The sequence below is a fragment of the Cryptomeria japonica genome, chromosome 4 (genome assembly GCF_030272615.1).
Source record: "Cryptomeria japonica chromosome 4, Sugi_1.0, whole genome shotgun sequence".
Lineage (NCBI taxonomy): Eukaryota > Viridiplantae > Streptophyta > Pinopsida > Cupressales > Cupressaceae > Cryptomeria > Cryptomeria japonica.
In genome coordinates this window covers 452,901,560-453,045,738 of record NC_081408.1, presented here as the reverse complement: position 1 = coordinate 453,045,738, position 144,179 = coordinate 452,901,560, and the positions used below count along the sequence as shown (strand labels likewise).

Sequence of the window (144,179 nt, the reverse complement as noted above, 5' to 3'; positions counted from 1 at the left end):
AAAAAGTATTAAGTGACAACCTCCATCTGCAAGGTTTTTTAAACTTAATTTTGATGGAGCTTCGAGAGGGAATCCAGGGGTGTCTAGTGCAGGGGTTTGCATTAGGAATTCTTATGGAGTTTTGATAGCAGCCAAATCAATTGGTCTCCCTTCAATCATAAGCAATATATCATAATCATTGACTCTCCTTCATGGATTAATTCTTGCTCAAAGTTTAGGTATCAAACATTCATATAGAAGGAGATTCATTAATAATTATTAATGCATGCAAGTAAATATCTTGCCTCAATTGGCAATTAAAATATGCATTATGTAATATTTGGGAGTTGCTAGATAAATTTGATTATTTCTAGCTTTCACATACTTGTCGTGAAGGTAATATGCTGGCAGACCGTTTGGCCAATATGGGTTGTCGAAAAATAGGAGATATTTATTTCAGAGGATGGTACTAAGGCTGATGTTTTTCTAGACCTAGTAGATTTTATAACAAGGGAAATTGTTTGTGAGAGTAATTAAAGCTTCATCTCACCTCCCATTTTTCACACATATGTGATAGAACATTAATGCAGCTCACACATATTATTGGCATGTTTATTTTTTGAGAAGGCCAAATTAAGAGTTGCCATCAAGTATCATCATTATGGGAGCAAATTGGGATCAAAAGATTTGTGTTCTGAGTTGGCTTTGTACACATCCTGCAAGTGGCACAAGTCAAACCCTGCCCTCAAAGAGAAAACATCCTCAATAATTGTGAAAAGGATAAGAGTTTTAATGCTAATGTTTGTTTGGACTACTTGCAAGTACTTCTGGGTACGAGGTTATTCCTTATTCGATTTCATTTCTATCTTCCAGTGACAGGTGGTAAGATTTTTGCATGTGTAGTTTTCAAGCTTGACAGTATCGCCATAAGGTATTTCCTTCGCATGCCTTTTTGCTATTAATGTTATATGTGTGCAAAGGGTAATTAAATCCTCCCATCAAGCTTCTCTACTTTATCACAAATCTCTCTACAAATCTAGGAGGGTTCCAATTGTAGGGCCCTCCATTTGCAAATTTTTTCGAAGGAAGAGGGTGAAATTCATTGTGCCATTTTGGTCTTGCAGAGCTTTTCACAGGGCTCAGATGGAATACCTTTCACACAACTACATAATTTGGATGCTTGTTTTTGAATGAGAGCTACCATTTTTAGGTTCCATTGGAGATGATCAACTTAATCAAATGTTCAAAACCCATTGCTTTCAGTTCAAAAGGAGTGTCAAAAGAGTGATTGTGGATGAAATTATCTGCCCTAAAGCTAGAAGGGTAATCTTTCCTTCCCAAGTCATCTCCGTTTTCCTCTCTAATGCTTTTGATTTACGCCAATCTCTGCCACCACTCCAAATGATTGCTAAGAAGGTAGTTAAGGATGAGTTTTTGCAAGACAACAAGCTTCTCAAAGAACTGTAAGTGTATGATCTATGGAAAGGGAAAGGACAAATAGGTGGTCTATTTTCATGCCATTTTTTGTTGAATGGTAGTGCATATATTGCAATCTATGATGCCATCAAAACTTCATTGAAATTGCAGAATTCAAATGGTCTACTGTAGGTTCTTCAGAGGCATATTCCAGTGGTTGAAGAAGACCTTGCAGATAGGATTCGTTGAGAAGTAAATATAGTACTGGTTTTGCTTTGTTATGTCCATGAAGAGCCCATTTCAATAGTTGCACATGTTCCACCTCCTTCAGTTTTTGCAGCTCAAGCCCCATTTTCTCTAGTGTTTTTTGAGCAAGATTATGTTAGTTCTTCTCTTGCTACTCCTCAAGGAATTGGTCAAAACAATATACCAGTTCCTTCTTCTGAGGGTGATGGTTTGAATAATATTGTAGCTCCTCTTCCTCCCTTGCATACTCAAATTCCCAACCTGAACAGTCCCCTGCCTTCTCATTATGCAGTTGGCGAATTTGTAGAGCAACAAGGTGAAAATGATGTTCAAGTTGATGAGATGGAGGACTAAGAAGGTCATCGATGTAATTTTGTTGTACTTTAGTTGATTATAAGGGTTTTAGTTATTTTATTGGTTCTTGATGTTTGTATAGGGATCCATATCTAGGGACTTCATAGCTTATGGGTGTTATTTCTCTAGATGCACAATCTTCATGTGCACTTTTCTAGCTACCAAAAGCCTTTTCTAATTAAATTTATATTTTGTAATCTTTAGTTTATATATATATATATATATATATATATATATATATATATATATATATATATATATATATATATATATATATATATATATATATATATATATATATATATATATATATATATATATATATATATATATATATATATATATATATATATATATATAGAGAGAGAGAGAGAGAGAGAGAGAGAGGAGAGAGAGAGAGAGAGAGAGAGTTTTAGTTATTTTATTTGTTCTTGATGTTTGTATAGGGATCCATATCTAGTGACTTCATAGCTTATGGGTGTTATTTCTCTAGATGCACAATCTTCATGTGCACTTTTCTAGCTACCAAAAGCCTTTTCTAATTAAATATATATTTTGTAATCTTTAGTTTATATATATATATATATATATATATATATATATATATAGAGAGAGAGAGAGAGAGAGAGAGAGAGAGAGAGAGAGAGAGAGAGAGAGAGCGAGAGAGAGAGAGAGAGAGAGAGAGAGAGAGAGAGAGAGAGAGAGAGAGAGAGAGAGAGAGAGAGAGAGAGAGAGAGAGAGAGAGAGAGAGAGAGAGAGAGAGAGAGAGAGAGAGAGAGAGAGAGAGAGAGAGAGAGAGAGAGGCTATATGCCTTTCACACAAAAAGACACATATATGTGTGGTTTAGACAATAAACCACCTCATAGTTTTGACTACCATGCTAGGGTGCAAAAAGTTAAAACTGAGAAAGTTAGAATTAATTTTCTAAAATCTTTTAGAAGGGTGCAATTGAAACTTGGTAAGGGAAAGAGTTTTTATACTTTTAGCAAGAAGAGTGGAGGTTTTATTTGTAGGTACATTGAAATATATTGCGTCAAAAGAGTTCACTGACCTCCAAGATTGGTTTGGGATCCTAGACCTACATTCATTATTTAGAATTAAATAGTTTATTGAAGACTTGCAATTTCTTGAGGGCAAGCAATTCTCGGAAGGGAGGACTATAATGTCCTCATTATATGCTAAATTTATTTGTAAGCAATTTACCTAATTTTTAAGTTTTTTGGTTTGCTTCTTAGTGGGTTGGAGATAAATCCAATTTTTTTGGAGTGCTCAAGGTTGGTTAATAGTGACTTTGGTTATTTTCAATGAGATAAGTTAGTAGATGGATCATCATACTACTTTCAGAAATGATTTTTGACATTTGGGGAGTCCTCCAAACTTCTTGGATAAGTCTATTTTTAGAAGTCACTTGGTTGTCTCTGATCATCATCTCCAGTCTTCAATATCATGTTGGTATGTTCACATTTTGATTGTGATGTTATTTAAATGTGTTTCACAACTTGGATTAATTATTGATCTATTAATTAAAAATTCAATCAAGTTGCTTAATATTGAAAAATTATAAAAGGACAACTAATTGTAATAGCTTGTTGAAAAGGTATTCAACCTAGGATTAGGGGTATTTTCTCTTGAAAAATAATATTAATTCTTTTAGATGAGATACTAATAGGATTGATCTTGGTTTATTGCAATTAATTGCCCCATTGAATAAGTGGTATAATTGTAAGAAGTCATTGATGAATAAATGGAAGAGTCATAATGTTTGGTACTCGGTTATCACAAGATAAGTGGAAGAAGCTTGCTTTCATTTTTAGTATTGCATATAAGCTTTCCCACTAAATAAGTGGGCATGCCCTTGTAATCCCCACTAAATAAGTGGATGTTTACTTCTTTCAATGTTTGTGTATGCAGACCACTAAATAAGTAGTTTTAGTTGGATTTTCATCAAATGCTTTCCTTCTAGTTGTAGCATTTTAGTTGATTGTAATCCTAAACATAGTATTATCTCACCTTGCCCAATCTAGAATCTTGATGATCAGAAATTGGAATCAAAGTTAATTTGTATCTCAATTCTAGTTACATTATTTTAAAAAAATAATTAGGGGTGTATATTGCATTTTAATACTTGTAATGAATCAAGATCAAGTATTAATTAAAACCTAATAGATTTAGGATAGAGAGAGACCATCCACTTGCAAGAGGATGACTAACTCTTGAATTTCATCATCAATATGGTTAGCTTCCTTTATTCATTGAATTGAAACTCCAACCAACTTTGTCTTAGCACAATTGTGATGATTTTATAACATAATTTCACATTTAATCAAAGCATGACATTCTAAGCAATTCTTAGCATTAGTTTAAGACAAGAGGCTTGATAGACTTATACAACGCTGAGAGGGGGGGGTGAATCAGTGCAAGCAAAAACAATATGAATCCGATCGTTAACTTAAACAACCTAAAACTTAACAAGCATAAGAGGAATATCACCACATAAACTAATTCCCAATAAAATAAACTCCACATAACACGAGAGATTTATACATGGAAACCCAAAAGGGAAAAACCATGGTGGGAGTTAGTACCCACAAGATTCACTATCTGTATAATAGAAATCTTGATCGGTTAAGGTCTTACAAATATGCCCTATTAGGAGCAGACTCGATTAGGAGTCACCTAGTTAAGGGGTTTAATATGATGAGCCCTATTAGGAGCTTTGACTTGTTAGGAGAAACCTCGCAAGAAGATTTAAGACTTTTATATAGAGCTACCCTATTAGGGGATTTACAAATTAAGGTCTGATAGGACCTACCCGATTAGGGGATTTTACTGCTGCAAACTGTTAGGAAAATAACAGCCAAATGATCTTCATGTAAAACCTCTGTGTCTGATAAGATCTACTTCAGATCATTAAAAATTCAACAACACATCAATATAGAGCTTCACTGATCACTGCACAATCAAATTTGCATCCTTTGCTAATGATCTCACACTCTTACATACACACACCGTCTTGATACCTCATCACACTTTTTATAAACATCTCTTATTCGGCTACAACCTTAGAACAATTTCCTAGGTTCAATGAATCTAGACATTCTTACATTACACACCTTACTTATGTCGGTCACCGACATAAGAAACTAAAAAACAAGACAAAACATGTATCGGTTTACCAATTTAAGTGTCTTTATCACTACCGGTTAAGTGCTCATTAGAATGCCTTCTCTCTACATCAAATCTCACTTGTCTAGTTGAATTTGCCAATGCAGTCATGAACGTAGCTCCAAATACCTGTCTCCATCATTGCTTTAAAACCACATCATCCAACTCTTCATTAATCACCTGTATCGGTTGCCGGAATGCAACTCTGTCTCTGTTTATCGATTGAAGTCCTTATTACCGGTTCTCTATTAAACTGTCTTCTGTACCGGTTGGCTTCCAAGACTTAGATGACTAGAAAAACATTGTTGCCATCAATGACAACACAAAACTTAGTCATCAAACATGAATCTCAATCTCTTCATCACATTCACCAATCAATCATTTATCGATTGCATATGACCAATAGTCTTTACCGGTTCAATCACATGCCAACACGACTATAATTTCTCTTAGTAGGAGAGGATCCACTTATTGAGTAATATTGTTTGGCTCCATCCTCCACTTTATTTTTTGTATATAGATGTTTCATATTTACAACATATATTAAAAAATGATATTAATAAAGATTTTCATAGTTACAAGTGAATGTAGTTAGTTATATCACTTATAACATATAAAAGTGTGTTTGAGTTAATTAATTGGCATGACTACATTAGTTCAATCATCTTGTGTCACTTTCTAATTTTCTATTTTTTTTTAGATTTCAACTATTCACTCTCTTATATTTACTAATTCTTCTTTTGCATCATCATTCTTCTACCCAACCTTTCTCCCTACCAGACTTTATTAATTATAGTTACACTTATTCTAGGGATATATAGCTCCAATGCATGCATTTTACCATAATGCTTTGTCAAGCTTATGAGCCTAGTTCAAAAAGATATACTTTAACCCTGCATGGGTTACCATTATTATCCCTAACATGGAGTTGGTTGCTAAGAGATAATGATGTTGGTAATCATGCATGTGCCCAATACTTTTGTGAAAATCCAAATGGCCCTCCCTACTACAATGGTAGTAGTGATTATGGTAGGATTGGCCATGGTGGTACTAAATATAGAAATTGGGTGCTCCCCCAATTATTTTTTTTCTAAGATTGGTTTTGACATGGTCACTATTTTGATAGTAAGAACAAGGTAAATGAAATCAAACATACAAACTATTGGGAGCTCATATTTAACATAACAATGACTTAAATAGTTTCTTATAATTTTGGTATCCTTAGTGGGTTGAAAAGGGTCCATTACCTGTAGTTTTTAAAGATGTCTATTTATGTTATTATTGTTTACTTCACCCCAAAAATCTATTGTTTTTATTTAGTGATTGGAAGTTTAATAATTGAACCATTCTCTTAATTCTCAAGTTTGATATGATTATGTTTTCTTTTATGCTTTCCTTTTGAGATTTCATAAAATTGCGCCTCTTGCAATTTTAACCATATTTTAGGTCCTCACCTCGGCAACGACATCTTCTTCCCCAACCAAGACCTATTTCTGCATTTTCACCCCTTGCCCCCTTCATGTTTGAGCCCTAAGATAGCCTCAAGACCCTGTCTGGGCCCCAAGATAGGGGAGGACAGGGGCGTGGTGCCCTTGTCCCACCTTCTTAGGGTGGCCCCAAGATAGGTCCCCCCAACCCCATCTGCACTTCAGGATCCTAAATCTCCCCAATGCCGGCCTTTTGTGAGATGAATTAATCTTCAAGAGGCTTGTATAAAAGGGAGTTGGTTTTCTCATTTGCATAAGAAGGAATGGGAGGCGAATTTCAAGCGAAGGGATGAGAAGCAAGCATAGGTGAAGATATACATCATCAAGCATTCAAGCATTCAAGTATTCTTCATTCATCCATTGGAGTAATATTTCAACATTCATTTGCAAGTATGTGTGTGTGTTAGGGTTTTGTCATGTTACATGACATTTCATGCAACACTTGTGATTACATTCAAGAAGCAAAGCGATCATCATCAGCAAGTTGCAGATCTACAAGGTATACATTTCCATTATTTACATTCAAGCATTTGCAATTACTTTCTTTCAAGGTTGATTCCTCAACCGAGGTTTGACTGAGGCAAACCCCTATCCACAACCGCCTTTTCCTCTCTTTTTTGTGTGTAGGTTGTAGGTGCACGTAACTGCAATTGCAGGTTTGGGCTTTATTTGCAGAGACATAATAACCCTTTTCGTTTCGCAGTTTTTGTGGAGGACCATGTACATTCTCGCCACGGTCCCAACAAATTTTCTCCAAATTTGCAGGGCAGATCCGTATCAGTCTAATTAGCTCAGATTCAAAGTTACAGCGCGATCCCAAACTGATAGCTCTTCATTTCACTCATTTCCTCTCTTTTTTTCGCATGGTGAACAAGTCAACTTTATCATTTACAAAAGAGGGTAAATCACACTTCAACCCTTGCAATCCACTTGGAATTCACATCCTTGTCTCTCTTGGATTTGGATCTACAAGCCCCTCTTTTAAATGTAAAGTTCTCCCAAGTGAAAATCATCCTAGTGACTTCCTTTCTCTCTCCTAGGTGGGGAGTCACTAGGGTTCAATTTTCCACTTTAGAGAGATGTGATTTCATTCCACCCTAATTTTTAAAATGATTTACTTGGTTTACACGATTAATGAAAACTTCAATAATTATTTTTTTACCATTTTTGTATAAGTGGTGGTTTTGTAGTGTATCACATTATGTGATGATTTACTAGAATTCAATTGGTATTGGTACTCATGCATGTACCGAAGATTTTTGTGAAAATCGAAATGACCTTCCCTACTACAATGGTAGTAGTGATTATGGTAAGATTGACCATGGTGGCACTAGATATAGAAATTAGGTGCCCCCCCTATCATTTTTTTCTAAGATTCGTTTTGGCATGTTCACTATTTTGATAGCAAGAACAAGGCAAACAAAATCAAACATGCAAACTACTGGGAGCTTGTATTTAACATACCAATGACTCAAATAGTTTCTTATAATGTTGGTGTCCTTAGTGGGTTGAAAAGGGTCCATTACCTATAGTTTTTAAAGATGTCTATTTATGTTATCATTGTTTACTTTGCCCCAAAAATCTATTCTTTTATTTAGTGTTTGGAAGTTTAATAATTGAACCATTCTCTTAATTCTCAAGTTTGATATGATTATGTTTTCTTTTATGCTTTCCTTTTGAGATGTGATTTCATTCCACCCTAATTTTAAAAAAATATTTACTTGGTTTACATGATTAATGAAAACTTCAATAATTATTTTTTACCATTTTGTATAAGTGGTGTTTTTGCAGTGTATTACATTATGTGATGATTTACTAGAATTCAATTGGATAGTCTTCAATCAATCTTCATTCAACATGAGTAGTGGTTCCAATAACTCCATTCCATGTGTTCAATGTACGATCCACTTATCACTAATTACATTTAGGTGATATTTTTAGTAAAATAAAATTAGATTAGATCCCCACTAATCCTATGAGAGAAACAATGCAAGTAAAAATAAATTTATATAAATTTTAGTAGAGTAACAACTAATATATAACATGGGATATACCTTGGGAAAACTCTTAAGAGAAAAACTACCTCCAAAGCACAACAAATGTATTAATCTCTAACATGGTTAGAATACAACATATAGTTCTAGTGCTCTCAATAAGAGATACAAGAGATCAACTCTATTTTATGGAGCTAATATACTAGCTTAACCTTGTTTTGAATTCACCATACAACAAGAGGCATCTTATCCTCACTATTCTTATTTGTGTACATTTATTTATAAGGACACTAGTATACAAAACAACTAAGTGTTATTCCAAAATAATATGCATCAAATCATTGGCCAAAAACATGGAATTGGCTATGCAACCATCAAAATGCTTCTGATGTGATCATTTTTTGTTTTTCAAAATGATTTATTAAATATGATTTCTTTTTGAACAAATGTATTGTGTATTCAAAATTATTTAATAAATCATTTTGAAAAACACAAAATGGTCACATCAGAAACATTATGCTGCTACATAACCAGTTTCCAAAAATATTAAAACATGTAAAATATTTGACACATTATTAACATTTTAAGAGTGAAATACTTATACTTTTAGAGAAGTCGCCCATTCTAATATTATATTAAATTGAACTATGAACCATCAAATTTGTTTGTTTCATGAAAGACTTGAAAAAATGTTACCATAGTTAAAGAAGTTTATTAATAAGGTTCAAAAAGAATTTGTTATTTAACATTAGGTGGTGCTATCTTTGTAAATATCTTTAGCCTACTATTATTGACGCATTAGATATGGAAGATGCATTTTCTTACATATGGCCCTAAATCTATTAAGGATTTCAATTCTATGTGAGCCCAAAGATTTGATTAATTTTGATGTGTTTGCATGAATCTTTAGCCACTTTCGGTTCCTTTGCTCTAAATTCATTCCTTCTCTACACTTTAGTCAACTTTGTTAAACTTAAGTCAAATATTTGCTAAAAATTATGATTTTCCATTGAATTTGTTAAAAGTCATGATTTAATTTTTGTTTTGTTCTCTTTTTAAATTATTTAGTGTATTTGTAGAGTCTGTTCCACGTCACTAACTTTCAAAATGTTGCAGCTATTTTGAATGAACTGCAAAAAAAAATATTGTTTTGAAAACCATTTAGGATGTTTTGCAACTAGTTTAACTTTCGTACAAGGTTTTTAGGAGTCCACAATAATTTTATACTTTTTTAGATCAAAAGTACAATATAATTTGAAAAGTAGAACACAACATTCAATTATTATTCAGCGTGATAGGAAAACATGGCAAGATAGTTTTTATTATAATTTAAAGGAAATTTATGATATGAATATCTAAAATATTTAAATTTATTGTATTTATTTTGATTATTTTTCTCGTTAAAATAAAAATTTGATTATTCATCTAATTTTTTATATTTAAATTTTAAACTTCTTTTCATTATTAAAAATATCATGTAATAACCCACCTTAATTAACCCAACAAAATTGACTATTTTTTTTTTGTTTAATTTAATCATTGTGTTTGATTCAATTGTATACTTTGGGCATCCATCCATTTGGATTAGACATTCATCCATCCGGGATGAGCATCTAACCATACGGGTTAGGCATCGGTCCATACGGGACATAAGATTTCATCTATCCAATACGGGATAGGCATCTACCCATACGGAGTAGGCATTGGTCCATACGGAACATAAGATTTCATTTATCCAATATGGGATAGGCATCTACCCATACGGGGTAGGCATCTATCCAATCGGGATAGGAGGTGCTTTGGCCAGAGACTTAGACTCATCGGGACCATCCGGGTCCTGAGCCACTCACTAAGTACTACACTCTTCTAACAGAAGTGCATCGAGGTCGTCGTCCTTAGGAGTAATTAAATAACATAATACAAGCTTGAATTCCACCTCGGAATTTGGCTTAAAGCCTCGGGAAGTCAAACGAATCCATACGGGATTCCTTCCGAGTATGCATTGAATTACTTTTTCCAATTTAATTATCTTATCTTTCAAAATAGGATTCTTACTCAATCTTTCTTTTACCAAGCCTAGACCCCACCCACGAACGCCTAAGTATGAGGGACAACTCCGTCCCAAGACTGCCTACATACCTGTTTCAGCACGGGATCAAGGCGTAAAGTATGTAGTTCTATTTTCTACTCTATGGTTTGATGTAAACTGATTAGTGGGTATGCAACCCTTTCTAGGGTCAATATCTTAGACAGTTTCTCTGCGGTTGCTACCCACGATGGTAGCGCTTAAGCAAAGGCTCAAGATGGCCTATTGCTTGTGGCCTAAAACAACTAGATCCTAATTCTTATCATGAGCGTCACCCTTGACCAATTGTCAATCGACAACAATTCTTCGAGATTAAATCAATTTTACAAAAACATTTCACTCATCATCCCTATAGGGGTTTACTATAGTTTAACTCGACGAATGAAAGATCGTTTTAGAATTATCTTATTAAATTATCGATCCAAGGGGGATTACCTGCCCCTTGGATTTTAACTTCCAAGTGTCCCTTATTACTCCCTGACGATTTATAGGGACGATGCCACAGACGTCGTTGATGTAGCTTTATTAGACGTTAAGTGCAGTAGTTCAACACGATGACATTACCCATAAGCGTGACCCAGAGGCACCGTATATACCAAACGCTACCATGTTTTGGCTTCCATCTTCCTTTATTTAGTTTTCTAACTACGAGCTATGAAAACATCATACTTGAAAACAATTACTAATTGAACGTGCAAAATTTAATTGATTGAAATAACTACTTGAAATATAACTTGCATAACAATGACCATCATGAAACTTGCATATTAATAATTGCATGTGTACTTGCATGAAAAACGTCAATAAATGTAATTAATCTACAAGTAATTTGCATGTTATAAGAATAGTGCAACTTGCATGAAAACGTCAAAAAATGTAATTAATCTATAAGTAATTTGCATGTTATAAGAATATTGTAACTTGCGTGCATGATTAAGCAACCCAAAAATAGTGATTAATTTAGGCATTCGATTCAAATCATATTAATGTGAATTAATTGCTAAAGGCCAACTAAGTGCCCCAATGGATCTTAAATGGAATGAATAACTCTAATTAAAAGAATTTGATATAATATAATTTATGATTATAGAAATTTACCAAGGATAATTTAATTATGAATTTTACTACACAATAATCCCCAATATTTACGAACTTTTCTAAGTTAAATTCAACAACTTAAAATTTATACTAAGGAAAGAATCAACATTTCCTAAATTGTAATTAATAACAATTAAACTTAAAATTTGAACAAAAATAATTATTAGCAATTAACTTGAAATTTAACCCCAAAGTAATTACTAAAAATTATAAATTGCAAATTAAAAAGAATATATATAAAAACTAATTACAAAAATAAAATAAGCGATTTTTTTTGTTTTAATAGTAAATAGGGGGGTGGGGCCCATGGGTCCCATCATCCCTGTGGTCCTGCATGCGCAGGCTTGCAGGGTTGAGGGGACACCGTGGGCCCCTCCACTCCCCTGCGGCCACTACCATGACAGTGACCGCAGGGGTAATGGGGGGTACCACTGCCCCCTCCGACGATTACAATACCCGCCGCCCCTGTATGCCTCCGTGAATCATTCGAATAATTTTCGAAGTTTGTGTCTTTGCTTGCAACATTAAAATATTTTAACTTTTGAAATATATATATATATAAACAAAAGAGAATTTATTTATGAAAATAAGAATATAGATAATCAAACAATTGTTTTAGATTGATTTTACAGTAAACAGGAGGTTAATATTTCCACAGAGAGAGAGGGAGCTTATTCCACCATTCGCAGGGAGGAAGTTTATTTCCAGATTTCACAGGGGAATTGTTTATTTCCAGTATTCACAAGAGGATTTTATTCAACTAATATTCACAGAGATTCAAAATACTCGTAGAGAGATTTAAAATACTCACAGAGAGATTTAAAATAATCACAGAGAGATTTGAAATAATCATAGAGAGATTTAAAAATAATCACAGAGAGATTTAAAATACACAGAGAGATTTAAAATAATCACTGAGAGATTTAAAAATAATCACAGAGAGATTTAAAATACTCACAGAGAAATTTAAAAATAATCACAGAGAGATTTAAAATACTCACAGAGAGATTTAAAAATAATCACAGAGAGATTGAACAATGAGATTCAGATTTCCATTCGAAGAACCAGAGATATGAATTAGAGGGAAGAAATAAAGACTCAAATCACACAGGGAAGAATTTTAATCTCAGAAAAAGAAATTTTAAACAAATGAAGGAATATGATTTTCTTTTTGCTAAAATCTTTGGAAAAAACAAAAAGCAAGATCATGTGCATATTTTCTTAAGGGAAATAAAATAAATAAATAAACTATCTTTTACATGCACTATATGAAAGCATTATCATTATTATTTATCCCTAAATAAGAGATTTACAATCTAAAATTTCTTTATATAAAGGAAGATCTATAACTATATTTTTTGATACTACGAATTCCTCATAAGTGAATGTAGAAAAAAAACAAGGAGAGAACCTGGTTTATCGAACTTGATGTTGAATCCACTAGCTATCCTTATGATCCTTCCTTGCAACTTGAGAGAAATCCTTCAAACAACAACTTAAAATTCTTGCAACCAAAATGAGACTACCAAAGAAGATCTACTTCTAAAACTTGAGGAAATTTCTTGAAAACATAATCAACCCCCTTCTTTGAAACTTGCATACAATTTTATAAGAAAAATCCCTCCATTCCACTATCTAGAAAAATTAATTAAAAAGGAGATTCTTTCCCAATTTTGGACTTCATGCAAATTGATTAAATTTAGTGGGGGAGTTACATGCAAGGTGGTGGAGAATCCTCTAGAAGCTTCTTATTCTTCCTACAACATGTGTCATAATTGGATGTGGAAAATAAATAAATAAAAATAATGTATATTTTCCATGTGTGTGTGTGTATTATTATTTTCATTCTCTTTATAACATTTATTCAATCATTTAAATAGCTTATCCAAAAATATGATAGAATTGTATTTAAATCAAAAGTGATAAAGGAGGGTTGTGACATATCATTAATTGTTTTTTATAAAATATTGTTTTGATTGAATTAATTGTTCTTTATGAATAATTTTAAAAAGAATATTTGCTATACATTATAATTATGAAATGGTAGATTAATTTTTAAAAAATATCTTTCAATTTTTTTTTATATTTATACATCTGTCTAGAATATATAATTTTAATGAATGCATACTTTTGTTTTTACACGGTGTTTATTCTGAAAATATTATGTTTATAATTAATATTAATATTAATATTTTGACATGTGAATGGTTGTCAAATTTAAGCTAAAAGCTAAAAGTTTTTGTTAATGTTAACACACTCACACATTACACTTCACCCCTTGTTGCCATTGTAGAATGCCACACTAATTGACTTTTCATAGTGTTTTTTTATTATTTCAAGAATTAAGGTTACTTTTCTATTTAAAAAATAAAGAGAAAAATATTTCCTATAGAACAATATGCTTTCAAGCATGCCTTGGCAAGGGAGGGACCAATTTTAGTAGATTTTTTATTCTTGTATTTGGAATTTTAGAAGGGAGTACAATTGAACATTGATTTTTGGTAACAATCTTGTTATGCAGATAAAGACTTGCGTGCAACATGTTAAACATAGAAGGCTAAATGCATGGATTGAAAAACCCTCTAAGGGTTATGATTAGTGTGATCTTGAGCTTAAGGCTACTTATTAACAATAGAAAAAATCAAGAGAGCAGGTTTTTAGATTCACACTTTTTTCTTTTGATGTTGAAGAGGACACTTAGATCCCTGGTTGAAGATCTTAATTAAAATTCTATAAAAAAACCAAGAGGATGACAAACACATAATTTTGTTTTTTCAAGAGGGGAAAACCAAGCACAAAGAAGTGGAAATTATAGTAATAATCAATTTTGCAAAAAAGGTGAAAGTTAAATAAAGGTGCTTTAAATCTTTAAAAAAAAAAAAATCTATAATCATAGATAAATCAAGTTGGAGACATAATAAGTTAGACAACTATGTGCAAAACATGAGATATAACTGAAGTTATCACTGAATGCATTATTGCTATGTATTACCTCAACTAGTGATATTAGCATTAGACGTGAAAGAAATATGAGATAAAATAGAGAAGAAAAATCAAAGTTGCACCTATGTAGGGGAGTAGAAAGAAAGAACAATATTTTTTATAATAGGTAATTGCATGTCTTTTGGAGCCTTATTTTGAGATGGGAGGTAGAGGGAGAGTAACCAAATTAAAAATTGTGTGAAAGGGACTCATTGCATGTTAGGAGTTTGAAAGTTAAGTAAATTTGAGAATGTTCTAATGCAATTTCATAGGTTGAGGATGTTTTTGGAAGCCACTCATTTTTATTGAAATCTAATTAAAAGTTATCATGGAAGCTTATGATCCAACGACTTAACAAAGCTTGTATATATTAAGTTACATGGAGAGGGCACATTAGAATGTTGACAATATTTTGATTGTGTTGTATTATAAATTTAGTACATGCTTCTATATGTTGAATTAAATTAGAGAGATTTGATGCAAATTAAAAGCATTAGAATAGCCTTTGAATATGGTTTTCTTAACATGGTTGCTAAGAATCTTTCTTTGAAAAATTTCATGTTCTTTCTTTTAACATTATAAATTTTGTAATGCATACTCAATGTTAATTAATACTTGTACAGTAACAACATTATTGTTTCATTCAAACATAGATAAAATTAGATTATCACATCTTTATAATAAGATGTTTCAAGATTGATAAATTGAAAGTTTGTCAAGAAATGTTTAACAAATTTGTTAATTCTTGATATTAACTACTTACTATTTTTTTGCAACTTGATCAAATTGTACAGGGATTATGTAGCAAGATAAAGGAAAGCAAGATGTTTCAATTTCAATTTGTCAAGAAATGGTTATTTATAAATTACATTTTACAATTTTGTAAATGCTTAATATTAATCCCTTACCATTTTTCTTTGGCTTGATAAAAATGCAAGAGAATGATGTAGCAAGACATGAGCATAATATAAAAGATCAAGGAAGTTAAGACGTTTTAGGATTAACAAAGTGAAATTTTGCAAAGACACGAGGATAACATTCAAGATAAAAAAAAAATCAATATTTTTTAGGATTGACAAAATAAACTTTTGCCAAGAAACATTTATTTATAAGAACATTTTACAAATTTGTAAATGCTTAATAATCACACTTGTTCTATAATGTTGTTGAAAAAAGAATTTGCATCCGAATAAGAGAATTTATCTCAATTAGACTTTCAAAAATATCATTACAATTCATATTTATTGTACGTGTGTACACACACACACACACACACACACACACACACACACACACATACAAACATATATCTATACATACATATATCTCTCTCTCTCACACACGCACACATATGTATGTACATATATATGTATATACATATACATGTATATATGTATATACACATACATATATATGTATGTATGTATATACACATATATATGTGTGTGTGTGTGTGTGTGTGTGTGTGTACATACAGTATGTATGTATATATAAATACATGTATGTATATACACATGTATATACACATATATACATATACATACATACATACATGCATGCATGCATGCATGCATACACACATACATATATATACGCACACACACACACATACATACATGCATGCATGCACACACACACGAAGATATACATATACATATACATATACATATACATATACATATACATAAACACATATGTATGTATGTATGTATACACATACATACATACATATGTATGTACATACATGTATGTATATATATATATGTATGTATGTATGTATACACATACATACATATATATATATGTATATGTATGTACATACATGTATGTATATATATATATATATATATGTATGTATACATACATACATACATATGTATACATACACACACACAGACACATACATACATACGTGTGTGTGTGTAGACACACACACACACACACAGATATATATGTATGTATGTATATGTATACACACACACAAGATGGATCCATAATAATTTTTTTGATTGACATGTCAACCACTAAGTTGAATGTTGCTGCACATGAAAGGAGTGTGTGTTACATCAATAATTATGTCACAACCCTCCTTTATCACTTTTGGATTTAAAATTCAACTCTATTATATTTTTGGATAAGCTATTTAAATGATTGAATGAATATTATAAAAGGATAAAATAATAACACACACACATGGAAAATATACATTATTTTATTTATTTATTTATTTCCCACATCCAATTATGACACATGTTGTAGGAAGAATAAGAAGCTTCTAAAGGATTCTCCACCACCTTGCATGTAACTCCTCAACTAAGTCTAATCAATTTGCATGAAGTCCAAAATTGGGAAAAAATCTCTTTTTTTAATTAAAATTTCTGGATAGTGGAATAGAGGGATTTTTCTTATAAATGATATGCAAGTTTTCAAAAATGGGAGTTGGTTATTCCATAAAGAAATCCTTCTCTCAAGTAATTGTTTTGGTAGTCATATTTCATTTGGGAAACTAACTAAGATTGCTTTGGAGGATTTTTTTTCAAGCTTGAAGTATCAAGGGAGGCTAATTGAAGGATTCATAGGGGATTCTACATCAAATGCAAGTATCCAGGTTCTTTTAATTTAGTTTTATTTTATTTTGAATCATGCATCTTATTCTTGCTGCGAATTAAATTAGATCAATCTTGTTTCAATTTCCTTGATGAGAATTAGATCGATTTGTTTCAATTTCTTGCTGAAAACTAGATTAGGTCAATCTTTATTTCCTCCCTCTAATTCATCTCTCTGGTTTTTCAAATAGAAATCTGAATCTCATCCTTTTAATAGATCTCGCTGTGAATAATTCTCTGTGTTATTCTCATTTGATTCCATATATATTTTCTATTATCTGGTTATATATTTTCTCTGTGAAAATTAGTTGAAAAGGAGGAATAGTTTTCGCTGTGAATAATCCTCTGTGATATTCTCATTTGATTCCATTATCTGGTTATATGTTCTATGTGAAAATTAGTTGAAAAGGAGGAATAGTTTTTGTTGTGAATAATCCTCTGTGATATTCTCATTTGATTCCATTATCTGGTTATATGTTCTCTGTGAAAATTAGTTGAAAAGGAGGAATAGTTTTCGTTGTGAATAATCCACTGTGACATTCTCATTTGATTCCATTATCTGGTTATATATTTTCTTTGAAAATTAGTTGAAAAGGAGGAATAATTTTCGCTGTGAATAATCCTCTGTGATATTCTCATTTGATTCCATTATCTGGTTATATATTTTCTCTGTGAAAATTAGTTGAAATGGAGGGATAGATTTCGTTGTGTGATATTCTCTTTTGGTTCCATTAATATTTTTTGTGTTTGGTTATCCACTTCTCTCTGGAAATAATAGTTGAAAACTAAGGAATAAATCCCTCTGTGAATAACTCTCTGTGTTATTCACTCATGTAAATTAATCCTTATTGTTTACATTAATATTTTATCCTTATTGTTTAATTTATACTCTCTGTGTTTAAACAAATTTAAACTGGAAACTATATATATATAATTTACAATTTTTATGCGAAGTAAATTCCCCTTATTGTTTGGGTGCACGGTGTCCAGCACTCCGTATGGGGTATCGGGCTCGCAGGCGAGTTAATGCTCCGCAGGGGGAGTGGTATTGTAACGGTACCCTCCACTAGCCTACGGTCACTGCTGTGGCAGTGGCCGCAGGGTAGTGGAGGGGACCCGTGGGGTCCCACTCCCACTTGACCCCCTTTTTATTAATGCCAACCAAATTTTGGCAATGATATTGTTAGATTTTCTTTGTATAAAAATCTTAGTTAATTTAATTCTTTTTTTTATACATAATTTTTGTTTATTAAAATTTTTAACTTAGATAAACTTTTTTTTAAAATTTATAATTAATTTAGTAATTTATAAATAGTAATTAAAATATACCAAAATTTATAATTAGATTCTTTTGATCCACTTAGCAATTAATTCGTATTAAATGATTTGAAGTTAAATTCTATGTTTGGGTTAGTGGGTTTATAAGCGATATTCTAGCAAGTAATTTACCCTACCTTCGCTTCATGCAAATGTCTTTACATTAATTCCAAATATTGGTGTTCCCTTCTTCATGCAAATTATAAGTTTAATTGTTAGTATGCAAGTTACCTAGCTTTCATTATTATGCAAGTTATATTCAAGTTTTGAATAATAAATAATTCTAGTTATGGTTTTTATTTCATCAAGTAGTTATTTCAATTTATTGAGCTTTGCAATGTCTGAATATATGCGTTCAATTCATAATTATTTTCCAAGCATGATGTTTATCATAAGTTAGAAAAAAAAATTAAATAAAGGAAGTTGGCAAACCTAAACCAAGTAGCGTTCGGTATATGCAGTGCCTCTAGGTCACGCTTACGAGTAATGTCGTTGTGTTGAACTACTGCACTTAACGCCTAATAAAGCTACATCAACGATGTCTGTGGCATCGTCCCTATAAATCATCGGGGAGTAATAAGGGACACTTGGAAGTTAAAATCCAAGGGGCGAGTAATCCCCCTTGGATCAATAATTTAATAAGATAACTCTAAAACGATCTTTCATCCGCTGAGTTAAACTATAGTAAACCCCTATAGGGATGATGAGTGAAATGCTTTTATAAAACTGATTTAACCTCGAAGAATTATTGTCGATTGGCAATTGGTCAAGGGTGACGCTCGTGATAAGAATTAGGATCTAGTTGGTTTAGGCCACAAGCAATAGGCCATCTTGAGCCTTTGCTTAAGCGCTACCATCGTGGGTAGCAACTGCAGAGAAACTGTCTAGGACATTGACCCTAGAAAGGGTTGCGTACCCACTAATCAGTTTACATCAAACCATAGAGTAGAAAATAGAACTACATACTTTACACCTTGATCCCATGCCGAAGCGGGTATGTAGGTAGTCTTGGGACTGAGTTGTCCCTCGTACTCAGGCATTCGTGGGTGGGGTCTAGGCTTGGTAAAAGAAAGATTGAGTAAGAATCCTATTTTAAAGATAAGATAATTAAATTGGAAAAAGAAATTCAATGCATACCCGGAAGGAATCCTGTATGGATTTGCTTGACTTCCCGAGGCTTTAAGCCAAATTCCGAGGCGGAATTCAAGCTTGTACTATGTTATTGAATTACTCCTAAGGACGGCGACCTCGGTGCACTTCTGTTAGAAGAGTGTAGTACTTAGTGAGTGGCTTAGGACCCGAATGGTCCCGATGAGTCTAAGTCTCTGGCCAGAGCACCTCCTATCCCGAATTGGATAGATGCCTACCCCGCATGGGTAGATGCCTATCCCGTATCGGATAGATGAAATCTTATGTCTCGTATGGACAAATGCCTAACCCGTATGGTTAGATTCTCATACCAGATGGATGAATGCCTAATCCAAATGGATGGATGCCCAGAGTATGCGATTGAATCAAACACAATGAATAAATTAAACAAAAAAAAAAGAATGCTCAATTTTGTTGAGTTAATTATGGTGGGTTATTACAAATTACTTTATGTATGGATATTAATACTTTTACAAGCCAACATTATAACTCATAAAACTTTTCATATTTTGAAGTGTGAATGATTGTCAAATTTATAATAAAAGATTAAGAGTTTTTTTTTATTGACATGTCAATTATTGAGTTGAGTCCTGCTAAACATGAAAGGAGTGTTAGTTATAGCAATAATTCCTTTATGTGTGGATATTAATATTTATGGGAGCACAAACCTTAGGTTGAACCTCTTCAATTAAGCACTAAGGACCAAGTGGTTTCCATTTGCCAAATTCGCCTAGGGCATGATCTCGATCTCATCTATTATGATGTGAGAGCCTTGCATTCAACAAGACTTGGACCTAGGTGGGCTCTTTAAGAACCTTTTTTTATGTTTTGAAGTGTGAATGATTGTCAAATTTAAAATAAAAGATTAAGAATTTTTGTTAATGTACTCCTCTATTATACCCCACCTCTTTCTCTCTCTTTTATTTGAGAGGAATCAAGAGTTTAGCCTAACAATTCAAATCCTATCAAACAATGTGCAATGTGCAATGTGCAACAAACTCTCATCCACATCGCAAGAAATCAAGAGTTAAACCCACAACTTGAATTACCTAAATGACAACTAAAACCAGATAAACTAACTCCAATATTATTATACTCCCCTTTTTCTGCCATTATAAAATACCCCTAAACATTAATAATTTGGTTTGATATATAAAACATAAAAGACTTGCACCTTTTATCTTATTCGCTGAATCATTCTACTCCTAGGGGAGAGGGACCAGTAGTTGTTAGGGCTAACTTCGTCAACATGTAGCTGTCACATGGAATATCGTAAAATCTTTTTTTTTTTTGAGAAATGTAAAATGGACATTTAACTACCTATAACTAAGGTTTGAAGGCGCGACTCATCGCACAACTCGAAAAAATAACACTTCTACAGCGAAGTGTCCAAAAAATGACTTTTTAAAGATTCGACCAAAACTTAATCTAAAAATCCCTAGTAGTTGAATAAAAAAATATCATTTGTAATTAGTAAAATATCGTATTTCATGTAAAATATAACTTCTATGCAACTTAAATGGACCAAATATCTATTAGTAATCATAAGTGTGTGTTATCTCTAACCTTTATATCAAACACCAAAGGAGCAATAGTTGAACACAAAAAAAAATTTGTTGTTATAAAAACAACATATTATTGTGTAAAATAAAACTTATATTTAACACAAAGGGACCAATTGTTGAACACTAAAACCTTTGGAAAATTTCTCTCATTTGATGGAAAGAAACAAGGTATTTATTGTGTTCACCTTTAATCTTTGTGATAAGACAAATTATTAATATGAAATACTCCAATGCATATATATTGCTACCCCAATAGTTGTACACGTAATAATAATTTTTATTCATTATGATATGAGTACTTGTTAGTGTGAGCATCTTATTTTATAAAATACACACTTATATGGATCGCTATGATATTTTATTTGAAACAAAAAATGATTTATTTCACTTGTTAATGAATGTTATTATGCTTTTTTCATATAACATTTATAGATTCTCTTGTGTTCATGTATTGGTCCATTTTGACCAACATTTGGTAATTTTTTTATTTATATATGAATTATTTATTTATAATATATAGGGGAAGAGCACCAGTAGTTGAGCACCCTAACTTCGCGCTTCTCAAATCCTACGTGGAAATTTCAAATCACTCCCAATTTTTTACAGTAGCTTACTTGGCAAGTCCCCTGCTTATAACTAAGCTTTCAACGCCACATCATCAAGTATGGTGCCAAGGTGTCCAAAACAGTCCAAAAAAAAGTGAGACCAATAGGTGTGCAAAAGAGGCCCCAATAGTTGTGCAGCTGATGTGACATCACCTGATTGGTTACTTTTTACAATATTAGTACATTTACTAATATTGGTTAATTTTTCTTAGCAAATATAATCCCAAACTTTTTTGGAAAGAGCTGCAATAAAAAAAGAAACAGATTGACAATAGTATCACAGCCACTCAATGGTTTGATTATGCTAGGCAACTTTATGAACATGATTTGGAGGTGGCTCCCCCACCCTTGGTCAACATTTCTACTAATCTTTTCACCGTGCAAGAAATTGAATTGGGTATTAAGAAATTGGGTGTTGGTAAAGCCAAAGACTTAGGTGAACTTCAAGCAGAGTTTCTCAAGTGGGGCATGAAAGTCCTTGCCCCTCATATTGCAAAAATATTCAATAACATCATTCCTCATGGGTTTCCTAAAGATTGGACTACAAGTCTTGCTATACCTCTTTTCAAAAGTGGAGATGTCAATAACCCCTCCAACGGACTATAATGATCAATCCTTTGTTTGCTAAGTTATTTGGCAGCATGATAGAAAATAGAATCAACAAATGGGTAGAAGAAAATCATAAATGTGCAAAAGGCCAAGCCAGTTTCAGACCTAAACATTCCACAGTTGATCATGGTATTACTTTGAGACACATCATTGAAAAAACCTAGGAGAAAAAGGAAGATGTCTTCTGTTGCTTTGTTGATTTCAAAAAAGCTTTTGACACAGTCCCACGCGACAAACTGTGGCACAGAATGGAAGAGCTTGGTATCCCAGCTCATCTTAGGGCTACTATTCATAGGCTTTATGAGGAGGTTAAAGTGAAAATCAGAACTCCTGATGGCATCTCAACTAGTTTTAGGAGTGATATTGGTGTCAAACAAGGGTGTCCTCTTTCCCCTACCTTGTTTGGCTTATACATTGACAAACTTGAAGAATGGTTAAACATGCAAAATGGTGATGGTATTCAATTGGGTGAATTTGTGATAAAGCTGCTCCTTTATGTTGATGACCTCATTTTGCTTGCTAATTCCGCCCTTGGTTTGCAAGAGCACTTATTTGCCCTTGAGCACTTTTGCAATATTGTGGGAATTCAAGTTAATATCAGCAAGACGAAAATCATGGTTTTCTCAAGTAGAAGGAAACAAGAGCAACATAAGTTTTACTTTGAAGGTAGCATTCTTGAAGAAGTTGCAGATTACAAATACCTTGGAATTGATTTCAACAAGAGTCTTAGTTGGGAAGGTTGCAGGAAGAAGAGAACTCTAGGCGGCTAGAAGGCACTCTATGCACTTCAAAATAGATGTAGAGAGGCTGAGCTTTGAGATTGGAAAACCATCCAAACACTTTTTAGGCTTTTGGTGTTGCTGGTTATTCTATATGGTTGTGAAGTTTGGGCCAGTAGTACCTTAGATTCTCAATTGAAGCAAATTGAGAGAATTCATAAACGTTTGATCACAAGCAAGTTCAAAATTAAAAGCACGGTCCCATATGATATCATGTTAAGTGAAACGGGTGCTGCCCCTATTGAGGCAGCTGCTATGGTGTGTCTAATTAGCTATTTAAAAAGAACCGAGCAAATGGGAGAAGATAGATGGCCTAAGGTTGTTGTCAACGACACTTTGTGCAAAAGGAAGAAGACGTGGATGAAACAAAACATCAAATGGTTGAAAAAATGGGATATTTATTTGAACTCATGCCCCACAAACAACAAGGAGATAAAGGTCTTCGTTATGGAAAAGTTTTATAAGAAAAATTGGAGTATTGGGTTAGGAAGGAAGAAACAATACTATATTAATGAGTTCAACCCCAATTATGATCATCTTCAAAAAGTCTATATAGGGGCTAATATATGATGGAAGGCTAAAATTCTAATCGCACAACTTAGAACCAACTCTCACCAACTTCGGTGTGAGACTGGGCGGTGGAAAAGGCCAAAAGAGATTTGGGAAGAAAGAGTTTGCCCGTTTTGCGTCAGCGGGAGTGTGGAAACTGAAAAACATTTTATCTTGGAGTGTGAAGCACTTAAAGTCAGCCGGGAGAAGTTTGCCAATTTCCTAACTGCCAGCACATGGTATAACCTGTTCAGCGAGGAGCATATCGTGAAGATGGGTGCTCTCATCATCAGCCTGAATAAGTAGAGATCAGACCTTAAAAAACTGATTCAGCTTGATCAGATTGTCCCATAGGCTATTCTTAGCCTCGTGGACGTTAAAATTCTTTCTTTCTTCTTCTTCTTCTTCTAACAACTATTGGTACATTTCCTAAGGACTATTGATACATTTCCTAACAAAAAATGATATTTTATGTTTCAAACAATAAGTTTTATTTGTTCAATTTTTAGAACAAAAGGTATCAACAACCCTCACAACAAACTCTTCCCCTGCTATAAATATGTGACGAAACTGAATATTATAACTATTGAACCCTCTCCTAATAAATACACCTTTTGAGAGGTAAATATTTTCTTTGGCTTCTGGGTGTTCCACGAAACGTGTCAGACCATTCATTGAGTTCTAGTTCTACCGAGTTCCAACCATGTTCAAATAACGTGTTGTCTCTTGGAAGGTGTTCTGCGGCTGGAGCATGCTCGTAAGGCAGTGTTCCTATTAGACAGGGAAGATAATTTAATGGGATTTCCTGTGTATATTCAGAGATCTCATTCAACATTTCATGCATTGCTTCCTCCATCACCAGCAGTAGCAAAATGTATACAGTGGGGAAGAGAAAGGAAAGCTGGTGCAAAGTGGGTGACGCGGAGGATGACAATTCACGCTAAAACCAAACTTCAGATAAGGGCACTGAATGCTAATACTAACGCAAATGAACCCAACAGCAGCAGCAGCAGCAGCAGCAGCAACAGCAATCAATTAAGTATAATTTCATCATAATTCTATACTCCCACTGTATGTAAATGCTTCTAGGGCAGAAATGCGCCATGGTCTTCAATTAAGTATTCCAGGCAACGCATAGATTTGCGGTTCAAACTGAATCTTTGTTTTGGGGAAATTTATCAATTAGAACATCTGTTTTTGAAAATTTGATTGAAAAAAAAACGATTTGGGAAAATTTATGAATTAGGAAATCTGTTTTTGAAAATTTGATAGAAAAATTGATCATTTGGGGAAAATAGTAACTCAAGTTTTTCCATCTGGATTTTATGGAATTTATGAAAGCTGGGGTTAAATATAAAGAATAATTTAGAGTCTTTTTTAATTTTTTGACTACTCTATGAGCTCAGAATGTTAGATGATATTCTATCGTCTGTTGCTTTGGCAGCTTATGTTCCACAAGCCGACTTTTACAAAGTAGAAGCAATTCTGAGGTACTTACGTGCAACATTCTTCACGTTTACATTCCTTATTCCTTATTGCATAGTAGATATATCATTACTATCTGCTTGGAAAAATGTAAGCTAGTCATGGCGGTCTCTAGCGCTGGAATTTACCTTACTTCAACCAATAGCTAGAAGTAGACATTTTATCTTGAGGAATAAATGCTGAATCAAAAATATTTGGTTGCATGCTTTGCTTTTACCTTTGGGATTCTTTGAAGACCATGGCGCATCTCTCAAGTTACTTCGGTGAGATTTGGAGTTGTGTTTATGGCCATTGGAGAAATTTTCTTCTTTCAATTAATTGCAAAGCGTGTTTATGAATATTGTCATGTAGTAAAATCTTCTTTGCGTACATAGGATACACTGTAGTTCGTGCATTAACATATCCCTAATCTATGTAATCGAGACTGCAGGGTCTCTTGAAAATAGGGATTCGCGGTGTGACTGTCTCTGATGTTAAAGGCTTTGGATCGCAAGGTGGATCTTTAGAGCGACAAGCAGGTAGCATTTTCTGCTTTCACTGGAAATGTTTTGGTTGAGATCCATTTTTTAGTTTTTTGTTGAATACAGAAGGTTACGTTTCAGGTTTTTCCAAGGTAGGCTTCGTACATGATTAGATTAGAAATTAAAAATTAAAAATTACTTCACAAGTCAAAATAGCATTTTGTCTTTTCTGTATCGTTTGCTTTTGTGCTTCATACGATCTGAAGTAAGAAAAACAAAAGTGGAATCCTTGTTTGATGAAGGTTGAAGAACAAGGATTTATATTTTCGTGTATCCTCTGCCTTTGTGCTTTGTGCAACTTGAAGGTAGGGTTCATGAAGGCAATCAAAAGATGTATGATTCTACATATGCCAACATCATTCGTACTAAGTGGACAAAAGTTGCCACTCTTAGTGGACGTTTAGAAGAGGCCAAGATAGATAGGAAGACCATGACAAAGGTGGATTCAATTTTATGGTGGACTATGCATGGGCCTAGTTTTTTGGTTACCACACTAGTCATTTGTCTGTTGTCCTAGGTTTCTAGTTCTTTTGCAGTTGAGAGGAATTGGTCTACTTATAGTTTCATCCACTTTGTTAAGAGGAACCGACTCACCTCTAGGAGAGTGGAGAATCATCGAGCTAGACATGGTTCTTTGTGTCTCATTGGCCACTACATGCTCATGTACAAGGAGAGTCTAGCAGTCCAATGGGAAGTAGAGCTAGAGGAGCTAACATAGGTTGATGAAAATGTAGGACAAACATGGTTTGGTTGGTATTGCTTTGGAGGATCTTCAGCTTGAGGAGTCTAGCAATTCGAGTGATGAGGAGTTCGGTGTGGACTTTGGAGATGAGTGATGATTTAAGGCATTGGACCATTGGCCAATTGTATTTTTGAATGTAATCATTTTGAAAATTTGAATATAATATAAACATATGGATGTTCGCATTTTCATTGTAAATTCAATGCAATATCAAATATTGTCAAGTATTTCAAAATTTCATATGTTATTTATTGTATATTTTTAATATTTAAGTACTATATATCCGTCCTCAAATCTTGGCTCATGGTCCCCTTGCCCCCTTGTCCCAAGACCTTGTGGAACATTGGTCAGAAATCACAACATTTTTATCTTTAGGAATTAAAGCAAGGAAGATGGAATTAATAGAATATAACATTATACCTCTCTTTTGAATGTCTCCAACCGCAAGAAGTAGACCTTGGTTGATAAGAGCAAAAAATTGCTGATAGAAGTTGTTGGTGGAAGTGGAACCATGAAGATCAGGAGATTTATCTTTTGGCAGTTTGGAGACCACCTCTTGAAGCTCAGCCGTGGAAATAGGTTGGCAAAGAATGTCCTTGGAGTCTTCTTTGAGAATTGGGGGGTGAAATATAGAAGGGAATCTCGAGCCAGAATATTACTAGCTTTAGCTTCATATGGATTTTCAACGTGTTAGTAGAAGAGTTGTTAGAAGTTTAATTTTTTGATCATGTTTTGGTTGTACCTTTAATGGAACTTCAAGTGAGATATTTAGTATTAGAGTCTCCTTTGGGCCAGAGCTTCTTGATTTGAGTCTCTACTTATGTTCTTCCAAGTGAGAGATATCATTCATTTTTGGAAAGAGATCTCCCTTTCATCAAACAACTTGAGAGAAGGGGCATATTCTTCAAAAATAGTTTCAATTTGCTCCAAAGTTTGTAGAAGAAACTGATTGGAAGTGTCACAAGAGGAAACTTACTCAATCCAAACCTTGATAGCTTGCTTTAGATGGTGAATTTTCCAAAGGAGTTGCGCTATAGAGGGGCATCTAAGTGTTCCAACTATCTTCAAGGAAGAAATTGAAACCCTCATGAGGAAATTGTGTAGCATTGTATTTGGAAGGGATAGAACCTTTCTATTGTTGATCTCTAAAATTGAGGATAACTGGGTTGTGGTCAAAGATGGAATTTCGAATTCGGAGACTATTGAGAGTAGGTGTAATATCCCCTGTCCTAGTATGACTGAGAAACAAGGAATATTTGCTGCCAAGACTGCGTGTTATGCGGTTTCAGAGGTTTGCGTGTTATGCTGTTAGCTGACTTAGAACTTTCAGATTGGTATTAAAGGTGAATCATCACATATTTCTCATAAATGTACAACTACAAATGACTGCAAGTGAAAGTATGATAGCCAAGAATGCATACACAACAGATTTATAGTGTTCTTCACCCAACTAGACACATAATCATGCACTTACAGGCAGCTGACATTATGACAAACAGTTGGCAAGTAACCTCAGATAATTCATGTAATAGAAAAGCAAACTTGTTCTCCCTTTTTAATTTAAAATGATGATCAATGGATCCTTACAATGACAATATCATGACCCAAACTCAACCTATTATCATTCAGAAATTCTGAAGACTCTTGACAGCCATAAGCACTACAATGTAATGAAATAAGTATATGAAATGTTGACAAATAAACCTGGTTACAATCGCCTTCCTTGGTAATTGAAGAAGCAAACAGTATCATGCATTAAGACACCTTCAATCTACAAAAATCGAACTAGTCTCAGACCTGCCCCTGCTGCAACAATGGAGATCTGGAAATATATTGTGATCAGCTTCCAAGCACTTGCCAAAAACCTCTGAAAATGATCGACTCCTTCTCCAATATTTAGCACTATCTCCCAAGATGAGGTTCGATGCCTAAATGATATCTTAAGAATACATTTGCAGGTAATAAGGGTCTGGTACGATTTGTCTTCAGACCTGATGAGACACTGATTTCACCATAAATACACCTTCAGAATCCCTTCAAAGGAATCACCCTCTTCACCAATATTTCTGCTGACCTCTTGAGGAAGATTTAATGCCTTGGTGATGAAACATAACCCAAATCGTGGGTTTTGGAGCAGGGAATACGATTTTGTTTCAGGCCTGTAATTCAATCAGCAAACGCCCAAATTCACTTCCAAATGTTCTCCAATGAGATTGCCACACTCCTCCAATCAAAATCGACATTCAATGGGCACTAATCTGAAAATCTGAAAATATTATGAAATCCTAAATAAGCACAAATAAGAAAGACTGCAATGTCTTCCTCTCTCAGCTGCAAGTTTGTCTTCAAAGAAGACTTCACAATGTAGGCACTGATGTAGATTCCGTCACAAATCCACTCCCAAGATGAAGAACTAGGGTTTCGTCCAGCCCTTCTATCGATCTGCTGAAGGTTTGCGTCCTCAGAGATCCAACTAATGCAAAGCATCAGTCAATTCATCAACTCCAAAATCCAAATATCCAATCTCCAATCTGCCTTGAAGCTTCCTCTTGATCTCTCTTTATACTTTTTCATCTCCACATCCATAAGCTTCTAGAAGATTCTATTTGCAATAAAATAATATTATTTTATTTTAGTGACTTTATGACTTAATATTTTATTTTAGTCACTATTTAATTAAATTAATTAAAAATAAAGTCACTTTTTTTTTTAATTTATTTTAATGACTATATAAGAAATTAATTTAATTAATTTCTCTTTATTCCTCCATTTAGCGAAAAGGCTAAATCTTCATAAAAGGCTAGGAAAAATGGGGACATTACAGTAGGAAACATGATGAGAACATTGAGAAGATCTTCATACGCCATAAATCTATCAAGCTTCTCAACAATATACTACACCCTCACTTGTTAATTGGACCAAGTGTAATTGTTTTGGATAGCTTTTATGTCTTGCAAGTTTGCAATCAAGTGATGTCTTCAACAACATACGATTATAAATTTTCAATCCACCTAGAGAAGAACAGTCTCAAGAAATAGTTGAAAAGATTCCAAAAGTTTTCTATCGAGCTTTACACTTGCTTTGAGGGAAAAAAAATTCAAGGAGGTTGGGGGAGGGGGGTGGGCACTTGTTCTTGGTATGTGGAGGTTTTTTAAAGTGGGTCAAGTGGACCTCAATTCCTTGACCATGAGGGTTGAGTTGTCCAATATTGGGGAAACATTCACCTCTAGGCCTCTTGTAATGTAGTCTTTATCTTTCTTGGGGGATTTGAGAGGAGACCTTTCTTAACAGACCCAAGAGGAGAATCTAGATTGGTTTGATTGTAGTTTCGGGTAATTGTCACTTAGTATTTTTCCTCCTTTGAGTTTGCTTCTACATGTGTCTTCTCAATATTGTACAACTCTTCAAATTGGTAATCCTTGTGTAATTTATAGAAGCTATTGGTTTGATAACCACTCTCAACTTGGTTGTGCCTATATGCTTGGATCTTCTTGTAGGACCACCACTCCTTTTCCAACATTTTCCTTCAGTCCTTGCTTATGTTGTGGGTTGGGTTCTTTAGGTTGTAGCTGCACACCTTGGTGTAAAATTTGAACCAGCTCAGTGGTTTTTTCATCTATTTTTGTGTTTCTTTGGTCAATTGCTGTTTAATTTATGTATTGTCTCAGTTCTCATTCAACTCATTATATTATTCAATTGCCATTTTGAGGCTCATGAGCTAGAAATGTGAATGTTCTAATGAACTTCATTCAAGAAACAAAAAGATCCCTCGAGATCAAAATCCTAGCTATCTTCATCAATCTTTAGAGTTAGATCCCTCAATTTCTTATTCAATGAATCTCTAGAGTGAAAACTTTCTTAGTCAAATGTTGAGGAGGATGAAAATAGAGCAAGATAAAATATGAAGGCAAAAGGTGGTTTTGTTGGGGAAGAGGTACGAAAGCTTGATGTAGGGTGAGATGACTCAAGAATAGAATGTGTGGAATAGGGGAGGAGGTGATGTTGCTGATGAGAGAAGCTACCCAATGGGTGACAAGAGTGTGAGGGATTTTTCGATATTGATGCCTAGAGGCTAGTCTACTGTGGGTTTTGTGTTTGTAAGTCCTCCCCACATAGTGCCTACAATAGTTGCAAATAACAATTTCCATGGTTTGTCTTGGTACACCATGCTTCCAAGCAGCCTTTTTTTCTACAAATGCTTCAGATTCCATTTCTTGATGCCATTATATGCAAAGTGCAATCTTTTGTATTTGGCATTGAAAAAAAAAAAAGATAAACATCTTTAGTCGTGCAAATTTAGCATGGCAACAAATTAAAAAAAATGCCACATTTTAAATCCATTAACCCTATAATAATTGAAATGCATGTGAAACATGAACAAACAATGTTAAAATTAAAAAAAAAACGTTGTTTTAAATACGTAAGTTCTACACTAATTTGAATGCATGTGAAACATGAATTACAAGGTTAAAATTTAAAAAGAGCAGCATTTCAAATACATCAAACCTACACTAATTTGAATGTGTAAACATGTAAATGAAGAATTTAGAAATGTAAAGGAAATTTGGAAAAGCTTGGTAAAAAAGAGAAAAATATTGGGAACTTTGAAAATTGCAGAAATATCGTTTTCTCAATCTCTCAAAGGAGAGTGAAAATGCTATGTGCCCACAATACTTGTAAACGACAATTTCAGTGTGCCATCCTGGTATACCATGCTTCTAAGTGGCATCCTTTTTGCAAATGCTTCAGCTTCCACTTCCTAATGCCATTACATGCCAAGTGCAAATGTTGGCATTGAAAAAATTAAGAAAACGATTTCTGCAATTTTAGCTGTAGAATAATCTAAAAAATTGCTGCATTTTAACTACATTAACCCTATAGTAATTTGAATGCATGTGAAACGTGAACAAACAACGTTAAAAAAAAGGAATGTTTTAAATACATAAATTCTATGCTAACTTGAATGCATGTGAAACATGAATAGAAATGGTTAAAAATTGAAAAAACAACATTTTAAATATAAACCTTGTTGGGTGAAAATTCTGTAAACTGGGGAAGTTTATAAAATTGTGATTTCAACCACAGTATGCGAGATTAAATCTCCCCTAATTTATAAGGGAAGGCTCCCCCTTTTGTTTACTATTCTATTAATTTAGAATACAACTCACACTATGGTTTCTAATCTAAACATGGGCGGTGCATCATCCTACTCTCTCTTTAGAATAGATGTTATTCTCTCCTCTTTTTTCAGGAAAGAATTTACAATGTGGAGCAGTAATGATTTGTTACGATTTCAAAGTTTCGAATAAACAACTTAGAGCATCTGAATGAACAATACAAAATAAAGAAGCAAAGTTTCCATAAAGGCTCAAAGTCCTCCGTTGCTTCTCCGGGATGAGAGAATAGTGCTTGAGCTCAAAGTCTCACAAATCACTATTATCCTATCAACCTTTCTTCAAATAATTTCTTTTGTAACCCATGGTATTAACTAAGATAATCAAAGTAAAGCATAAAGTCTTTATCTTGATCTCTTATTACAACTTTTTGACAATCTTTTATTGAAGACAATGAAATGAAGCTCAAAGTCTTCAAATCACATTCTCCTTACTGAGATGACAAAACAAAGCACAAAGTCTTCAAAATGCTATCTTACTATAATTTAGCTAACTTTTATCTTCAATATACCAATATGAAGCTCAAAGTCTTCAAAATGATCACTTTCACCTATTTCTAATTCTATTTAACAAGAGCTGAAATATGACACAAAGTTCACAAACCAACACTTATTTCTACTCTTTAACAATATCTTTCCACAATGCTTTTACTTAATCAAAATAAGATTTGATAAGAACACTCTTACCATAAACCACAATGTATCCATCACAAAGTCTGAATGCGAAAGCTTTCTTCTTATTTGATCAAATTTGCAAAACAACAATATGAACTCAAATTTTCAATTTGCTCTTCACTTTGGTAGAGTTTTGTTGCATATATATTAAAGATATAAATTACAATAAGCAACCTCATATATATAGGTGAGGTGTGATGAGAGAATCTAGGAAAAACTATGACCAAATCAAAGAAGAGTCCTATTTGACTTAGAACTCCTGGATATTGTAGATGTAAAAACTTAAATACAAAATGACACTTGAGTTGTCGAAGTCTTATTTAAAAAATGCATCTACAATTTCTAAAATGTGAAAACTACTAAGTGTCACTAGACACTCCATTTTGGTCTTGTTTCATGAACTCCTCAAATTTCTGTAGAATTGCTTTCATTTGCTCTTCATCGGGTCTTTTGGTATGACTTGTAATGACTTTGACCCGAGTGATGGAATCTTTGAGGCTATGTAGCATCTCTTATGCTTCTTCAAAAGAGAAGCTAAGTCATCCAGATTAACTTGGATGTCTATCAACTTATCAATTGAAGATAATGAGAACACCTGTTTATCAACTTCTTCACCAACAAGCAAATTGAATTCTTTGATAACGGCATCTTCGTGAAGAGGCTTTTAATTTTCATGAAGGAAGGTGCAAGAAGTGCTGATATCTTCTTGATGATGTCCTTTCCCTTATCATTACATTCCTTCTGAGCTTTTCTCATATCTTTGATAAGTACTTCCAGGGTGTTTATTTGATGTTCTAGTACCTCCCTTTGTTCAATATACATATCTCTTGAAGGAAGTACTCCATTGTCAACCAAAACATCTAATTGGAAATCTTCTAACCTCAACCAAGAGTCAAAGTTCTTCTCATATGTCTCCAATTCATTTGAGGATAGATTCAAAGTTTTATCTATCTTAGACTTTACCTCCTCTAAATTATTGATTGAAACAACTGCAGAACTAATAAGATGAGTCCCTTGACTTAGCAACCTATCCGTCCAATCACCAACTATTCTTCTACACGAATTGACTTGTTCAACTTGCCGAATAATCTGCTTGTCCACTGATGAGGTGACTGGTTCAACTACCTTTGATGACTTTGTTATCTTAATTAAAACATTGGCAAGTTGACCCACCTGTTTCTTCAATTTATCTTTTTTGACCTTTTCTTCATTAAACATTGCCACAAGATAGTCAAATGATGTTTGAGCATCTTCCGCTGCTCTTTCATGTGTTTGCTTGCCTCGGTCAATTCTGTTGATTGGCATAGTTCGTGTGTTGCACTTTATCCAAATCTGTGTCTGGAGGAGGAATCCATCTCTACATATTTATTCTTCGACTTATCCACTTTCATCTTGGATAAAGTCTTGGCCTTCTTTGTACCTTTGGGCTTAACAGGAATCAACTGTCTCGAAGTCATCTGGAGAGATGGCTTGCTTCTTTCTCTTCGGAGTGTTAGACACTAGCCAAGGTGGCAGAGGTGTATCATCATCTACTCCAGCGGTTAACACTTGTGATGCCAGTTCTTGAGACTGAATGCTTGTCGTAACTATGGGTGGAGTGGAGGTGATAATGGCAGGTGGATTTTGAGCAACAAAAACCTTAGGAGGAGGTTGAGTTTCAGACATAAACTTATCAAAATCTTCCAACATGGAATAAGTTACCTCAAACAGATTAGGAAGAAAAACACTCTCAATATTATCATGAGGTGTGTCAAGGGCGGACTCACTGGTAGTTGTGGAAGGAATGATATGGATCACAGGAGCCAAAGATGAGTATGAAATAATGGAGCCAAAAGGAAGTGTCAGAAACTGAAACTGAAGTAGTACCTGTAGCATCATATGACATAGGAGGAACACCTTCTCGTGTCTCTTGAGACTGGGAAGTACTTGGGATTTTTGGTAATCCCTCCTCGTCAATTCTTCTTCTTGTCCCTTTTCTGGTTCTTCTTCTTCTTGCTCACCTTCATCATCTTCTTCATCAGCTCCATCATTAGCTTGAGTCTCCTCAGTAGATGATTCCCCTTGACTCTTACGTTTTCCCACTACGAATTTGAACTTGGGAGCCTTCAGAGTGTTAACGCATGATAGCTTCGGTAAGTTAAATGATTGAATGAGAGATAAAATGAAGTCTCTCATTCAATCATTTATCATATCAAAAACTATGATAAAACCTTCAAGCAATTAATTCCTCTTTGATAGCCATTCTACGTTTGCATATAAACAACCTATTGATAATCATACTATGTATTTTGGTTATGTTCATCGATCTAATAAATCTTGTATTTAGATGTATATTGATTAACATAAATAATGATAAATAAATGATTAATGAAAACACCGATTAATATATATCGGGTTGCATATGATATATCGGGTGGCAATATAACGAAGGTCACCGATAGTTATTGGTGTGTTAGTCTACACCGATAGTTATTGGTTGTTAAGGCTAACACACCGATAACTATCAGCTATTAGCATTAAGCCAACATCGATAGACATCGGTTGTAATACTCTCCCACACCGATTGGCATTAATGTTGAACATGCATTTGTTTAGTATAAACAAAGAGGCACGATCAAGTAATGTCTTGATCGGTCATGACCGATTAAGGCATTGCTTGACGGTGCCCCATTTGTTACATACTTATATTGAGTGGCATTCGTGAGATAGGACATAGAAAATATTAAATGCTCCTCTCACCTGCCACAAACAAGAAGATAGTCAGATATATGCATTAAGGCAATATTAAAATTAGTAAATAGAATATAACTTGCATATTGAATGTAAATTGAACATCATTTACATGGTATCAGAGCTATAGTTAAATCAAACCGGAGGTTGTTCAATTTTACGTAAAATTCAAATCAAGTATATATTCAACATCACAATCCTATCAATGGCCAGTGCTATCAGATTTGAAGACAGACTTGTAGGAGGTGACGACTTCTCCGCATGGAAATTCAGAATTCAGATGATTCTAAAAGATAACAAAGTTGAATCATTTGTAAAGAATGAAACTAAAGAACCTGAGATTGAACCTGATCAAGCAATTTGGAGAGAAGGAAATGATAAGGCTATCAAAATAATAGTTGATGGGGTAAGGAATAATATTATGCCCATTATAAAGAAACACGAAACAGCCTTCAACATGTTCAAAGCACTTGAAGACGCTTTTGAGATATCCAATGCCATTAGAACCTTGGCTCTAAAAAGAGAGATAAATCATATAACCATGATAAAAGGAGAATCAGTCAATGCCTACTTCATGCGGATATCTACCTAAAGGGATGAACTAGCAACCCTTGGATATGAGATCCAAAGCAAAGAATTAACCCTCATTGCTTTAGATGGGTTGCCTAGTATTTGGGAAACGTTCATCCAAGGCATCAGTGCAAGGGATAACTTTCCAAAATTCGATAGGCTAAAGGCTGACTGTCTCCAAGAGGAATCAAGGCAAAATAAGAAAGGAATCAAACAAAAGAATATAGATGAAGATCTTCAAGTTCTAACTACAAACTCAGACAGAAAAGGCAAGAAGAAGCAATTCAGGAAGAGAAAAGGTCGTCACAGCAAGAACTCTTTCAAGAAGGACCTCTCTCAAATTCAGTGTTACAGATGTGACAAATTTGGGCACTATGTTGCCAAATGTCTAGAAAGAGCTAAACAAGTCACATTTGCCAAAATAGGAAAATCGAAAAGGGAAGAGGACTCCGAGAAGTATGTACTCTATTCAGCACTCACAAATCAAGCATCAAACAAAGTGAACTTCTGGGTGATTGACAGTGGCTCATCCAAACACATCACATGATTCAGAGAAGTACTAGACTACATGAAAGAGGAGAGTGATAAAGAGGTAACCATCGGAGATGACTCCACACACCCTGTCAAAGGAGTTGGAAACTGCACCATCAAACTAAAGTCAGGTGTATCATTACAACTTAGAGGAGTTAAGAGGAATCTTGTCTCAATATCAGCACTGGAGGACAATGGATACAGAGTGACCTTCATGGACAACAAAGTGTTGGCTTGGCCAAAGAACTCATCTATCAAGGAAGCTAATACAATTGGTCAAAGACAAGGCTACTAATATGAGCTATGCACAGAGCCCAACTTAGCCCTAATTCATGAAACTACAAATGCCAATGAAATATGGCATAGAAGACTAGGCCACCTAAATTTTAGAGCTTTATCATTCAGGGGCATGCACAGGATGTGCCCTAGGTAAAAATACTAAGGGTGCTTTTCAGAGTAGTACTAGGAAAACAAGTAAAATTTTAGAGTTAGTTCATTCTGATGTATGTGGACCTATGTTTGTAAATTCATTGGAGGGATTTCTGTATTATATAATATTTGTTGATGACTACTCTAGGAAAACCTGGATCGACTTTCTGAAATGTAAAGTATCAGAAGAGATCCTTAATAGGTTTAAAGAATTCAAATCACTAACAGAGAACTACTCAGGAAACAAAATTAAAACCCTAAGAACTGATAATGGGGGGGAATACACATCAGAATTATTTAAAGAGTTTTGTAAAAATTCAGGGATCAAGAGGGAGTTAACAATACCTTACAACCCTCAACAAAATGGTATAGCAGAAAGGAAAAATAGGACAATCGTTGAAGCTGCCAAAGCTATGATTCTTGATTAGAATCTAAATATCAATCTTTGGGTAGAAGCTTCTAGCACTGCAGTATATATTCAAAACAGATGTCCTCACTCTCATCTTGAAGACAAGACTCCTGAGGAAGTCTTTACTAAATCAAAACCAAATATAAGCCACCTTAGGATTTTTGGATGCCCTGTCTATATTCATGTACCTAAGGAGAAAAGATTAAAATTAGAGCCCTCTAGAAAAAGGGGAATCTTTGTAGGATACAGTGAAACCTCCAAAGCCTACAGGATATATATACCTGGTCAAAAGAATATTGAACTAAGTAGGGATGTGATATTTGAAGAAAACCTAGCCTTCAAAAGAGCCCAAAGCTCTCTAGATCCTGAAGTCTATATTCCCAACCCTAGCTTAGATAGAGATCCTACTCCTGAGCTTCAAAGGGAGAATCCTGAGGAAACTATGAGTGAACCTCTAAGTCCACCTAGAGAAAACCTCAAGAAAAGACCACCATGGGCCACCAAAACTGTAGAAGAAGCTCAGAAGTTTGCTGCTCCCTTAGGAATCTTCAAAGAAAGCAAAAGGTCTAATAAATTCACTAGCTATGTTGCCCTTATGAATGACCTCTCTAATGCTGAACCAAACAATGTATCAGATGCACTTGAACATCAAGTATGGAAAGATGCTATGTCTGAAGAATATCAATCCATTATGAAAAATGATGTTTGGGAGATTGTTCCTAGGCCAACCAAGAAATCTGTAGTTTCATCTAAATGGTTATTCAAAATCAAACATGCTGCAGACGATAGTATTGAGAAACACAAGGCCAGATTTGTAGCCAGAGGCTTCTCACAAAGGGAGGGAATAGACTATGAAGAAACCTTTGCACCTGTTGCCAGGTATACATGAGTAAGAGCTGTATTAGCCATTGCAGCAACAAAAGGATGGAAGGTACACCAAATGGATGTTAAGACAACATTTCTAAATGGTGAGATCTCAGAAGAAGTCTACCTAGAGCAACCTGAAGGGTTTGAAATTTATTATGCAGAGTCTCATGTGTGCAGACTCAAGAAAGCTCTCTATGGGCTTAAACAGGCTCCCAGGGCCTGGTATGAAAGAATTGACACCTATCTCTCAGGACTAGGCTTCTCTAAAAATGATGCAGATCCTAATCTCTACTACAAAAGAAATAAAGGTGATATGCTAATGTTGATTTTATATGTTGATGACTTATTAATCACAGGAAATGATCATCTTATAGATCAATGCAAGAATGATCTATCCAAAGAATTTGATATGAAGGACTTAGGACTCCTTCACTACTTCCTAGGATTCGAAGTATGGCAAAATTCTGACAACATTATACTAAACCAAGGAAAGTACACCTTGGATATTTTGAAGAGATTCAGAATGCTAAATTGTAGACCCATGACCTCTCCTATGGAAACCAACTTACATAAACTTAAAGAAGTAGCAGCAGAGTCACAACCCACTGATCCTACTCAATACAGACAGATGATTGGGTCCCTGATGTACCTAGTAAATACAAGACCGGATATCTGTTATGCAGTTAATGCTCTAAGTCAGTTTATGTGTGAACCGAAGGAGATACACCTTTTTGCAGTGAAACACATTATGAGGTACCTACAAGGTACTCTAAACCTTGGTCTCAAATACGAGAAGGTTGATATGGACCTACATGGATTTACAGATTCAGATTGGGTTGGAAGTGTGACAGACAGGAAAAGCACTTCAGGGTGTTGCTTCAGTCTAGGTTCAGCTATGATATCTTGGATCAGTAGGAAGCAGTCTTCTGTAGCTCAGAGTTCCACCGAGGTAGAATACATTGCAGCCTCTATGGCTGCTCGAGAGGCAGTATGGCTTAGGAAGTTGCTTGTGGGGTTGTTTGGAGAACCTATGAAACCCACTGTTATACACTGTGACAACCAGAGCTGCATAAAATTTTCAGTAAACCCAATATTTCATGACAGATCCAAGCATATTGAGATTCCATACCACTATGTGTGAGATATGGTAGAAAGGAATGCAATCCAATTGGAATATGTTTGCACAGGAGATCAAACTGCAGACATTCTGACCAAACCCCTTTCCAGAGTAAAGGTTGATCACTTCAGAAAAGGCTTAGGTATGATAGAAAGGTAATTTGCTTTGTAATCTATCTTTGCATACCTATAAGATGTTTAATGTGTAAACTTCTTTGTAATGTTAGGACAATTTTTGGATTCTATCCCTTGGGTTCACATCTAAAAGGTGACGATTTCTCAAGATAGTGAACACTTGTATGTGGACATTATAAGGTGATGATCTTGTAATGTCCAAACCAATTATCATGTTGGATCTCTGGTGTGTCATGGATGTGCCATGATTGTGTTGTGATAAAACATTTGTATAAAGTGTTAGTGCACATATCACAACTTGGATAAGGTGAGAAATTAATCTTTCTCATATGATTATCCTTAAGTATTGCGTGTGTAGGCAATACTGATATCACATGCTTAGGTGATATCTTGTAAATCACAAGATTGATGTGATGAACTTTAGTATCACGTGTTTAGGTGATACTTCATACCATATGATTAGGTGGTATGATTTCCCATGAATGTCTAAAATGACTACTATCAATTGAATTGTGATGCTTGAATATATTGTCTACATTCATCTTACCTAGCTAAGAGGGAGTGTTAACGCATGATAGCTTCGGTAAGATAAATGATTGAATGAGAGATAAAATGAAGTCTCTCATTCAATCATTTATCATATCGAAAACTATGATAAAACCTTCAAGCAATTAATTCCTCTTTGATAGCCATTCTACATTTGCATATAAACAACCTATTGATAATCATACTATGTATTTTGGTTATGTTCATCGATCTAATAAATCTTGTATTTAGATGTATATCGATTAACATAAATAATGATAAATAAATGATTAATGAAAACACCGATTAATATATATCGGGCTGCATATAATATATTGGGTTGCATATGATATATCGGGTGGCAATATAACGAAGGTCACCAATAGTTATTGGTGTGCTAGTCTACATCGATAGTTATCGGTTGTTAAGGCTAACACACCGATAACTATCGGCTGTTAGCATTAAGCCAACACCGATAGACATTGGTTGTAATACTACTCCCACACCGATTGGCATTAATGTTGAACATGCATTTGTTTAGTATAAACAAAGAGGCACGATCAAGTAATGTCTTGATCGGTCATGACCGATTAAGGCATTGCTTGACCGTGCCCCATTTGTTACATACTTATATTGAGTGGCATTCGCGAGATAGGACATAGAAAATATTAAATGCTCCTCTCACCTGCCACAAACAAGAAGACAGTCAGATATATGCATTAAGGCAATATTAAAATTAGTTAATAGAATATAACTTGCATATTGAATGTATATTGAACATCATTTACACAGAGCTGCCGTGTCCTATCTATTTTTTGTTCTCAACTCTAAAGTCTTTCCCACAGGCCTTGTAGTATCATCTTTAGATGCGGTTAGGAATGGCTGAGCTAATTAAACATTGGTATTGGCAAGAATATTTTGGAACCTGGCCCTTATTGAAGTGTTTTCCTTTTGGGACCATTAAATCAAGGGCAAAGGAGAATTAACAACTTTGTCTTTCTCATACTTGGGATCCAAAATATCATCATCATCTTCAAAATCTTTAGGAATATCGACAAGATTCAGGTTCTCAATTTGTTCTAGTGTCAAACGACAACTATTATGCCTTCTAATGTCCTCTTCTGTTCTATAGTCAATCCATACATTCTCAATTTGATGAACATGAGTGTAACTTTTCTTGATCTTATTCTTCATGCCCTTGTAGTCAAAATGTTTCCTGGCATTGAAGAATTTCATTATTACCCTCCTCATTTCCTCTTCCATGGCTTGAGTCTTATAGATAGAATTGATATAGAATATCTCCCAATGGTGATGGAGAACTTAAGACCAGTCTCGTGAGCCCCAGATTGACATTCATGTACTACTATCATCTGACGAGCCATCTCCATGAGAATTATTTTAGCAGATGGGTACCTAGGAAGCATGAAAGGTTCACAATCAAAACATCCAATCCTGAGATATGTGAATGTAGGGAATTGCAAAAAGATACATCCATATTGGCTCACAACATTCCAAGCCTCATCTGATACTCTCTTCTTCTAAAGATCCTTATCAAACATACACATGTAGTGAGTGAAGAAAGCGTCATTGACTCTCTTGAAATGATGCAAACTCTCCTTGAGAGTCAACTGTGTGAAATATTGATAAATAGCAATCTGATTCCTGTCTCCTGTGGTAGATAAACTTGGAAAATGCCTCATTGAGGCAGCTGCATATATAAGATATGAAGTCATGTAGAACTTCAAGGTGGTGGTTACTTTGGTCAACTGCTCACACAATGCATCAGCAATTTGCTTACCCCAATAGATTTTCTTCTTATTTTGCCTAATGATGTGAATGTATTGATACATCCACTTGTGATAAGTGTTAGAAACTGGGAGCCCTTTTTGCTCTACTAAGAAGAGTAATTAGATCATTTACCTCCTCAATGAAGTCACTTTGGGGAATAGTCTCAGGCCACCTTGCAATTGTGGGCCTTGGAGTCTTCAACCAAGTCTCATTGATATTCCTTCTGCATTTGTCTGAGTTGTTATTATAGTAGGTCACTGCTGATTGCATATCAATGTTGGCCTATTGATATATATGTGAACACTTGAAAATAGTGTCAAAGAAATCATCATCAAGCTTGATGAGAGTCTTCTTTCCTTTTGCATCCTTTACTGACCTGCTCACTAGATCATATCGGTTAGCTAAGGCTAACACAAACTCAAGGTTCTATGCTGACATAGGAAAGGCTGCAACCAAATGAATTCCACTGTTGATGGTAGGCTCCATTTTGTAGGATACTGGTGGATCTTCAACTCTTTTCAAGAATTCATCAAGATCAACATGTCCTATTTCTATATCTCTTATACTGTCAATGTTTGATGATATAGATGGAGGAAAGACTGGATGAAGCTCTTGCTTTTTGAAGTTCATTGCTCTTTTGCTCGATGATGGCTCCGTCATTTGAGAATAAATGCATTGCAATATTTGAAAAGATAATTACTATATTCAAGCCAATTAGCCTTCTTATAAGGATTCCAAAAATCCCATTTTGATAGAACAAAGTCTCTCATTGAGTGCAAATTGAGTTTATATTTTCAATTTTGCAAGTGTGTGCATTTAGTGCAAATCGGACCGAAAACTAGTGAAAAATACAAAGAAGTGCATATCAGACTTAAAGTCCGATTTGCACTTTAAAGGAAGATTTAAAACTAAAAAGAGGTGCATATCAGGTTTACAACCTCAATATGCACTTGGAGAAGATCAAATATAATATAGGTGAATATCAGGGTTGTAAACCTGATATGCATCTATGTTATTTTACACAAAGAAAGCAAACTGCAAAATGGTGCTAGTCAGGGTTATATCCCCGACTTGCACTTTGGAAGGCAATGTGGTGCAAGTTGGAGATACAACCCCGACTAGCACCGGCGGGAAACACTCAACAAAAAGACATAGCATAGAGGAACGATGTATGATGGGGCTGCGGGCCCGATATGCACCGTGGAGCGATGCTCTGGTGCATGGCGGGGTCACGACTCTGCCATCCACCACGGGAAGAGCATTGAAAATAATAGTAATGTGGGTCGGGTGAAAACCTAACACACATCAAAGCTAGGGCCTTGGTGTGTGCCAGGTTTTCAAACCCAACCCACACCAAACTAGGGCATAAAAAAGCAGATAAAGAAATGTGGACAGCGAAATAAGAATAATGACATACAACCAAAGATATCTTGGGTGTATGTCGGGATTATCATTCCGACCTCCACTGCAACTCAAAAACAATAAAGCTAAGCTAGAAAAGCAAAAGAAGAATGTGAAAGCATGAAAGAAATGAAATAAAATACGTACCAGGTGAAAGATGCTTTTGGCCTCATAGCTAATCTTCACAGGCTCACGCGAACATCAAAGGAGAAAGAAAGGCTAAAGTTGAAGATAAAGAGAGCGGAAACCCAAATAAAAACAGACTCTAGCAAGAAATAAATGCGAAAATGGGAAATCGTTCTTAATAATGGTGTAATTTGGGCTTGTAAGTCCGATTTACACCATAGGACCCCAAAGCGGTGTAAGTTGGACTTACAAGTTTGAGTTACACCAAACTTAAACACCTAAGTGTAATGTCGGGATTAAACCCAGACTTTCGACCAAACTAGCAAACTTAGTGTAAAATCGGGCTTAGAGACCGATTTTGCACCAAAACAATAAAAACTCATTTAAGTCCAAATTTGAATTTTAACTAATAGAACAAGTTTTTAAGATTGAATACCAAGTATTCAAGGACCAATGAGGCGACCAAAAATGCCTCGAAACACTAACCTTAGAGAAATGAGAGTGAATTTAACAAAAATTCATAGGGGGTTATCACTTTCTCAATCTCTCAAAGGAGAGTGAAAATGTTGTGTGAGAGAAAATGAAGGTTGAACAGGTTTTTTGAAGGAAAAAAAGAGTTTTTGCTGTCTTGCATTTTTTCTCTTTGAGACGAGCTCAACAATTGGACTCAAAGAGTAATTGTAATGAGTCCATGTGTTTGACTTGCATATATTTTGTGAATTTTTGAACTATGGCTAGATTATGTCATTAGTGGAGATTAGTGGCCCGTATTGTTTTGCAAGAAAAGGGAAGTTGGAAGCTTATGGTAACAACAACTTGTGGTCAAGTGGACAGATTGGTGGGTAGTGTTTTTCCTTACCTTTCAATTAGGTTAGGCTAGGGTTAGAGTTAGTTCAAAAAGATCTCTGTGGAGGATTGAGCAAAGCTATGATACATATTTACAAGGAAAGAATTGCAGAATATTGCATACTTACAAAAGAAATAGCTTATATTATGAATAATGCTTGAAGTACATCTTGTTCTCAACTTTTTTGAGACCGAAAGTGTTGTTTTGTCCAATTGATTTATCTTGACGACCTCTCCTTTTCAATTTTTGGAAATGGTGCAACGTAAATAGGAGGATTTTTAAATCTAATCAAATTAACTCAAAGGAACCTCCTTGTCTAGTTTTGGAAATGGTATACGGTCCCCTCCGCTAGGGATTGCACTTTGAATGTACCCCATGCTTGGCTTGGTCCCCATTTCATTTTAGCAATAGATTTCCTTCATAAAACACCACTGATTTCACCTTCCTATCAAACCACCTCTCGATGATGTAATGATGTTGCAACACCTCTTAGTGGTTTGAGCTCGTTTTCCTTATAACTGGGAGTGCAGGGATCTTCATCATCAGGCCATCTTTATGTTCTAGTTCCAATTGGTTTGCCAATTTTGTAGTTGAGAGTTCAATGTGTGATGTGATTCTAGCCTTTGTACATAAACTAAGGTGTAAGGGGAACTTCCCAAGGTTGGCTTTGGGCTAATTCTATGAGCCCAAAGGACTTTTTGAGTAGGACATGTCAAACCCTCTAATTGGCCAAGATTTCTTTCCCAATGATTTTAGGTTCTTTTTGATTGATTTTGCTTGTCCATTACCTTCATGATAATAACTTAAAGAACTTTTCATGCAAATGCCATGTTTTTTGGAAAAATTAGTGACCTTAGTTCCAACAAAAGCTTCGTCTTTAATCGTAATGATGGTGGGTGGGATGGCAAAAGTCTTCTTTTATGTGACAACTTCAGATCACCTTATGAAGTAGTTAGTCGCAGTCAAAATCCATTTGTGTTTGGTGCTAGGAGGGTAGCTTGCCTTAATTAAATCAAATCATTTGTGTTTCACATGCATTCAAATTAGTGTAATATTCTATCAAACTTTTATATTAAAACAAGCCGAGCTATCCCATGCCTCATTATAATTATGATCTTTTCAACTTGAGCTAAACATAATGCTTTAGAGGTACAGTCTGTTGATGTGTTTTAGTGCACTTCATACACAAAATAAAATACCAAGGTACCTTATCCTCTCTTGAACAAAATCTCCTCAAATGCTGAACTAAGTGATCACTTGAGGTGACTCCAGGGTTTCTATTGTCAGGTCTTGATATGTGGATAACTCAATGGTTTGATGTGATATTGCTGGAATCACAAGGGGGACTTATGTTGAACATGAATGTTGCTGGAAATGAAGACTTACTCAACTTTGCAAAACAAATAGCAGAAGGAATTAAGGGTTAAGAAAGACTATGCTACTCCTAAGATCAATGATGACAATGGATGATGTTTGGATGGACACATTCTTTAAACTAAGCTTTGCCTTGCCATGCTAGGCACAACTTCACAAAACTAGTGCAATCTTCTAAGAATGATAAAGGTTTTCATATTGTGAACATCCATTCAAATACCCAAATATGGTGCAACTTGAACATATATCCACAATTGAACTTAGCACAATAACATGGTCTAGGCTAACTTTGCACTATAGCTTACAATCGGTAAACCACAAAAAGTGTGAACCAAGGAATTATCAACATCCCCACACTTCTCCATCATAATCAATAAACTTCAAACTAAACGTGAAAAGTAACAAGAAATCGTGCAAAATGTAGAAAGAACGACACATTCTACCATATCTTCAATCAAAAGTATATTTATTCACAAGTCTTGGCAACAATTCCAAGTTTTCTCCGACTCTAACTGCTAATGATCTACTAACTATTCTCTGCTATTCCCCATTACCCCTTACAAATGAGAAGTTTGAGCCTTATATAGAGGGCTCATTACATTTCAATGGCTCAAATTGATTCATCATCAACTACCGAGATTACAAGACAAAGGGTTTTGTAGACGTTTTTTTTATGACAGCGTCTAACACAGAATAAAGTTGCCCAATGGTCACTTTACTCTCTCTTGATCAAAGTTCAATCGTATGCTAAGATTGTAGTAGGTTCAAATGATTGACTCCAAGATTCCAGTTGTGCAATGGATGCTACTCAGTAGGCTTGATGTGATATGTTGGTAATCCAAGGGGACTTACTCACACTTGAAGAAGATTAAACAACTTATGACTTTCAAGGAATTCGATCTCGAATGATTTATCAATGAAAAACTCTTTTTTAGGATTTTGGGTTGAAATATGCAGAAAGTAGAAGGGGAGGGTTTAGAAAGCTATGCTAAATCTAAGAACAAAGAAACAATGATTGCTTGAGTGAAATCAACCGCACTTTGCTTTGCCAACTACACGCACTATCTTCAAAGGTTGTGCAGGAGTTTTTCATGCCACTAATGAACACCATCAAAGAACAATGTTCATCCGATGATTGAAGTTGAGTTTCCACATATAAAAGGCTCAGACTAACCTTACAAAGTTAATAACAATCAGCTACTAACAAAAGGTATGAGCAAGGATTTCACTGCAAATAATCTCATCAATCTCGTTCATCTAAGTGCTGAAAAACAAATCTACTCTAAGTGAGGAAAGCAAGACCATGCAAGCTACAAAACAGGCTAAATATACACCTTCAAAAAGAACAATGTATTAAGTTTATTGCTTCAATAGCTCTTGCAACAATCTTAGACAATCTCTCCTTTGCAAATGAGGGGGGTCACCCCTTTATATAGGCTTCAAGCCATGATTACATGCAAGACCCAAAATGGCGTCCACTTGTGCATTAAATGCACCATTTTCCATCAAATCTGCCCAATACATCATAAATGCAATAAATGTGCTTCCATGCAAAAATCGCCCATGATGCCATAAATGCACCACCATCCCCTGAACCCGACGGCTACATGCAACAAAGATGCTCTACTACTTGCATGCGTTGACCCAACCACCACTTGGTCAAACATTCCAGCCATGCATGCACCATTATGTCAAAAGATTCTCGTCTAGAAATGGACGAGCATTATTGCGCTCATTAATGGCGTATGCAACAAACCTGGCAACGACAATCTCCAATTCTCCTACGAAGACACTTGGCACGCTCTCCAGTTTGAATTCCATCTAGGCAATTTACTCCTCGCACTTGGAGAAAAACTTCTCCCATTCTCACCAACTCCTATGTCCTCCGCATTGTGCTGGAAAACAAGGAAACATTTTCCAGATGTGCTTTGGAAAACAATTCAACAAAGAAATATTCATGTAAACAGTCTCTTAGGAAATTCATCGTCACTCCTTCCTTGGCCAGCCATCTCACAAATAATGCCTCAACTGTGTTGAGGATTTCATGTTGTACTTTCTTGATCGAGTCCTTCAAGGTCGAAGACTCCATGCTGAATTTCTCGAAAGATTCCTTTCTAGTGCAGACGGTGTAAAACCACCACGGGAAATCATAAACATCGTTCTCCTGGACCACCTTCTAGTCTATTAGTGTCTACCTCGGAACTTTCATCAATGCTCTAAGTCGCGGAATAGTCAGGTCCTAGTAAATGTGCACATCCTCCCATGAACTATCTGCGACTTCTTGTAATGCCCACTAAAATACCCTAGAGAAGATAACTAATCTAACTAACAAATAGGGATAATTTTTTTTTTTAAACATCTACTAATGCAACATATTAGGCTACAAGTACACATATGAGTGATACATAACATTTCACAACTATCAATCCATCCCTAGGGTATCTCAATGCCATTACTTAACAACAATAACACATAAATACATCCATAATCATGTTACCATTAACATCCACTACATTTAGTTCTTAATCAATTACTTCCTAACTTGAGATTTATGAACTATCAAATGCAAGTCCTACATATTCCCATTAACTTTTGGATTCTTTTTAAAGTACCAAACAAATGTTCCTAATCCCTTTTTAAACCATCTAACATGATAACATCATCTTTCCACATAAAGTATCACGTAATGCAAATCTAGTTCATTTCCTTTAAGGACAAACATACATGCCTACCAACTACTCATACATATTCATATTCCAAAGATTTCCAACATGATCATTTAACACTCTCACCACAACTATAAGTACACAGAATAAACTGATAACATTACTTATACATAATGGATATCCAATTACAGCATCATAATCTATTACATATTCATATTCCAAAGATTACCAACATGATCATTTAACACTCTGACCACAACTATAAGTACACAGAATAAACTGATAACATTACTTATACATAATGGATATCCAATTACAGCATCATAATCTATTACAATACATCATGATCCCAACCTACTACAAGATCTAATACATATGATCTCAAGATACAAGATACATAATATTCCTTTATAATTACATCTCTCTCATAATATAAGATACATAGTTACTTTCACAATCACATATAATATGCTCCAAAGATCCATCCACATGAATAAGAGATACGAATCCACATCCACGCACACTAGCAACTGACGAAGAACATCCCAATGGAAGAAGGCATCAAACCACCTGACCATGTGGAACCAATAAGGAACCACCTCCCGTGCTAGGAGATGACACAAGGTTCCAACTAACACTCTAGACCTAGGCTGACACCTAACAACCAAAGGACAAGAACTCACAATCAAGAAAGGCAACCACAAAAGAATACACCAAGTCACATCAAAAGGCTAATCAAAATGCAATAAACTCCCAGAGGCGTACCAACAAACAAGGCATAAGGATCATGGAAACATGTAGAGAAAGAGTGTCATCACATGCTACCCTCACATAGAAGGGGCCAAGCCACACCCTGATAGACATGTGGAACCATCTGAACCTTGGAGCCAATCAAGGGAGTTCGGTTTACCGTCTCTATGGTCTTCCCAAGCTCATCTCGAGTCTCTACTCAAGGGCCATGAGGTGGGGCCACAAACCAATTATTATCGTATTAGGTGAGTCCTAATTACCCAACCCACTAATTAATTATTATGGTTATCACTTGCAAATTAAAGGAAAACTCCTCATGTGGTTCCTGAAGAGCACACAGTTATAGAGAGAGGGGGGGGAATCAGTATAACAACAAATTTGACCAATTTATACTTTTTCAATCTTCAATCATAAGTATATAACTTATCTTATTACCATATTTGTTGCATACTAACATTCATATGTAATCTATCTAATATGAACACAAGATATATATGTGGAAACCCTTATGGGAGAAAACCACGGTAAATCAATGCTTTTATATATTTCCTTTTACAATATTTTGAAGGCACCAACCTACTAGAGGCACAACCCCTAAGACTGTTTGTGAGTACCAACCCACTGGAAGCACCAACTCCCAAATCTGATTTTGTGAGCACCAACCCACTGGAAGCACCAACTCCCACTTCAGAATTCATGACAACCAACCCACTTCACATAAATCTGAAAATTCCACCTTGACAATGTTGCTAACTCAACAAATGATGGACCTGCAGTACCACTATAAATCTTCACCACAAATCTGCCATAATATCTTCCTGAAATCTGCTATGAAGTCTTCTTCAAATTTGCTATTAAGTCTGCTCCAAATCTGATCCAAACTTCTGTACAATATCTGCTCATAAGGCCTTCATTTAATCTTCATAAATCTGGTACAAAGTTCTTCTTATGTACTGCAAACATGTACATCTCAAGAATCTTCTTTTTATTCCATACTCAGATATACAACACACTTCATAACAAACTTGTATTCCCTAATCTTCTTTGCAGCATAAGCCTTTTTCTTCTTTATTCACATACACTCAAAACATTCTACACCACACACCACACACCACTCTCTAAAATATATTCTTTTATTTTTATCTCCACAACATATACTGGCAGATTCTTCTTTTTACAGATTCTGCATTATATTCCACACATGCAACCCCCTTTGCTTTTGATTTTATTTTCATATATATCCTTTACGTAGCCTTTCATGAAAAGATACATTCTTTTGAATTTAAAAGGTTGCGACTATAATCATATCTTTTTTTTTAAACCGATTCAATAACAATCGGTTAAGTCATGTTTACCAACAAATTTAATTAATACCATCACTATCGATGATAGTAAAGCCTTTTCACTTACGTGTTTAACAAGTATTTCGGTCACGATTCCTTATCGACCTGTATACTCTTTAAATGTACTTTCAATCCTTCATTGCCGCCCCTTCTATATGGATCTTCCTTATTCAGAGTCTGCTTGTTAAAACATTTCTTCTGATCTACCTTATAATTACAATGTTCTTTGCACATGTGTTGATTTCTTAATCCAAAGCGTTGTCTAAGTCATGCCACGCTACTTTTGTTTATCTGTGTCTCAGCTTTTTGTGTTTTATTAACACCTCTACATTAATCAGCTTTTTGTGTTTATTATCAGCTTTTGGTGATTTATTATCAGCTTTTGTGATTGATTCATACGTCCATGTAATCAGCTTTTCGTGCTTTATTATCAGCTTTTTTCACTAAAACTTTGTTCCAATCGCTGCTTTTCTTTTTCTTAATTTCTGATTTATATATTTGCTTTGTATATGCAAACTGCCGCCACATATGCTTCACCTCTGCATATATTTCCTTAATAATATTTGATTTTAATGGAGCGCTGTCATAAGAAGTCAGCACGCCATAAACAATTGTTTTTGTTTAATTAGTAAACTCAGATTTATTATCCCGTCTCATAAGCAATTACTCATATCAAATATTGATCGCAGCTTTAGCAATTATGATCACCACCTTTATAATAATTTCTGCCTGATACTGCCGCTGTCACAGAAGAAATCGACTCAACCTAGAGTGCAAATTCTTTGATAAATTGATCGTTGCTGTATGCACTCCCTTACCATATTCGATGACAAAATAATTACTTGAATCATATCTCTTAAACACTGCTGTCTTTACTCAATCATGATTCTTTATTATTTTCTTTGACCACCGATTTCATGTAAATATTTCTTAATACAAGTCGCTGTATTTAACTTGTTTAATAATATCACACATCACATATTCTTAATGTGGATATGATTAACGTGAATAGCAATGTGTGGATCTGCCAGTAAATGCGAACTGTTCTCTAAATACGAACTGCATATTGTATCGAACTGGCTGGGAATTAATCACCATGCATTCTAATGGAAGTCGTTTTGATCAGATGTAAAAATGATGGAAATATTGTCATTGATGTCAAATGCCAAAACAATGTTGTCATTGATGTCAAAGGAATTAGATGTCCTCGATGTCAAAGATGAAAGAAGACAATTAGTTCTGTCAAAGCTGATGATTAAGGAATTGGATAGCTGTGATTTATATATAGAAGACATTTAATGACTAGTATTGAAGATGAACTCCATATACAAGATGTAGTATTTGATGAAGAAAGAGGGCCTTTTCAGCCTTCCTCTCCTGATTTGAGCATTGAGGATCACCCTCCAAAGGCTGTAAATATGGGTGTTCGTCTTCCCTTAGCTCCACTTGATGGGAGGGATTTAGTTGACTTTGAAGTTGTGGGGTCTCCCAGGCATGACATTGTACCCCCTGACTTTCCTCAAGATCTTCTCGATCCACATCCAGAGGAGCTTGCTCCAGATATTCCAGGCACTCTTCATCCTGCAGCAGATGTTGGTACTTCTACTCTCCGGCCTAAGTGGTGGGCCAAGACCATTGGTGATCTTCATGATGATGAGCTCATTGAGGGTAGATCCGTTAGAGGTAAGAGCCAACAACACAGTTAATTTTGCTCCTATGGCCAATATTCACAGTATTTATGAGCCTCAAACATATACAGAGGCTAAAGGTGTACCTGAATGAGAAAAGGCTCTGGCAGCGGAGCAACATAGTCTTCTGAAAAACAACACTTGGGTATTGTCTGATCTTCCTCTAGGAAAGAAGCCCATTGGCTGCAAATGGGTGTTTAAAGTCAAGTATAAAGGTGATGGAAGTCTTGATAAGTACAAGGCTCGGTTGGTGGCAAAAGGGTTTTCACAGAAGGAGGGCATCGACTATGAAGAGACATTTGCTCCCACAACCAAGATGAGTACCATTAGGCTTGTCCTCTCTCTCTCTCAGCTCAATTTGGATGGAAAGTCCATCAAATGGACATCAAGAGTGCCTTTCTCAATGGTGATTTGTAGGAAGAAGTCTACATGACGCAACCTCCAGGTTTCAAGGTTGCCGGTAAGGAACACCAGATATGTAGACTAGTCAAAGCACTCTATGGCCTCAAACATGCTCCTCGTGCATGGTACATCAAAATTGATAAGTACTTGATTGATCAAGGCTTTCAGAGGAGTCCTTCAGATCCCAATTTGTATGTCAAACATACTAGTGATGATATTCTATTTCTAGTAGTCTATGTTGATGATCTCATCATTACTGGCAATGCAACACATTTGATCATGCAGGTCAAATAGAATTTGTGTCAGCATTTTGATATGACAGATTTGGGACTTCTCCATTATTGTCGCGGTGTAGAGGTTTGGCAGACTGATAGCCACATATTCATTTCTCAGTCAAAGTATGCCAAGAGCCTACTAGATAAGTTTCGAATGCAAGATTGTAAACTTGCATCTACACCTATGGAGATAGGGCTCAAATTATCAGCCAAATCAGATTCACCTGTAGAGGATGAGTCTTCATTCAAGCAACTAATGGGCAGTCTCATCTATCTCACCGCCACTAGACTTGACATCAGTTATGCTGTGAGCTATATGTTTCGCTTCATGTCAGCCCCAAAAGTTGAACATTGGGTTGCAGTGAAGCGTGTGCTTAGATATGTGAAGGGCACTCCTGTACAGCAAAAGCAAAGATCCTAGGCTGGTTGGTTTTACAGACTCAGATTGGGCAGGTTGTGTTGATGACAGAAAGTCAACTTTTGGGTATGTTTTCAGCTTGGGTATAGGTGCAGTCACATGGACCAGCAAGAAGCAACAGGCAATAGCTCTTTCCTCGACCGAAGCAGAGTATTGGGGAAGTGTTAAGGCAGCATGTGAGGCAATTTGGCTACGTAGGATGCTTGCAGACATGCAAATGTCTCAACCAAGACCTACTCCCTTGTTTTGTGATAATCAAGGGGTTCTAAAATTAGCCAAAAATCCAGTCTTCAATGAGTGGACAAAGCATGTGGAGCTTCATTGTCATTTCATCCGCCAACATGTTGAAGATGGATCAGTGATACTGCAGTACATTCCTACAGAAGATCAGATTGCAGATATCCTCACCAAGTCCTTGAGCCCGGCAAAGTTTCTCAAATTTAGAGGGTAGCTTGGTGTGATAGATAGCATGACCATTAAGGGAGGGTATTAGAATATTTAATTATATTTTAGTCACCTATATTTAGTTCCTTGTTTAATGGTCATTTAACTTTTTAGTTAATTAGATTTTAAGCTTTATTTAGCATTTAGCTTTTTCTTTTTAATTAATTAGCTTTTAAGCTTTATTTAGCATTTAGCTCTTTCTTTTTAGTTAATTAGCTTTTAGCTCTTTAATCTTTTACTTTAACGTTATGTTCTAATTATAGAACATCGTCTTGTAACCTCTATATATACGTGTGTATATCGTTCAATGTAATCATCCGATTATTGAATCATTCATTCAATTTATTTTTCACAAAGTTGGTGCACTTGTAACACATAATATCATAATTCATTAAAGAATAACTTGAATTATAATTCCTTTGACTGAAACTTGGAACATTCTTTTCACGACTTCTACAATTTATTGCTTTGTGACCAAATTTGTAGCATGAGAAACAGTATCCATTAAAAGAATAGTAATGTCTATGGATATATGGTTGTCTTTGATGAAAAGGCTTTCTCGAACTGTCCATGTTCTCCTTTGAAGGTGAATTGGTCTTTGGTAGGATTGTACTTTCTTTCTGAATCTCCTCATTTCTATCCTTCATAGGAGCCTTCATGTAGTTTCTTTGTTTTCCATTTTCTCTTTGTCTAGAGTCCACATTTTTAGAGTCGGTAGCCCCTTTTGAATCATCTAATTGTTTCAAAGATTTTTCCAACTCCTTCCTTAAGAATTCAACTTCAAGTTTTAATCTATCACAATCTGATTCGTTTTCCTTGAATTGATCTTTCATTACATCCTCAGTTTGTTTGGCCTTTTCTATTTGTGCTTTCAAATTTTCAATTATTTCATTTGATTCTTCTTGAACTTTACACAATTCTTCAATTTGTGCCTTTTGTTTTGCAATATTCTTCTTGAGCTTTTCATTTTCTTTATAAGCATAATGAAGTTCTTCAATGAGATCTACATCCTCTTCTTCACTACATGCTTCTTTTTCTTCTATTCACTCCCAAGGTCATCTTCATTTGTCACTTCATCATCTGTTATTGCTATGTGTATTCCAAGTGCCACCTCATCACATCTACTAGCTTCTTCATTATCACATGTATTTGATTCTATGTTATCAATACAATCATCACTGCATATATAATGGTTTTCTCTTTCAAAGAACTCATCATCTATTACTTTATCCCTTGTACTTGCTGCCTTTTTATTTATACTCCTTTTAGTATTTCCTTTTCCCTTGTTTCCTTTCCTTTTTCCCATATGTGCTCACACGATCTACCTTCAAGCGGTTAGGCTTTATAGAAGGAACCCACTCTGATACCAATTGAAGAGCACACAGTTATACTGAGAGGGGGGTGAATCAGTATAACAACAAATTTTACCAATTTATACTTTTTCAATCTTCAATCATAAGTATATACCCTATCTTATTACCATATTCATTGCATACTAACATTCATATGTAATCTGTCTAATATGAACACAAGATATATACGTGGAAACCCTTACGGGAGAAAACCACAGTAAATCAATGATTTTATATATTTCCTTTTACAATATTTCGTAGGCACCAACCTACTAGAGGCACCAACCCCTAACACTGTTTGTGAGCACCAACCCACTGGAAGCACCAACTCCCACTTCTGAAATTTGTGAGCACCAACCCACTGGAAGCACTAACTCCCACTTCAGAATTCGTGAGCACCAACCCACTTCACATAAATCTGAAAATTCCACCTTGACAATGTTGCTAACTCAACAGATGATGGACCTGCAGTACTACTATATATCTTCCTGAAATCTGCTATAATATCTTCCTGAAATCTGCTATGAAGTCTTCTTCAAATTTTCTATTAAGTCTGCGCCAAATCTGATCCAAACTTCTGTACAATATCTGCTCATAAGGCCTTCATTAAATCTTCATAAATCTGGTACAAAGTTCTTCTTATGTACTGCAAACATGTACATCTCAAGAATCTTCTTTTTATTCCATCAGATATACAACACACTTCATAAAAAACTTGTATTCCCTAATCTTCTTTGCTGGATAAGCCTTTTTTTTCTTTATTCACATACACTCAAAACATTCTACACCACACACTACACACCACTCTCTAAAATATATTCTTTTATTTTTATCTCCACAACATATACTGGCAGATTCTTCTTTTTACAGATTCTGCATTATATTCCACACATACAACCCCCTTTGCTTTTGATTTTATTTTCATATATATCCTTTACGTAGCCTTTCATGAAAAGATACATTCTTTTGAATATAAAAGGTTGCAATTATAATCATATCTTTTATTTAAACCGATTCAATAACAATCGGTTAAGTCATGTTTACCAACAAATTTAATTAATACCATCACTATCGATGATAGTAAAGCCTTTTCACTTATGGGTTTAACAAGTATTTCGGTCACGATTCCTTATCGACCTGTATACTCTTTAAATGTACTTTTAATCCTTCATCGCTGCCCCTTCTATATGGATCTTCCTTATTCAAAGTCTGCTTGTTAAAACATTTCTTCTGAACTACCTTATAATTACAATGTTCTTCTTGAGGGTCTCTATGGTCTTCCCAAGCTCATCCTGAGTAATTAGGACTCACCTAATAAGATAATAATTGGTTTGTGGCCCCACCTCATGGACCTTGAGTAGAGACTTGGGATGAGCTTGGGAAGACCATAGAGATGGTTATACTTTCAATCATAGGAAATTACTTCATCAAAATATGGTCACAACTCCCCACCATACACAGGAAGTAAACAACACAGAGAAAACCACAGAGAAGCTTTATAGGAAATGAGGATTCAACAAAAGGATTGACAAGCATCCAAAGGACAATCAACAAATCTCTCTCATACAACGATCATTACAAAATGCTATCCGACAATACACATAAAACATAATCAGAGGAAATTATCCACGACAATAGCCCAAATAGTAATAGAAATACATAATGCATTGATTTCCCCAAATCACAACAATGTAACTTGATAAATATATTTATATATACACCATTCTCAAATATTATCCCCAAATCTCCCGCATCAATCAACACAAACACAATTCTTTCTGGAAATGAAATACACAGAGGATAAAATGGAACGAACTTGGAAATAATAGAAGTTATGGTTAAGAAAATTCGATGAAGAGCCAAAAGTTTACAACCAACACAGCCAAAATCCAAGCTTGAGTGTAATATTCCCCTTAATTTTTTCAATTATTTTTTCAGATTTGCAAGTAATACAACACCCGTTAGGGTTAGAAATATAATTTCAAATATTTTGGAAAGTAACTCTAACACCTTTTGATCACCGAGAGCCCAATCTGGGAAGGTGAGAGCATACAGTGCATAGGGGATCGTTAGATGCAAACTGAAAACTGCTTACAATATTTGGGGGCAAGCCAACCCCTTCCACTTTTCAGCGAGATATGGAGAATATCGAAGATCACTTGGCGGTAAACCAGCCAAGGATGATACAAGAAACTGAAGAACAATCACTCTACCGCTTATGCAGCGGGATGACTAGAAATGAAATTTACTATCAACTCCACCGCTTATTCAGCGGGAGGACAACATTACAATCAACTCAACCGCTTATTCAGCTGGAGGATAGTGTTACAATAGATAAGAAGGTGGCAAGCCAGCCTCTTCCACCTATGCAGTGGGCCAAAGAACAACAATCCAAAATATAGCTGTTAGTACTACTAATCAGTTTTGCAACGCAAACATGGATTACAAGTACTAAATTCACTGTCCAAACTAGGTGGCAAGGCCGGCCTCTTCCACTTATGCAGTGGGACTAGGAGAGATCAAGAAATTGCTTTTAGTACTACTACCAACATTACAAAACATATAAAATGAAGAATCAAGTGCTGATAATAAGTTCTACAACTGTAGCAACAATAGGAAATCACTCCCCGTCCAACTTAAACTACTCACACCCAAAAACACTCCTTATTTACAACTTTGCAATTCTGAAAATCACTAACATGCATCAAAAACACATAGACCAGTAAGCTACGAATACCCCAAATTGCTCATAACTTCTCCAAATCAACTCCGAATTGCACAAAATCAAAAGCAAATGAGAGATATAATATAGAGGACACAAATAGAACCTCAAACCTGCACCAAGAACACCACAAACAATCTGCATGCAACCCAAGACAGCCAAGGAAAGGTACGACCCTGCTGGAAAGTTCGACTTGCTACCAAAAATCCAAATCAGCGTTTTACATGCTACAAATTGGTGAACTTCATCGCCCAAGGGGTAGGAATGGATGGAGCCAATACCCAGAACCACCCGTCCATCACATAGGGAGCCATGAGCAAAACACACCTTCAGCACACACGAACCAGCAACATAAAAAACTCAGAAAACATTCCACACTTTTGAAAAAAAAACACAAATCTTCATCTTTGTCCTTCAATCCGTTCTCCTGAATAAAGAGACGTCTCAAGCTTGATTAGTTGCTATCTCTCAAGCAAGAAATCTAGCAAATGCTAGGAGGTATGCTTTCCTCGGAGCTCAATGTAAATTTCGATTACACTTCGTTATATTTTCTTTCATGGATCCAAATGAGAGGCCAAGCTCTCGTATTTATAGAGTCTAAGATTCAAATTCATCTTCAAATGGCGCCCAAATTCTTAAAACTCTCATTTGAATTTCATTTCAAGTCACTACATGACTTTGGCGTCCCCTTGTCTAGGCACAAGTTTATACTTTTGCCAAGGTGAACACCTTTTTACATAGAAAAACATTAAAACATGAAATATTCCTCTTCCTTTTTTAACGCCAACTGACTTAAGAAAATAATAAGTATTTTAAGTGAAGGTATTTTCCTTAAGTCGATCCACACCCACAATTAAATATTAAACTTTAATATAAAGTATTTAATATTTAATAATTCACTTGTAAATCAATTACTGATAAGGCCAAATCGAACCATGAATTGTGGCCGCTGCAAACCATCAAACTGAATTGTGCCAGGGTTCAATACTGAACTGCTAAAAACGGAACTGCCAAATAGGACACTTACTAAAAATAGTAAGTCCATAATTCTCTTCGGGACAGAATGCATGTCATACCCCCTCAAAGTAGGAAACCGAAGTTCTTCTTCCGGTTAGCCTAATGGCCCACTAAAATTCTTCTCACTGAGAAGGGGACATTACAGTTCGCCCTTCCCAAGATTGCTTGTCCACAAGCAATCACAAGCCTGGATGCTGTAGAATCTCTTCACTCTCCCAAGTAGCATCCTCTATAGGTAAGTTTTTCCCTTTCACCAAGTACTCCTTGATTGTCCTTCTTCTCAAGGAGCGCTCTCTGAAATCAATAATCTCTTCAGGAATCAACACCATCTGCCCTTCCTCATCCAAAGGAGGCAAATCTGAGGAAACCACAACATTGTGTCCAAGCGCCTTTTTGAGGCGCGACACGTGGAAGACGTTATGAACTCTGCTACTCTCTGGTAGCTTCAACTCGTAGGCCATTGCACTAACCCTCCTGGTGACTCTGAATGGCCCATAGAAACGTGGCTTGAGCTTCTCTGCTCCACTCTTTTTGAGAGTAGACTATCTGAAAGGCTGAAGTCTAAGGTAGACCATGTCTCCAACCTCAAATGAACGTCTACACGCTGTTGATCAACGTACAACTTCTACTGGTTCTGTGCAATTTGGAGGTTGTTCTTCAAAGCCTTCAAAATATCCTGACACTGCTGCACCATATCCCTAGCTTGAGGGGCTCTGCTATCACCAAACATCAAATCAACAAAGCTAGAGGCCTCGTAACCATACAGTGCCATGAAAAGAGACATCCTAATGGACATGTGATATGAGGAATTGTAGCAATATTCCCCAAGATGTAGCCATCTCACCCATGCCTTCTGTTTTTCCAAAACATAATTTTTGAGATAGCCTTCCAACCATTTGTTGACAATCTTTGTTTGTCCATCAGTCTGTGGGTGATAGCTTGTGCTTGGAGTAAGCACTGCGCCACACAATCTGAAAATCTCCTGTCAAAAGGTGCTTAGGAACTTGTTGACCCTATCACTTACAATATTCTTGGGCAGCCCATGCAATCTTAACACTTCACGGAAGAACACATCAGCCACTTGAGCTGCTGTAAATGAGCTAGCGATGGCGAAGAAATGAGCAAACTTGGTTAATCTATCCACCACCACGTAAATGCAGTCCTTGCCATGAGCCTTTGGCAACCCCGTAATGAAATCCATCGAAATACTTTCCCACTTCTGGTTGGGAATTGGTAGGGGTTGCAACAAACCGGGGGGTAGAGTGTGTTCATTTTTATTCATTTGGTAAGTGTGACACTCCTTGATGTAGTTCAACACTTCATTTTTCATTCCCTTCCAAGAAAATCTTTCCCGGATCTGCCTATATGTCTTGAAGAAACCTTGATGAGCAGCAATGGGAATGTCATGAAAAGTCTGTAGAATCTTTTTTTTGAGCCGAGATTCAGGTAACAAAAAGATCCTTCCCTTTTGAAGTATCAAACCATCAACCACCTTGTATCTTTCATCCTGAAAAGTACCTTCAATAATGCTGGTTGCAAATTGATTTTTGGCATAATCAGCAAGCAATAAGTCTTTCCAATCAGCAGTTTGCTCACACAAAGAGCTCAAATGGGGTCTTCTTGAAAGTGCGTAAGCCACAATGTTGTTTTTGCCTTTGACATACTCAATATCAAAATCATAAGCTTGTAGCTTACTCACCCAGTTCTGCTGTCTTTCATTCAGATCCTTTTGATGCATAAAATGTTTGAGGCTATTATGATCAGTCTTGACAACAAATTTGCTGCCACCAAGTATTGCCTGAACTTGGTTAATGCATGCATGATTGCAAACATTTCTTTGTCATAGATGGAATATGTCTTCTCAGCTCTTAATTTTCTACTCTCAAACACAATTGGATGCTTGTCTTGCATCAATATGGCATCAACACCTTCTCCAGATGCATCACACTGAAGCTCAAAAGGCTTGGAGAAATCAGGTAGGGCCAAAACAAGGCACGTGCTCATAAGTTCTTTAAACTTGTCAAAAACTCTTTGTGCCTTTTCTGTCCACACAAAAGCTCCCTTCTTAGTAAGATCCATGAGGGGGGCAGCCATCTGAGAATAACCCTTCACAAACCTACGATAGAAGCCACATATGCCCAAGAATCCCTTCAGAGGAGTCAAATTCTCAGGTGGAGGTCAATTTACTATTGCCTTGATCTTCTCCGGATCAACCTTTATTCCTTCTGCATTGATGATATGGCCCAAGTAAAACAACTCCTTCATTCCAAAGTCACACTTAGATTCCTTTGCAAACAATGATTCAAACTCCAGAATGCTAAGAACTTCATCTAAGTGCTGCAAGTGCTCTTTCCATGACTTACTGAAAATGAAGATGTCATCAAAGAAGATAAGCACGAACTTCCTCAACTGCTTCCGAAAGATCTTGTTCATGCACAATTGGAAGGTAGTAGGTGCATTAGTCAAGCCAAAGGGCATGACTAAAAACTCAAAATGCCCAAAGTGGCATCCGAAGGCTGTTTTCTCAATGTCAGCTTCCCTCATCCTAATCTGATGATAGCCAGATCTAAGATCAATCTTTGAAAAGTAGACAACACCATGTAGCTTATCAATGAACTCATCAATCCTAGGAATAGGATACTGATTTTTGATGGTTTTTTGATTAAGAGCCCGGTAATCTCCACACATGCGCATGGTCCCATCCTTCTTCACTAACACCACTTCTGAAGCAAAGGGACTCTTACTCGGCCTAATGTACCCCATATCCAGAAGCTCTTTTATTGCTTTCTCTATTTCATCCTTCTGCTTCTTCGGATACCGGTAAGGAATAGTAATGACCGGCTTAGCACCTTCTTCTAACTCAATGATATGCTCGGTTCCTCTTTCAGGAGGTCTTCTAGGGGGTGGATTTTCAAAGACCTTACTCCTTTTGGTGATCAACGCTTGAATGCCAGGTGGATAGTGTCTTTTCTCATCTATGGGACTGGATGGCATGATCATGCACTCCGTTGCCCACTCCACTTGATCATGTCAGATTAGCTGCTCCATCCTCTTCAATGAAACAATTCGAGGACCTCCATTAGACATCCCTCTTAGCACCACTCTCTTTCCTTCGGACATAAACTTTAGCTCCATTGTTTGCAGATTTAAAATGATCTCTCCAAGAGATCGCAACCACTGAACACCAAGAACTGCATCATCCGTTCCTCCAATACTCACCACAAAGAAGTCATCCTTAACTTCATAGTTTCCCAACTTTAGAGACATGTTGGAAACCATTTGGTTGCAAGAGATAGTTGAACCATCAGCTACCATAACTTTGAATCCAACAACCTCTTCAGTTATCGGGCCTCTTTTTTCCACAATCCTTTCATCAATGAAATTGTGAGTCGCTCTAGTATCTATGAGGGCAATAACTCGGTGCTCTCCAAGCACTCCACGAACTTTGAATGACTCATTTTTATGAATGCTAGAGAGTTGAGCAACTACACCTCTATCTTCTTGGTCACTTTCAGGCCCTTCTGGAGCCTCTTCATACTAACTTCCTTCTGAATCAAGCTGCTGTTCTGAAATTTCAGAATCTGATCCATCAGCTGAATATGCCTCCATTTGATGAACATTACTTTTCCCATGGCATCTATGACCAGGGGCCTAATGTTCTCTGCAGGAATAACACAAATTCTTCCTCCGGAGCTCTTGATGAAGCTCATCATCTATCCGGGAAGGAAACTTCTTAGGCTAATTAGAAAATTTCTTCTCGTCGTCCTTACGAAATGAGAAAGGCTTTGATTGAAATTTGGACTTAGGGGCAGCCAACTCCATACTCCTAGACTTCTTGACAGCTTCATTAAGTGTGGGAGGATCAAATGCTTTCACCCATCCCTTCAATGGCTCCTCCAATCCTTTAGTAAAGAGGACAACAAGTCTCTTCTCTGTAATATTTGGCATCGTCACAGCTATGATGAACTTATAAGGCACTGAGGGGGGGGGGGGGTGAATCAGTGCAAGTAAAAACAATACAAATCTGATTATCAATTTCACCAACTTAAAACTTAATAGGCATGTAAGAAATAACACCAAGTATGCAATCACTATACAAAGCATAAACCACATGACACAAGAGATTATACGTGGAAAACCCAAATGGGAAAAACTACGGTGGGAGTAGGTACCCACAAAGATCCACTATCTGCTATATAGAGATCTAACCAGTTAAGGTCTACAACACCCGGTTAGAAGTGTCTAAGCCCGGTTAACAACTTTACAAAAGGGCCCGTGAGGACTAGCCTTGTTAGGAGCTACCCAAGTTACCGGGATTTGCAAACACAAGTTAATGTGTCACCCGGTTAGAGGATTTAATGATCAGAACTGTTAGGATCTGACTGCACCCTGTTAGGAGTGACCTTGTAAGAGGATTTTGTTGCTGCAACTGCTAGGGAGACAACAAGTACAAATGATCTCAGTATAACACCTTCAGTGTCTGATAAGATCCGCTTCAGAACATTACAACATAACATATGCTTCATCTCTCAACTCCTCTGATCATCGCACTATCAGAAATACAAAATTTGCTAATGATCTTGCTCACTTTCAAGCTCATACACATATATCCTTTCATACCTCATCACACATTTAAAATCATCATAAGGTCGGCTAGAACCTTGTTACAATTCCCTAGGTTCAATGCATCTAGACAATCTTGCATTGTACGCCTTAGTTATGTCGGCCACCGACATAACAAATCCAATTCTGTGCTGTTTTACCGATCTGAGTGATTTTCATCACTACCGGTTAAGTCTCAGTCAGAATACCTGCTCTATCAATCAAGTCTCGTTCACCTGATCGAATCAGCACGTGCGGTCACAAACATAACTTCATCTACCATCCTTCATTGCTGCTGTAAAACTGCATCATCTCATTCTTCATAGATTTCCTGTACCGGTTGTCAGAACATAACTCTGTCTGTCTTTTACCGGTTATAGTCCTAATTACTGGTTATGATAAAATTGTCTCTTCTTACCGGTTAAGCCTTGCTGGTTGACCTATAGGACTTAGATGACTGTAAAAACATAGTTGCCATCAATGACAACTTACAACATAGTCATCATACAACAATCTAATCAAACATGTACCAGTTGCATTAAGTAAACAAACAATTACCGGTTAAGATCAAATGATCAAATGCCAACAAGCTAATCTTTGGAAATCAGCAATGTAGGTTTCTAATGACCTTTGTTGTTTCAGCTGTGCAAGCTCACAAAACTTCACCTCTTGGTCCTTAGTATCGAACCTTTCAATGAGCTTGTTGGTGAACTCATTGTAGGTGACAATCGAGCTATGGCCAAGGGTGACCAACCCATGATACCACCACTCGTGAGCAGCTCCATCCAAGTGCAAGGTAGCGAACTTGATGGCATCTTCCTCCGGCATTGGTCTTAAAGACAAGTAATTATCCAGCTTCTGCACCCAAGCTCTAGCGGAACTCTTATCACTTCCATCAAAATGAGCTAGAGTCACCTTCCCAAGAGCTTGTTGATAGTCTCCTGGAGCATGAGGGCGGTTGTCATATCTTCTACCTCTCTTCATCTTTTGATTCATAAATTGGTCCTGAGAGGATATTTCGGATCTCAGTAGGAAGTGAAGCATACTCCATGTAGCTATTCCTTATCTCATCAGCTGTTGGGATCTCATCTTCAGGTTGTGGCACTTCCCTAGGTAGGAAGACGGGTTGTAAAGGTCTTCTAACTGAACCTCCATTGTTGCTCCCATTGTTACTCCCATTGTTACTCCCATTTCCATTTCCATTGTTACTTCCATTTCCATTCCCTCCAGCGTTGTTGGAAGTGCTAGCTTCATGGCCATTGTTGGGTTGGTTAGGAGTTCCAACCACATTCTGATTAAGTTTCGCCAATAACTGAGACATCATATCCATCATGGCGTTAAACTGTCTTTCATCTCTAACATCAGGAGCCTCATTCTGTTCTGCTGTCCTCTCTGCCATAGTGTCAACCGAATCAGCTGAATCAACTGCTTTCTTTTTGTTTCTCAAAACCTCTGAAAAGGTCTCTTTAATTGACACTTTAGGAATCTAATACTATTGTCTTCTTTTTTCTTTGTTGTAGTAGCGGATGTCTCTATCACTCATGGAGAACTCTGATCAAACTGAGCTCACAGGTTGGCAGGAAAACCAACTATGATACCACTGTAATATTCCCCTTAATTTTTTCAATTATTTTTTCAGATTTGCAAGTAATACAACACCCGTTAGGGTTAGAAATATAATTGCCATCAAACTGAACTACTAAAAACAGAATTGCCAAATAGGACACTTACTAAAAATAGAGTCCAAAATTCTCTCGGAACATAATGCATGTCATACCCCCTCAAAGTAGGAAACCCTAATTTCTGCTTCCAGTTAGCTTACGGGTCTCTGGAACAGGCTAATGGCCCATTGAAATTCTCCTCACTGAGAAGGGGACATTACATTGAGCAAAAGCCAGAATCCTCAATCGCACAAAAATTTCTCCCAAAAGCCAACCCGGTTGAATGCACAAAGAGGCCAATAAATAGAAAATTGAATTCAAAACCATGGAAAAATTCAACCAATCAAAATATTCCAATAAACTATATTATGTACCTAACATGCATAGTTTCGAGGTAGATGATATAAAATAGTATTATCTACTTACCCCTACAAAATCAACCAATAGGGTAAAGGGGTAACAAATATGTTATATTGATTAACCAAATAGTAACAAAGGAAATAATAAATCAAAAGCCAATTAAATAAAATAACCTTATGGGCAAATAAAATATGAAAGCCCAATAATCAAATAAATCAAAGGTAATATAAAATAGATATCACAATTAAATATAAAATCACAACCCTTATAAACTAATTAAATAAATAGATAACCAATTAAATATTAAAACCCAAAATAAATATTAATAAATAATAATAACCAAGGCACATAAGACTATAGTCAAACAATACAAATAAATACCAAACCTTAATAAATTAATTTTAACATTAATAAACTATATTAATTGATTATTAATTAATCACATAATCAAATACCCACAACACCACAAGGCAACCCGACACAAGGGTCAAACATATTGCAAGGCACCACAAGACAACTCAATTGCGACACAACCATCAAGGATAGCAACTTAGACCTAGAGTGTAAGGAAGGAAACTTATCCCATCTCCAACAACTTGCCATTGGGATAGAGACACGCTCAGACCCGTGAAACCAGGTGGAGTCGATGTCTAGTACTTGCAATTCTGCAACCACCAATAACCACGATACAACATATACAATAACATATACATATTATAAATAATCAGGCAAGTGATAGAGAATAGCAATGTCATATCATACTCATAATGAGTGGTATGCCATCGTCTCTACATGCATACACTAGAAGACAATCACAATCATCATAGCATCAACTCAATCATCGTGATCATAGAATAGGGCTAGCATAACCAAGATATCATCGAAATCCCATAAGCAATATGATCCATCATGAACCATGAGCACCTATATAAGATCATCAAGTAAGTTCATCATCATAATAATAATCCAAGATATGTCAATCATCCATAAGAGTCCATATAAAATGTCTATCATCATCCATAGCATCTAATCATATAGATAAAGTCATAAATAATCACCAAAATATCAATGATATGTCTAAATAAGTCTATCGATGCATAAATCAAAAGATAAGTCTAGGAAGGACACTACACTTCCAACCTGTTCAGGAGGGCAAGAAGTCTAGAGTGAATGTGAACCAGGTCTTCAATAAATTTTCCGACTGTAGTGAAAACATCCTCCACCCACTCCTTACAGCATGGAGCTCTCTTCCTAACCTCTTCAACAACATCAACGGATTCCTTAGGGAGAGAGGTGGGAAGAACAAAGAACGGGTCTTCCTCCCTTAGTGGATGTTTGAAACTCTTCACATACTCGCATAAGGCTCTGTTTTCACTTTTTAGCCTTTTCTTTTTCTTTTCATCTTCTTCATCTTTTCTTCCATGGCCAAGGAGGATTCTTCAAAATCTTCCACTACTTGTGTTGTGGATGCACTCCCCAAATCAACTTCTCTGATTACATATTCATCTGGCGTGATCTCATTTCTACCCTTGTCTACCACAGGCTCAGCTAAATGTAATGTTTTCGATCCAGACTCATCCCTTGTGATTTTGGAAAACTTCTGGGCGGCCTTCTATCTCTCAACCAATCTAGAACAATTGTTGACTGATCTTGAACCTCCATGTGTACTTGCTGCTGCGAAACTTCCTCCATGTCCCCAAGAAGTGTTTCAATGAAACTATCCTGACGCTATTCTTTTGGGTTAGGGGGGAGTTCTTGTCTTTGCATTTTTGGCTGAACTGGCCTGTGAGAAGTACTCATGCTAAGCATATCCCGTGCCTGAACATTATCTGGAAAATTGTCCTAAGGCTGACCTCTTGGAACCTCTTGTGCAAACATCTCTACTTCCTGCACACTAGAGGAACTGGCCGGTGAATGAACCTCTTCTATCCTTGGCCTTTTTTGTTGAGGCTCTTCTGGTTGAATTTCTGACTGAACATTTGAATGGACTTCTTGCTGAACATTTGGATGGACCGCCTGCTGAACACCTGGATGGGTTTCCTTCCTCTTCCTTGTTCGCGATTTCTTTGGAGCATTCCCTTGCTTGGCGCCTTCCTGCTGGATTTCTCCTTCTGTATGGGCTTGTGATGATCCTTCAGTGGCATCACTATGGGAGTCCAAATTTCCCATCAACTGGTAAGTTGGGGGAACATCTGCATCCTTCAGTGCCCTAATGTACTGATCTATCCAGTGCCGGGTGAATTTCATAATTGGCCTGGCTAGAATGTCCAAGTCATCAATTTCTGGTTTTGAACAATTTGGAGCTTGGATAGGTGTATCTTTCAACTTTTCAAACTCCGGCTGTGTCACATCTTTATCTTCCTTCACCTAATCTGGCACCTGAATAAATTCACCTATTTTGATTAAGTCATGGGGCAATCTGGAATGCATAAGCTTCTTGACTTAAAGATCATCCTTGGCGCTGGCCTAGAAATCCTCCAGGTGAAATTTGTGTCTGAACTTTATTCCAACGACCATTTTGATTTTGTTATATGGATCAAAGTATGATCTGGTCGTGTGGAATGTCAAATGATAGAATGCCAGTTCGTCAATGGATTTTTTTGTTGTTGCCAAATTTGGGCATACTTCCACGTAGTCGCCAAGGACAATAGGGACTCAATAGACAACTTCTTCTTTTTCTGAATTTGGTCATAGGCTGTCAATTGCCTGGTGAGTTCCAACAGCACCAATTTGTTTGATGGGAACTTGGGTAGCTTATGTGGCTGGAAAGAAAATCCATAAGTCTGGATATATGTGAACTTCGAAAACTCAATGTACACTGCTCCAAATATCCATATCAATGCTCTAGCCTTTGGTGTCACTCTCGTGTGAAGTTCCCCTTGCAATAACTTGGTTAAATACATTGTGAAAGTGTCATTCACCAGTTTGAAAGAACTAGTGTCATATAGATGCAACTGGGGATAACATTCATGGACTTTCAGCTACGCTGGCCCACATCCCATGGGCCCCTTTTTTGGTAAGCCATTGAAGCTACCCATTCTAGCTAGCGAGTAAATTACATATGAGCTCATGTAGACAGATTGGGAATGCTTCTCCTTCAAATCTTTTAAATGTTCATGCACATAATGGTTGATCAATCTCGCCCAATCCACCATCCCATCGGTGTTCATGACTTCACCAACGAAGAAAACATCCAGGTTTCAAAAGTAAAAGCATGTTGGCACCCCATAATCTTGTTCAACATCATCACCAGGTCTGTGTACTCTTGCTTGAAGTCAAGACTAGTCATTTGTTTAGGCATTTTGGAAATGTGAGGTCTTGGCTTTTGCATCTAGATTTGTTGATTTTCTCAGCACATCTATCAGGACCTGCATCATATACTGTCGTTGCTCTACCCTTAGTCCTGTAAGTCATGGAATGATAGAATGGAATTCCAAAGGTCTCCCCGATAGCCTCTGTAGTCAAGTTGGCAAGAAGCTTTCCATCAAATGTCAAAATTGCACTTCTTTCTGGATTATAATGTTTTGCACATTCTACAATCAATTCTAGACATTGAACGCCTGGAGGGAAACCGATTGCCAAGACAATTCCACTTTCAACAATTTTGGCAACTATGGGAGATAGAGCACATCCAACCGTTCCAAACATCCTGAGTTGGAAAGCACCCAGCTGAAAAGTTCCTAGATTTGTATCACTGATTTCTCTCCACTTAGAAAAAATCTTGGATCCATTCCTACAAAACAAAGTAAATTACATTAAAAAAACTGCGTAAGGAATTAAATAAGATAACGGAGAAGAAATTCCAGCCTGTAAATTTCTAATTAGGAATAAAATAAAACCTCCGCGATTAAGAACTTCTTGAAAAGAAATAAAATTCTTCACCTCTGAATCTTTATCACTTCTCTCCAACTTCTACTTTCTCCAAATTCGCATGTGAAAAATGAATTATGTTTGATCATTTATATAGAATTCCTCACAAAAATGCCAATTTGGCAAGAGACTAATCTTAGCAAGTTGCATTAAGAATGTGTCATAGTTTCCTTAATATCTCGCCATGCAAACGGGCCCCATCATTGTCATTGAGTTCAAAATGGAAATTGCCATTATTCTTTAAGTCGTGGCGTCATAAATTTGGAATATTCCATGTTTGCATGTTGCCAACTCGCCAATCTTTCCATTTCGAATTTAAGATGATATCTTTGGAATATTTTCCTTTTACTTAGAAATTTTGACAATTCATTTGTTTGGAAAGAAATCATGATCGTCTGTATTTTGGAGAGAGAAAACTTTTGGAGAGAATTTTTATCCGGGAAGAATTTTCCTGAGTTTTTGAATTTGTCATGTTCCAATGGAGATTTTTCTTCAATTTTCAACATTTCCTATTTTTTTTAGGAATTTTTTCAAATTTGAGTTTCGGGGCCTAGGAGAGAGAAAATTCTCTCTTGGCCAATTTTATCATCGCCTCGAAATTTCTTGAACTTTTGGTAGATTTCCATGCTTGAGAAAGGATTTTTGATTTTCTTTCTTGAGGGGATTTTCCTTTCTCATCCTTATCCTTGACTTGATTTTTGATGCCCCTCTTTTCAACTTCTTCCTTGGGTGCTAGAATGACCATATGGAGGAATTTTCTTTTGGAAGGAAATTCCTTCCCTTCCTTGGTTTGACACTCCTCTTCCAACTTGGGCACTAATTTGCTAGTGTGGAGGAATTTCCATTTTCTTGCTTTTCCTTCCTGCCCTCCATTTAGCGCTTTGGCTTAAACTTAGGCGTGGAAATCATATGGTGAAGGAATTTGACCTTGTTTGACCTTTCCATGATGCCTTGGGATTCAACTTTCTTTCCTTGACTTGGGCATGAATTTGATGTCTGGGAGGAATTTATGTTTGGAGGAAGAATCCTCCACCACTCCCTTCTAGTGCTCTCCATCCACACTTGGGCGCCAAACACATGCCTTGGAGGAATTCCACTTTAACCAACTTTTCCTGCTTGACCTCACTTTAGCGCTCTAGGACTTGACCTGGGCGCTCTTTTGCTAGCATGCAGGAATTTTGGTCATGGAGGAAAATTCCTCCATGACCCCAGTTTAGCGCCCATCTACCAATTTGGGTGCTATTTCATGGTGGTGTAGGAAAACGTGTTAGAGGAAAATTCCTCTACAACCTCAATTTGGTGCCCAATCCACTTTGGCATGATTTCATTGCCTAAGGAATTTCTTCCTTGACTCGGCTATTTTCGATCATTTGCTAGGTTCGGGATGCCATATTTGGAATGAAGTAATTTTTCTCTGCTAGACTTGGAAGATTTTTCAATGCTTTCCACTTTTGGAATGAGTTCCACACTTGGCCATTTTTGATCAGTAGCCTGCTTTTTCAAACTTTTAGGATTTAGAAATGTTCAAGAATATTTAGTCTTCAATGCTAGGACCCTTGCCTGTGAAGAACTTGCCAAATATGGACTTATAAAAATAGTAAGTATTTCAAAATGTCAAAATTAGGGCAAAATAGGACAAGATAACACTTACTAAAAATAGAAAATTACTACAAATAGAAATTGCTAAAAATAGTAAGTTTGATTTTTGGCAAAATAAAGACAATCTGGGAGGCAGTGAAATCCCTAAAAAATATGAACTTTCTAAAAATAAAAAGTTGCTTAGAATTTGCTCAAATTTCACTGGTAGGTTCCTTGAAGGGCCTTGATTCCAATGCAATGTTCAATTTTTCCAAAACCCCAAAGGAAAGGCCTCAAATCCAAGTTTGAAGGGCAAAACCCTAAAATGGACAAAATAGGGTCCAGACTTAGCCAAATCTACTCAAACGACTTGTAGGCATGATTAAATTTCATCCCACTCACTTGCCAACCGAGGAGATTGACGAGAATGCCGCGAAAAAACCCAACAAACCAAAACCAAAAGACCAAGAGGACCTAAAAAGTATGGGGCCCCTGTTTGGAATGGGGTGATGTGTGATTAGGTCACAACAAGTTTGTTGTAACAAACTCCATTCTGGCCAATGAAAAAATTACAATATTTGGAACACATGTCTCACTTTGAATGAGCACCAATAAGAATTGAGGTTAGGTATCTCGAAGTTTGTGCCCCCATAAGTTGAGTCAGGTACATTGCATTTGGACATCTTGACTTGGAATCCTTTGATTAGTGGAATGATGACTAGGATGTCACCTGAGCTTGCACTGTAGACCTGATATGAAGAAGTGTTGATGCCTTAGGCAATATCTCTTGATACTCAACATTTCCAATTGCCTAGTATGATGTGATGATGATCATATTCTCAAATTCCAACATCCTTGGGGATCAAGCCTTCTAACTTTGATCAACTCTTCTGGAACTATCTCTTTGATCCCCCTCACACAATTTCGCCTCCTAACTTGGGAGTTCCTTACTTTATCCTTGATGATGTTTGATGTAGACTTAGTGGTGTCTATGCTTGATGTAGAATGTTCATGGTGTACTTGACCTTGATCACCACCCTGTATTGGCTTTGAATCTTGGATTTCCGAAGGAAATGCAAGATATTTGCAAGATTTTCCTCATTTCTATGCCTTGAATATCTTGAAACCATTGGTGTACACTTGCTTTATAGTGTCTTTCCTTGATGTAATTGTGTGATCTTTCTTTTACTCCTTGAAGTCCTTTATTGCTATCTTTGATTATCTTCCATGTTATATCTTGAACTGCTGATCATCTTTGCCTTCCTTACGAATGTTATCCCCCAAGTCGCATGCTGATCATCTTGTTACCATTGCTTTGTTGAAGTTGTGGAGTCTATCATCTTGCCTGTATAACTCTTGATGTTGATCTTTTGCCACAGCACCCCTGATACCTTGATGCTAGCTACATTGATATCCCTTGATGAAGTCCATTTTCTCTTGAACTCTGGTCTCACATCCTTATGCTTCCCGTGTATTCACTTGCAATCATACCTGCAAGAGAAGCATAATTTGAATTAAAACATCATCAAATTTAATTGCATCTTCAAGTATAAATGATTTTTCATGTATTTCATATAGGTCTACTCCTACTAGCAACCCCACACGCCTCATTTAAGTCTGCACTTTACAATTAAAATCCACACAGTCTTGGCTTTAAGGTTAAATCCATAGGTTTCATCTTGTTGCCTTAGTATAGGTCAGCCTTAATGCTGCCTTGACCACTTCTATATGTTGATAATTAATTCTTCATACTTCATTTTTTTAATTCATACGCTACGACCTTGTATCCACACTCTTTATTATAGGCCTGGTCCTATGTTTAATGCTCCACATGCCTTAGGCTTTGGGTCTTAGCTTAATTCGAATTTGATTCCTAGGCTTCATACATTATAGTCTCCCTATCTCCACATTTTATTTTAGGATCTCCTCTCCACACGTTGCCTTCTAGGACCACCCTTATACGTTTCATGTTTAAGTCTCCTTTCACATTTTTTTTATTGTCTTGACACTCTATATTGCTTTTAGGCTCACACATTTTCTTTAGGGCAGGAGCCATCTTTACACGTTTCATGTTTGAGTTTGAATCCACATGCTTTGATTTGAGTCCTCTTTCTTACGTTTCACTTATGTCTTAGTCCTTATGTGCTTCACTTTGCTCAATATGATGAAGATAGGACCACTCTCAGCACGTTACCTTTTAGATCTGCCTTGTGTTTGATCTTCCTTATGTTCTCATTAAGGTCTGCATGTTATGATTTAGGACCTATGTCCTGATTTAGGTCCACACATTACAATGCATTCCTCAATATGGGTCTGCATGTTTCAGAAAGCCCACATTTCATTTTTAGGACCACCTCCACATGTCTAATTTAGGTTTGTACTATAAGATTTAGGTCCACACGTCTGATCCTTAGGTCCATGTGCCACCTTTAGGTCTTCTTAGTGTGTTACATTTTAAGACCTCTCTTCACATGCCTCAATCTATTGCCTTCTTTACACGTTTTGTGAGGGCTTATTTTAATTTGACCAGGACCTATCTTGTATCTTGCCACACGTTTCAGCTTGTTTTTGTGCTTAAGTCTCATTCATAGGGTGGAAAATCGCACCTCATAGGTGTTGATGTGTTTTTTATGACACCTTCAAACACAAAATAAAATACTATGTATCTTATCCTCTCTCGAACAAAGACCTCTTGGATGCTAAACAATGTGATCAAACGAGATGACTCGAAGGTTCCGATAGTTAGGTCTTGACCTTATACATGGATAGACTCAGTGTGTATGATGTGATTTTTCATGAATCACAAGGGGGACTTACGTTGATACTTGAATGTTTGAATGTTGCTGGAACATGGAAATTTACTTTTGAAAACAAAAGGCAAAAGAGATAGGTTTTAGGGAGTCTAATCTAATTCCTAGAATGTAAGAGACTATGAATGATTTGGTGAAACTCTACTAGAAATTGCTTTGCCATGCATAGCAACAACTCCACAAAGCTAGTGCGATCTTCTAAGGTAATTTATGATGTTCAAATCACCACCAACAACATAGACACCGTCAATGTGATGCATATCAATGAGTGAGTAGCAATCGACCATCTATGGTATAGTACAGTTCTCTGGGAGGCCGAGGGCCCCTATGGCCCCTCGCTAGACAGTTATAGCTCGGTGATTATAGACTATAGATATAGAGGTTAGGCCATATATCTAGAGGGGGAGGGAGCGTAGCTCCTCGTCTGAGTGCCCCAACCCCATATATATATCTAGATCTAGGGGGCCCTCCAGTTAAGATCTGTAAGAGACTATGAATGATTTAGTGAAACTCTACTAGAAATTACTTTGCCATGCACAGCAACAACTCCACAAAGCTAGTGCGATCTTCTAAGGTAATTTATGATGTTCAAATCACCACCAACAACATAGACACCGTCAATGTGATGCATATCAATGGGTGAGTAGCAATCAAAGTTAAGCTCATAAAGAGTTCAATTGACCACGCAAAGTATTTAGCAATCAGTGAAATACAAGTAGTATGAACATGCGAGTTTCACCATTAATCATCCACAATAGCTTCCATCCATCTAATCAACATTATTTAACACGAGGATACAACAAAAAACCATGCAATATGTAGAAGAAACAACACATTCCACCATGAATTCAATGATAAGGATGTTTATTTACAAGCTTGGTAACAATTTCTGCCTTCTCACTCTACTCTACTTCTACTTCTAACTTGTTGCTCTTGATCTACTAACTATTAACTTTTAACCTTTACAAATGAGAGAGTGGATCCTTTTATAGTGCTCTCAATACAATTTGAATGGCCAAGATCAAGTCCAAATCAATGACCAAGATTGAAAGATAGAAACCCTATTATTAGAGTTTGTTACACCCATTACATAACATTTAATGCTTGACCAATGATAAACTTACATTTTAGGACACATGTCCAGCATTGAATTCCGACCAATGAATGATGAGGTTAGGTACATCGATCTTTGTGTCTTCACATGGTAGTTATCATCTTTAATGGATGAGTCAAGTGCATTGAATTTGGACGTCTTGACTTGGAATGCTATGATTGGGTTGAAGATGACTAGGTGCCACCTCAATTTGCTCATCTTGTAACTCATCACAAGTGTTTGGTGATGGAGAAATATCTCCTGATACTCAACATTTCCAAGTGCCTGCAGTGATGATGGTGGGAGGTATTCCCAAATTGCATCATCTTTGGGGATCAAGCCTTCTAACTTTGATTAACTTTTTGGAACTAATTCCTTGATTCTCTTACACAATTTCGCCTCTTGACTTGGGAATTCCTTCTTATTGTACTGCATTTCACCCTTTATACTTGTGTTGATCTTGAGTCCCATCTCCTTGAAGTCTAGTCTCAAATTACTTGCTTGCTATACCTGCAATGATTCTTGGATTTTCGAAGGAAATTCAAGATATTTGTAAAATACCTTCCTTTAGCACCTTCACTCTCATGCTTGCTCTTTGAATGTCTTGATGTCTTTACTTTGTGATGATGAGCCCTTATCGTTCCCTTGCAATGTTGATGAATGCTGGAGTGCTCATCATGTGGAGCAATCTGCTTCCTTGCCTTGCAATATTAGCAGCTCCCTCTTGTGAATCTTGTGCTTCCTAGCGAAGTCCTCTCATTCATCTTCCTCTAATTTATGGAAATCTTTCTTTATGATGCTTAGAACTCGGTCATGCATTGCATCCTAACCTTAAACTTGGAACACTTCCTTGCTGTACTTGATCCCTACAAGTCATAATGTCTTCTCTCATGCATCTTATTCTTAGCCTTAAACCTGAAAGAACGAAACATTGTGAATCAAGAATCATATAACAGTAGTAAAATGATCTTAATCTTAAAAAAATAACAAAAATCCTTCATCAATCAAGCACCAAAATTCCCCCACTCCTTAAGCTGGAAATAAGTCTGTTTGACTGATTTTGAAGATCAAAATCAAGTCAAGGCAAATCTGAGCCTCACCAATAGCAATTCGCTTGAGGTAAATGATGAAAAAAGGACCCTAAAAAAACATTGCATCAGGTCTGATTAAAAGGCTTAAAACAGGTCTGTTTCATCCTGTCTAATGCCTAGAGAAATTCGCATTAACTGAGGGCTGGAAATCAGTGAAGATGAAAGCAATTGGGCGGTCTTCTTCAAAGGAGTTCTTTTACATTAGAACAATTGCTAGAACAACCATGACACTTCTCCTTTGAACGGTTATAAGATAAATCCTCCTTCAAATTCCAGGTTCACAACCACAGTGGTGTTGATAATGGATTATTTAATGAGCTTGATGGCTTCTCTTCCTTTTGGTGTTCATTAGAATTAAGTCCTTGTTTTGAGCATTAGTTGATCTGCCTCGATGAAATTTGCTGTAAGCTTTTGCACAAAGATAATCTTCTCGAGAAAAGATTGTAATGCTCTTGTGGGTGGGCAAGGAAATTTTCAAGTTGGCTGCTACTCAATCAAGATTAATAGTGAGGCTTGTTAATGTTTTAGCAACACAGAAATCTTAAACAAGATACACAGAATTTATAATGGGAAAACCCTCCATTTGAGGGTGAAAAACCCAGCCCACCCAAAAATGAACTTTATTATATCTCTGGAAATGAATACAACTGTTGATAGTTTCAGATTACTATCAATCTCAATAAGATAAGTTTGATTCTCCACAAATCAATCTTGACAGTGAAGTCAAATGATACATCTTGTATACATTCTATAAACTTTCATTAGTCTGAAATTTCAGAACACAGAAAACATTATATATATCTGATCTGACAGACTACATACATAATATTCTCAACTTGCTACAGACAAACAAGAGAAGCCAGCAATATATATCCATCCATCTGTCCAAGAAGAAGAGCAATGAATATAAAGAATCGGAATTGCAAGTGAAGAGACACCACAAACGAAGAAGCAAAGACACCAACAGTTACATCTTCACCGACAGCCATATGGACATGAAGAGTCACAGACAACCACAACTACACCGTCAGCCACATAGACATGAAGAGTCATGTTGGTGTCTGTTTTATCATCTACCAAACATTAGAATAGGATACCCGAAGGTATTCTATCCTCTCCTGAAAAATCACTACTAATTCCAAGGTCTATATGTGCGAACAAGCGACTTTAGTGGAATAGCTTCTTGGGTAGTGTATGCTGAAAATCCCAAGGGGGACTTACGTTTAACAACGGTCTTAAACTGCTGGACTTAAATGGATTTAGCAATTTTAGGCTCTTCTTTTTTTTTTGGATTTTCCAGGATTTAGACTTTCAAAAGAAAGGGAAAAAGGGATAGGGTTTGAGAAGGCTAATCTAATCCTATGAATTCTGGAGACGGTATCAACTGGGTGCTCTCGAGAAACCAAACCTTGCTTCGCCACACTAGGGACAACTAGACAAAGTCGGTGCAATCTTCGATGGGTTGTGCTTATGATCGTGATGTTGGGATGCACAGAGGACGGGCTCAGACTAACTTTGCACGATAAGATGGAAATCATCCATTTACCAAAAGTATGAGCGGAGATACACCATCAATTGACACTTATCAAATCCTTCATTCAAATTAACAACAATGAAAGCAAATCTAAATTAATTCTAACTAAGTGTTGAGGAAATTGAAACCATGCAAATCATTCAAACAATAGGGATTACAAAGCAGCACACATGCAATATATTATCTGGAAATGACCTTAAGCAACAATACATCAAAAACCTCACACTCTCCAAATGAGAGGAGGCAACCTTATATAGTTTTTCAAAATAAATGAATGGCCGAGATCAAACAACGATCAAGGGCCAAGATTGAAAGTCTTAAACCCTAATTAGGGTTTCCCAAAATACTATCAGCTCAAATGAATGAAAGAGTGACACGTGGCGCAACTGCTAATTTCACTGAGGTGAGTGGCCACTTTCTTCTTTCAGAGATTCAACGTATCTGGACACAATGAGCTTGACCTCCTCCATGGTGACACTTGGCAAACCGCCAATCTGGAAGTCGATGATGTTCACATCATCGGTACATGTGGCAAGAAGAGGAAGTTCTCATCGATGGAGAGGAAGTTTGCAATCTTTGAAAGATGGCCTTTGTCAATCATCCCCGAATCCTTGAAGAAGCTTGCTTGAATCCTGGCTCTCAGGTTCTCTGCTTGTAAATGTTTCTCCCTTAGGCTTTCCTTCTTCCAGATCTCTGACGCCACACGAAATACCTTGCCCAGGATCTCTCTAACACTTTCCTCTGTCTCAAAGCACTTGGTCTCGGATTTCTTCAGAACTTCAATCTGAGTGACCAAAGTATAGTACCATGTGCTGAAGTCGTACCTGTCTCTTGTTTGTATGATACCTGCATCCACTAAGCTTCTCTTTGACATGCCTCGGATAACCTTCAGATGAGGGAGTATTTCATTCTGAATTTCATCCACCTCTTCCCAATTGGAGGCTAGATCCTGGATACGATCGATCAATAAAGAAGTTGACTCATGTGCCGATACTAAATTTTCTACGAGTGTGTCAGCACGCACTGAAGCATCTGAAATCCACTCCTTTGCTTGAGTGTACGAGCCCTTCATATCATCATAGTCTTTCATTGATCCCTGCTGAAGAGGTTGTGGCGGAGTAATCGGGACCTCACGGTTGAGTGGGCTGGTAAGATGGAGAACATACTTCCTCCACTGTTGGTTCTCTTCTTCAACCTTCTTCCTCTTTTATCTTTCATAAGCTAGACTCGTCTTTAGAACGTTGTAGGAGTCGTCAAAATATTGGACCTCTTGGTCCTGGGTGGGCTTACCCAGCTCTATGGTGGTAACCTTGTAATCATCCTCGGTGACATTGTCTCTAGTCTTCCCTTCTTTGGGCACTGCTATCTGGACTGTCCTGAATCCTGCACTGTCTCTCTGAATTAGGGAAAACTTCTTGGCGGGTTTGGGTGGTTTAGTTATAGTGGGCTCATTCACCTTCTCCATAAATGCTGCAGTGACCTCTTCGGAGCGGGCCTCCTTGGGAACCTTGGCCTTTATTCTTTCTCTCAGCCAATCCAGAATGGTTGATTGCTCTATAGTGTTCCGGTCAAACTCATCATCTGCCTCTCCTGGGTTTGCTGGTATGCCATCCAAGAAAGACTGTAGGTGCTTCAATTTGCTCTCTGTCTGGACTTTGGACGACCTCTTCCACCACTTCCCTAACTGGTTGAGAAAGCACTCTTACTTCATCATCAATCATGCAGATGTTCATCTCTTTCTCCCCAATTGCATTCTGATTGGGCACAATGGAAGCAACACTTAGGATGGAATGGCCTTCGCTGGACTCTCTTCTCTCACCCACAACCCTTTTCCCTGTGACCTTTGTGGAGCTCCCAACCAACTCCTTTCTCTTTCGAGACCCAACACTTTTTGGATTTCGAACATCACCGACGGAGTTACAAGGATTGATGGACAGAGTATCATCTACTCCCATCAATTCGTAAGTCAAGGTCACACCTTTGGCCTTCAACTGCCTTGTCTTTTCAGACGTCCACCACCTCGAATACTCAACCACCGACCTCATGAGGTCTGCTAGATCTGATTTCTCTCCCTCTGTCCAATCTATTAAAACTAAGGGTTCATTTTTCATCTTTTCAAAGCCCGGTTGCTGAAGTTCTAGGCTTTCTTCTACCTGATCGGCAACTCTGAATACTTTTGTTGCTCTCACCATGCTCAAAGGGATCCTTGACCAGAATCTCTTCCTGATCTCGAAGCTATCGCCTGCATTAGCCCAGTAGTCTTCTAGATCCATTCTGTGCTCAAACATTGTTCCTTCGACCTTTTTTATCCTATGGAATGGATCGAAATTCCTTCTTGCCTTGTATTGATAGAAGGGATACCAGGTCAGCTCCTTCTCAGCGGTTGCAGCAACTTGTGATGATGGACATGTTTCCAGCCCATTGCCAATTGTAAGTGAGGACGTTCTTGCCTTCTTCTGCTTATCCCTTTGAATCACTATATACTCCTCCAATTGTCTCACAACCTTGAGCAACACCACTCGGTTGGTAGGGTAAGCTGGAAGCTTGTATGGAGGCCCGAAGAATCTCCGAATTCAGAGGTAAGTGAATTTTGGATATTGGATGTACCAACACCCGAACCGACCGATGAAGTCCATAGACTCTTGAGAGAGTCTCTGGTGCAGCCCACCTTGAAGTGTCCGAGTAATGTGCATCAGGAAAGTATCATTCACTCTTTTGAAATGGAATTTTTCTTCCATGTGGAGCTGGGGATAGCAATCATACACTGGAAACTGGTTCTCCTTGTTCCCAACTTCTCCTCTACAAGTGAGACCTCTGTACCTGTAGGTCCTGGCCAAGGAATAAAACAGGTAAGAACTCATGAAGAAAGTCCTATTCGTCTCCAGGTTCCTCAGTTGGCTGTCTAGGTTGTCGCTAATCATCTTGGCCCAGTCTATCATTTTTACTCCATTGATTATTTCATTAATGAAATAATACATCCAGGGTTCGAATGGAGCTCCCTGAGGATTTCCCATTATTCTATTGAGCAGGACAATCATGTCCCCAATGTGTTCCTTGAAGTATGCTCGTACTGGGCTCTTCCTCTAAAGTTTGGAGGCGCCTTTCCTTGGCTTGTCTAGCCAGGAATGGTTAACTATGACATCATATTCCTCTAGGTGGTCCTGGTACAGACCGACAACTTCGTCCTTTGTCATATACACTGTGTTGTGATACTCTGGGATCCTGAAGGCCTCTCTGATGGCCTCATCACTGATATTTGCCAGCACTCTTCCATCAGGTGCAACAATGTCCTTACTGATGGGGTTGTAGTGTTTGGCACATTCGACTACTAGTTCATTGCACTGCATGGTGGGGAGGAAGCCAGCAGCATGCATGATTCCACTCTTCATCATCTTTCGCGCAATGGTGGTAGGCACAAGGTTGTCCAGACCAAACATTCGCTTCTTAAATTCCCTCAGATTGATGTGTCCGAGGTTGGTGTCGCTGATGTTCTTCCATTTTGAAGTCATCCTCGACTCTGGAGGAGCATCTTTGTCTACTTGAAATTTCCTAATGTCTAGGACTTGCAGACAGACGATGAAATTTTTAGTTAGAAAATAATTTGCAAAGATTTCGAAAATAACAGGGCTGCGAAATGGCTATATGTTGGAAACTTTTCATTTTTTTATTCTCATACGTAGCCAAAAAAATTGAATTTTCACCTCAAAAACCCTCAGTCTTAAGGCTGGTTGTGGTTACTTTCAAAAATTTTCATGCTTAGCCAAAAAAAATGATTTTCTTTCTCCAAAATTTTCGAAAAAAATCATTTATTAAATTCTGGAAAATATTCAGAAAATTCATAATTTTAATTTCACCTCCGACTTGGATAGAAGTAAGGCTAGAATTTTCTCCAGAATACTCAAAAAATTCAGAAAAGTTTAGATAATCCTTCCTCAAATCCTTCCTCGTACTAGTTGCCTTTCTCCAAAAATTCGTGAAACTTTTGTCAAAAAGGTTATCCAACCTCCAGTGATATCAAAATTTTTCTCCAGATGATCTTCAAATTGAAATACTTCACTAAGCACTCCTTAGTAACTTCGAACTTCTTGGTGTAATAATGAAGTTGATAATGAAGTATTTGTAGACAAGGTTAAATCTTCAAGTAGAAACCCTTAGAATCTTCCAACTCATACTTCCTAATTTTAACTTCATGTTTCCAAGTTTTTTTCTCTTTCAAAAAAAGCTTTCCATTTTGATTTAAGTTTGAAAATATCTAATAATCTTCCAATATTCTTTTCCAAAAAAGCTTTCCATTTTTGATTTAAGTTTGAAAATATTCAATAATCCTTAAATATTTTCTTCCAAAAAAACTTTCTATTTTGGTTTCCAAGTTCGAAATCCTTATGGATTTTGATGACATCACTAGCATCTTGTTGATTTTGTTTGACTTTCATGTGCAGGCGGACTTTTGAAGACTTACCTTCATCTTCTTCATGTTTTGGTAGACTTTCCTTACCTCTCCAAGGTATGGCGAAGTTTGTTGATAGCTCCACCAAGGCGGACTTTGGTGTTACCTTCTCCTAGAGCGGACTTTGGAGGCTCTTCCTACCTTGGGTGGACTTTGGTGAGTCCTCTACCTTGGGTGGACTTCTAGATAACCTTTCACCAAGACTTGGAGGCCTAGGGCGGAGTTTGAGGGGTCCTCCTTCATGGCGGACTTCCGAGACCTTACCCCATGGCGGATTTTGGTGGCATCTCCCCATGTGTCTCCCAACCTAACCTAGACATGGTGGAGTTTGAAGAGTCTTCTCTTGGCGGACTTTGAGCAAAGCTCAATCAAGGCAAAGTTAAGGCATAGGGCAGACTTTTAGCACATCCCCTAGGGCGGACTTTAGGCAAGGCTCCCACCACTTGACATGCTTGGGCGGACTTTAGGTTATACCCCTATGCACCCCACACATATATGGCGGACTTCCTTGAAGGCTCTTCTTGGGCGGACTTTGGAGGGTTCTCTAGTTTAGGTGGACTTTAGACCAGGAGCCTACATGGCCTAGGCAGACTTTGAAGACCACTCTCGAGGCTTCTCCAAGACAATGGCGGACTTTGGAGTGTTGGCCATCATGGCCTCTTCAACACATGGCGGACTTTAGGAGGGTCTTCTCTTCATGGCCTCCCGCATCATGACATCATTTGAACCTGCAAAAACCTTTGTTAGCCAGACTTAGAAGAATTTCAAAATTTCATAGCTTAATCAAATTTAACCGGATTAACTTGAAATTTGAAATCCATGCCTAGGTGGATCATCTGAAGCAGTATGATCCCTAAAATCTAGGGATTTAGCTTTTTTAGGTCAAAACTTGGAATTTTCGAGTTCCGGTCGAAGCTGGTCAGTGGTGCAAGTGTAAACCCTAGGTTCGCATCCTGAAAAAGCAAAAAGCCTAAAATCTAGGGATTTAGCTTTTTTAGGTCAAAACTTGGAAGTTTCGAGTTTCGGTCGAAGCTGGTCAGTGGTGCAAGTGTAAACCCTAAGTTCGCATCCCGAAAAAGCAAAAAGCAGGGATCCCTAAATTCTAGGAAAAACTTTCTAAAAGAAAGCCACACCGGGGATCGAGCTGAAAATGCCAAAACCAAACTTCCTAAAAAATAGGAAAAAACAAAAGCAAACTTTCTAAAAATAGAAAGTTGTCCAAATTCGTCCGAATCAATTGCGATCTTTCTCCTTTGGCCTTTCTAAGCACTCTAGTGGTGTTCGTATTTCGGAATCACATAATTTGCAAAAACTAACTTTCAATCTTCAGGGCCTGAAATGCTCAAAACTGGACAAGGCTTGGTGGAACTGCAGCAAAAGGTCATCGGACACTAACAAAACCCTAGAAAGTAGGAGAAGAGAGGGTCCCCATTTGCAATGGGGCGATTTGTGAAAAAGGTCACAACAAGTCACCAGTAGAGAAGTGAAGAGACTCCATGGTGAAGAGGAAGAGTCACCGACAGGGAAGTGAAGAGATTCCATGGTGGAGAAGAGGAGTTAGATATTATCTTAGATCTCTATTGTAGCTATAAATCTTCAACAAGGTTGTTCTTTGTATGACATTCCTGAGGAGTTTCCTTTCCTTTCAGTGGCTGCAAAGATGGATTTCTTTGGGGATCGCAGTCAACAAGGGGTGGAACTTTGAGGTTTTGTTGAACATTTTCTCTCCTTGAAGCTTTGTGAGAGTGATATGTAGATGGGACCACCTTCATTTGCTGACAAGGCAAGGTTTTTCTTTAGAGATCTGTGGGCCATTGGATTTGAGATGTACAATGTGTATTCACTCAGACTCTTTAAATGGGGCCCAACCAAGGAAAAGTTGTGGGCTTATTTTTGAGGTGAATCTTGAGATTTATTTTACAAGGATGCAGTTTGAATGGAGTGTTTGAACACTACATGTTGATTTGAGATGGGAATAATAAATACATTGCCACCGTCATATACCAATAGATACTATCTAATCTAATGTATGTTTATCATGACTTATTCAAAGATGATGCAAAGGTGATAGTGTGCCTCTCAAGTGCATTGAGTGATTTTTCCCTAATATAGATGAGTTAAAAACAGCTATAGGCAAACATATTATTCTTGAATGCATGTTCCATAGGCTCAACAAAGAAGTTAAATTTAAAACCAGTTATTCATAATCAAGATTTTCTTTTTCTCTTTTCAAATGTTTGAAATATGTAATGGATAAAACACTAATAAATTTTGGTTTTGTTTAGGGCAATAGTGGGGTTGTTTTGGGAAGCAAACGAACTCCCTATGATCTATGGTGATGTGTATTTTGAGCCAGCCCTGTAGTTCTGCTTGTGAGCATACTTGGAGTGTGGTTGAACATATACATGCAAAAAATTGCAACCACTTGACCTAAAAGCAGATGGGAAATTTGGTGTTTGTTCACCACGACCTCTAGCTATGACTTAAGAAAATGAAGTTCAAGGTTCAAAATTACTTACCAAGTTTCTAATTATACTTGCAACTTAATTTGCAGGCAATTCAAATTTCTTGCATAATGAACATACTATTACACCACAAACTTATGCCTTGATAATATAGGGAACGTCTAGGATGATCTTCCTATTGACCTTGATGAGATTGATCCAAAATTTGAATGGATTGCAAATAATGAGGAGCCACTGTTCGATGATGATGAATTGACTATCTTGGAGCAAGGTATTTGATGGTCGTGACTGCATTCGAGTGTTGACGAATCAAGACATTGAAACTTTGATGTCATATTCTACAGCTTTGTAGTAGGCTCATAGGCTTTGTTTTGTTACTTTGTAATATTATATTTTTATTTTAAGTTTCTAAGTTGTAATTGGTAGTCTAGGTTCAAATCTAGAAGTATTGTTTACAACGTATTTGCTGAAATTAATGAATAAATTCTATCTTTCATGTATTATGCCATTATGTTTGTTCCACTTTCTATCTTTATACACTTTATTTGGCATGAAATAACAAAAAAATGGTCGTCCTATTTTTATTAATATTTCAACATTTTTAGTTTACTAAGTCAATATTGAGTAAATGTAATGCTTTAATTTCATACCATTCATGGTACATGGTACAAAATGGTCACAAGGGGAATGTATGAAGCATGCCATAAGTTCAAATGGTTGTACATTACAAGCCGTGACATCCTTGATTTGGTCATTTATTTCTTAATACTCATTAGCAATGTGGTTGGTTAATGGCATCTATTGCTTTTTTTTTCTTGTGTTTTATGGTAAAGGATGTAGGATGTGGAAGGTATGTTGTCTTAAATAGTTTGAAGCAATAGAATTTGAAATACATTGATTTATGATGATGGCACGCTGTGGAAGGTTTGAGTTGGTTGTCACATTTTCACGTTCCAATAGTGTTTTGACAATGTTGGTATCCATATGCCACTCCTAAGGAGGATAGACCCATTCACAACAAATCTATCCAATTTGATAGATAAAATTCTAAATACATTACAAAACAATTTCAGTTACTGTAAACGATATTCAAATTCACATTCAAGTCTGAAGTTATATAAGTTTATTATTCTTTTTCATATATTTTCTGTTATTATTTATATCACAGATTGCTGAAGATAACATTTAATATTCTTTATGTTTCTACAGCCTTTTCGTTGACATGTACATATAGGCAATGTTCCCCAATCTAGGCATGATTTGACTGGTCATGTCTTTTGACATGCCTGATCAAGACATGTCTTGATCGGGTTATATGCACCGCTTCACTTAAGCGATGAACCGATAACTATCGGTTACGTTTCATTTAGTATATTAAACCGCTTGTTATCGGGTCATGTTTAGTTAGTATGTTTGACCGATTAGTAATCGGGTTACGTCAAGAATATAGTCATTCGATAACTATGATAATCATTGATCGGTATAAATTTAGTTTAAGATGATAACTATTATAGTTATCATATGAGAGCATCAATTGATGCTATCATATGATATCTATGATAGTTATCTTTCTGATTTATACAATTTTAGTAAGATCGATTATGCATATAAGATGATTATAACAAGTTCATTTATTTAATCATGAGATCTACATTCGGACTTTAGTTATATCGATAAGGTATATGATTGAATGAGAGATAAATGAAGTCTCTCATTCAATCATTTATCTTACCGAAGCTACTAAGTTTTAACACTCCCTCTTAGCTAGGAAAGATAACTGAAGACCTATGAAAATAATCATCATATTTCTCATAATAACATGTATTACATGACTTCATAATACAAGGGATCATATCACATATGCTCGTGACATGATGCATCACATAATGAGTGATACAGGAATATATCACATCATCTCGTGATATAGATATCACATAACAAGTGATATCGGTATCGCATAACACACGATACCTTGGATATAGAATACTTTGAGAATGTTAAATTCCCTTATATCTAGGTTATGGTATGTGCACTGACACTACATCACATAATGTCTACCATAACATAACATGGCACATCCATGAGTCAGAGTGATATCAAGTCAGCATGATATCAACATTACAAGATTGTCACCTCATAATGTTTTAATACAAGTGTTCATAGTCTAAAAGATCGCCACCTTTTAGAAATGTACACAGGGGGTGGAGCCCATAAAGTCATAACACGACAAAAAACTTTACACATTAAACATCTCATATATTAGTACAAATTACAAAACTGATTATAACTCAATCATACCAAGACCTTTTCTGAAGTGTTTAACTTTCACTCTGGCTAGAGGTTTGGTCAGTATGTCTGTTGTCTGGTCTCCTGTACTGATATACTGTAACTGAATCACATTCCTATCCGCAATATCTCACATAGTGATAAGGGATCTCAATATGTTTGGATCTATCATGAAATACAGGGTTCATAGAGAGTTTTATACAACTTTGATTGTCACAATGAATTATAGTAGGCTTCATTGGTTCTCCGAATAATCCCACAAGTAGCTTTTGTAGCCATACAACTTCTCGTGCAGCCATGGAAGCTGCGATATATTCAGTCTCTGTAGAACTCTTAGCTACTGAAGATTGTTTCCTGCTAATCCAAGATATCATGGTTGAACCCAAGCTGAAGCAGCACCTTGAAGTGCTTTTCCTATCAGTCACACTTCCAACCCAATCCGAATCAGTGAACTTGTGAAGATTCTAATCAATATTCTCATACTTGAGTCCATAGTTGAGAGTGCCTTGAAGGTATCTCATTATATGTTTTACTGCCATAAGATGAATCTCCTTAGGTTCACACATGAATTGACTTAAGGCATTTACTGGATAACAGATATCAGGTCTAGTATTGACTAGATACATTAATGATCCAATCATCTGTCTGTAGAGCGTAGGATCTACCAATGGGGAGTTTGCTGCTGCCTCCTTTAGTTTGTGAAGATTAGTTTCCATGGGAGAAGTCATGGGTCTGCAGTTCATCATGCCAAATCTCTTCAATATGTCTAAGGTTTACTTCCCTTGATTAAGCACAATGTTGTCAGAGTTCTGCCAAAATTCCAATCCAAGGAAGTAATGTAGAAGGCCTAAATCCTTCATATCAAACTCCTTCTCAAGGTCTTTCTTACATTGACCAATAAGGTGATTTTCTCCTGTAATCAAAAGATCATCAACATACAAGATCAATATCAACATATCACCTTTGATTCGTTTGAAGTATAGATTTGGATCTGCATCATTCTTTGAGAATCCTAATCCCATGAGGTAGCTGTGTCAATTCTTTCATACCAGGCCCTGCGGGCTTGTTTTAGTCCATATAGGGCTTTCTTTAATCCGCACACATGTGATTCTGCATTGTGGATCTCAAACCCTTCTGGCTGCTCTAAGTAGACTTCCTCCTCAATTTTCCCATTCAGGAAAGCAGTTTGTACATCCATTTGATGAACTTTCCATTCTTTGGCGGCTGCAATGGCTAGTACGGCTTTGACTGAGGTGCATCTAGCAACTGGAGCGAAAGTCTCATCATAGTCTATTCCCTCTTCCTGTGAGAACCCTCTGGCTACAAATTTGGCTTTATGTTTCTCTATGCTACCATCTGCAGCATGTTTGATTTTGAATAGCCACTTGGATAAGACAACAGATTTTCCTTTTGGTCTAGGAACAATTTCCCAAACATCATTGTTTAAGATGGATTGATATTCCTCTGACATGGCATCTTTCCATACTTGATGTTAAGTGCTTCTGATACATTAGAAAGTTTTGATTTGGAGAGGTCATTCATTAGGGCTACATAGCTAGTGAATCTTCGGGGCCTCTTACTTTCCCTAAAGCTCCCTGAAGGAGCTGCAAAGTCCCTTGCATCTTCCATTGTTTTGTGAACCCACAGAGGTCTTTTCTTAGCAATTTCTTGGGGAGGAATTTGTTCTTCATTTTCTTCTAAGCACTCCCTCTGAATCTCAGGAGTGGGATCCTCTTCTATGTCTGAAGAAGGAACATAGACTTTTGACTCAATAGAGTATTTGGCTCTTTTGAAGGCTATGTCTTCTTCAAATATTACATCTGTACTAAGTTCAATATTGCTATGTCTAGGCACAAATATTCTGTAGGCTTTCGAGGTTTCACTATATCCAACGAAGATTCCTTTTCTTCCAGAGGGTTCTAGTTTTGTTCTTTTCTCTTTAGGTATATGAAAGTAGACAGGGCATCCAAGTATCCTAAAGTGAGTGATATCAGGTTTTATAGCTGTGAAAACTTCTTCAGGAGTTTTATCTTCAATGTGGGAGTGAGGGCATCTATTTTGTATGTATACAACAATGTTGGAGGCTTCTGCCCAAAAATGAGTTTCTAAGTTTTAATCAAGAAGCACAGCTTTGGCTGCCTCCACAATGGTTCTATTTTTCCTCTCAGCAACCCCATTTTGTTGGGGGTTGTAAGAGACAGTGAACTCCCTCTTAATCCTAGCATCTTTACAAAATTCTCTAAAAATGTCTGTGGTGTATTCCCTCCCATTATCAGTCCTTAAGGTTTTTATTCTTTTCCCAGAAGAATTTTCAGAGAGGGATTTGAATTCCTTAAATCTCTTGAGGATCTCTTCAGATTCTTTACGTTTAAGACTAAGTTACCGGTTCCGGTTCGGATTCAGGTTCGGATTCGCGGATTCGGCAATTTTTTATTTTTTTTGGGTACGGGTATGGGTTCGTCCGTACACACACACACACACACACATATATATATTTTACTTTTTTTTTTATATATATGTGTTCAAACTTCAAACATCAAAATTATATATTTTCACAGTTCAAACATACAAATATGAAACATACAATGTAACTTTCCCATACAATGATACATAAATGATAACAGATAAATCATAAATGATAAATCCATAATTGCCAATGCCAATAAATATTCTGATATTGATATATCGTAAATCATAAATGTAATATCATATTCATAATTTGCAAAAAAGATAATATTCAAGTTTCAACTGATTCAAGTTTCAAAATGTTAAAATAAGATTAAAAAATTTGTTTTTTAATTGTTTTTCTTTGTTTTCTAATCCATGGGCCCCGTTTTTGGGAACCCACAGGCTTGGGTTCACCCGGGTCCCCCTTGGTTCGACCTGGGTCCCACCCGGGTCCTGCCCAGGCAGCTGGGTTCCCTGTGGGCAGGACCCGGGTGGGGCCCAAGTTGAACCAGGCTCAGACCAGGACCGGTCATGAACTAGGACCAAGACCCAGCCATTTTTGGCAAGAATCGGTAACTAAGGTTTAAGAAAATAGATCCAAGTCTTCCTGGAGAAGTCATCAATGAATATTACATAGTAAAGGCACCCCCCTAATGATGGTACAGACATTGGCCCACATAGGTCAGAGTGAATTAGCTCTAAAACATTGCTTGTTTTCCTAGAACTATTTTGAAAGGAACTCTTAGTATTTTTGCCTAGGGCACACCCCTTACATGTACTAGAATGGTATTGTTTTAACTTAGGCAAACCAATTGCTAATTTTTCCATTGAACATAAAGCACGAAAGTTTAAATGACCTAATCGTCTATGCCAAATTTCATTTGAATCTGTAATCTCATGAAGTAAGGCTAGGTTAGATTCAATACAAACCTCGTATAAATAGCCTTTTTTATGTCCTAGGGTTGTAGCCTTCTTGATGAAAGAGTTTTGTGGCCATACTAGAACTTTACCATTCATGAATGTTATTCTGTACCCATCATCTTCAAGTGCAGATATGGATATTAAGTTTCTCTTGATGCCAGGAACGTAATAGGACTCCAGTGAGTTGAAGAGACATGCCTGTCTTCAGCTTAATGGTGCAGGTACCGACGCCTTTCATTGGATGTGCAGAGTCATCACCAATGGTTACTTCTTCATCGGTTTCTTCTACCATGGAATCCAACAATTCTCTATACCCAGTGATGTGTCTTGAAGACCCACTGTCAATGATCTAGGTGTTAGATTTATTGGATACTTGACTGGAGAGAGCAGAGTAGAATGCATGCTTCTCGGAGTCATATTCGTCCCTTTTAACTTTTGCAAATGTAGCTTGTTGTTTGATTCTATCTATACATCTTGCTGCATAGTGTCCATATTGATCACACCTAAAGCATTGAATGTGAGAGTTGTCTCTTTTAGATGACTTTTTGTCATGTTGGTTCTTTCTCTTCTTGTTTTTCTTGTTGGAGTTGGTATTTAAAACATGGAGATCTTCATCTATGTTCTTTGGTTTGATCCCCTTCTTATTTAGCCTTGACTCTTCTTGAAGACAATCTGCTCTTAGCCTATCAAATTTTGGAAATTTATCTCTTGCACTAATGCCTTGGACGAATGTCTCCCATGTACTAAGCAACCCATCTAGAGCAATGAGCGTTAGCTCCTTGCTTTGGATCTCATATCCAAGCGTTGCCAGTTCATCCCTTAGAGCTGATATCCGCATAAAGTATGCATTGATTGACTCCCCTTTGTTCATACTTATATGATTTATTTCTCTTTTTAGAGCCAGGGTTCTACTTGCATTATTTATCTCAAATGCACTTTCGAGTGATTTGAACATATGATAGGGAGTTTCATGTTTTGTTATTATTGGCATGATGTGATTTCTTACTCCATCTACTATGATTTTCATAGCCTTTTCATTTCCCTTGATCCATGTTGATTTGTCAGGTTCATCCTCTGGTTCTTGGGATTCAACTTTAATAAATGATTCAACCTTATTTTCTTTAAGAATCATTTTAATCCTGAACTTCCATGCTGAGAAATTGTCACCTCCTTCAAGTCTGTCCTCAAATCTGATAGCGTTAGGCATGGGAAATATGATGTTTATATCTTCGGTTTGAACTTCTCGAATTTGAATGCCTTAGGTTCGATCAGCATGGCTCTGATACCATGTAAACGATATTCAAATTCGCATTCAAGTCTGAAGTTATATAAGTTTATTTTTCTTTTTCATATATTTTCTGTTATTATTTATATCACAGATTGCTGAAGATAACATTTAATATTTTCTATGTTTCTACAGCCTTGTTGTTGACATGTACATATAGGCAATGTTCCCCGATCAAGGCATGCCTTGACCGGTCATGTCTTTTGACATGCCCGATCAAGACATATGCACCGCTTCACTTAAGCGATGAACCGATAACTATCGGCTACGTTTCATTTAGTATATTAAACTGCTTGTTATCGGGTCATGTTTAGTTAGTATGTTTGACCGATTAATAATTGGGTTACGTCAAGAATATAGTCATTCGATAACTATGATAATCATTGATCGGTATAAATGTAGTTTAAGATGATAACTATTATAGTTATCATATGATAGCAGCAATTGATGCTATCATATGATATCTATGATAGTTATCTTAATTCTGATTTATACAATTTTGGTAAGATCGATTATGCATATAAGATGATTATAACAAGTTCATTTATTTAATCATGAGGTCTACATTCGGACTTTAGTTATATCGATAAGGTATATGATTGAATGAGAGATAAATGAAGTCTCTCATTCAATCATTTATCTTAGCGAAGCTACTAAGTTTTAACAGTTGCATTAGAACAATAGAGTGATAGGATTTTGGGTGACTTGACAGTTACAACTTAAGCATCAATAAATGTGTACTTTGGATGATAAGCAATAAAGGGTTATATCGATTTGGGGGAATCGCAGACATTGGTCTTAGCATGTGACGACTCTTGACCTTTGTGGCTTGTATATCTACTTAACTGTAAACGCCATGAATCAAGAGTTACAAGTACTCAAATGTGAGAAACTTCTTGTATTATTGTTCTGCCTGATGCATTTAAAATATAAATTTCTGCCAAATATGTCTTGTATGCATTCGTGTATGCTAAATGGATTTCGTTGTGGAACAAATGCTGATTCATTAAGCTTGTTAACTTGTGTTTTGGCAAAATTTTCATAAATTCCTTATTTTTGGGTGTGTTTTCATGCAGGATCTGAGTTTTCTGAGGACAAATTTGTATCAAAAGTAAAGATGGAGATTGTAGTCTCCAAAGATCAGGTAACTAATTTTCCAAGCTTGCTTGTATTTGACTATGTGCAATAGGTGTATTTTGAAATTATTTTTGTGAAGTTGATTGCTTGAGTGCTGCCCCTGTACAAAAGCACTGTACCTTGACTTTTGTTTCTTAATTTTTTTAAACCAAGGGTAACTGGATACAACACCTGGTCTACAAATGAACAGACCCTAGCTCTTAACATGTTCTTCACTTAATACATACTCATATCCACTGAGTTGTGGGCTTTTTTATTGCAATATGGGGATAGATGCACCATATTACCATTATGGCATGAAATATTGCATTCTTGTTTTTACATCCTAGAGTTTAATTGACATTATTTTTGTCTAACAAGTCTGGTTTTTGTGGATTTTAGGTAGAAGAAGTAATAGATGCAATCATTGATGAAGCAAGAACTGGAGAAATTGGAGATGGAAAAATATTTGGTAAGGAAGAGCAAGCTATTTTCTCAAAAGATTATTTGGTTTGTATTCAATGCCCATTGAATTTCATACCATTCACTAAAATAAATCAACATACTTGGCTAATTTTTTACCTATTAGTTCGATGCTTTCTTTGTAATGGTAAATGACCATAGTTCTTATCTGTTTATCTATTCATCATCCCGTGTATGGAATTGTTCACTTTCCACACCCTAATTCCTTGTATGGTGAATTTGGTAGCTATTAGTTTTACCCTTTCTTTGTGCGGCTGGATGACCATAGTTGCTAGCTGTTTATCTATTAACAATGTATCTATAAAATTGTTAACTTGTTAGTTACATACTACTTTATTACTTGAATTCTGTTTAGGAGAACTCAATGTACTAGTGAATAAAAGCCATAATAAACTTATAAAGTATAATACATATTTTTCTACGAATATGATATACAAGCATTTTGTTAGGAGCCCAAATAGAACTGATTTTTCATGGGAGTTAGTTGTTCCTAACTGTTCCTCTAGTTCTCTTGTGATTGTACCAATGTATTGGACATGTGTTTACTGATATGGCTTTCCTTTGGTTATAGACATGGCTTTTTTATGATTCTCATCATAGTCACGATTGTACATCATATTTGATGTTGATGGCACACTCTTATCCATATTGCATATTGTCTTCTCATTGTTATCGTATGACATTGTACTACAATTTATTGCATATTGCATTTTATTGTTATCTCTTTGAGGAGGCAAAGCGTTCATAGTAGATTACATTAGATAGAGACATGTTTGTGCCTTATTTCGCATCAGTGGGATCTAACTTGAAAGGAAATATTAATGCCTTCTTTGCACCATTTACTACCTTGGAGCATAGCCATCTTTAGAGAGTTTGGTATGGAAGAAGACTATGCATGAGTAGGAAAAAGGGGCTATTGCTAATTTTAGGTACTATTCTAGCATGCTGTCCTATATTGCTAGATCTCTATGTTAACAGATCATTGTGGATGCTATTGAAGTTCAAGTCTTGTATTCAAATTCCCCCTCCTATGGAATCTTGAGAATGAGTATGTTGAAAGATGTAGTTGAGGATTTGAGCAGTTTCTTTGTGGATCATTGCAAGGAGTTGGCTAGGACAGGTTGTCTAATAATGCTGGATGAGTGGAGAGGAACTATACTCTCATCAATTTCCTTGTTGCATAAAAGGTTTCTTAAATTAGTGGATGTATCAGATAGAGTTAAATCAGCGCAAGCTCTATTCATTGTTTGGAGTTCAAGTCCTGTATTCAAATCCCCCCTCTTATGGAACCTTTAGAATGAGCATGTTGAAAGATGTAGTTGAGGATTTGAGCGGTTTCTTTGTGGATCATTGCAAGGAAGTTGGCTAGGACAGGTATAATAATTCTGGATGGGTGGAGAGGAACCATACTCTCATCAATTTCCTTCTTGTATCAAACGTTTCTTGGATTAGTGGATGTATCAGATAGGGTTAAATCAGTGCAAGCACTATTCATTGTATATGATGAGGGGGTAGTTGTGTTGGGGCCACAACATATCCAATTTATCACACAGTGTTGCTGCTGGGAGATTGTTGGTGGACAAGTATCCTACTTTGTTATAGAGTCCATGCCAGACTCATTGCCCAAAGTTAACCTTGGAAGTCATTGGGAAAACTGAATGGGTTAAATCCATATTAGAGAATGCCAAAACCATCACAAAATTCATCTTCAATCATACAAGGGTTTTACATACAATGCACACCTACATGGATGGGTAGTAACTTCTTTGGTCTGGGATGATGAGATGTGCCATACGCTCCCTTGCATTGCAAACTCTTTGTGGCTAGAAGATGGATTTGAAAGTTGAAACAAGTGCTTGTTTTGAATTAGTAGTTAGAGTCTAGCTTTCTTGATGCTATGAATGGTTAGATCGTGGTGGATTATTTCTTGCCATGAGTTTTTAGATAGAGCTAGAGAAGATTGTGCTATTTTTAGTGTCTTTAGTTAGAGTTTTGTAGTTATTTAATGGGGAGAAATCCCCAAGAAACTACTTGTATGAGGCCATGGATAGGGCCAAAGAGGCTATTAGGGCAAGAATGGACCATGAGAGGGATACATACATGTTGATATGGGAGATCATTGATTTGAGATGAGATTGGCAAATGCATTATGTCCTCCATGTCACTGGATATGTCTTGAATCTAATGTTGTTTTACAATGAATCCTTTAGTCTCACTAAAGAGGTAAATGAGGGCGTCTTCCACTGCAGTAAGAGTTTTTTCCTTGTATCATAGGATTGATGGGAAGCCATTTTAGAGTTGCCACATACTATTAGGGAAAGGGTTTTTTAATTATTCTTTTTGTCATACAAGGTAGGACCACTTTGAAACCAAATATTTGGAAAGTTGCAATCAACTTTTCCCTTTTTATCTCTTGCAAAGTTTAGAATTTGTTTTGAAGTTTGAAATACCTTATGATAATAGAGGTTGATAAAATTTGTTATTTTCCAATCAATTGGTGGAATTATTCTAGAAAAGATGCCAAAAACTTATGATGAATTGTGATGCATATTTTGAGTCACGTAGCTCATCTTCTTGTGAACATTCTTGGATTGTGTTGAACACATACCCTCTAAGAAATGCAATTGTTTGACTCAACAACAAATGCACGATTGGGTTTTAGTCCACTATAACCTCTGTCTTCAAATAAAAAGAATCTTCAAGGTAAGAAAAACTTGCATTTCCAAAATAATTCTATGAATTGATGGCTATGGATTGCAATTCCTCTTTCAGGTGCTACAAATAAGATATGACTCTTTTTAGGGGGCAATGTTGTACTCTTTGAAGAAAAATGGTGGCATTTAGACATTTCATTGTAGGAATTGATGGCTATTGATTGCCATTTCTCTTTTGGGTGATACAAATAAGATTTGACTCTTTTTAGGGAGGGAATGTTGTACTCTTTGAAGAAAAATGATGGCATTTAGACATTTCATTTTAGTTTTTTGTCCCAAAGCTATTGCTAGTCTTGAGTGAACCATGTGGGCATTTGATACTAGTATTGGAGTCCTTGCACCTCATCATCTTTTGCTGCAATAATCTCTTGCATTTGTGAGTCTTCATGTTGTGATTGAGTATAGTCTTTGGACAATTAATGTTTACATTGGAGTTCTTGTAACTCCTCATTGTATGCAATATGATGTGAGTTTGTGGTTCTGCATTATGTACTAGTTGTTTTCTTGTTTGTTTCTGATTTCTTTGCAAAGTTTATCATTTTCTATTTTGGTCACATTACCTCATTTTTATGCATTTCTACAAACCATTGCCTCCTAGCCCCTTTCCTTTGGAATGTTAATGTAGGCTAATTTAAAATAGACTAGATAGGAGCAAAACTTTTCCATAGCTTGCTTAGGTGGTGAAGTTGGCTTGAGCTTCCCATTGTGCTGGCTTGCACCATACTCAAGTCCCAACACTCACATTTGGTGAAGGTATGCCTACTTAAGAAAAAAATATTTCCATGATCATCCCTCTTCGACATTGCTTGATTCATAGCCATATTTGTTGGAGTTAAAGCAAAGAGGAGATAGTTGTGATGTTCAATGACATCATTTCTACAAATTTTCCCTTTTGTATTATTATCTCAGCTAATCGCTTTGGAGCTTCTTGTTGGGTTTATTTTTGTATTTCCTTTATGATAGTGGGTTTAGAAAAGAAATGGGATCGCCTGGACTCGGCAAGTCTGGGGAGTTGGGACTCAAACTCAGCCGAGTCCGGGCAAGTCTCGACTCTCAAACTCGGCCAATGTCAACCAAGTGTTTCAAAACTGAGCCCCTTTTTTTTAAACTCACAAAATTTCAATGCTTTTTTGGTTCTAGACATGCCTCTAGAATATACAAGAAATATAACATTTACCTCCCTATCTTTGTCTTCAAGTCAATCTTTTTCTCTTCATCAGAATATATACATGAAATATAATATATAAGTATAAGTCGCATTTCAATATGTGTTTTTCCTTTCTTATACCTTTAAGTTATATTTCATGTTATACGTGACAGGATGTTTGAGAGTGGTTTCAGATCTCTAGGAGTTACAATGCAATTTCTAGGTTTTAGAAGATCTTATAAATTTTAAGACAGTCAAATTCAGTAATCAGCAGGTGCCATTTTCACAATTTTATCACTTAAGGGAGAAATTAGGTATGCGGACACTTTTTTGTTTATAAAAATGTTAAAAAAGTATTCTTTTTTCTGTTTTCTTTTTGGGCAGCCCTTGGGTTCGCTCAGGTTTGGTCCAAGTTAATCTAGTGTCCCTCCTGAGAGCACAGGCTTCTCAAGAGGGACCTTGGGTGAACCCAAAAGGGAACCAGCCTAGGACCTGGATCTTAACTAAACCCATATAGGTATGGGGAAGGGGGAGAGGGTTGGGGGTACGGGGGTTCCAGAGGTACCTAGTAACAGAGCTTTTCACTAATAATGTGCTCGTTTTGTAGCTGACTTGGCTATATTGTTGATTGATATATTGTCAACTTAGGAATTGTGCTGATCATATTTTCTTTATGTATGATTGGATCTGAAATGACAATCATTTGGTCTCAAATATTAAATCAAATGTCAGGGTGAGGGTGCTGGTATAATAAGTCCTCTATGTACCAAGCACAAACAGTATTTGCAACCTGATGCAATAAAATTATTTTCTCCATAGTCTTCTGTTTTGTGTGTACATGTGTGTGATACAATTCTGCAAGTATTATTCTTGGTGCTGTAGCTATTTTGTAGCATAATTTTCTCGTAGGATATGTACAACACTGTTGAATCTCAAGCCCATAATATAACATCATTAGAAAAGAATGTTAATGGGTACCTACTGCAATATGTTATGACAGCCTTCCTGTAATATGTAGAGGGGAACATATTGCAAATCATTTGGTAACAGCTTAAAATACTAGCTTTAGATCTATTGTCATTCTTCCTAATCTTTATAGCATTGTTGGCTAAAGTTGAATGCAGTATAGCTGTTGTAATGTTCCCTTCCTAATTTGCCCTAGTATTTTCCCTAAAATCACAATTGCAACAAAATAGGGTTAGGGTTACATCTTACCAAGTAAATATTATGTATACTAATGCGATCCTGGATTTGAATCTTGCAATCATGACATAGAAAAAATGTGCAAATATACATATATTCAATCCTTGGGGTTAGGCATAGATTATCAATAATACTACACAAGAACATTAGGGTTGACATAGATTATCAATAATACTACACAAGAACATTAGGGTTGGAGGAAGAGACATGATGGGTCCGCCCGAAGCCATTTCTACACCAAGCCCAAGAGTGGATGTCGACCACAACCCTCTTGCTTGCTTGCCGGCTTGTACCTGCTTTCCCCATCAATGTCTCATCTCCCTAAAGACACTTGCCACCTTGTGGAGTTGGGCGGGGATTCGTAAGTGGGTTTCTTGTCTCTCTATGGAAGTGCCCTCTGGTCCTAGGAGCTATCACGGTAAACTCTAGAATGGCTGGCTTACTTAGCCTTGTATAGCCCCTTTGCTTACACCCTAGGCCCTTCCTACAAGGTGGGTTTCAGTCGATCAAGCACATTTTTATATTCTATCATAAGCACATATACTTAACATCTTTATTATACATAAACATGTATACATATATATGACAATGATTAGCAGAAATGTCAAGTTTACCACTCAATATATGTTTGATAATAACAATCTGAAATGATTAGAATTCTGATGTGATGAATTGGACTGGTTTCGCCTTGTGATTGCTGCTCCCTATCTTATGGGAAATGCTTTTGCTGTGTGATCCGCTTAATGGATTTGACTTGCTTTGAATGGTTCGATCTGCTGGACTGATTTGATATATTTTTATGATTTGCTGATGATTCTCAAGTGTAATGCGAAATGGATGTGTATCTGAAAGTCTGATTACTTATGTCCGATCTGCTCTCTTCCTCCCCCATGATCCCTTTTCCTTCCCATAATAACTTGGCTTATATATCCTTAAGACAGCATGGAAGGATGCGTCTCTTGTTTTGGGTGTACCTTTCCAAAAGAGAGGTATCTCTTCCCTTTGTATCCCTTACCCTTTTATTATACTCCTTAACTAATTTGTTCCTTACTAATTCCTCTACACCTTAATTACCCATGCCCTTGATATTTGTGAGTGTTTTTGGGCTGGAATAGAAACAAGTCGTCAGAATGGGAATCGTTGCTGATACAAGAGTCTCCTTATCACTCAATATCAATCATTATTTGAAAGTGTGCCTTCCTTGTTACGAATGTTGCTAATATTGAACACCCAATGTGCATACAATACTCTGTGGAAATGTAGTGTCACGACCACCATAGATTGTAGAGGTCTGATCAAATGTATCGATGGTCCTCAAATCTTTTTCTCCGCATTCTGATGCCAATCACTTGCGCCTCCTATTCTTGACCGAACATATCAATACATTATTTTCCTTCTAATACTCCCACTGCTTCACAATGATATTTACTTCTGGTTTGCTACCAAGGTCAGGCCCATGAACTTCACAATCAATGTTCTTTGTAAACTACTTGTCTATGTTTGATTGATCGATAAACTCTCTTGAAGCTTCTTCCACTGGTCTGGGAGAGGACTCCTGATATCGGTAATCTTTGCCTCAACGTGAATAAAGATATCTTCCATTGACCTTGGACTGCGCCTTAGAAAAATTGTGAAGTCTTATTTAATAAGACAATTTTTCTCATCTATTATTCATTTGTTCTTCTTTAAGGTAGGTCATGGATAGTGTCATGGTAAGGGCATGACAACTATGCTGTTATTTATTCAACAGTACACTTATTCAAGATAATGCCCCTGTGTGCGTTCATGTGTGACCTCTCTGGGTGGCTGATTTTCAAGTTTCATTTGAGCAAACTATTTATCTTTATCAAGCACTATCAATGAAAAGCCTTGTTTATGAGCTCTATAGCTTGTATATGAATTAAGAGGATCCAATTTTATGGTACAGATTGTCTTATTGTTTGCCCTTGTGAATTTCTGATTGTTGCAGTGGTTCCTGTTGCAGATGTTATTCGAGTGCGAACAGGTATTGCAACTAACAGGCCTTAGTTTCTGCTCTGTAAATAGTCAGATAAATTTGGATGGGAAGTCCTAGGATATTGTATTAAGAATTCCATAAACACAATTTTAATAATGTGCATGCTACTACTAGTAATCTTTCATTTGGTCGTGTAGGTGAGCGCGGATTCAAAGCTGAGAGAATGGCTGGTGGACGAGCAGAGTTACTTGCAGGTGCAGAGGAAGGCACTGTACAAAGTAACCAACAGTAGCCATCACTTAGTCAAGGCATGATACTTTACTACCAGGGAATAATAGTTAGTAACTTCATGTAATGTGACTGGATGTAAATCATGAAAGTTGGCTGCATATTTTGATTAAAAATCTTTCTATATTTCTCAGCTTTAGTGGCTAGTCAATCGGTTTGTATGTTTAGCTCAATTTCTAAAAGTTAAGGGTCCACAGAAGCACGCATAGCTTGGTAATAAAGTGGCCGAACCTTAGTTTGGTAGTCATATTTCACTTGCCTGCATGTGTGGAGCACAAGTCCGAAGTAATACTCTTACTGTCAAATGCCGTGCGCTCCACAGCAATTTCTTGTACTGATGTGGAGTTGGAAGGCTTTTTTCTCTAGGGACATAAAACCTGAATGTTGGAGATCATTTAAGGATTTCCCTTTTTTTATTTGCTATGTGAATAATTTTGAAGCCAAAATAATCTCTCTGAAGAGTCATAAAGAAGATTCCTATGGGACAAATATTTATCTCAATAAATAAGGAGCATTACATGTGGTCGCATGCAGCCAACTAGTTACTCCATTGCTCTAATTGAACAATTCTACTAATTAAGTCTCTTTTAACATAAGTTAGCCTCTTGTAATTTCAAATGGAAAATGACTCCGCTCTTATTATTTGTGAAAACTTTACATCCCTAAGGGGTGATTTCATAGTACAAGATAGATCAAAGCTCAAGTCCAGGATGATCTAGCTTCTTAATTGTACTTATGCAATGCTACAGTGATGACTATTTGATTAGTGTAATATTTAAAAATTAGAAGTATGGAACATTAAATGTGGTAGCATGCAGCCAAGTAGATAGCCCATTGCTCCTAATTAAATAACCCTTATAATTAAGAGTCTCCTTGACAGAACTTGCCTGTTATAATTTCAAAGCGAAAATGACTCTTCTCTTATTATTTGTGAAAACTTACACAACCCTAAGGGGCAATTTCATGGTACAAGATAGACCAAAGCTCAAGCCCAGGATAATTTAGCTTCTTGGTTGTACTTATGTAATGCCACAATAATGACTATCTGGGTAGTGTAATATTTAGAAATACTAATCAATTTCCAGAAGTCTAAATATCTAAACGGTTCTCTTTGGGAGGATCGGTCTATAATGAAGCACAACACTATAATTTCTCTTTTTCTAATTGTACTCGAAGTAGTTTATGAAACTATTTGAAATGGGAGGATTGAATTATATGATATCTTGTAGGAGATGGTCACACAAGTGCAAAGTGGCGGTTCTTAGAGCATGCACAAAGGTAAAGGACAGTATATGGTACTACATGCATACAACTTGCATGTCAATCGAAAGTTGTATAAACGAAAAATCTCGTGGAACAGATCTTTCAAAAAGTGGACTGGGTGAATTATTAATCTATGCAAAATTTAGAGAACAAAGTGAAAGTGGGTCATTTCTATGTGGATTATAATATATCGCATGTTATCCTGACCGGAAGTTTTTCTGCATTGGGAAATCGTCAGGCTTACTTGAAATGCCATCACTTAACAATTGTTTATAGACAGGTATTCACTTTCTTGATGACTCTGGTGGAAGAAACTTATCTAATCAACGAATTAAGCTGATACATTTAGTGCATTCTGTTTTACTATGTGCACTTCACTTTGCGTTTCACAAAAATAGCCATAAAATAAAACAATAATATGCATTTTCTTCACATTTCTTTTGATTTACTAAATCTAGTTTACACCAAAACAACTCAAAATATGTAGACAGATATAATACCTCGATTAGAGGCAAAAATATGCAATCACACTGAAATTGACAACTTAAATGTTTTATTCCATAACTGAAATATTTATTTCACGCATAAATTCAACTTTCATGGTTCTTTAACTATGTGACTTGTTAACTGTGATTAGAATTATGCCGTAATGAGACATTGAATTCAAATTGAATCAACTAACCATCTTGCTATGCATCATCCACTTTCTATGATTGACATCCACGTGGCAAAATCCTATTGATCCATCATGTTAGATGCTGCCTTGATTCCTGGTGAATTGAAGGAAAGTGTGAACACGTGGCTTCAATTCAATACGATTTGCCTTAATAACTTCTATTTTAATGTGTTTTCTATATTTTTGGTAATGTGCTTATTCTAGTTGTCTATTTGACTATTGCTTCGTGTGTCTATTTCAGTCCATTGGTAGATACGTATTTTAATCTTGGTGCTTCGCTTTTCTTAGATTATGATTTAATTCTCATGCATTCTCTTTTTTCCTCCTTTCATTTAAGTGATTAGTGGGAGCTTAATTTCAAAATCATACATTGAACTAGCCTTTCAATCCTAGAGGTTCTTCTAAAAGTCAAGCCCCACATTTGTATGCTTTATATTGTTGTATGCTTTATATTGTGGCATGCTATGCATAGTGCTGGTATAAGGCACACTTTGGTCTTATACTTAAAACAATTTTTCAGTATGCTCATGAGACTATCTCATCTTGATCATGGTGAAACCTTAACTTCACCTAGTGACTCTACTAAAGCAAAGATCTAGAAGCTTATGAACCAAATACTACTATGGCAATGCCAAGAGCTAATCCACATCTTGGTACCTTATAACTTTTGCTCCAAGGGGATGGCCACTACATCAACCATAATCACAACCACAAGTCCAACTTGATAATCCTTTTCAGTTGTGTTGATAAATTAATCTATGGTCATGCAAGATCCCCAATGAAACATTCAAGCCTAGATTACTAGTGATTCCTTTGTACCCCATGTACCAACAACTATTTGGGATCTTATTCTAGATGTTGCACTAAATCTCTCCCTTTTTGCATAGGGTAAGATGCAACTATTCTTATAGTACTTGTATGAAATGTTAAACCATTGTGCTATGCATAAAATAGAAGATCCACCCATCCACTACTTATTCACACATCCTAGTTATCACTATATTTATTGAGTTATAAATTCTTATACCTCACTCTATCTATGTCATTTTGATACTGACATGTTTAAGTAATCCTCACTCTTGCGTAGTGGCTTCAAGATTGTTGGTTGCATCATTTGAAAGAAGTGTTAGACTAGCATGAAGGTCTAACTCCGTGCAAGATAGACAATTGAGATGAGTTAGGAGAGGCCTTGTTTAAGAAGTCGAGAAAAAGGAGACAACATGGCCTTCCTAGACAACTAATAACCATCAAGAGATATCTTATGGAGATTCTTGATGAGTTCAACACTAGATTTCAAAAGAATTGGCATAGGATCCCAACAAAGATCTTTCCTCTACTATGTGTGACTTACATTTGTTATCTAAAAACATTCAATTTTGATATCACAATGATGATCAAATCCAAAGAGGGAAATTCCTTCCCTAGTTCCTATGAAATAGCCATGTAGGATAGGAAGGATTTAATCCAAATTTGGAATTTAGCTCCTAGGTTGCCTATGCCCTTATTTCCAAATCTTTAGCCCCTTTATCAACCTCTATTGGTTATCTTGCCTAAGACCTTTTAATCGCCTATTATGAATCTAATATTGGATCCTATTGATAATTCTACTTAAAACTACCACTTTACAACTCCCCACACCTCCAATAAATTAGATTAGGTAAGGAATCTGCTTAGGTTAATTTGTAATGAAGTCATAACACTTAAAAGGTAGGAAGGCACCTAAAGGCCCCTATGCGACAACAATCAAAGGCCTTTCTTTTAGCAACACACTTATCAACGTAACTAGGCATATAAGCCTCTCCATAATAGTCATGGGTACTAGGAAAGATTGATAGTCCAACCCAATAGGTACCCTAATTAGCCCCAAAACCAATTGATATTGGCAAAGTTCCTCTCCAATGGATTTTTAACAACCCCATTGCAAAATAATTGTGGATCATCTAAATGTGTAGTGTTATCAATGTTCAATAACTTGTACCCTAGGAATTTTCCCTTAGTGCAACCACATAAAAACCTTGTTAATGTGAAATTGAGTTGTTCAATGTAAGGCATGTCCGTTGGAGCAAGCCAATCCACCTAAAATTAAGCTTTGGTGATTTGGGATAATAGTGATGTGTATGCACTTAATGAATTGGCCTTGACCTTTGAAATGTTACTACTTCAATTAGATAAATTCACTATGTCAAAGAAGAGAGATGTAGAAGAACATGCCAAAGATGGTTTGAGGAGACTTAGTGGACAAAAGGAGCCAATGATTCCCTAGTACAAATTTGTAGTGATGATTCCTCCCAAGTAGGACATACCTTATTAAAAAATCCAATGCTTTTGGAGCTTCCAAACAACCAAAAACTCTACCTAGATTGCCCAAAGCCATCTACTCTTTAGTTGACAAGCCAAGACTTCATTTGGTATTGCATAAGACACAAGTTGTAAAATTTGTGAGCTCGTTTAACATAGTATACAAAATGAAGAAATGCATGGTTAATGTGCCTCTTTGAGAAGCTTTGTCTATTTTAAAACAAATGGAATTGATAGAAGAAGCCTAGAAGAAGTAAAACACATTGGGAAAATAGGAAGTCATCAAAAATTGGTTAAAAGTAGCTTGTGGTCTTATAAATCCATGGGAATGAGGTAAGCTAGGTTAAGCCAAAGCCTTTCTATCTAACTTTGATATATGGTGACAAAATGATTCATAACTACATGATAGACTTTGGGTCTAATACATGAGTTATGCCTAAGAAGTTAGCATTTGTAAAAATGTTAGTCAACGTACCCATCGACAAAGGAGTAGTCTAAATGGGTGAGACACTTGTCATCATATTTGGAGTTGTAAAAGATCTATCATTATCCCTTTATGCTTGCCTTAACAATTGCTTGCTATTGTTGTAATTGAGCTCAAAGTTGCATTTGGTCAAAACATTTCAAGATATTTCATTGCGAAGGTCATGGATTGCTTCCTTAGCTTATACTCTTATGTTCTTGACATCAAGGTAGAAAATCCTCTTTGAATGTATCTAAGCATGCACCATATAGAGATCAAGCCATTGATCTAAGTCTAAGCAAACCTTCATTACTAAAGAAGAGCAATCTACTTTAAATACATGTGGATGAAGTTAAGATTGCTATCTAAAATGAGCAACTTGACCAATGGGCAATGGTCCTACAACACATTTGAAGAAATGAGAACGAGAATTACATGAGAGAGCCTATCAGGGATTTGGAAGCTATTCTTGGATAACATCAAGTGTAGAATAGGAGTGGTAGTACATGTGTACTTAATTTCTCTAATAGTAGATAAGACACTACAACCTTTTAGGGTACAATTCAATTATTGAAATAACATAGTAGAGTATGGTGGCTTAACTTATGGCTTCCAACCTATACAAAAGATGGGTATTTAATTGCTACATTTTTTTGGAAATGTTGAATTGGTAATGAAAGAGATAAGGTCCCAATGCTTTGAAATAATTATTTAATGGAATCGTACGAGCACAAGATCTAGTATCTGGTTGAGTCAATTGATGCAATACATTTTAAAGTTATTCCCAAACTTCAAACCTTGACGTTGATTAGGCAATGGTAATAGAATCTCAATTTGATATCATGGATTACCAATTACAAAATGAAAATGTCAATTTGGTTGTAAGATAAACGATTCCCAATAATTTCATGTATTTGAAAGTGTTTGAGATTGATGGGCATATCGTTCATATCATTTTGAATTTAGTAGAATTTGTAGAGTTCACCCAAAGATCAAAGAAGCATATGATGACCATATTGTGCAATTTAAGACTAACAAGTTTCCTAAAGAATTGTTCCCTTAAATCCTTCTTTAGTCTTAATAATTAGTATAAGGAAAAGACAAAGATGATTGAATAAAGGAGACTATTGTGATGTTGAAGTAATCCTAGGTCACATTGTGAAACTAGGAAAGACATGGACCAAAGAAGAAAAGGAGTTTCTTTTCTATTTCTACAACATATATGATATTGGGTGATGGCATGTGATATACCTAAAAGGATATGACATGAATACCACTCAACACATGGAATCATGTCAACAATTGGTGTTTTAGGAGAAGAAATGGTTTGGGAAGCAACTCCACGAGCTCTAGCACGACGTCTCCATCGTTGTTCTCTCACACAAGGGTTTCGTCTAGTTTTGGCTAAAAGTTGAGGAGGTTTGAGTTCATCAAGTATAGGCTTCTTTTAGGTTGGACAATAGGAGAGGTCGGTCACTTCTCTTTGTACGATGAAGGAGGAGGAACCACTCCATATAAAGGAGGAATGAGAGGTGTAGGAAGGAGACCAGATCCATCATGAGGAATAGGTTTACCCTTAGGAGGAATAGTTTGACACTTGGGAGGAGGAACATTTTTATCCTTGGGAGGAAGAATGGACTTATCTCTAGGAGAAGGATCGGATTTTTCTTTAGGAAGAATAATATCTCTTTTCTTAGGAGAAAGGATACTCTTCTCTTTAGGAGAAGGAATAGGTGCTTGTTTGGGAAGAAGATTATTTCTTTCCTTAGGAGGAAGAATAGTCTTTTCCTCAAGAAGGGGTATATGATCATCAAGAGGAATGCTAAAAGTTAGATTTCTACGTTTACTCAATGACAAAATCATCTCATTTTTCCAATTTTGATATGATCTTAAGAGATCATCACTTCTAGGTTGAAGAGGTTGGAATTGTTTGGACCAAAAATAATCAAGACAAACATCTCCATGCCTCATTGTAGGTTGATACATGCTATGATTAATAGTTATGATTTCATCATTATGAGGAAATTTCAAACACTTATGAACAGTAGAAGCGACCGTTTTCATGGAAGAGAGCCAAGGATGTTCCAACTTCACACGAAATTGATTGGATGTAGGAATGATATCAAACTTAACATCTAAACATTAAGTGCCAACATTAATAGGAAGTGCTATAAAACCAATAGCAAGACAATAGAAGCCATAAAAAAATTTAACTACCACATCAGTATTATCATATATCACTTGATGCAATTGCAAAGTATAAAGAAATTCTTCGATTATCACATTAACCATGTAAGCGAGATCAATGAGTACTCTAGAAGGTATACCTTTGATTTTCACACATATATAATGGCCCATCAATGCTTTAATGGTCTCACTACGATCAAATGTGATGCACAAATCCTGAGGTTCTTGTTGATCTACAAGGTTCACCACATTATTAGATTCAAGGCCAACATCATTGGGAGAGAAAGCAAGATGATTAATCTCAATCACATTAGTGGAATGGGATGGTAAAGAATTAGTGAAAATCTGAAGATTTTGATTAGGAGGAGCTACATATTTGTTTCCTTTATCATTCACACCTGCCACATATATGGTATTGTTATCAATCAAATCTTGAATCTTACTTCTCAATAAAAAAACACTTTTTAGTGTCATGACCAGGTCGACGATGGTATTGACAAAAGGATTTAGCATCAAAGTAAGGTGAAGTTGTCTTAGATGGATCAATTGGTTTGATTGGGGGAAGTTTTAACACATTCCTTTGTAATAGCTGAGACATAATGCTATGCAAAGATTCATTCAAGGGAGTAAATTATTTTTCTATTTTAAAGTATTTAGACAAAGGAGGCACCCCTGTAGTGGCTACTACGTGATTTTTGTTGTTGTTGTTGTCATTAAATTTGATGAATCCTTTTTTTGGTTTGAACTTCGCAAATGGTTGTTGAGCACTATCACCCTTATCACTCAGAGCCATGGAAGGAGATTGTTCCGATTGACTCATAGTCAGTTGATAATTGTGAAGTACTGCGCACAATTGCGGAAAGGAAGTAAACTTAGTTAAGAGAAGTTTATCCCTAATTTATTTTTGCAAATTATCAATAAAAAATATTTGGATATCTTGATCAGGCAAGGAAAAGAAATCTGAGAATACAAATGCTTATATCTACCAATAAAATCAGTCACTATTTCTTTAACACCTTGTTTACAATGCATCAAATTAGTCAAAGTAATTTTAGGACCAATGTTATTGTGAAATTGTTGAATAAAAGCATTGGCCAATTGTTGAAAAGAGGTAATAGAATAAGGAGGCAATGAACAATACCATTGCAAATATTTATCCCGTAATGTTCTAGTAAACATTTTCGCTAACAATCCTTGATCATGAGAAAAGTCACTACACAAAGCTTGGAATGTTTTAACATGAGTTAAGGGATCACCTTTTCCATTATAAAGTTCCAATTGAGGGACTTCTACATGTTTGGGAGGGACAACTCTAACAATGTCATTGGATAATGGGCTCGCTACATCAAATGTGGGTACATTATAAGATTGATTGATAGAAGCTATTTGTTGTTGTAAGGAGGACATTGTTTGAGCTAAACTATTGATGGTAGCTTGGGTAGAAGGAATGAAATTAGACATGTTAGATTGAGAGGGAGAAGTAACATTGTTAAATGGAGGAAGAGATTGAGAATAAGGAGGTGGGTCACTATGGTAGGTAGGTATTGGAGAGGAATTGTGATTGAAGGAGTTGCCCCCTTGACTAACATTTATAGGTAATGTAGGTGATTGGGTAACAAGTGGAACACTCATGGTAGGAGGAATGAAAGAAGAGGGATTCCTCCATGACTAACACTTATAGGTATTACATTTTGTGTAGAGGTAGCCATGATGTTTGATGTAAAGGTGGGAATACTAGCCATAGGAGTTGTCAAAGAAATGGAATGAATAACTTGACTATGAGGTTGTGTAAAATGCAGGGCTTCAACACAACTCTTCATGGGCATAATATTAGAATCAACAATATGAGCAATACCACGTAGGATGTCAACACTATGTTTATCACTTTGAATCATTCGTTTTGATCCTTCAATCAATGGGAGAGCTTCACTTTCCGCGTATTCTTGACTCATCCATTGTTGAAGATTGTCAAATTGATTGTCCATCTTTGCCAATTGGTCAACAGATACCCTAGTTAGTGATTCCTCCTCATCATGAGAATTATCAAGAGGATAAACGAGGATATCTGTAGGATTAGAAGAACCACCAATATCCTCATTGAAAAAGCTAGCCAAATTAGGCTCCATCTCCTCGGTAATTAAACCTTGGACAACCTTAATTCTACAACTTCTTCTCACGGGGATACTTTAGGTAGGACTAATAGTAGTAGAACTCATGCACTGAGGGAAATTGAATTGCAAAATAATCGAATAATGCAAAATTCTAGGAAAAATGATAACCCATTTACATGAACAAATTGATTGAAAGAATAAATGCAATAATGCAATCTCCTAGGAATTTGAAAATTATCCAAAGTTGATTGAATTTTAAAATTAGGGCCTAGTGAATATAACCTCTTAATTTTAGAATTAAAAATTGAAAGGAGGGAAGATCTAAATTTAAAATTAGGGTTGTCCAAAACTAACCTCTTAATTTTAAAATTTTGAAATGTTGAAATATTGAGGAAATTAATTTTAAAATTAGGGTGTATGTAATTAACCACTTAATTTTAAAATTTAACTTGAGAATTGAAATGTTGAAATTCAGATTTGCTTTTGACCTTAGGGTGACCTAAATTAATAAAATTTCACAAATCTTTGGAATTGAACAATAAAATATTGTCAAAACAGGCTCCCAAAATTTCGGGAAAAAGTTCGAGACCATGTGTATGGACCAGGTAGCCCCCTCTTGGTTCAACCAACTTTTTGCCAAATTTTCAGGGAAGCAAGATATCGTGATTTTAATGCAAATTCTAGAAGGATATGGAAATTGGAGATGTCTAGATATGCGAAATCAAGCCTTGAAGGTCGAAATAGGACACACTTAGGATACGTAACAAAACAATTAATTGAAGGAAAGAGACAAAAAAAGGGCACACTTAAGGTTAAGGGACAAATTTTATGAGCTTTAGATTTAATTAAATGCTTAAAGGAAAATTGGAATTTCACAAGATTAATTTAAATTTATAAATTAGGGTTTGTTGCATAAACCGTTTAATTTTAAAAATTTGAACGTTGTACGGTGGGAATGTGAATTTTGAAATTGAAGTAAGAACTCAATTCTGAAAATTAATTCAAGATCTACACAATCCACAAGTTCAATTTTAAAATTAAAAACTAGGGCTTTTATTTATTTATTTATTTAACCATGTAATTTTCAAAATTTTGTCGAAAATTGAACATGTAAATGAAAAATTGAATTGTAAAAATTAAAGAGTTCTTAGATCTGAAACAATTTATCCAATTTAGACAAATCTCAAGCTCAATTTTGAATCTAAAAAATTAGGGTTTTTGTTAATTTAACCTCTAAATTTTTGAAAATTGCAAGGAAATTAAAATTGTAATTGTAAATTGCATAACACAGATTTGAAAATGAAAATCAGAAGTAAGGATGATTCACATCGAGTTCACCAAAATGTAAAGCGAAAAATTTTGGGCTTAGCAAATTCACCAAGTGGAAGGGAGAAATCACTAAGTCAATTTTCACTTGGAGAACTTTACATTCAAAAGAGGGGGAAAATCCACTAGATTCAGTCACTAACCAAATTAGGACCGAATACTAAGTAGATTGGCTGATGTAGAATGTGTTTGACCCTCTTTTGTAAGTTGACTAGCTGAATCAAGACTAAATGCAAGAAATGAAGCCAAATTTGAGAAAACAGTGAGTTGTAAAGTCGGGATTGCATCATGCACCTAGATCTGAGAAGTATGAGATGATTCAAAGCTGCTCTGTGAAAACTACCAAAAGTAGCAGGGACTGTGTGCAGGGACCAGGGCACCCCCCTCTTGGTCCTCCGAGATTTCTGAGTGCCGAAAACGGTTTTTCCGTTTATGTGTCTGAAGCTTATCTTGAGAGTTACAACTGCATACTTGTTTTTCTACACACAGAAAGGAAGGAAAATGTGATGGGAATAGGGGCTTGCCTCCCGGTTTTGGAATTAACCAAGTGGTTGAAATAATGTAATTGAAATGACTGAAAGTAGAAATCCTCTTCTTTGATGTTGAATTGACTAAAAATGAAATGTTTATACCTCCTTGTGAAGTTTTTCTTGCCTCCACATGGAATTAGGACTTCATGGATTAGAGTGATGATCTCCTCTTCAATGCTTGAAATCTTGACTCTATTGTTGCTCCAAAGCTTGAAGGAAGACTGTAAATGCTCAATTGTTCTTGAATGCTTGATCTTTTTGATGCTTGAAGACCTCTTGTGTGTGCATCATGATTCTCAAATGAGGGGAAATCCCTCTTATATACCTTCCTGTTGGATTAATTGACTAATTTTCTGACATGAGCCGACATGGAGGGGTTTTTCTCGCTCAAATTTGAGATAGGTTAGGGGCTCCAAAATGGGCCTCCATTAAGGAAGACCAGGGCACCATGCCCTAGTCTTGCCATATTTTGAGGGAAGATCAAGGTGGCATGTGAAGTGCATTTTGAGTTAGATGATGTTTTTTACACGTATAAGCATAATCAGGTCTTCGATTAGGCCAAGGGGCGCAAACACTAAGGCGAAGACCCAAATGGGATCAAAAAATTCAAGGGGTGCAATTTTAGGATGCTACAATACTTAAGTGGGACCAATATATGAGCAAGCCATACTTCCATAATAAAATTGATCTATAATGGAACGATCTATAGATAATCTTTGTTGCAAGTAGGATAAGTCATTTTAGTTGTCACTTTCAGTGGTCATGCCTTTCTCTTCTTCAACCAATGAGATTTTCCTCAAATATTAGGCATAACCCTTGGGTTCTATATCATGTTTATTTTTATTTCTTGTTTATATTTGTATATATCCTATGTAAAATACACATCATGTTGTCTTAACTGCTTTGAAAGTCCCATATAGAACCTTTCTCTTTGTTCTAGATTGCACAATCAAGCTTGTGAAACTATTTACCTCCACATTTATAATAGATTTGAGAAGTCTTAGTTAGATCTTCCCTTTGTGTGTTCATTGAGTTTCATTCCCTACCCCATATTGATCCCTTGACTTATACAATTGTCTAAACCGTATTTTTATTAATGACGATTTGCATAAGAGAGTTTAAATGAAAAGTTTAGAGTTCAAATCAATATTCCCCAACTATTGGTTGAACAAAAAAATATTATTAGCACCAACAATTAAATATTCACAAGAGATGTTAATCTAATAGGTCAAACTTCAAAGGATGTAAAGGATGAAAAGTGCCAAACTCTGTCAACCATCAAATCAATGGACAAACAAGTAATGATCATTGAAAGAACTTAAAATGTTTTGGAAGGATAGTAATGATCAAAGCATTTGTTGTTGCTTTTGTCATTTTCCCATGGAAATAAAATGATGATATTGAACAATGGTGACATGTCCCATACTTATTGGTATTCATCAAACAATTAAAGGATAGGGCCTTGTTGGCTATCTAAGCTTATTTGGTAGAGTTCAATATTTTTGTTCAAAGGGCATTTCATAGAGTTTGATGGAGGTGTCTATTTCATATTCAAAATAGCAAAATAATAAAACTAAAAAGAGTGGTTCTAACCAAAATTTTGGGCTTGGAAATGCTAAGATTTTGTGATATTACCACCAAGTGCTTGATTTAATGGCAAAGTCCATATTGTAGGCATCTAGATGATGCTAAGTTCAAATATTCTCCAATAGCAAAAAAAAGAAAGATTGTGTGATATTTAATTTCAAGCCTATGAATGTGACTATTGGGCCCAAATGTCCCCTTACTTCATTTTTCTTCATTATAAGTTGAAGGTTTTGCGAAGTGTAGTTTATGGTTGTACAACATAGTTGAAGGCTACATAGGGGTAAGAAATTTTCCCCCAATTTGTTTTTTCCCTTTTTCATCTTTTTAGGCACTTTCAATGTTATTTTTTTACCCATGGTATTGTATAACCCACTTTTTTATGTTCCTTTTAATATTAGCACATGTATGAGGGGCATAAGTAGTAATTTTCATTATAGAGACTCTATAAGTACATAAGGGTTGTCAAAATGCTATTAAATTGAAGGAATAAATTGTGTTACAAATGTAGTCATGTGCTTGAAGATTAATACATAAGTCTTGTGCCCCTCTTTAATGGTTGAGTTTTTTAAAGGTTTTCTCTACATATATTTGATGTGGTATTGTATAACCCACTTTTTTATCTTCATATTAATATTAGCACATGCATGAGGGGCTTAAGTAGTATTTTTTATAGAGATTTCATAGGTATATAAGGGTTTCCAAAATGCTATTAAATTAAAGGAATAAAGTGTGTTACATATGTATTCCTATACTTGAAAATTAATACATACTTGTGCACCTCTTTAATGGTTGAGTTTTTTCTGCAAGGTTTTCTCTGCATATATTTGGTGCCAAGTATTTATTTATTATGATTTGTTGATTTCTATAATCACTTAATGGGCAATCCAATGTTGCATTAGTAAAAATAAAGTTTTCGTACTCTTTGAAGTACTAAAATTTGTAGTGGTTACCTTTTTTTGACAACATTTGGTTTCACAACCAAGTTTTATTGAGGAGAGGATGTCTTTCTTTGAAGTATTGAATTTTTTTGGTTGTATTGAGAGGTTTTTATTTGGGTGGTTTTGTATATCTTTGATTGGAGACCATGGATCCTACATCTCATATAAAAATAAAAAAGATTAATGTTATTAGTTATTGTAGCGTTGCAAATTGTACACCCTTAATTGGGTGGTACAATTCCACGCTTAAGTTAGCACCCGCCTTAGTGTGTTTGCATCTTACATTTTAAATTCCCTTTAAGAATTTAATTAATTAATATAATTAAATCTAAAGCCCTCTTTTATCCCTCTATACATCATAAAATTGGGCCCTTAACCCTAAGTGTGCCCCTTTTTATTTTATTCTTTTAATTAATTAATTCACCAAAAGCCCTAATTATGTCCTATTTCAACCTTTAAGGATCGATTTCGCATAGCTAAACACCTTGAATCGTCACATCCTTCTAGAATTGACTTTAGAATCATGATATCTTACTTCCCTAAAAATTAAAAAAAAAGTCGACTTGACCATGACGCGACATCTTGGTCCCTACTTTTTCTCCCCAAATTTTGGGATCATGCTTTGATGGTATTTTTATGTTTAAATCAAAAGGTTTGTGAAATTATATTGATTCTAGGTCGGCCTATGATAAAAAATAAAGTTAGATTTTCATACATATAGCTTTTCCTTTCCTCATTTGAAGGATCCATCTACAGGCAATTGAAAGAGCCTATCATGAAGTGAAAGTACAGGTTATGTGGAGTCTTCAATTAGCAAATCAAACATCTATCAAGTCTACATCAAATATCAATTGGAGCTTTCAAGACATTGAATAATAATAGGAGATCACCGACTATTGATTGGCTTGTACCTCTCCCTTAGGGTTTGGTATGGTTTCATGTTATTTTCATGTCTTTGTATGAGCTTCATAACAATCATTTTCAGATTTAGATTTATGCTTTAGATCCACTATTGCATTTGTGATTTGAAACATTTACATTTACATTTACACTCATTTAGAGTTTACTCTCCAAAGCATAGGGTAGAACTCTAGATTTACTTTCTTGTTCATTTAGGATCTTGCACACACATTTTCAATACATTATTGACTATTTGTGGAGGTGGAAATCACCAAAGCAAGGGGTTTGACTAAGGAAAAACTGTAATAACCCACCAAAATTGATCCAACAAAAATTGAGTATATTTTTTTTTTCTTTATTATGTTTTATTCAATTGCATACTCTGGGCATCCATCCAATTAGGATTAGGCATTCATCCATTCGGGATGAGCTTCTAACCATACGGGTTAGGCAATTGTCCATACGGGACGTAAATTCCATCTATCCAATACGGGATAGGCATCTACCCATACGGGGTAGGCATCCATCCAAACGGGATAGGAGATGCTCTGGCCAGAGACTTAGACTCATCGGGACCATTCGGGTCCTGAGTCACTCACTAAGTACTACACTCTTCTAACAAGAATGCACCGAGGTCGCCGTCCTTAGGAGTAATAAAAAAATAACACAAGCTTGAATTCCGCCTCAGAATTTGGCTTAAAGCCTCGGGAAGTCAAGCGAATCCATACGGGATTCCTTCCGAGTATGCATTGAATTAAATTGATTATCTTATTTTTCATTTAGGATTCTTACTCAACCAAGCCTAGACCCCACCCACGAACGCCTGAGTACGAGGGACAACTCCGTCCCAAGACTGCCTACATACCCGCTTCGGCACGGGATCAAGGCGTAAAGTATGTAGTTCTATTTTCTAATCTATGGTTTGATGTAAACTGATTTGTGGGTACGCAACCCTTTCTAGGGTCAGTGTCCCAGACAGTTTCTCTGCGGTTGCTACCCACGATGGTAGCACTTAAGCGAAGGCTCAAGATGGCCTATTGCTTGTGGCCTAAAAAAAAGAAATAACTAGATCCTAATACTTATCATGAACGTCACCCAATTGCAAAACGCCAAAATCCCTTCAAAAGAAAAAAAAATAGAAATCAATTCCATGAGAGCTTTTAACTTGACCATCCCTAAGAGGGGTTTACTATGGTTTATCTCAACGGATGTGAAATTCATTTAAAAGTTATCTTATTAAATTATCGATCCAAGAGGGATTACCCGCCCCTTGGATTTTTTTTAACTTCCAAATGTCCCTTATTACTCCCCGACGATTTATAGGGACGATGCCATAGACGTCGTTAATGCAGCTTTATTAGGCGTTAAGTGCAGTAGTTCAACACGACGGCATTACCCGTAAGCGTGACCCAGAGGCACCATATATACCGAACGCTGCTAGTTTTGGTTTTCCAACTTCCTTTATTTAGTTTTCTAACTACGAATAACAAAAATGAAAGTGTAAATAATTGAAGTAACTACTTGAAGTGTAATTTGCATAACAATGAAACTTGCATAATAGTAATTGCATGAAGATATAATTATTCTATAAATAATTCGCATGCTATGAATCCAAAATAACGATTAAATTTAAGCATTTGTATTAAAGACCAATCAAGTGTCCCAACGATTCTTAATGGGTTGAGTAACTTAATTTAAAAAAAATATAGTCTACGATTTTAAAACTTACTAAGGCAATTTAATTATGAGCTTGCTACATATTAGCCCAATTTTTTTTCTAAGTCGAAATACAATATCTTATAGCTTACACAAAAAAAAGAATTCATTATTCCTAAATGCCATTTCTATCAACTAAAATAAAATTTTAATTAAATAACAAGGGATATTAATTTACATATATAAAAAAATTTTCCAATTTAAAATTTCAACTTACAAATTTGAAAAAAAAGGGAACTTTTAATTGAATAAGTTAGTTTATTAGGGTAGTAATGAGGGCGCGGGGTGGGGACCACGGGTCCCATCACCCCTGCGGCCCTGCATGCGCAGGTCCGCAGAGGTGAGGGGGCCCGCGGGCCCCTCCGTACTACTGCGACAGTTCAACGTAACCGTCCTTGCATGCCGACGTTTATTTGGTGCGAAACGCCATGCGTTACGGGGGGGTTTTTAAGAGATTTTTCTAAAGTTCGAAACGATTTCTTTTCTTTTTGGTTATATATATATATATATATATGTATATAAATATATTTGTTCTTATTTATAACATTATTATTATTTTTTTTGATACAGGAGTATTGCATTTTAATTTATTGAAAATCACCTAGAGCAGGGTAGATAACAGGCAATAACAATGTTGCAGATTGATTTTTAGGGATAAAATACAATGAAGCAGTAACCAGAGAGGGTTTTTCTTCTCTTTTTTTTCATTTCTTTTGTTCTTTACACAGGGAGGTCTATTCACAGAGAAGGGAGATGATTTATTTATACACACAGGGAGATTTGTTCACAGAGAAAAGAGAAAATTGTTTGTACACACAGGGAGATCTAATTTTTATCAAAAATAAACTGAAGACAATGAATCTAATTTTCATCAAGTGACTCTATTCTCCTAAACCATTTAATCTACTTCTTTCAAAACTGAAACTAATTTCTTATCAAGAATTTAAACAATGAATCTCATTCTCTACAAAATCTGAAACTAATTTCTTATCAAGAATTTAAACAATGAATCTCATTCTCTACAAAATCTGAAACTAATTTCTTATCAAGAATTTAAACAATGAATCTCATTCTCTACAAAATTTGAAACTAATTTCTTATCAAGAATTTAAACAATGAATCTCATTCTCTACAAAATCTGAAACTAATTTCTTATCAAGAATTTAAACAATGAATCTCATTCTCTACAAAATCTGAAACTAATTTCTTATCAAGAATTTAAACAATGAATCTCATTCTCTACAAAATCTGAAACTAATTTCTTATCAAGAATTTAAACAATGAATCTCATCCTCTACAAAATCTGAAACTAATTTCTTATCAAGAATTTAAACAATGAATCTCATTCTCTACAAAATCTGAAACTAATTTCTTATCAAGAATTTAAAAAATGAATCAAACAATTTAATCTACTTTTTATCAAACATTTTAATCTATTTCTTATCAAAATCTGAAACTAATTCTTAACAAAACACAAATGAATTTCATTCTCATAAAATAATTTAGTCAAATCTAATCTACCACAAGAATAAGATGCACAAACTAAGTTTGAAGGAACCTGGGTGCTTGAAAATGGTGTAGAGTCTTCCTTGATCCTCCAAATTGAAGAGAAGTCCGCCCAACACAATCTTAGCTGAAAATGAAAATGGACTACAAAGGAGAATTTAACTTGCAGAATTTCTTATGGAATAGCCAACACTCATTTTGAAACTTGTACCTCTTTTATAAAAGAAATTTCAAATTCCCACTACCTAATTATTAATTGAAAAAAAAGAGATTCTGTCCCAATTTGGCCTCCATGCAAATTGATTAGGCTTAGTGGGAGGAGTTACATGCAAGGTGGTGGAGAAGCCTCTAGAAGCTTCTCATTCCTCCTGCAACATGTGCCTTAATTTGGGTGAGGGGAAATTAAATAACCAATATATATATATTTTCCCATGTGTGTGTGTAGTTTATTATTTTTATTCCCTTACAATATTCATTCAATAGTTTATCCAAAGAAATATAATAGAGTTTTGTATTTAAATCAAAAAGGTGATAAAGGAGGGTTGTGACAAAAACCCTGTATAGCCACCTAGACACCATTTTTCAAGTTGCAAGTGTAGGTACAAGAATCCAACGGGTGCACAACATTTGGAACCGACAAATCACATAGGTGCAGAATGAAAGACAGAGAAAGATCTCAATTTTTTGAGACCAGGGCGTGGCGCCCTAGTCCAAGACCAAGGTATGGCACCCTGGTCCTCTAGGTTTTTCAGCTTCTTTTGGCAGTTCCACAATACAAACTTTTAGGATCTAGATTCCAGAAGTACAACAGGGTACAATATCAGGAACCAAGGCGTGGCACCCTAGTCCTACATAGTCAACATCAAATTTAAGTGACAGGTGCACATTTGAATTCCACTTCCTACTCTGTACTCAGAATCTTAGTTTCATAGCTGCAAATTTCAGTGTTTTTAGTTTACATTCACATCTTTGTTTATCTCCTAGCATAGTTGATCATTGCATTGCATTTTGCACATCTCCTCTTCATAGAAGAAAAGGAATAGAAACCCTAAAGATATTCCTTGACTCTCTCTTGCAAGAAGTAGTCAAAGTGAATCATTTCCATAGACTCTTTCATATTCCAATGTATGCATGAAAGTGAGAGTAGGTCTTAGTTTACTTGATTCCATTTTCATCCTACACATTTTGGTGAACCCAACTCCTTACACATTTAGTTTTGATTTATGTTCTCATATCTAAGTGTTTATGCAATTTAAAATTCAAGTTTTCATTTACAAGTTTGATTTCCTCGCAGATTTTACAAATTTAGAGGTGAATTTCACGAAAACCCTAATTTTAAAATTCAAAATTGAAATTGTGGATTACTTAATTTGGATTAATTATTTCAGATTTAATTTGGGAACACTTTGCACTTATAGATCTCATTTTCTAAATCAAAATTCAGAGTGCTTGCATTGGTGAAAACATAATAAAAATTTAACATTGTTTTCTATTTTGCATATGTTAACATTTGAAGAATGAAAATTGTTGTCATAATGCATTCATTTCATAGATTTGGTAATGGATTAGCCTCCCTTGTTTCAATTTACACCTCTCTTAAAGATCTTTCTATCCATGAGGTCATTTTAGTGCAAAAAATAGTTGTTAACAATTCCTTTAAAACACTCCCATGTTCTAAGGATGAAGATTTGAAGAATGATGTTGATATTTCTCCTAAAATGTGTCTCTCCCATGAAACTATCTTAGAGGAAGGGGATGATATCATAAAAACCTTTCTTAATGTTACCTTACCTTCCATACATGATACTTCTCTTAGAGGAAAAATGTTGATGGACATTGATTTATCTTCTCCCAAATTTGGTATTAAGAATGGGGGCACATCAGTGCAACAAGAGGTTATGAACACTTCTTTTAAAGACCTCCTTCCTAAGTATGAATCTTTTAAGAACAATGTTCATTTTCCTCCTAAAATGTACTTCCCCCATGATGATCATTTGGTGCAAGTAGATAATTTTTCTATTGATGGCATACCCTCTTTTGATTTCAATAAAATTCCCACAAGAGATGAAGCATTAATGTGTTATGCTTGTCCTTTTCCTAAATCTTGTCTTAACCATAAAAATACCTTGGAAGAATAAGATGAAATTATAAGTAATTTCCTTAATGCTCTATCTCCTTAAAATCCCACTATAGACATTTTGAGCAAGAGGATGATTTCAACAACACATGTATTAATTCTCTCTCTTCTAAGGATGAAGCATTAATAAATAGTGTTATTCCCTCTCCCAAAATTGGCCTTAACAATGGGAACATCATGGTACAAAAAGAATTTTTTAACACCTCTTAATGATCTCCCTTTTTGGGATGAACCTTTGGAGAATGATGTTGATTACTCTCTTACTATTTCCCTCTCCCATAAGAGTACCTTGGTCAAAGAAGAGGACATTATGATAAAAAAGGGTGATATGATTGACAATTTCCTTAATAACACCTCACCTTCTATTCATTTCCATCATTTTTTCCTCTAAAGATGAAGCATTTCCCTCTCCTCCACTTGGCTCTACTCATGAGGATACCCTAGTCCAAGAAGAGATTGTTAATATCTCTTTCAAATATTTCCCTCTCAAGGATGAAAATTTGAAGAGTAATGCTGATCCTTCTCCTAGAGAGTCCCTCTCCCATGTAGATCCTTTGGTGATAGAGGATGATATGATCTTTCCTAATAACACTATACCCTCTTTCACTAACTTTACCTCTACTAGGGATAAAACATTAATGCCTACTTCTAGTATATCTCCCAACATTGATCCTATCTATGATAACATTTTGGTGCAAGAAGAGACTATCAACATTTATTTCAATAATATTTATCATACAAATGATGTTCATCCTTCTTCTAAAATTCATAAGAGTACCTTGGAGCAAGAGAATGATCTTAGGTCACAAGGGTTTGATATTCCTAAACCATCTTCGATCAATATGATACATGTGAATGGTTATGAAAAACCTAATAAACCCTTCTTCATAGTTCAAGGTGCTAGTCCTTCTCCAAATTATCAATCTCTAAACAAGCCTCTCTTTGTGGTTCAAGGTGGTTATACTAATGATTCCTTTTTCACTCCTATCAAACTAGTTATTACTGTGCAAGGAGGTTATCTTACTAAGATCCCTCATGAGTATGCTAAACAAATCACCTGAGAGAGTTACAATTCAATTACCAACACATATAAGATGCAGAACAATAGGCAACCTAATCCTCCTCCGGTTATCCCTTGTTCACTTCCTGCTTCTCAACCTATTCTTCCACCAGCACCACATAAATCCCAAACTCTTGGTAAGGAGTATAATCTTATCGAAAAAATTAAAGCTACTCCTACCGAGATATCTCTTTAGAATTTGATTCAAGCTTATCCACATATCATGGAATGTTACAAGATGCTTTAAATAACTTAGATGTCCCACGAGCAATGCCACCTAATAATATGGATTCTTTGATTGACTCCATGACAACACCTAAAGCTCAAATTGTATTCACACAAAATGAGTTGTCGTCCCATGAGATTCAACATCAATATGATCCTCTTATGCTCGTTGTCCTTATCAATGGTAATTCTATAAGAACCCTTGTTGAAAATGGATTTGGCCTTAATTTTTGTAGTGTTAATCTATTACAAAAGATCAAGGTGGATACATCTCTTATTAAGCCAAATTCTCTTACTATTCGTGGATTTGATAATGTCGCTAGATCTTCTTTAGGTACTATAATCTCACCTATTAAGGTGGGACTTGTTATTTTACCTACACTTATTCATGTCATGTGTAGCAATCTTAATTATAACATTCTATTAGGACGACCTTGGCTTCATTATATCCAATTTGTCCCTTCTACTTTGCATAGGCAACATAAGATCATCTACAACAATAAGATGTATACTTTGTTTCTTGATACCAATTTACAAGTTCCATTGTAAACCTCATCTTTTTGTTCAACTAGTTCCATTTCTTCCTAAAATACTCCTACATCTTCAAGTATGCCTATTTCCTTGAGTACTCCCTATTCTACTTCCACTCACATTGAATCACCATCTCCTTCTAAAGATACTTTCTCACCAGAAAAAGTTCTCTTGGAAGACAATTGGGGGTCCTTAGACTTTACACCTATCTTTGCAGGGGAATACAAAGTCCCTCAAAGATAATCTAAGATTGAAAAGGAAGATAATATGGTAGAAACTGAAAAGAAACCCACTTTGTCTAAAAAACTAAGTAACAATTTTTTGGTTGCTTCTAATTCAAACAATTCTTTAGAATCTTCTTCTTATTCATCTAATTATGGCATCGAGACCTATGAGTCCCCACCATCTCTTTTCGATATGGCAGCCCTTTATGGTCTAGGTTTTCACATTTTAGCTAAGAGTGGATATAATAGCAATGGTTGTGGTGAAAATGACCAATGAATTAACGTTGCTTTGGAAAATAACATACGTGAAGCTTCATTTGGACTTGGATATAATCCTTCAAAGCCCACCAAAGCATCTAAAAGACCATCTCTCATTGTGAATGCTATATTTAGTAGTGATGATGACTTCATCTCAATTGGACCATCCTCTACATCTCTCAACACTCATCCCATTCATAAGGAAATTATGGCGATTGACAAGTCTCTTTATGAATCTCCTGAAGAAATTTCCAATCCCACTTATGATGCTTTATCTTCTATTTATTCTAATATGCTCTTTTCTAGAAGTAAGGCCCTAATGAATTATGCTTGTCCCTTTCCTAAGATTTCTTATGTGCAAGAGGAACATTCCTTAGTGGCCTATTCTCATACTAGAGACTACTTTCTAACATCAAGACATTTCAATACTCATAATCTTATACATGTCTTTTCTCTCATTGAGTGTAGAGAATTTCACATTTCATATTCAAAATGTTCATCCAATCTGTCATATATTCAAATAACATTAGTGGATATTATGTTGCTCATCATTATGTGACATTGGTAGTTGACTTATTGGGGGCTAATTGTCATTCATGATAGTACAATTTCACGTACAATCATACTTTGGAAGAAACATAATGGCCCAATTGTGTCTCATCTCTTGTCTCTATGCATGGGGGAAAGAATGATTTCAAGCATCTCTCATTCCTAAGATTCAAACTTTCCCCTTTGTGAAGTAGTGTCTTCTATAAGGATCTATTATTGATTGTAGAGGTGCATATTCCTATTGGGAATTCCCTCTCTTATATTGGAACAGGTATCCTTAATGAGGATCTTAAGTACACATCCTTAATTGGGACCTCTTCCTTGGTGTGGAAGTTTATAATCTGTAATAACCCACTTTACTTAATCCAACAAAATTTGACCACTTTTTTTTTGTTTACTTTAATCATTTGTGTTTGATTCAATCACATACTCTGGGCATCCATCCATTAGGATTAGGCATTCATCCATCCGGGATGAGCATCTAACCATACGGGTTAGGCATCTGTCCATACGGAGCATAAGGTTTCATCTATCCAATACGAGATAGGCATCTACCCATATGGGGTAGGCATCTATCCAATTGGGATAGGAGGTGCTCTGGCCAGAGACTTAGACTCATCAGGACCATTCGGGTCCTGAGTCACTCACTAAGTACTACACTCTTCTAATAGGAGTGCACCGAGGTCGCCGTCCTTAGGAGAAATTAAAATAACATAATACAAGCTTGAATTCCGCCTCGGGAATTCAAGCAAATCCATATAGGATTCCTTCCGAGTATGCATTGAATTACTTTTTCCTTTTTATTATACTTATCTTTCAAATTAGGATTCTACTCAATCCTCCTTCTTACCAAACCTAGACCCCACCCACGAACGCTTGAGTACTAGGGACAAATCCGTCCCAAGACTGCCTACATACCCGTTTCGGCACGGGATCAAGGTGTAAAGTATGTAGTTCTATTTTCTACTCTATGGTTTGATGTAAACTGATTAGTGGGTACGCAACCCTTTCTAGGGTCAATGTCCCAGACAGTTTCTCTGCGGTTGCTACCCACGGTGGTAGCACTTAAGCAAAGGCTCAAGGTGGCCTATTGCTTGTGGCCTAAACAACTAGATCCTAATACTTATCATAAGCGTCACCCTTGACCCAATTGTCAATCATCAACAACTCTTCAAGATTAAATCAATTTCATAAAAGCATTTCACTTAATCAACCCTAAAGGGGGTTTACTATGGTTTAACTCAACGGATGTAAAAATCATTTAACGATTATCTTATTAGATTATCGATCCAAGGGGGATTACCTGCCCCTTGGATTTTAACTTCCAAGTGTCCCTTATTACTCCCCGACGATTTATAGGGACGATGCCACAGATGTCATTGATGCAGATTTATTAGGCGTTAAGTGCAGTAGTTCAACAAGACGACATTACCCATAAGTGTGACCCAAAGGCACTGTATATACCGAACGCTGCTAGGTTTTGGTTTTCCGACTTCCTTCATTTAGTTTTCTAACTAAGAAGCTATGAAAAAAATCATCATGCTTGAAAACAATCATGAAATGAATATACATAATTAGACATTGCAAAGTTTAATTAATTGGAACAACTACTTCGATAGCATTCAAGTACCATTTGATAAAAATACCACCTTCTACAACTAAAATATTTAATATATAATTACATGATAATGACAATTATGAACTCACATATTAAAACGTGTAACTTGCTTGAAGATGATGGAATGTTACTTGCTAATCAATGATTGCAAATTAATATATAAGTAATTTGTATGATGCAAAAATAGCATCATTTACATGCAAAATTACGAAATGTTTACTTCTATCACGAGAATAACTAATTATAGAGTTACTAGTTCAAATGAACAGTTAGTTTAGACTTTTGGCAATTTTGGATCAAATCATAATAATATGACTTAATTGTTTTAAATGAACCTAAAATTTCCGACCAAGTAACCCAACAAATCTCAAATGGATTAAGAGATTCCAATTATATACATTAATTTAAAATTACAAATTCATTACGCAATATCCAAATTATTTATAGATTTTCCCAAATTTAATTTACTAACTTAAAATTTAACTAAGGCAATTGTTAACAATTTTTAGTTTGCAATTTAATATAAAAATAAAATAAAAATCTAAATAACTTAAAAAAGTACGAGACACTATTTAAAGTTAATGGGGGGGGGGGGCACGGGTCCCATCATCACTGCGGACTTGCGGGTGCAGGCCCGCAGTGATGAGGGGACCATCGTGGTCCCCTCCACTACCTTGCGGCCATTGCTGTAACAGTGATTGTAGGGTAGTGGGGGGTACCACTCTCGGTGGTTGCCATAATACCGCCTCCCCTGCATGCTGCCCAACAATAAATTGCTTCGAATGTAAATAACATCGAAGATTATCGAATGCAAATTTAATTATTTATAAAAATATATAATTTATGGTAATTTATAAATTTTAATTAACTTTTCCATGAGAATAATAATAATATAGATAAAAATGAGTTAATTTAATCAAGGAAATTTATGATATAACTTCAATCTCAAGGGTTATAAACTGTTCGTGGATACACAGAGAAAGATCCCTTTTTTTTTTTGAAGGCTATTGAGATAAAGATGAAATCTTCTCAATATAGTTGGAATTGAGGTAAATAGAGTTTTCTCAGGCATAATTTATTTATAATAAACACCTAAATGTACACAATTTTTGTCACAGAGAGAGATTTATACTTTATTTCCACAGGGAATAATGAATACAATGAAGTTTATACTTTATTTCCAGACGTTTTCTGTTCACAGAGAAGTAAGACTTCTCTTAGAGGAGAATGAACTAATTAAGGGATTAAAATTTACACACAAACGATCAAATCTACATTCAGAGAGAAATGGGTTATTTTTTTTACTCACAAGAAAAATATTTAAATAACTTCATATACATATGATCAAACTTGTATTTACATAGAGGTGAGATTTTTTACAGGGAAATAAGATTAAATTTAAGAAATAAGATTTACATTCAAATTCCCATTCCAAGATTCATACACAAGTGATTATCATTTAATCACATAGAGAAGAGTTAAATAAGAAAAAGTAATTAAATAAGGAAATATGATTTTTGCACAGATCTAGAAAATCTCTTTTTTTTTTGAAAAGCAAAAGCAAGATCTGATATTTATTTCTTCTAAAGAAAATTAAACAAATAATAAAGCTATCTTTTACATGCATTATATGGAAAGTAACTTTATCAATATTTATCCCTAAATAAAAAAAAAGGATTTACAATCTAATTTTTTTTTTTTAAAGAAAGATCTAGAAGCTATATTTTTTTTTTGATAATACAAATTTCTCATATGTAAATGAGAGATGATAAAAGAAGAGAACTTGGCTTATCGAAGCTCGATGTTGAATCCTCTCCAATGTTCTAGCTATCTTCTTAGATCCTTCCTTGCAACTTGAGAGAAATTGTGAAATTTTCTTCAAAACATAATCAACTCCCTCTTATGAAAACTTGCATACAATATGTAGGAAAAGTCCCTTAATTCTACTATCTAGAGAAATTAATTAAGATTGAGATTATTTTCCAATATTGGGCTCATGCAAAATTGATTAAAATCCTAGTGGGGGAGTTACATGCAAGGTATTGAAGATTCCTCTAGAAGCTTCTAATTCCTCCTACAACATGTGCCATAATTGGGAATAAAATAAAAATAAATAACGCCTTTTGAATTATATTCTCCAAGTGTGTGTGTGGGTCCATTATTTATTCTTTTATAATATTTATTCAATCATTTTCAATAGCTCAACCAAAAATATAGTAGAATTGTATCAAATCAAAAGGTGATAAAGGAGGGTTTTGACATAATCATTCATCAAGTTCTTTTATTCATTGAGTGGTATCTTTTATAAAGAACCCTTCTAGGTTGTGAACGTGTATATCCTTGATGGGGATCTCTTTCCTTCTTTTATAAGAATGTTCTTTTATAAATGATCTCTCTTTGATGTTCTTGTCTCTATACTCGGGAGGCAAGTGTGATATTTCAATCCTTTGTTATTTTCTCCAAAGATTCACCTTTCCTTTCTTGAGTTGTATTTTCATTTGATGTCATTTATTGCATAGAATATGTGTCTTCCTTATCTAGGACCTATTCTTTTTTTGAAATAACACATCTTCCGTGAACAATCTCTCCTTAGTGAAAGTGTGTAATCTTTTGCTAAGAATCCTCTTTTCCTAAATATTGGAAAAGATGTGTATTTTTCTTTTCCTTCTCTTTAATGATGTTATCTTTATCAAAGATCCCCTCTCTTCTTGAAGGTGGATGTCTTTGGATAATAATCTCTTCCTCCTATTCAAAATTTAAATGGTAATTGTTTTCCAGACCCCAATTTTGCATTTTCCATTTAATCTTTCATCTTGTGTTAGAGAGCTCCAATTCTCACTCTCTTGGTTCTGTCAAAATTGTGGTTTAGTTCTTTTTCTTACCAAATGATTCTCCATTAAGTTTTGATCTTGTATCAAATCTTGTTGTGAGCATTTATCATCAATTTTCCTTCACAATTCGATGTGGTAAACATGATACCTTGTTTCAACTCACTAATCGACAAGCCGAAACAAGGGGGGCATATAAGTACCCTTGAATTTCATCACTTACTTAGTAAGCATTTAGGTGATTTTGTGATTGTATCTAACAATGTGGTTTTGTAGAATGCAGTTCCTAACAGTGTACTGCAAATACCACTGGGGGCTTCATTCGACACCTTACAGATATATCCGTTTTCATGAATGTTTACTTTTTTGTACTTTATCTTGCATATGCATGTAGTTTCATATGAGTGCTAACGTGGGGGCTAAATGTAGCATCATAAATTGTACACCCTTAATTGGGTAGTACAATTCCATGCTTAGATTAGCACCCACCTTAGTGTGTTTGCATCTTGCATTTTAAATTCCTTTTAAGCATTTAATTAATTAATTAAATTAAATTTAAAGTCGTCTTCTATCCCTCTACACATCATAAAATTGGGCGCTTAACCCTAAGTGTGCCCCTTTTTATTTTATTCTTTCAATTAATTAATTCATCAAAAGCCCTAATTATGTCCTATTTCGACCTTCAAGGCCTGATTCCTCATATCTAAACACATTGAATCATTGCATCATTTTGGAATTAAATTTGTAATCACGATATCTTGCTTCCTTAAAGATTTGGAAAAAAGTCGGCTGGACCATGACGCAACATCTTGGTCCCTACTTTTTCTCCCCAAATTTTGGGATCATATTTTAGTGGTATTTTTATGTTTAAATCCAAAGGATTGCAAAATTATATTGATTCTAGGTTGGCCTATGATTAAAAAAATATAGGGTTTCATACATATAATATTTCCTTTCCTTATTTGAAGGATCCATCTATAGTTAATTGAAGGAGCCTCTCATGAAGTGAAAGTATAGGTTATGTGGAGTCTTCAATCAACAAATCAAGCATCTATCAAGTCTACATAAAACATCAATTGGAGCTTTGAAGACATTGAAGAATAATAGGAGATCACTGACTGTTGATTGGCTTGTACCTCTCCCTTAAGGTTTGGTATGGTTTCATGCTATTATCATGTCTTTGTATGAGTTTCATAACAATCATTTTCATATTTGCATTCATGCTTTAGATCTATTATTGCATTTTTGATTTGAAGCTTTTAGATTTACATTTACACTCATTTAGGGTTTACTCTCCAAAGCATAGGGTAGAACTCTAGATTTACTTTCTTGTTCATTTAGGATCTTGCACACACATTTTTAATACATTATCAACTATTTGTGGAGGTGGACATCACCAAAACAAGGGGTTTGACTATGGCAAAAACCTATATAGCCACCTACACACCATTTTTCAAGTTCCAGGTGCAGGTATATGAATCTGACGGATGCACGACATTTGAAACCAATCACACAGGTGCAGACTCAAAGACATAGAAAGATCTCAGTTTTCTGAGACCAAGGTGTGGCCCCCTGGTCCTCTAGGTTTTTTAGCTTCTTTTGGTAATTGCACAATGCAGACTTTTAGGATCCAAATTCCAGAAGTATATCGGGATATAGTATCAGGGACCAAGGCATGGTGCCCTGGTCCTGCACAATCAACTTCAAATTCCAATGATAGGTGCACATTTTAATTCCCCTTCCTGCTGTGTATTTAGTATCTCAGTTTCAGATTTGTAAATCTCAATGTTTTTAGTTTACATTCACATCTTTGTTTATCTCCTAGCATAGTTGATCATTGCATTGCATTTTGCACATCTCCTCTTCATAGAAGCAAAGGAATAGAAACCCTAAAGATATTCCTTGACTCTCTCTTGCAAGAAGTAGTCAAAGTGAATCATCTCCTTAGGCTCTTTCATATTCCAATGTGTGCATGAAAGTGGGATTAGGTCTTAGTTTACTTGATTTTATTTTCATCCATCACAGTTATGAAATGTGGAAAGTAAACATGGGGGATCTCCTTGAAGAGAGAGATCAATGGAGAGTGTTTTTTATTAGAAAGAAACCAAATAATATGTCTATTGAAAAAGAATGTGGACAAAAAGGAATAAGGAACTATTATTTTTTCTTGTATATTAGTCTTGCTAAATATTTTTGAAGAGGCTACCACATATCTTATTTGGAAAAGAATTGTTGAGATCTACCAAATAAGTAGTTTCATAAATAAATGGTATTTGAAAATGAAACTACATTTGCTAAAAAAATAGATGGAGGCTATACGAAATAACATTGAAATGCATTTAATTTAATTATTGATTGAATCAACATCCATTGATGTTAAGATGGATGAGTAATATAAGTGTGTATTGTTAGATTTCTTTCATTTGAACTATAGGAAAAACTAATTCTTTCTTTGAGTGGTTAGATGATAGATTAAAAGTTGGACGTTCTTGTTTCTACTTTTTTTGCAAGGGGAACAAGGATAAAATATATGGAAGAAACCTCAAAGGATGCATTGTATACTTTGGGGTATACCAAGGATAAATGAGGGTCAGAAGGGGATAATAAAAGCTCTACTAAGAGACACATGTCTAAAGGCCATTCTAAGACCTTAAGGAAGAGTAGAGTGAAGTGACGAAATTGTGAAAAGAGAGGCCATGTCAAGGAGTGCACAAATAATAATATGACTTATAATTCCTCAAGTGAAAATTCCTCCAATGAAGGTGATGAAGCCTTATTTATTTTTTGCTAATGTTATTTTAGACAAATTATGGTTTATTGAATCAAGTTTTTCATATCATAACTACTCACAAGGAGTGGTTCTCTTTCTTACTATGTATATGATGGAAGAGAAGTAAATTTGGGTGACAACAAATCATATCAAATTGTTTATTATGGGAAGGTACAATAATGTTATAGTGATTGGAGTGTGAAAACCCTTAGTTGTGTTTTACGTGTTCTTGGACTTGTTAAATAATTGATTTTTTATTTCTAAGTTAAATATTTTAGGGGCATGCAACATTTTTGGTTGTAGGTTGGTGAGAGTGTTTTTGGTGGTTGCTAAGACATCTTGTGTAGAGAATTTATTTAGAATGAGAATATCTACTTTTTGTAACTCCACCAAAGTAACTATCACAAAAAATACATTTATGTTGTGGTACCAACATTTAAGCGATACCGATGAAAATAACCTTAACACTAGTTAATAAAATGTTAGTTGATGGTTTTTTTATTTTTCTAATGAGCATTTTAATTTTGTGAACATTTTGTGTTTGAAAAATAAAATGTAGTGTCTTTTTCTTCGAGAAGTTACAAAGCTAAGAGATTAATAGAGATAATTCATTTGAATGTGTTTAATCAAGTGGATCTTAAATCTATGGGAAAATATCATTATTTTTTTACATTGATTGGTGATACCTCAAGATAAATGTAGATTTATTTTATGCATTCTAAACTTAAAGTTTTTAGTAAGTTTAAGGAATGGAAAGATTTAGTTGAAAAATAAACAAATTATAAGATAAGGGTGTTGAGATTTGGCAATGAGATTGAATTCCATTCTAAGAAATTTGATGAGTTATATAAGTGTGCATGTATTTTTTGGAAAAATACCATTCCATACACACCCTAACAAAATAGGGTGGTAGATAGAAAGAATTGAACTTTATTACAAAGAGACAAAATTATGCTAAGTGGTACACAACTAGATTTCTGATTTTGGGTAGAGCCTATATGGACTTCCTATCATTTGATTAATAGATCTCCTTGTCTATCCCCTGTTGATAATCTCTTCATTAAGTGTGGATAACTAAGGAAGTGTTATATTTCACATTTAAGAATATATTGTTGTGAGGCTTATGTTCATGTGCCTAAGGAAAAGTGATCCAAATTGAATCCAAGAATACATAAATGCATAATTGTTGGTTTTGACAAGAATATAAAATGTTATTAGATTTGAAATTCAACAACCAAAAAAAATGATCTATTTTAGAGAGATGATTTTCAAGAAGTTTAGAGCATTTTTCATCTAGCTAGAGGAAAGATAGGAAAACGAAATCATTTCAAGATAAAGGTTGAAAAATAGGAAGATGCACATGTCGAAGAACAAGATGATGGATTGGGGAATGCAGAAGAAGAAGAGGGTTCAAATGAGAGTTCTAAGCAAGAGTAGTGGGTTGAGCATACAAAACAATAGGTGAAATCCCTTAATCATATGTTGAGACAACTAAATTTAGTTGATAGGAATAGCTCACCAATTTTTTGTTGTGTATTTACTTTGTCTTTTATTAAAAATGCAACAAAACAAGGGTGTTGGCATTTTATACAAACTGCCCATAGGCAGCAAAAATAAGGGTGCTAACCTTGTGCAAGCTCAGGTTGAAAAAGCCAATATCAACATGTTAGAGGACCACTGTTAAAAGTCCTACCAAACTGAAAACAACATAATAGCAGAAGATATGAACCTAACTCAAGAGTGGGAAGAAACACCCCCAAACTGACATGAATTTTGGGAGGGGGAGGACTTACCTTTACACCTATGAGAAACAACAATCTAGGAAATAGTATTTTTAGTGGCATCAGTGCAAGTAAGATAAAGTGGGAAAACCCCCTTAGAGAAACCATCCACACTTGGAGTAGTTTGTTGCTACAGAAAAATACGTAGAGAAAATTGTTGCTACATAATAGGGTTAATAGGAGAAGAAACCTCGAGACTTGAGGGGGTCACACCCACAAAATCTAGAGGCCAGTAGAGGCCACAACTGTAGTAAGAGGCACAACCTCATCCTAGGATGAGTCCACACCAATATTTGAGGAGTCATCAAAATTAGGATCCTTGATAGTGAAGTGATTAACACTGGCATCTTTCCACCAAATAGCAACACTTTTAAGATGAGAGAGAACAATCCAAAGCTAAGTGACTAGTTGAGAAACATCTATGTCAACGAAAGGGGAGGCCCTCATAATCTAGCGATTGAGTCCATGGCTTATTCCCAACCATAAGAACCACATCCCCTAGGAGAGGCAAATAGATGTCAGTCTCAATTAAAATGTGAACAAAATTAGAATAACCCATGGAGGACATGGGATCATATACCTTCAAGAAGCAGTTTATAGAGTTTCCAATGGCCTCTTAATAAGAATGCTCCCAAAAATGAAGAGAAAGATTGGAAGGCTAAACCCACACTGAACACACATTAATTGGTTCCGTAAGAGGGTTAAGAGAAGTTGTCCAAGGTTTGATAAAGAGGGAGTTAACTCCCCAAATACACATCCCACTCAACACCAAGTAATGATCCTTAGAAGAAGCAAAGGAAGGAATAAAAAATTCCCAAGCACAAGGGAAGAGGTCAATGCTACCAGTAACCAAAGGTTTCCAACAATCACTCACCCAACGATGTCAATTAGGAAAGTAAGGCCAAAGCTTGAAAAATATGCATACCAACCAACAATTTTGGTTGAAGGCAACATTATCCACCACATCTTGACCAAAAACCACCACAATGGAGGTCTTGGTTCAAGGAAGAGGGTGAGATTTCCCCTTGGGAGGAGGAGCAACAACATAGTTGGCAACACAAGCAAATTTCTACTAACTAGTAGGTGCAGGAGAGAAACTAGCATTTGCTTTAGCCCAAATAGGACCGTCATCATCAAAGGCAATGCTAGAACCACCAGCAATTGAGGGGCATGTGGAGGAAAGGGTAGGGGAAAAGAACCTAGCGAACCTCGATGAAGGAAAGAGGGAGAGGCAACTACAACAAGCGTGAACCCAAAACCATCTCTGTGTGGATCACCTATAGCAGAGAGTTGAGGTGTGGAAGGACAACCCTCTAGAGCAACATGAAGGAAGGGCACACCGACATTATTTGAAATCTGTTGAGTGGGAAGCACGGGTGACACGACAGGTGCAATGGAAAGAAATTTTTTATGGATTACATATTTTCTTTGTTATGCATTGATTTCAAACTAAGATATTTTAGGGATAATATCTTCTTAGATGACAATGAGTCTCAGATGCAAGTCACGTAGAAGAAGAAAATTACCTTAGACAAATGTGATACCAAGGATCTTGTTAGTTTTTATGGAGGAAGAAAGCTTATTGGTTGTAAGTGGATTTACAAAAAGAAGGTAGATGGACAATCATAGAGGTACAAGTATATACTAGTGACTAAGGGATACTCTTAAAGAGAGGGAGTTGATTTTCACGAAAAATATCTCCTATTGCTAAGTTATCTTGTATTAAATTACTATTATCTATTGCTACAGCTTGTGATTTTGATATTGAGATTTTTTTTTTCTTATATGGATAATTTGAGGGGATTCATATTTGACAAAATGATAGTTTTGTTGTGAAGGAAAATAAACATTTAGTTTGCAGATTAAAATGATAATTTTATGGTTTGAAGTTGTTAACTAGGATATGGTACCAACGTTTGATGCATTTTCATTGAGTTTGGGTTTTGTTAGGAGTGAGGATGATTATTGTGTTGGAAACTTAGAGAATGTTTGGGAATATTGTCAATGATTTGTTGTGCTGTCATTGATGTCAAACTTGTAGGATGCTTATCACAGCTAGGTGTGTATGGGAATCAAGTTGTTGCAGATGTTTAGTAGTGTACATAGATTGGAAATATGGAGTTGTTGGAAACATATGTCATTGATGTCAACCCAATGTCTGACAACGTGTGCTATTGATGAGATTATATCAATGTTGTATTGTCTTTATCAGTAGTATGCAATATTGTAGAAGCTGTAGAAGATTGTTGCAGATGTTCAGATGAAGTATTTTTGGAAGGGTGATATAGTAGAAGTTTCAATACGTGGGTTTTTCTATCTAGTGTTTCTGTTGAGTTTGATTGGTGTCTCAATTGAGTTTTTCATGGAAGATGATCAAGGGTGTATATATGTGTTGCTTGGTGTTGTTTAGTTTGAAGGTACCTTAGTTGAGGTTGTGTTGTCATTAATATTATAGTCTTATGTAAAGTTGTAGCAGATGTTTAGTGGGATATCTGGTTTGGTATCGAGTGTTCAAATGTTGTGCTCACATGAGGAGTTTCTGAAAGATCAATGTAGCAGAAGTTTCAATATGCAAGGAAGAGTATTGAATGCCTCAGTGGAAGAATGTTTTGTTCTAGATTGTGAAGTGTATGGTGTGAGGATTTGTGAGTAGTGTATTATCAAGTTTACAAGTCCTCTGATTGCTCAAATGATGAGATTTGTTATTCTTTCTTTCTGATAGTAAAAGTGTCTGTCAGACTGGTCTAGAATATGCTTGATGGCCACTAGATATGTGAATTCAAGTGTTGCAGTTTTGAGGACATGTTTATTTGGTTCATGGACTAGTCTAGTTCAATTCTCTGGTGGTATTTTTGTTTCATGAGTGAGTTATGTTGGTCTGTGTTTGGTATGTTGAATTGTGTTATGTTTTCAACATGCTCGATTGGGTTATCTTGTTTCAATCATACTTTTTGGTCCAAATATGCTTTGGAGGTTGATTTAGAATATTGTCATGGGTCTCACTATAGTGTGTGGAGATCCATGTTAAGTAATTTGCATTGGAGGGCCAACCAATTGTCGAGTTTTATTATTTATCCACATATTACGTTTAGTATGAACTTTGGATGATGTGCTAGCATGTGAGGTGTGTTGGATTCAACTTAGAAGGATGTGTTGTGATAGATTTGGGTCCCCTCTATATCCTATAGTAGACCGCTTTGAGTGTTTTTGGTCTGAGTGACCTATTTTATGTAATATTGTATACTTTGCTTCTGATCGACCCCCAACTAGGTTTTTAATGATCTAACTTGTATTTAAGAAGTGGGGATGTATGAGTCGACATATAGAATGTGTGAAATTGATTGGAAGTGAATTTGGATGTTGAGAAAGCAGATTTGGCATTTTAGATGTACAAAATTCAATTTATGAAGAGCCTTGATGACGATATATTTGGTGTGATAGTGTTTTGAGACAATGGTTGATGTCATATGTGTTTGCCATGATATTGGTCACTTGTCACAATGATTCAAGAACAATTTCATGATCAAGAGTTTATTTTTAATTAAACTCTCCTATTGTTCTATTGTTGTAAGATGTTAGTTTCTTGACATATCTCTGTTTCAATTGTGCAAGTCTTTGTATCTTTCCCTAAGGTTGTGCGCCTTAGCCTTGCAAGTACATCAGGTGCATATTTCTCCTTGGCAGTGAACCTTTGCAATTAATTTTATTTATATTATGAGTGTGATTCTCATTGTGGTTTTTCCCTATTTGGTTTTCCACGTATGTGTGGTGTTCATGTGTTGATAGTTGTTTTTACTATTGTTGCAGAATAGTTAAAAGTTGCTTCAAGTTGATAGATTACTTTTCTACAATATTCAGATTGATTCACCCCCCTCTCTGTCTTGTATATATTTCCATTAAATAAGTTTGAGATGGTATATCCTTACTAAAATATTTTTATGGTGTTAATTGCACATCTTAAATTACTAAAATTATATTTAAATATTTATTCAATTCTTTTTCATTCTTTTCTTAAAATTATAGGGCTTTAACATTCTATCCTTTTGTAGGCCCATGTTCCTACTCAACATGTCATCTATTTATTTTGGAATGATACTTGCATTTTACTCAACAAATTGGGATTTGCACTCCCTGAATGGATATATGAGGTTCCTCTTAGAAAAGCATAATAACTTGATATAGATTAGAAATGGCATGGGAACTCAATTTCAAGGAACCAAAGTTTGATGCCACAAATTTCTCTAATTGGAAGGAGAGAATGAAATCTTATTTGGAAACTTTGCCAACTGGAATATGGAAAATTGTCAAATCTAGCTATAAGCCTTTGGAGAGTGGACCTCAAACTCATGATGAAGTTAAGAATCATGAGATTAATAAAAAGGCTAGAGCAACAATCATCAATTATTTAAGTGATACAATATGATCCAGAGTTATAGGAATAAAAGAAGCCAAAGAGATTTGGGATAAGTAAAGTTTTGCATATGAAGGAGATCCTAAGGAAAATTGGGCTAGGTTAATGAATTTGAAATAAAAATATGAATGTCTAATGATGAATAATTACGAGGGTGTCAAAAGTTACATACACAGGGTCAATGAGCTTGTGAATACTATCAGAGGTGTTGGTGGAAAGATAGAAGAAGGTGATGTTGTGAAAAAGATTTTGTTGACTCTACCTAAACCATACAAGCCTTAGAGGTGTGCTATTGAAGAAAATCATGATTTAGATAAGTATACTATTGACCAACTTTGATGAAGGGCACTCCCCTTATAAACCCAAATACACAAGAGAAACAAAGAAAATAGACTGGAAAATGCAAGAAAGAAATACTTGTTTTCTATTATCTCAATGAAAGGAAATTACAACATTTAGAAAAATAACATGCAACAACCACATGGGCATTCTCATTACAATATTCTACAAGCCAAAGCCACAATTTGCACTATAAGAACCATCCCTAGTAACACCCATTTTCTTTCTTTATATTGTGAAGTTTAACCACCTAGAATGTTTTGGAAAGTGTAACTCCCTCTTTTGAGGCCGACCACTTTTGTATCCCATTTTCCTATATTGGAATATTCCAAGAACATGCCCAAAATGGGTTTTGGCATCCATTAGGATATTTTGAGAATTTTTTATTTTTATTTTATTTTTCTCTTTAAGTGACACAACTTCCAGAGGCCATATCTTTTAATCTGACCGTTGGATTTTCAATTATCATATACCGTCGGAAATATTGCATAGAGATCTATACCATGCTTTAGTTATATCTATAATATCCATACTTTTCGACACGATCCAAGGCCTCTAAGATCCTCAAAAATGCATTTAAAGTTTTATTTGAGAAATTTCTGCATAAAATTTGAATAACTCTCAAATGCCACAAGATTTTGGGATGATTCCTTCACCATTAGCTCCAATATACCAAAAATAGCCCTTATTAACAAATAAACAATATTTTTTTTGGGTGATGCAATATTTCTCTAACACCCTGGATGCTCCTACATCAAATTTCTTGGATTACTTTTTGCCTATGAAATATTTGAGATGGAAGACTGTTGGCTTGATGATGATTGTAATGGATGAATTCATGTGTTGTCATTGATGTGTACACACACACATATGTTAACATTGTCATTGTAATCTTAGACAAACCGGTATTACTTCTAAAATTACTTGCATTGCAACCTGTATGTCAAAAATGTGGTATTAACCTGCAAGAGGAGAAAACAATTCAAACACACACATGAAACATTGCATTAGAGGTTATAAATGAATCAAAACAAGTTAAATGAATCTAAACTCTTTAAATTGTTCCATGTTCCTCTATCTCCAAGGATCTTCAAGATTCAAGGTGGCTCTCAGCTTGGAAGAGCACTTGATTCTTTAAGATGACAACCTAAAGAACAAGATTTATGATTCTAAGATCTAAATGGAATGCAACCAAGATCCTAATGATGATTTAGATATGAAACTAGATGATGATAGGATGCAAGATATTGATATGAAGCTTGAACTAGTATGAAAATGATACTAAGATGAAGCTAATATGATATGAGATTAACATGATATATCTAAGATTATAATGCTATCAAAATGATCTAAAATGTTATTCTATCAAAGAGAGCTAATATGCTTAATGTTATGAGACTATAAGTTTGATGCACAAAGACTTGATTGTTTTGAAGAAGGAATGAGCTCTATTTATAGGGAAAATAGGGAAATGGATGGTTGAGATTGGATAATCTTATCAAGGGCTAGGATTGAAAGTTATCAATCCATGTTTACAATTCTCACCAATGAAATGGTGACAATTTCTAGCATAAGACTGCTTGAGAGGAGAAGTAAGAAGCATTAAATGCTTGAGAAGACCTCATGGTTACCTTAGGAGGTAAAGGTTAAGGTTAGGTTAAGGTTATCCATTGGATAAAGATTTTACCCAAAATATAAACTCTTGTGCAAGGGTTAAAGGGATAACCATGGTCAAAGCAATGAATGCTTGATGAGACCCCTGGGTTAGATGAGGGTTGAGTTAGACAAAAAGTCTCTAACCATGCCACTAAGGGTTAGTTAACCATTAATGGTTTGAAAGACTTTGGGGACAAATTCGTAAGAGTCCTTCCAAATTTGGGGGTATTCAACAAGTTAGCTTGTTGAAGGCATAAAGGCTTTAATGCCTTTGGAAGACTTTATTCCAAATTTGAGAAGTGACCTCCTCAAATTTAGGGAAAGGGGATAATTGAAGGGTTTATATTAATTGATTTGGATTAGATGGGTTCTAGAAGAATTTAGGAAGAGGGTTAGGAGGCAAGTGGGAGATGTAGGAAAATGCAAGTGGGTGAGGGATAATAAGATTTAATTAAAATAAATTGCTTTATTTTTAATTTGGTTGCAAGTGGGGAATTTAAATAAATTAGATTTATTTATTTGGGGTGAACTATTTAATTAAATGTAAATTAAATTAAAAGTAGAGAGAAGGGTTTTAATTAAATAAAATGATTTATTCAATTAAATGATATAAAAGGCTTAAGTAAATTTAAATAAATAAATTGAATAATTTATTTAATTAAATAGAGGAATGTGGATGATTTAATTAAATTAGATTTAACTAAATATAGGAATGAGAATAAAATGAACATTAAATATTCATTTAGGAATATGGTCATTTTTATATGTCTACACAACTAGTATTGGATATTTAGTTTATGATGGTTTAGAGAGTGTCAAACCGGTATATGTAGACAACCGGTATATGTAGGAATGGATTGACACCAACTTGGAGATTCAATGGAAACCATCAAAGAAGCAATGGAGGACAATCACTTTACATGTTGATAGTGGCTAACTCCTAACCGATATCGGTGTTCCTACCGGTATTCATTGATTGTGTGATTAGTTATCACCGGTCGTGATGAGTTACCCCTAACCGACAAATTTGACAACAATTTATGATGAGTTATGTTTGATTGTCCAGATACACTGCACCTAGGAAATTGTGATATGATTTCTAAGCCGACATGGAATCTAATGTCTATATAATGACATTACAATGAACTATTTTTTTATGATATGATGTGATGCGAGATAGTAGTGTTAAGTTGTTGAAGACATTGTAGAATATGTTGGTGATGCAGTTTTGATTGAGCAGAAGAGGATCTATTCAAGCAAGTTGTGCTACTTCTAGATCACACCACCTGTTGTTTTCTAATCACTACAATAGTCAAATCCCCTAACCGGGTAAGCTCTAACAAGATTCATTGTACAAATCCTCTAACAAGGTGATCCATTAGTTTGGATTCAAAAATCCTCTACTGAGGTTACTCCTAATAGGGTACTACCTTTAACAGGGTATATCTCCTAATAGAGCTTTGGGATCTTTAATAGGATTCGCTCCTAGCAGAGCACTTTTGTAGACCTTAACCGGTCAGTTACCTATTACTACAGATAGTTAACTTGTGAGTCCCATCTCACCGTGGTTTTTCCCATTTGGGTTTTCCATGTATAAACACTTGTGTTATGGTGGATGTTTTACTTATTGTGGATGCTTTAATATCATTTTGGATTGCATGCATAGTGTTTAGTAAACTTGTTAAGTATCTCAACCGATCAGTGTTTAAAGTGGTATTAGTTTTACTATCATTGATTCACCCCCCCTCTCAATGATTTATAAGTCTATCAAAGACATCAAAAGGGAAAGAAAAGAAACTACATTCAAAGTTTCAAGGATGGCTGAAGATGAACTAAAAGCAAGTGATAATATGGATGAGATCAAAGAAAACTTTGTGAGAATACTAAAGAGAGGAGTAAAAAATACAAAGGTATGTTACCTCTAAAATTATTTAATTGTGGAAGAATTGGTCATTATGCTTCTAAATGTATGTATAAGGAAGACTACAATATATCTAATAATGATGGAAATGATAGATACAAAAGATATTACACAAAGAAAAGGACAAATGACAAAGATAAAGGAAAACAAAGCCTATGCTCTATGGAGACACAGTCATTTGAGAATGAAGATGGTGAAGATTCGAATGAAGAATATTTGTTTTTTACCATAGAGGAAAAGAATAAGGAATTTTTTGGAAGATTGGAAGGAATGAAGAACAAAATAATTCAAAAAGTGAAGAGTTCATTGTATGCCAAAGTAGAATCGAAAGCTTGGATCACCAACTTCAAATCCTCAAATCATATGATCGGTGACAAAGAGAATTTTATTAATCTCAAAGAGTATGATGGAGGATCAATGATGTTTATAGGAGAGGAAATTGAACCCATTTGTGGGAAAGGAAGCATTACAATTGATGGTAAGCTTAAAAATGATGATGTTTATTATGTTGAAGGTCAAAGACATAATATGTTGAGTGTTAGTTAGATGTCAATAGAGGATATGAAGTCATATTCAATAAGTCTATATGTATGATTAGAAAAGGAAACTCTGGGATATTAGTTGCAGAAGGTAAAAGAATTGAGAGAAATGTCTATTATGTGAATAATAACAATGAAAGCAATTGTCTGCTGGTGCAAGTGCATGAAGGATGGAATTAGACCGTCTATATTGGAAATTGAGACTGAGGTTATCTCTGTTGATCTAGAAGATAAAATTTGGGATAAGATAATGGAAGGGGAAAAAATGTAATTTGAAAAAAATCAAACATGGAAATTAGCACCTAAAACAATAGACAAGTTTGAGACAAGAACAAAGTATGGAAAAGAAAAGGTTAAGGAGAAATTGAGAGACTTTGGTAAAAATAAAAAAGGTTTTAATCCAAATGGGAACTGGAAGAAATTTAGGAGACATCCTCCTATTCAATCAAGGTATTCCTCATCTTTTAATGGTAATTGTTTTTCATGTAATAAATCTGGACATAGAGCTAGTGGATGCAAAATTCAAATAAAAAATCAATCATTTAATGGTATATGTTACTATTGCAATAAGTTTGGGCACAAATAAAGTGAATGTAGATGTATGATGAATCAAAATAGATATGGGAATTCAAGCTTTGGTAGGAATGTTCAATATTTCAATGGTTGTTATGCTTGCAACAACCTTGGGCATAAGGTTGTTGAGTGTAATGCTAATTTAAAAAAGAAATGAAAGTGGAAACATCAAGATGAATAGAAATGATTCACAAAGAGGTCCAATATGCTATAGTTGTAACAAACTTGGACACATTACTAAATTATTTAGAGAAAGGAATAACGGTCAGATAAACAAGATTGATATCAATATAAAAAAGGAAAAGATGCAAAAGATGTGGGTGAAAGAATTGTTGACATTTTTATCACCCTTAAGCTATCAATTATAATGAATCTAAGACATCTTTAATGGCTTAAACCTATGCTAGTTTGAAATCCCTAAGGCTTAAACCCTAACTGTAAATCTTCATGCCTTGGCCTTGTTCAATTTTCACATTGACTTGCTATTACAAGTCAAATCACTAAGGCTAGTAGCTGAAGGGCCATTTTAATGTCCAAGTGACTGACCCCATCCTATCCATTCACCGTTTTGACCTTGATGCCTTAGGTCTTCCCTCACCCCTCTTACTCATGAGCATGATGACATTAACCAAGTTTGATTGAGGGATGGTGGGAAGGCCAAATTGCCTAAGTTTTGTGTTTCCCTCTCCCCAACATGGTTAAAACCCTTTGATACTTCATGCCACAAGATAACAGGGAAGGTTCTTAGCCTAACCGCCAGTTTTTTCTCATAGTCGTGCAAGAGTTGTCAATCAAAATATCAGAAGGTTGGTGGGCCAATAGTGTTTATATTTCTCACTACAATATTGCACCTATCAACAGTAAAAGATCAAGCAACCTTTCAGGGTAGCAATAAGGCCACTGACCTGTAGTGATCACATGGTGAAAGAGGAGGCAGTTTGATGTGGTAGCAATAAAACCGCTAGCCCATTAAGTTCACATAGCTGGGAAGAAAATGTATGATGGAGTAGCGATAAGGAAGTGATTTGAAGTTAACCTCGTCATCCTGCAAAGGAACCAAAAACTATTTGAGGGGGCCTTGCGGTATAGCAATACACTTAATATTGGCCCGCTACCAGGGCCAAGATGTTTTGCCAAACTTTGTGCATGGGTGGTGAACCTACAAAATCGTAGTGATAATTGAAGACTTATTTACGAGGGAGCTACGATAGGGTGGTAAAGGTATATTGTTATTGCAGCCCTGCAAAAAAGGAAGGCATGTGTGATGGTGAGTTCCCTCATAGGTCTACAAATGGTAATGAATGAATAAAAGGTGACTCGTGGAGTTGCAGAGTAAGGGGCATGCAAAGTGATGTGTTGCAATTCCACAAGTAACAAAATGAAAAGGAAAATGCATCTATGGAGTTGCAAAGAGATGCATATGGAAAATGGTGGACTCCTCATCCCATCCCAGTCATCTATTTTGTAGAGCAGATGCAGATTGGCGGTTGTGTTTTAATCACCTATTGTGAGGGATTCCTCACTTGATCTCAGTCGTTCATTTGTGTGTGAGGGCCAAATCTAAAAGACCGCATTCAAACCTGAGATGGACGCTTGAATTCAAATAGTTCTATAGAGGGAGTTTCCAACTAGCACATCAACATTTATTTTTTGACCTCTTCGACAACCTAATTCGATCTAATTTGTTCCAACCACTTCTAGCTGATGCAGGAAAGCTTCACTTACATCATCTATGTTCTACACACATTCTCAAGGCTTACTACACACAAAGGCTTTCCTATTTTGATAGAGCACAATCAGAAATCATCTATTTGACGGAGCCACATACATTTTTGAGATCTTTTGCCTTCATTGACTATAGCAACGCCTCTTTTTGTCCTTCTCTAGTGGAGTAAGTTGTTCTAGCATGCAAGAAATTAGATATTTGATCTGATTCATGTATTTTATTCCTACTATAACCTAATCCAAGTTGGTTAGGGTTTCTGAATTCAACAACCAACCTGAGTTATGCCTGCACTATAAAGACAATTTTGTAGCAGATTTTTGGGGTTCTTCTTCCTTCAATTCTCATAGAAATTCATGCTTCATGTATATGTAATTTTGGCTTGCCTTTACATTAATAGAATTATCTATTTTACCTCTTTTCAATTGAAACACCTCATGTAATCTATCTTACCTTTCTATTTGAATGTATTTTTCTGAGTTTCCAGATTGTGTTAACATATCTGTAGGTGCTATTTATGAATTGCTTTCATTCCTCCCATCACCTCACAGGATCCTAACCTTCGCATATATCCTAGGGAGTTGATTAAAATGGAAAATTTGTGTATGTTTGACAATTCTATGCATGTCTTGTGCATTCATAGGCAGGAGAAGACCAATTTCAATTTTGACGCATCGCCTCTTTTACTTTTATGCACTCTTTCTCCCCTTTTCCCTCTAAGTCAGTAGAATAGGTTTAGGAATAGGCTTCATAAGTGTTGGGTTGGTTCAACACTACACCTTGATTAGAAAGGAAGTCAGCCTTCTCTAGATATTCAACCTCACATGAGCAAGGTCCCACACTTGGAGGTTGTTTGCATGTTTCACAAGGTTGTCTAAGTTATTTTGGTTGAAAATTTTGTAAATTGGGGAAGTTCACAAAATTGTGGTTACAGCCACAGTGTGTGAGATTGTATCTATCCTAATTATAAGGGAAGACTCCCCCTTTATTTACTACTCTCTTTATTTAGTAAAAAATACAAAATTTTGATTCCTAATCTAAAGTTGGGTGATATAACATCCTATTCTCTCTTTAGAATAGATGTTATTCTTTTCTCTTTTTTAAGAAAAGAAGCTACAATTGGAGCAGTAATGATTAATTCTACTTCAAAGTCACTGCAAAATAACTAAAACATGTGAATGAAAAATACAAAATAAAAGAAGCATTTAAGTTTTCATAAAGGCACAAAGTCCTATGTTGCTTCTCTAGGACACGAAAACAATGTTCAAACTCAAAGTCTTGCAACCAATATGATCCTATCGACCTTTTACAAATAACTTCTGTAACCCACAATATCTACTAAGATAACAAAGAAAAGCACAGTCTTTATCTTATCCTATTACAATTTTGAAAATCTTTTTACAAAATAATGAAAAGGAGCTCAAAGTATTCAAATTATCACCTCTTGTACTAATTACTAATTCTATTTAACAAGAGCTGAAATGTAGTAAAAAGTTTACAAACCAAAACTTGTTCTACTCTTTAATAATACTTCTCCGCAATGCTTTTACTTGATCAAAATAAGATTTTATAACAAGAATGACATAAGAACACTCTCACCATAAACCACAATGTATTCAACACAAAGTTTGAATGCCAAATATGTCTTCTTATTTGATTGAATTTGTA

At 35.8% G+C, this 144,179-nt stretch overlaps 1 protein-coding gene across 2 annotated transcripts; it reads left to right on the top strand.

The window, feature by feature from the left end:
- Positions 1 to 24,577: 24,577 nt before the first annotated feature.
- Positions 24,578 to 100,400, top strand: LOC131077388 (nitrogen regulatory protein P-II homolog). Of its 2 annotated transcripts, none has more exons than XM_058014882.2 (8): positions 24,578 to 25,026; positions 25,432 to 25,477; positions 25,708 to 25,735; positions 25,903 to 25,990; positions 92,036 to 92,103; positions 92,478 to 92,547; positions 99,592 to 99,627; positions 99,777 to 100,400. In XM_058014882.2, exons 1-8 carry the CDS (start codon positions 24,783 to 24,785, stop codon positions 99,869 to 99,871), a joined length of 675 nt encoding a protein of 224 aa, XP_057870865.2. In that variant the 5' UTR covers positions 24,578 to 24,782; the 3' UTR covers positions 99,872 to 100,400. The 2 variants fall into 2 exon arrangements, with proteins under 2 accessions (XP_057870865.2, XP_057870864.2); XM_058014881.2 differs by having other exon boundaries at positions 99,550 to 99,627.
- The last annotated feature ends 43,779 nt before the right edge of the window (positions 100,401 to 144,179 follow it).

Excerpts from the sequence above, each read along its gene's own strand:
- LOC131077388 (XM_058014881.2), top strand. The coding sequence starts at position 24,783 with ATGGGATTTCCTGTGTATATTCAGAGATCTCATTCAACATTTCATGCA. Across the intron at positions 25,478-25,707 it reads AAAGTAGAAGCAATTCTGAG|ACCATGGCGCATCTCTCAAG; the intron begins GTACTTACGTGC and ends GATTCTTTGAAG. Across the intron at positions 99,628-99,776 it reads TGTTATTCGAGTGCGAACAG|GTGAGCGCGGATTCAAAGCT; the intron begins GTATTGCAACTA and ends TTGGTCGTGTAG.